The 122,692-nt window shown below is 38.0% G+C and overlaps 1 protein-coding gene across 8 annotated transcripts; it reads left to right on the plus strand.

The window, feature by feature from the left end:
- Positions 1-30,700: 30,700 nt before the first annotated feature.
- Positions 30,701-119,918, plus strand: RAP1GDS1 (Rap1 GTPase-GDP dissociation stimulator 1). 8 transcript variants are annotated; one of them, XM_056490930.1, is made up of 15 exons: positions 30,740-31,006; positions 61,924-62,034; positions 76,557-76,679; positions 81,642-81,767; positions 94,349-94,495; positions 102,283-102,411; positions 104,566-104,691; positions 107,251-107,394; positions 107,656-107,787; positions 108,189-108,323; positions 109,675-109,800; positions 110,734-110,873; positions 113,740-113,866; positions 115,127-115,255; positions 119,251-119,918. In XM_056490930.1, the coding sequence occupies exons 1-15, from the start codon at positions 31,003-31,005 to the stop codon at positions 119,376-119,378; spliced, it is 1,827 nt and encodes a 608-aa protein (XP_056346905.1). In that variant the 5' UTR covers positions 30,740-31,002; the 3' UTR covers positions 119,379-119,918. The 8 variants fall into 8 exon arrangements, with proteins under 8 accessions (XP_056346909.1, XP_056346908.1, XP_056346907.1 ...); XM_056490931.1 differs by having other exon boundaries at positions 61,927-62,034; XM_056490934.1 differs by lacking the exon at positions 94,349-94,495 and having other exon boundaries at positions 30,701-31,006; positions 61,927-62,034.
- The last annotated feature ends 2,774 nt before the right edge of the window (positions 119,919-122,692 follow it).

Genomic DNA, 122,692 nt, shown 5'->3' on the forward strand with positions numbered 1-122,692 from the left:
CCTAAAACTTTTAAAACAGAATAAATTCTTTGAGCAAGCAGAAAGTTAATCTGGAACTAAGAAAATATAGACAATACAAACTTCAGAGTAAAAATAACATGACAGTCTACACTGTGAAAATTAGCCTTTTTTGCCACAGATTGACATAGACCTGCTATTAGCAGGAGTTGCTCATTCTAACTCCAATACCTGTTGAGAAAGACATTGTTTCAAAAAAAAATTACTACCATGGCCTATAATGACACACTTTAACTAAAAATTAAAATGTCAAGACTTATAAGGAGATAAAGGTTTTAAACAGGAAAGAAATCACTGATATGTTTTTGATTGTGGTATTGACAACTCTGCAAGCAGATTTCTTTGCAAGATGCTTTAGATTTGGAACTTGTATCTTTAATATAAAAGTTTCCAAGCATTAGTGAAATGTCACTTTTGAGAATAATAACCATTACTACAATATATAAACATCCTGAAAATACAACAGAACTGTCAAAGCTCATTACTTTATAAATCTTTCCTTTCCTAAAATAATCAAATTATGAAAAAATTTCTTTAAATAATTCAAAAATGTTTATGATTCAACAGGTCTCACATATTGAAATCTTACATGAAGTGCTAGAACTTCGAGAATTTTCTGCAACAACCCTCCTGTAGCTTAGAAAGCAGAATCAAAAGTCAATGTACTGCATGACTTTATTACAGACATGAAACACAAAATCTCTTTTACATATTTTGTTTTAATCTATTACTCATTTTCTAAAGAAGGAATTAAAGGGAGGGCAAAGCCTCATTAATTAATGAGCTATTTGTTCTTTTTCCACTGTAATTTAAAGCTGAGGAGGATTCAGAAAAAAAAAAAAAAAAGATAAAATATCTTCATTGCTCATCATTGTTTATCTAACATTATGACTGATTCTCTCATTCTAGCACAAAATTTAATGCTTTAAGCTTTATCACCCTTTCCCACTTGGGAACGTGGATAGAAGTCTGCTTGTCTTAAATGATTGTACAGTAAGAAAATACACAACTATAACATGGATTTTTCATTGCCACTTAGGCCCTTGCTTTAGACAGTCTAATTCTTTCTGTAGTTGCATTGTTTTGTGTATTTTGTAGCTGTTGGCACTGATATTACTTCAGAGTCATGCTATGCTCTTGCTCTGTAATGTTTACCCTAAATTCTAAAGTTCCAAAAGCTGAATTTACGATTTTTTTCTTGTCAGAAGGACTTTAATTATATAATCTTAAATGGATGTTTCAAGTTATATGTATCAGTCTTCTTTGAGAGTAATAAGAAGACCTGCTTAAGGCAAATAGCATCCCTGCTCAGCTCCCAACAGCAAGAGATGCTGATTCCATACATTTATCTTTGCAAGCAGCTAGGGAAAAAATAGAGTCAAAAACTTCCATAAAATGCATAGAAGTACTCAAGAAAGCATAAGGAAGATCAGACTTCTGCACCATCCCTAGAGCTACTTAAAATACATGAAGATGTGGCACTTAGGGACATGGTTTAGTGGTGGACTTGGCAGTGTGGGGTTAGGGATTGGACTCAGTGACCTTAAAGGTCTTCTCCAACATATATGATTCTGCTTTTCTAGGAACAAGACTGCAATTGCAGCACCTTGTGGTGCAAGGATGAGGGAGAGAGAAACTTAAGGTGCAGCTCTTTCACAGATTACACAAGAGTCACATCCTGTTCTGATTTTTTTCACCTGGCTTCCCAGCCAAAATACCCTCAGTCTACATGGCACCAACCTGGAACCTTCAACCCTGAGACCTCACCAAATTGCCTTGGGCAGGTCAGGCAGGCCAGAGGAAAATGTCATGCTGCAGCCAGAACTTCTGCTTTAGCCCCTCTCTCTGGTCTTTGATCACAAAGCTGTGCACCCTTCACTGGATAATTTCACAACAGCCCTTGTGTTTTGCATTGAGAAGTAAAAACATGAACCATGACTTTCATTCATCTGCTCTGTGGAACTCAACACCACATAAACTTCCATCTTGGCTGCAACTCTTTCAAGATGAGTAAACCTAATATATCTAACAAATCCATTTAAAAAAAAGTCCTTTCAGATCTGTGATGTTCCTTGACATTCTTCTTCAAACATATTTAAAATACACTTTCAGAATATGAGTGACCAAAACTTCAGATAACAATGAATCTGCATGCAAATTATGGCATTTATACAAGGGCATACAGTTTTATGGTTTGTTTTCCCTTCCTTTTTTAATACTTAATAATCTAGTTGCCTTTTTTTAAGCTCCTACTGTGCTTTGAGCTGGCATTTGTTTAGAACAAAGTGTTAAAATTTTAAATTCTTGAGCAAAATTTATATCAGTGCCACTGGTTTTAATGCAGAAAATTAAGATTGAATCCCAAGTGCATCCATCAGCACTAAATCTCACATGCCATTTTATCACTCCATCATGCATTATCATGAAGGCTTTCTACAACTCTTTGCAACTACATTTCACTTTTGCTACTTTGTAAATTTTGCACTCTGCGCTGCTTTATTCAATCTTGATCATCCCCTTCTTCCAGATCACTTATGGAATTATTAAATATCAGTTAACCTAGAAAAAATTCCTTGAGGGTCCTTCACACAATAAAGTCAGGAATTCTTTCTCATATTGTTCTCTGTTTTGTTGACAATTACTAAACTTTGATATATAGATCTTTAATTTCTTTAAACTCATTTGGTGACACCAAAGTCTTTCTCAAAGTGTTTATAGAATAGATTAATTAAATCAAAATTACATCTTATTTCTGTTAGAAAAATCTTAAAATGTGTCATGCACATCCTCATCTCTTCTCCCATTACTAACCAAATTATAATTTATGTACCATAATTACTCAAGTCAGCAGTTTCAAAAGTGAGTTTCATTAAAACAATTAGGTTATAAGTTCTTTTTTACTTTGTTAATATTATTTTTAAGAGATATGTGTAAAAAAAAGTAGTGAAAATCTGCGTACCTTGGGAAGGTCTCTCAGCATCACTTGAGTTCACTTCTTTTTCAGAGACAAGGATTTAACAAAACTAACACACAATTTCTCTCTTCAGAAATTGTTCTCTTGTTAGTTCATTGGGCTACAAGGACATTTTTAGCTGCAGCAAAATCTGTAACTTCAGATAAGCAGCAAAAATTGTTTAGGAAATATGACAGCCATCAAAAACAATCAATGCAAAACTTATTTTTAAACATCAGATAACATACATCTTCAGGGGCTACATTATAAGAATCCTACTACAGAAAAATAAAGGAAGAAACTAAGGGAAACAGGATACACGAGATAAATAATTGTAACAAATGGTTCCTTCCTACATTTTATCCATTGTTGGCCAACTTACTTGAAAGAAAAGGACATTCTAATCAAGTCTGTTATAGAGTGCTGATGACTGTTGCCATCCAAAGTACAAAGTTTCAAACTTTAGATCTCTGACTCCCCTCTGTTGTTTACCCCTGAAGTTGCAAGGGAACTTAAAAGGATAAACTGGGATCACTATGATCACATACAGTATCGTAAGTAGAAAGTGTTAGACCAACAAAAATACTGAGAATAATTTTAAGTTGAATCTGTTTCTTTGTGAATAAAGCAATCCCTAACCATAAATTTATTTTCAGCTGAGATTTTGTTGTGCTCATGTTACTCTTTGAGGTAACAGTGAGAACTATTGCAGTAGTTTCACTTGTTTATTTGTCCCTTTATTTCTAAACAGCAATTATAGTGAAAGAGATCAAGAAAATAAGAAATTGCTATAATAATTATCACTATTCAACAAGGCTCAGAAGAGGCCAAACTATCACCTGGAATAATTTATTATTATTATTATTACATGTGTTGTTTCTACCTTTCTTTCCCAGAAAGTCTGAAGTGGCAAATGCTGACCACTTTACATTTTCTGCTCCCACACACAGTGGCTGAGCTGCATGGACATTTCTAGGTCTGCACAGCGCTGATTTCCAGGCTGCTGACAACTGCCCAGTGTTTGCTCTCAAAATGTAAAGCTCTATTCAAACATGCCCTCTTTCTGCTGGCAGCCCAGGAACAGCCAGATGAGCTGTTTCTTTGCACAAGGTCTGCCATTAAAGAGAACAGATTATTCCCTAATGACATTTGATGCCACATCCTGGGAGATCTTTTCAAACCTTGGAGAAATACGAGAAGATTAAAAAAGGAACACATTTTGTCCTTTGACACTAAATTTAAACTCAGAAGGATTTAATTCTCCATAGAATTATTTTTCCTTACCATTAAGCTGCAGATTTTTATTTAAAAAAAATAAAAATAAATTTAAAAAAAAAAAAAAAAAAAAGGAAAGCAACAAAAGTTTAAAATATTCACTGTCCTTCATTGGTACTAAGACGTAGAATTTGTTGACAAAGCTTTCAACAACAGATTCGTAGAAAAGAGTGAAAAAGTTGCACACACGGGCAGGAGAAGAAGTGCTCCAGAGGTGGCTATAGATGGCGCATTTCCCCAATTTTTCTCAGGCTGTGTGAGTAAACTGAAATCTGCCCACTTCACTGCTGCAAACACAATGTGGCAGAAAGCTTTGCCTTTTCCAGTGCTTTCAGGAAAATAAAAAAAATAAAAAGGATTTACAAATAGTATCTTCAGGGCATTGCAGCTCCAAGAATAAACATACCCATACTGCACACACGTGAAGAAATCACGCTCTATCAACATCTGTTCCAGAATTACACATGGCAAGGATCACTCTCAAAACCTACTACAAGTGGAAATCAATAATGAAACTCTTGCCTCATAAATGACATTCTGCCAGTTTAGGCGAAGTAATCATGTGTGAGGTTAGACCTCCAGTGCTCTGGTCATCAGCTTCATCGGGTTATCTTATCAAAAATGAGCAAACTCATAGCTAATAGTTGCTAAGAGATTATTTATTGCAGAAACACATCAGTCTCAAAAGCAAAGTCCATTGAAGTCCATGCTAAGTTTTGGTATAAAGTCCTAGATAGAAGCAGAAGCTGCTCCTGGAGGTCCTGGCAGGGCCAATAAAGCTGGGCATCTCCTGTCTTCTTCCTGAGTGTTGATGATGGCAGCAATGAGCAAAGCAAAAGCAAGATGGCAAAAGCACTAGCAAAAAGCCCCAGCTCTCCCCAGTGCAAGTTCTTATATAGAATCTTCCCAACAAGCTTAGACACAAACTCGGACCAGCACTCCTTAACCTACTAGAATTCTAGTTTCTTAGCACACCAGGTTACATATAAACAACGCATCAGTCTATCTTGTTCTATCTAAAACTATGTTCCTGGAGCCTCCACTGAAAATTCTAGAATGTGTTTCAACCTTCACTAGAACTCACACTTCTACTCTGAGACCTTTCATTCACTAAAAGCACTTAACTCATTCTAAAACTTACTTACTGACTCACTTACTTATCCTAAAACTTACACCTCTACTTTATGTGTGAGTGGCTTAATCCATCCAAAGGCTTTAATTCAATGCATCCACTCTGATTTCTCCCTGAAGAATTCAGAGAGACTCCTGGCTCACTGACTCCAACAATCATGATTTTTATTCAGGTTACATCTGTGAATTGCTAAAGGAGCTCTCACATGAGAAATGTCTCAAATGGGGATCAGTGTCCACCCAGTATGGGCCCCTCATCCAGGACAGCCAGCAGCCCCTGAGCCAGCAACTGCATTCAGGGCATGGAAGCCTCTGCTGCTCTCATCATTTCTGGAGAAGGCCCTGTGCAACACAAACTGCAGACTTCTGCTCCTCTCTTTTTCTGCTATCACCCTTTTTTGAGTTGGATGTAGCCATATATATATCTACCTGAGGCTGGAAAGTAAGTGCTGTGATATAAAAATCTAATAAAGACCATATGCCAATAAAAATAGAAGCATCTTTTGTCCCCAGTGAAAATTTACACAATTCACACAGACATTCCCATAGAAAACTGATTTCATGGCATGAAACAGCTATAAAGTTTGCCAAAACACCAGAATAAAGAAATAAAAAGTAGTTGTATTTTGGCTGGTTTACTTGGGAAGTCCCAGGCTTCAAACTCAGTATCAGAGACAGAGCTATTAGACATGAAGGAATGTTTTCTAGTTAAGAGTGTTTCATGGAACCTGTAGAAATAAAATAATGTGGCTACTCTAAAAATAACTACAAAAAAATAAAGCACTACATGTATTTAAAAGAGGTGCCCAAGCAGTGTGAAAAATGCTTTAGTAATGCTTTATTACTCTTTCTGATGCATCTAAGGTCATGTAGACTCTGAATTTCATCTACTCTGAGTTGCAATATACAAAGATACTGGTTACAGACAGTGTAGCAGTGAGAGACGAGTACATTTAAACTTAAAACAGGGAGGAGGGAGACAGGGAAAATGGCTTATTACAAAAAGAGCAGTGATCAAGGAAGCTGAAGATCATAAAATCACTATGAGAATAAATATAAATGCTTTAGGATAATACAGATGAAATAGTCCAGATTTCTAACCCTGGGCCAGACTTTTTTTTTTTTTTTTTTTTTTTTGGGGGGGGGTTGGGGGGGGTGGGGTGTGAATATTCCCAAGAGATGATTCTCCTTACCCTAGCATTTCTTTTTACAAGCTGCTGCAAATTCAGCATCTGTTTCATTTTTCAAGCTTGTCATGTGAAAATCTAGCCATAGCTTTCCACCAGAATTCTGTCTTCAGCTCAGACTTCACTCTGCTCACATTATCTTCTTCCAATCTGCTGTGAGATTTTTTTATTCATTTTCTTTTCCCATTGCAGCTGAAACTAATGTTACCATTTGGGTTACTGAATGGATAAACTGCATGCATTGCTGTCTGGAGAAAAGGAGATGCTGCTCTGGTTGAGGACAGGTCTGGTATAAAGACATACTTGTTCCAATAGTTTTCCCTAGTTCCAATACTGTCCTCTTAACTTTTCGTGAATCTTTTCTATTTATCATTATTTATGTATATATTTTGGTTGCATCCAAAATATCAAACCCAGGATTAAATTCTCCATGAAGTTAAGTACAATTCATACACATGAAAAATAGAAAGACCTCTGCAGATGGAGAAATGCAAATGCCATCACCAAAACAATTTTTAAAATAGGCAAGTTGCTTTGATTTGATAAGTGCAGTCCCAGATTTGCACTTCACACTGCCACAATATATCAATAACAATTGCACAATATCTAAGACACTCTCTGGGGGGTATGAAAGATACTGTGTTGTGTTATTTGCTGAAGCTGAATATTAAATTTCTAGAGTGGGGGCAAAGGCTAAAGAAGTGGGGTTTGAGTTTTCACTGTTTGCTTGTTTTAAAGGTTGTTTTCCCAGACAATGATTCTATGAAAGACAAAGATTTTATAAGCAAAAAGCATTATATTATCTTACAGCTGTGATTCAGGAGATGTTGTCAGCTTTCACACCACGTAATACAAAACATAGAACACATTGTAATTCTCTCCAAAGCAGTGATTGTTACATATAAAATTCTTTGGAGGTTGCCTTTGATCACTTAGTAATTTCCATTAACACAGGTAATGTGTGCATCTATGTATTTATGTCCTTTGTATTCAACTATGCATGTCAAAAAGAATTGCAAGGGGTTTTTGCTATTCTCTTATCACATGAGCATTACTAGAAATAAAAATCTATTACTGTAAAACATGGAGTCTCTCACCAGGAGTACTGAAAAACAGATTCATATTTGGAAGAAAAAATATGCTCATTGGCATCCAAGACTGTCACAAACCCACCCTTCTCAAATTAAGCTGCTTAAACAGTGTAATCTACACAGCTAGTTGAATTTAGTACATTCTATTGTTTTCATCAGGAACCAGAAAAGCAAACACTGACAATATAAATGTGTCTCCAGAGTTCTCATCTCAACTGTAAACTTTCCTTTGTTAATAAATTGGTGGCATTTTTTCAGGATTTTTCTTTATTATGTTAGAAACACATTAATTAAAAAAAAAAAATACCATGCAGGCTACACAAATATGACATTGAAGGCTTTAGTAAGGTTGAAAAGTATAGAGAGGAGGGGGAAGTGAGTCTTGTCTCATTCATATTGCCATGAGATTAAATCAATGCACAATTTCATACTCATAATTATGAATGAGATCAGGATCTAGCAGCAGCAGTTACAAAGAAAGGTAATGGGATCCAAAGCCACTCCTGATTCAGATGCAGTCAGAAACCTTAATAGAAGTCAGCTTCCCCTTGACAGCTGCTCAGCAGCTGGTGGGAACAGAGAGCACAGTGTTCTTACTCCAGTTGTCAGTGAACAGCTGGCTGGCTTGGAAAAAAAGCAGAAGCACACACTGCCAGTGAGACAAATCAGCAGACTCAGCAGTTCTGCCCTTATTTTGCAGTGGCCAAAGCCATGTGGCTGCAGCAAGCCTCACAACAGCCCTGAACTAACAAGCCCTCCTAAAATTTCAGAGTCAGCTTTAGCTCAGGACCATAGTAGTATTGTCACATAACTGGTTGGCTTTCAGAGCAAGCTGTGCTTGCCCTTGGCTGCCTGTAACACACCCTGTAGATGTTTACAGTGCATGTCACCCCAGGACACCCTTTACCACCTTCCATCAGTACAGCATTTCATTCCTTAAACCTTCTGCTAAATGGGCATCCACAAAATCCTGGACTAAATAAGTTAAATAACTAACTAAATCTGCCTCCTGCTAAATCTTGAAGTTACCAAAATGAGCCTTTAATAAGCCCAAAGTGGGCCTTTTCCCAGTAGCTTCTTACCACTGGAGAAACACAAACCCAGAGCAAGACAAGAGACAGAAGGGAAATGACTCAAGCTCCCAGCTCCTCAGTGTTCTGGGCATGCAGAGGCATCACTTCAGTGCCACTCCAGATCCCACCCACATCCAGAAGCAGCACAGATAGCTGAGCCTGAGCTTGGATGGCTGAGTTGCTGTCACATTCCCCAGCTGCAGCTTTGTTCAACTCACACCTTATGTGATCACTCACACCACCTCTATAAATTGCCACCAGTGCAGAATAGCTGTGCTCAGCATTCCCATCACCCAGCTGAAAACAATCACCCACACTCTAAAGCTGCAGGATGTTTAGGATCACCTACTTTCAAAGGAAAAATTGGATTTTGTCTCAGAACTGAAGCAATCTGAATTCAATCTTGTTCACCAAGCCAAAAGAGACCCTTGCACAAGCTGCATGACTGTAAAAGAGACCAAGACTTTTCCCTATTAAAATACCATCAGACTCTACAGCACCACCAGAAGTCATACTTGGCTCTGTGTGTGTCCTGGACTATTAGAGTGATATTTGTTCTCACTCCTACACTTATTATTCTATTTTAGGAACTAAAAGGCTTATCCCATCTTCCTTGTCTCGTCAGTGGCTTTATGCAGCCTGTGGCCTGTTCCCATAGTAACCATAAAGCCAGGTGGAATGTACAGATGCCATGTGGAAGTGAACTTCCAGCAGCAGGCAGCAAGGGGTCAAGGTGAAAGGACTTCATGGATATATATTTCTCAAAGTCTTTAGAAGTTTGATCACCATATCTGGGGTGAAGGGAAAAAGGAGGGTTCAAAACTAAGCAAAAAGTGATTACAAGAGGAAAAAGAAGAAAAAAAATATTGAAAACTAAGACCACAAAAGGGAAAAACTAATTGGAGTATAAGGTGGAAAGCTGTGACCCATCTCTAGAAGAAACACTGGCATCAGCAAAACCCAATATTTGTTCTTTGTTCTGCAAAGACAAGTACATAACTGAAATAGGACTTGCACAATTGGGGTTTTGTTAGTCTCTCCCCCTCTACTTAGTGTTGGACACATTTTTATTTCGAGTTATTTTACAGAGAGGCTTTCACTAAAATTCCACTGCTAATCCCCTTTGGGATATTTGATAGCATGCCAGCTGTATTGTGAGCTCAGAGGCAAGCAATGTAGGCATTTTACACAGCAGGCACTATAGGCTCTACAGCTGCATTCCATAACTTCCCTCTCTCTCCCCCCTAATATCCAAAAAGCACTTCAGGAGACTCCTTTTCCTGTGCATGAGCCCCCTCCACCTCATTTGCAAATGAGCTTCTCATTCCCATTTGTGAATGTATGGCACCATTTGGCAATTCAGCCCTTAAGTGCAGACAAAAGTTACATTAGCAATTACTTTTCTGGAAAAGTAAAAGGAAAGAGACAGCAAGTCAGCACAGCATGCCTGATCACTGTGGACGAGGGCTTGTGTGTCTCAGAAATCTTTCAGTGTGCTCCAGCTAGCAGCCACATGCACATCTAATGGCAAAAGAGTCTGTGAGTGCTGGCAGGAAACTAGAAACAGCATTAGGGTGAACCCAGAGGAATGGCAAAAGGCTGACCTGGTCCTTCTGAGCTCCTAGGTTTTGCCCTGCTTGCATTTATTTACTTCCATCTCTTTCCTTCCTCTGGAAAATAAAGTGTAGATCCTCCTTTTAAGTCAGATCTCTCTCAAGCAAATCTCAGTTCAGTATTAATAAATATAGAAACAAAAGTACTGCACTGTAAATCTAACAGAACACTTGCCAAATATTATACACTGTTATTCCACTAATATATATATATAGCAAAATAATATGTGGAAAGGAGGATACACCATATTAAAACTTCTAAAAATGTAAATTCTTCAAAGAATGAAAGATCTTAGCTAAGGCCTATATAGGCTGCTAAAACACCTGCTTTGTAAACAAAGATAAAAACACAGCAGTGGCACAAAATTTAAGATCCAGCTTACACACCTGAAGGTTACTCATGAGGTGGGAAAGGAATATTTATTTTGTTTTATACAGACTTAAAAAGATGGTTCAAGTATAAAATCTAAATAGTGACTGATAAGTCCAATCAGCACTTCACAGAAGTAAAGATCATTCCCAAAATGCTAAGCAACATTGTGCACTTCTACTGCTACACTTGGAAAATTATATTATGTAAATGTTTCCTCTGACATGAGATCAAACTTTTACAAATATTTTCTGAATTATTGATGTTTTTTTACAAAACACAAATGTTTTGCCAGGTGGCTGACTTTGTATGATAAAAGCTTTTCTGGTTACTTCCAATTTTGACCTCAAACCATACCTTCAGCTCTTGGATTTGTTTCAGTTACTTAGTTTTCAGCAAAATGTATGGATTTCTCAGACATCTTCAGAAACACATCCAACTTAGTTCCACTTCATTATATATATTTTTACAAAAACAAACCTATAAAGACTTTTCAAATTCAAGCATAAAATAGAGCAATTTTAAGCATATGAAGGAGATGAGTGTCCCAGTGATTAAATATGCTTTGATGTTTAGTTCTTCTTTACTTCTTGTTCACTTTTTCTGCTTTCTGGTTACCTTCTGTGCCTAACTTACCATGGACAACCACAGCTGCAACCAGCCTATCCTGGAGCCTGTTTTCTTCTTCTCAAACTAAGTTTCCATTCCTCCCACATAAACATTCATGACAGAGGATCCCAGGCAAAGACTTTTGAGGTTTTAGCCATTTTATTCAATAATGTGATCTGTCTCTTCCATTTAGCTTTTAGGAAGGATGTCCATGCACTTGAATTTATCTTAAATGAAGTCCACAATTGCTTCCCAGTGCCTGCTCCCACATAATGCAGTTTCATCCCCTGCTTTGCAATTCTAGCTCACAACTAATTCAGTTAGCAAAGTACATTCTGCTTAGATTCACTGGGCCTTTTGCAAGACCTTTGGAAATGGAAAGGTTAGTGTATAAACCATACTTATTGCGTCACAATTCATCCAATGTTACTTACTGCTTGCCCTAAAACCACAGAAGCTGACAGGCAGCCTATCAGCAGAGTTCAATGTCTGCATTAATGATACCAACCCAGAACCTGCATGGGCAGTTTTAGCTGCTGAATTATCTCAAGTACCCAAAGGCTGGTTTGGATTTGACATTACACAATGAATCAGGGAGTCATCATGCTCTGCAACACCTTCCAGCTTCCTCCCCCACATGGCTCCTTCCATCTCCAAATCATCAGAACAGACCAAGCTTCCAGCACTTCCTTGCACAAGCTAACACTACCATCTCATCAGAGAACTGAAAGCACTCTTCAGCCTGCTCCCAAATGGAAACTGAACTCTAGAGAAGGTGCTTTGCTGGGTTGGCATGTATTCAGCAGAACAATTATGGAATGAAAACTCATATGTCTGGCTCTTTCCAAGCTAATTTCTTACCATGTGCTTAAGTGGCACGTTCCTTGGGATTCTGTGCTGTATCAAAGGCATTACATATTAGGTGCAGTGCAGTGCAAAAGCCTGCAGTCACCTTAGACCCATCACTGCAACCAAGATGATAAGGTCTTTTTGAAAATCTGATTAATAGGGAAGTCATATTCATGCACCTCACTGCCAGGTGAGAGACCAGAGGAAACCTGGGAAAGGTTTCAAGCTTTGGATCTTGGCCAACTCTGCAACACTCTTCAGTCTATGTTTCAGCACTCAATACCTGAATTAGCCAGGGCTTTTTGTTTATTTGCAAAGTTACACTATTTCTTTGCTACACTCAGAAGTTGAGAGCAGACTGTGCAAGAGATTATAGTCTGGCACACTGTTGACACTTGAGCATTTCATCAATAGAAACAGTAGTTAACAGATTCACATCCTTTTATTTCTCTGCTGACTTGAGAAAAGAGCTAGGATGACTGATATTTCAATCTTTTTTTTACCAACTTAGAATTAAATGTATATACATCAGAATCTCAAGTGTAATGAGGAATTTAAACAACAGAACACGTGAGGTAGTGTTACAATATTTTTGACTCCTTATGGTAGAATCTCCAAATGTTTTATAAAATAGTCCTCTAGCCCAGATATTAGAGAGCACTGACTTTCAAACTTTCTCAAGCAAGGCATCAGTATTCATACAGACAAAATACTCTTCTTTAGTATTCTCACTAGCATTTGCTTTGTCTTAGGCTGGGGCTTTTCATCTTTAGCCTTAAATTCCAATGAACAAGAAATTGGCATGCTACCAATTTACTCTAGAATGCCTCAGAGGGTTTTGGCTAGGTAAGGAGCAAACATAATTTCATATCTTTAACAGTTCAAATGAAATTTCTTTTTCCTTTCTACTTCTCAACTGTCTCTTGGCCAGCAGTGATGGATGAGTAGTTCTAAGGCACATATTACAGACTTGTTTGCACTTTGGATAACGAGATTTCTTTTCCTGCGGGTAAACTCTGCAGCATCCTCAGAGGTGGGTCACTTAAGTTGTCTACCAAAATTCCTCTTTTCATCCATTACAGTAAAATGATCATCACAAGGAGTTCTCTCTTCAAAGATAAAGTCATTAAAACTAAGGCAATCCAATTTCTTGGCTCTGCTGTCTGCATATAGGATATTTTCCCAGTCTACTCTTATTTTACACCCTTGCTTACCTAAGCCCTCTGGATGTTCACATTTTATGCAGAAGGCAGCCCAAAACTCTTTTCTTTGTTTGCAAGCTAATTATTTAGTTCCTGCATTACTTACAGCATCTTATCTCAGCATATTCCAAGCCAACCAGCAGCTTCCATGTCTCCTTCATTTCCTGGAAAACTTTCTGGGCCATGACAGCCAGGTCACTGAGCACCTCATCAATCTGTCTTGCTCTTACAGACAGAGAGCTCTTTGATTTGGCTTCCACATCTACTCAGACACTTTAAATTGCAGGGTCACCAGAGTTTTTATCTCCCCTGACAAAGCATTGGAAGTATCCCAGAAGAGACTACGAAAGAATATTTTAATTCATTTTTCAAAATCTCTAGTTTCCTATCTCACTTCTTGAACCCCTTTTAGCCCTTTTTTTTTTTTTTTTTTTTTTTTTTTTTTTTTTTTTTGCTGCCTTTTGGTGCTTTCAGCACCTCTAACAGCCCCATTTGGGCTTACTGGGAACATCACCTCAGTAACTTTCTTCCTGGAAACTCTTTTACTTCAACACCAGCACACCAAAATTTAGCCTTCATCTAATGGAGTAGGATCTCTCTGTAGGTTGAACACCTTGGGTAGCACTTTCATTGTTCCATATGTTCTGGCCCTTAGAAGAACAGGGACAGGGTTAGTAAGGCCCACTGCTGTCCAAGTGGACAAGTACCTGCCCTCTGTCTGTCACTAACACAGCAGGCTGGCTGTGGAGGGCATCAGCAAGCAAAGCCAGCAGGTGTGGGATGCATCCACACCTCCTTAACCTCCCAATTCCCTCTTTGCTGGTAGCTGGACAATGTGGAAGTCATTCCATAAGCTGTGCATCATGCCTGGGCTGGGATGCTGCTGCTAAGGCACCTGTAGGGCTGCCTCCTGTCTGGCACAAAGCAGAGACTGCTCATCTGCAGGGCTGCATTTCTGTTTGGTGTCAGAATAATCTTAAAACAAACAATAACAAAACCCCACACACCACAACCACACAACATCGAGCTAAGCATGCCCAGACAGAAAGAAAAATTGCACTAATCTAAGGACTAGCTCTTGTCTGGATCAGTTCCACAAGATACCAGACACTGGAAGGAACTAATTGAATTCTAATTCCTTAAGATTCCTATAATGCTGCAGACTCCAAAGCACTCAAAAACTGAGTACCTCACCTTTCTGATGTTGATAAATTAGGAGATGTGTTGTCCAATTGCCATCTATTTGCAACAGCACAGGTTAAACTCCACTTTTAATCTGGAGACCTCCTTTTCCTATAAAGCAAATTGGAATTTGCCTTTACTAAACATGGGCAATCATAGTTATATAGAGATCCCAAGTAAGATCTAACCACTAAGAGACAACTTACAGCTTGAATTTTCATGCTGGACACAGATCAAGACATCAGTGAGATGCTAAAGAGGAGGTATTATAAAGGATCTGTACATTTGACAACCTAAGAGGAGATAAAGCCCTGGATTAATGCACATGTCCCTCTTAACTGAAGTCTCTTAAGCCAAATGTTATCCATTGCAAAAGAAAAAAGCAGGTCCCTGATTAGAGGCTAGATTGTAAGAAGTGCAAAACACAGCCCATATTTATTCCCTTTTTTCACTAAAGTAGAAAGACTGAAAAGACTAAAATAGTTCAGTTTTGCTACTTTCTGCTTGCTTAACCCTCTGCTGCTCATGGATCAGTTTAATGCAAGTAGGCTCAGGAAGAACATCAAGTTGCATTTTGAATATTTTTTTTTAATGTTTATTAATACTTATTTTTCATTTCTGGCTGGTCCATACAGAGTTTTGTGCTGCTTTAACTAAGGACCAGATGCCGCAAAAGAGATACAAAAACACACATACAGAAGGATTCTATCTATGCCAGGGCAATATCCAGTTCCAATGCCTGTAATCAAAATTAATGTTGGCAGAAAATTTACACTGAACTAGTAAATATTAAACTGTATTTGGTACTGATACAACTGAACTGTTACACAACTCTTTAGCTTACAACCATTGTCCCTACCAAAATACCAATAGGAATTTCAGCAATTACAGTCCAAGTATTTTGAAAAATTTCTCCATTATCATCAGTACCAGAGTGCTTGATATCTTTTAGATCTCTTTCCTCCTCAGTCCAAGATGCAGTAGTCAAAGCATTTCCTCAGTATTATCTGAGGACTGTAATCATGCTCAGCCTGTGCCTAAAATCTCTTGCCCAGTTCATTTAATTTCCCTGACAATCTCTCATTAGGCACAAGCCTGTTTCCCTCACCAAGCTCATCAGTATCTATTCCCACTCCAGCAAGTAGATTTCAGACTTCTAGGGACTTTTACTTGAAAGGCTGTTTTATTGACAACTGTATACAAAGAAAAGGATTATTGTGAATAAAAGATTAAAGGAAATCAGTGGCTATCAACCATTCAATAAAAGTGACAACAGCTATGCCAGCAAAACTTTGTAGTGCAAATCTGACCTAATTGACTACAAGTTTGAGGAAGAAAAGTGAGTTTACATCCTAAAATGCAATTGATATAGTTAAGTAATACCTATTTTACTTACACACTGATATCAGCATAAAGGTGATGGCTACAGCTAGTTATATATGTTTAAAGTATCTCTTATAAAATTGCTTCCACACTCAGGATTTTATCAGTATGCCATTTTTATATTTAAAGGGGGAAAAAAAATCATCTCTTTGTTTACTAAACTCATAGCACCACACAATATTTGCATCTGCTCTTTAAAGGTTTGGATAAGGTATAACTAAATGAAGCAATTAGAAAGACCAGGACAAACACCCCTTCCCTCAGCTACAGAAGACTTAACATTTCCAAGGTTTAGTCATACTTGGATAGTTATTCTGTCTCTGCCCAGAAAAATAACAGACTTTCTTCCAATAGATACATTTGCATCTCAATATATGTCCTTGGTAACACTTGGTAAGACTTTAGTGGGAATTATCTAAATTAAAAAATTCTCTTTAAGTCTCAAAAATACGACATACACTTCAATTTAAGTGTTTGTTAGGTAGTATAATATATGCAGCTCTATCTCTGAATTGTAAATCATTAAAAAAAAAATTCTCACAGAGGAATGGTAAATTCTGGAAGAGGTACTAATTCATATAGGAAGAAGAATGACTCATCTTTTATGAAAAATTATCTCAGTGTATTCAGCCAACACCAGCCTCATATCTGTCAGGCTTAGCGAATTTCTGGGAATCTAAAGAGCTTGACATTCCTGTCAGCTCCAACAACGTGTACCCTTAATCAAGATACTCACATGTACATTGATGAGACATGGTTCCTGTCAACTGATCTGAGGGTTTGCCAGCAAACAGAAGCTATCCCAGAACTCACAAGGGTGTGAATGTAGCCTGTCCACACCAGGAGCTTGCATTGAACTGGTATCCTGTGGTTGCTCTTTTATTCTTTTTCCCCTTTAACAAAGGACAAATATGAAAGCAATCAGTATCTTGCTGGGTTTTATCAATTTTAAGTCATATTCGATATCTTATTTATGTCCAGATCTGGATTTTAATAGGGTACTTTATGTGGTGCATTGGGGGAAAATACAGCATTTACATAAAAAGAAAAAAATTAAAATAACATGTTCAGATTAATTCTCAACAGATTCAGAACACCAAAGGAAGTGAGAAAACAGATACATTCAATTGAAAAATATTACTTATTGTCTTAAATACACTTGCTGCAGTACAGAAATCTCCTATTAGAATGAAAGACTGAGAAATCTTACTGGGGATTACATGCCAAAAATTTGCTGAATCTGTTTCTGGGTATATAGCTGGATAGCTCACAGGCTGCAAGTATTATTATGGAGGCCATCCTTAGAACAGTTTTAGGACTAACTTCCTATATATCTCTCACAACCATTTATTTTAAATTGTGTCAAATATAAATCATGTACAGAAAAAAACAGCAAAACCTCAACAACTCTTGTGCTTGCTTTCTGGAGTATCTCTTCTTCAATAAACTCTGAGAACTGGAACATGAAAGATGGTAATTTGATAACCTGAATCTATAGGCCTGAAATTTCTTCCTCCAAAGAAAATTAAAAGACAAGGCATGGCATACATCCCTTCCAGTCTGGATACTTCTATCTGTGGTGCATGTTCACCCTAAAATAGAGGCAGACAGCATAAAATGCCTGGAACGCAGTCTGTCTGCTCTTTTCCCTTTGTAATTATTTTCTTACACTATCTGTGATGAGATGCAAGTGACAGTCTCAGTTTCAATCTGGAATTTCACTTTAGAAAGCCCAAGCATGACAAGTTAATTCTGGTATAGAGAATGTCTGCTGAATGCTTTGAAAACCCCTCAAAAATAACATCTTTGATGCGTGCCTTGGCAAGGCAGCAACCACACCTTGCTAGCTGAAAATAGCCAAGATCACCAAGAGCCCTACAACTGATCAAATACATACACAGGCATTACTTTGACAAGTTTTAGAATGCAAAAATTAGAAAAAAAAACCATTGGCCATCCTTCTTATCTTAATTTAGCTCTACCCTACAAAGTAAAATAGCATGAGTTCCCTACATATTTCAGGAGTTAAGAATAAGTTTTCCTCAGACTTGCTCATCACCATTTTGCTCATTTAACATGCCTGACAGAAATTTAAGCCTACGTGATGAAAGACTATCACAGTTCTTACCCAACTGAACAAAACTACTATAATTCAGCAGTGAAGAGTAGGAAGATTAATTATTATTTTCAGCAACAAAACACAACCTCAAAGGCATAGTAGTCACAAAAAACAAGATAGCAGGTGTACCAAAATACACATAGCTTCCTGTGTCATTATAATGTTCCTCTCACTTAGCAATTACAAGTTTCAATCTGCAGCAACTCCATTTAAAGAACTGCTACAAGATCCAACAGCAGATCTATGCATTCAGCCCTGAGTACACTGGTCACCACTTAGATAACTCAGGATCATACAGACCAGCTGAAGATGATACCTGAATATTATTTTTTAAAAAAGAATATATATATATATATATATATATATATATACATATATATACACACACACACACACCCAAGTTTATTTCTGGTACATGGTTAAAGTTTGGAGTGCAGAAAGAGTGGGAAGAAAAAGAAAAGCTGGAGCTAATGATTCTAAACAGCATGGCAGCCAAGTAAATTGCCACCTTTCCCTCAACCTCAAGATAACCCTCTCCCACCTACAAGGCAGAGACAAGTTCCTCTTAAATAGGACTCAAAGGACATGCACAATCTCTGGCTGCAGGGCTTGGCAATTGTGAACAGAGTAAAATGCCATCAGCAAGGATTCTGCAGTGGGGCAAGACAAAAGAGAAGGTGGGGGACCTACAACTGTTGATAAAGTTGATAGGAGAAACAGTCCATAGTTCAATGTATTTATAATTTCAGTATAAAATGACAAGTTTAATCTATACACTTCTAGTTTTAGCTTAAGATTCTAAAAATCAACAAGAAATTTTAAGATGCCACGAATGCTAACAAAAATATATTAATAAAACACCATTTCTAAGATGAGTTATGGAGTTTTTATACACTACAGGTTAGATTCTCACATCCAGGGATTTTTTTCTTCTTGTCCAAAAGCACCATATCAAATATAGCCTCAGTGTAAATAAAAAGTAACCCCTTCAAACTTACAATATTAACCAGCATTAAAGCAAGCTTAAAAAGCAAACTCCATTTTATTCGTAGACACTTCATAACAATTCAGATTATCTCCTTTGATTTAATTGGAATGTATCTTTCTCACTGAAATAAGAACACTGGAAAGTGTGGTTAATTATCTTTTGATTTTTTTCTATATTTTTGTGGTCATGTCTTTTAAACTCAAAAATCATGGCTGCAAACATGGAAAAGATTAGAAGAGTTCATTCTCCTTCCAGACAAAATAAATCTGAGTCAGTAAAAATGCATGGAAAGTTAAGAGTAGGTTATAAGGACTCTGTGAACGGGTTATTTGAGCTCATTTTCAGTATAGAAAACAATCATTTTTCACATCACTGGCCAATTAAATGAGTTCAAACAAACCTCATATCCTGGGGCAATGCAAATTTGCAAGTAAAAATATAGCACTCAATCTTAGAAATCCAAAGTAGGAGATCAAAGGGAAACATATAACAATACCATAATGCAAATGAGTTTTTGCCTGGGAAATAAAAAGCTCTGCAAAAAAGTCCAGGACAGCAGAATTCCTAGAGCTCAGAGTTCTATAAAGCCAGTTAGCAGGGTTTGACTCATCTTCTTTGAGAACAAAAGCCTGACCCTGAGGAAAAGAGCTGGGCTGCTGGAGAGGCTGTTTCAGCTGCCCAAAAGTTTGAAGCTTTGGAAATGTGTAACTTCCTCTAATAAAATATTATCTAAGACTTTTTTTTTTTTTTTGCATTTTGAAGTGATTGTATCCTATCTGCCCCGCACATCAAGAATAATTAAAAAAACAATCCATTAAAATAAGCAACCTCAGGAACAGTAGAATTTTACAGTCAGAATAAAGACCTAGGAGTCCAAAAGCCTACCAGGAACCGCAGTACATTATTCCCTTATTTTAGACTCTCTGACAACCATCTTAATAAATAATGCTTCTAATTTGGTAGAGTAAGATATCAGGGGAAAGTGAATGAAATATTCCATTGAAACTCTGCAGCAGAAGTTACATTTATTGAAGGCTCCAGTTATTTATGTTTGCTCCCTCCTGTAAAATTACTTTTTACTTGCAAGCCTTCCAATTTATCAGGGTAATAAGCTATGGCTACACCATTCACTGGTTATTGTTTGCTCTCACTTCCAGATACTTTATGTAGATAAGCTGCTTGTAATGCTGAATTTTGATAGCCTTGGATCCCGCAGGAGTCTGAGCCCGTGTGGGCTCCAGCAGGCTCAGCTTAGGCTCGGGTGAGCATTGATGTTGTCAGAACACACAGCTGCTTCGGTGAAGGCTCAGGTCTCATTGTTAGTCCTGGCAGGGACACAGAGGTCACCTGGAGTCAGACAAGAACAAAGAAGAAAAGAGGCTTCCCTGCAAACACACAGTCCTACAGTCTCTGCAGAGGAGGTGAACTAGGAAAACTACAATATATACAAGCCAGTACAAGGGGCCAGGTGGGCAGGAGAAGAAAAAGGAACAAAAAGATGAGGTTGTCCCTCTACACAATGACGTAGGCACAGCTCTCCCACTATGCAATTTTAAGCGTTTTGCAACAGAGGAGTTTTCAGACCTACATCTCCATGTAATTTGCAGGTGAGATTCGCACATTTTATTTGCACATACTTCACTTGAATGTACTTGTGAATTACATATCCAAGTCCACTCTTTTCACAATATTAGCATAACACACAGGTGTTCCCACAAGCCAGCTCCAGCTAATCCCTGGACTATTCCTGGCACATCACCAAGCAGCAGCGACCATAATGAACGACAACAGCAGAGACACGATAGCCTTATCTTTCTGGCAAGAGCTCTGAAAGCTCCAGCAACTCATCATCACTAATGCAAACCCGAGAAAGGAGGGAAATATGCTTTCACTAAGCAGCAGTCTCACTGGGGCCTCCACTTGTGATAACATTCACAGGAGCTTAGAAAACTTCCTCTAATAAAACAGTCAGTAAAGACTCATGCAGGACAAATGCACCAAAGCAAGCAGAGAAGCAAACAGCCATTCTAACTACACTGGTTCATGACTTTTTACTATTTTAAAAGCTTTTTCCTGCTAATTTTTCATTTATTATCTAGGTCTATAGAAAAAAAAATACTTTTGGGGGCTATTAATTAAGAGATATTAAGCTAAATTTAAATTTAAAGTTTGTGTAATTACCAGCTTCATACACAAAGAAAAAGGACATAACCTCAAATATAACATAAAAGAAATCAAAATTCAGCAATACAAAGCAGATTACTTGAAACCTTATCTTTCACTTAAACATTCTGGCAGTTCTTGCCATCAAGAAGTGCAGGAAGAGCAGCTGTAGTCAGCCCTGCAGCAAGAAGTTTAAGACTTCAAAGCTAATTTTTCAAAGGCCTCTCTGTTTGTTGTTGACAACAGTGTTTTTATTTCAAATCCATAAGTCCTTATAACTAAAAATACTAAGATATGGGTACATATATGGGTGTCCCTGAATGCAGGCTAAGATCAAGTAAAAGACTTTTTTATACAGTAGGAATCAACGGGCAACCACAGCACCATTTGAGACCATTGGGGGCTCAGGGCTGTAACACAGAACTAGGAAAGGCAATTGTAGATAGCACTGGGAAACAGCCATTTTAATACAAATTTTCTTTGTAAGGCTAAAATATAACACATCTTTTTTAAAATTTTGGTTTTTAAATCTCCTTCTTTATATGCTCTCCCTCCCCTGCAGCACCAGTGTGTCCCCTGCTGTTGTTGATGGGCTCTGTTTCCTCTCACAGACTGCAGGTCCTGCTGCAGCTCTCCTCACCATGCCAAAAACCATCCACAGCGCACCGAGTCAGCACTGCTGACTCCTACATCCCCTTCTCCCCCAGGGAAATCACTCCTAACCACAATCTCCATTGCCTGAAGATCCAGATACGTGGTAATTACCTTTGTTGCATCTTCCACCCCCACCTGCAGTGCCTGGGATAAAGTTTTCAGGCATGACAAGCACCTGCACGGTCTTGCAGTGTCACAATGCCTGGCAGGCTAAATTAACACTGGTGGTGGGGAAAATATGCTCTCAGAGATACACAGCACTAAAATAGGGCAGCTTCAAATCAGCTCCAACCTTTAAAATTAGAAAGCTGGATGAGTAAAATCAGTATATTAATACCTGTTATTAGGAAAATTATGAATCTAGCAGTTTTTAGAAATAAAGCTGTGACTGTAAAGGCAAATGTACCTGTACAATACATAGCCTACATCTACACTGTCTTGCTCACCTAAAATCATCCCAAGCACACCTGTACAGTTCCTGGAAAACAAGGTCCAAGTTCCTTCACAGGGAGTCAGAGAATACAAGTCTGTCACATCTCACATCTGTCCCACAATATTCTCCTCAATAACAACAAACACAATGAAACTTTCTATTCTGGCACCTTCTTATATTATGACAATTTTAAGGCCTCCACATGAGTAACCCAGACTTTGGCCTACAACACTGGTGAAAATAATCTTTAGATGATTCAACTGTATGGATTTGAATAAACAGAACTTTAATTTTTTTTCTATTTTGTTTTGGTAGCTCGTCCAGGAGACAATGAAGGAATGAATGGAAGAAAGTCTCTGCATTTCTAATTGCACTAGCATTCACCTCTGCCTATAATCTGATCCTCTTTTAATGCTGTTATAGCCTGGATGTCTTCTAGATTAGCAGCTTTCCCTACATGTCAGAGCACTGCTGCTGACCACAAATCCTTTCCCATCTCGCTTTGTAAATGTCAGATTCTTTTAGTCTCTACTGTATTCTTTCCTCCTGATGCACCAGATCAGCTTTCTCCCACACCTTGGAGTATAATAAATAATATTTTTTCTTGATCTCAAGTCTAAGTTTACAATATAATTGTAAACCCTTCATGATCTGACTTACTCGCTAGTCCCTCCACTGTCTAACTGCTGCATCAGCCATCAAGCCACTGTCATATACTTGGAATCATCATCCATTGGAATCATCATCCATAAAGCCCAAGCATCCTCACAGCCCTTTCAAGTATCATCTTAAAGCTTCTAGGCTGAGCAACCTCTTTCACAATCATCAGCAATCCTGATGTCCTGTATTATTCTTCTGCTTGTTGTATTGAAATTTCCATCTTTTCCAAGTAAGACAAAAGTCTTATGCACAACCCAAGGCACTTCAAAGGAACTGAACCTGTTCCCATAGAAACAATTTTTATCGATACTGTTTTTGTATTTCTAGTCCCACTGGGGAAAATAAAAATATTTTTTGACACTGGAATGCTTGTGTTTAGTTTTTAACACGAACCAAGCCTTAGAAAGGCAAACAAGAAGTGATAAATCTGGCTCAGTGAAGTTGGTTTAGCACATTTGAAAACTTTTGAGATGTCCTACTACTATATATGTATATGTAGATTAATGCCCCCTTTGAGGAAAAGCAAAGGGCATTAAGGAAGGAGAAACTGATACCAACATTTTGACATATATAGCCCTCTCTGGATACAAATCCCAAGAAATCTGCAGAATCAAACACCTAGATTTAACTTTTCAAGCAGTGACAGAGTGAAATTCTTCAACATCTTGAGAGTAGCTCTTGTGGGCATTTAAGTGTCTCAGAATTGCCTTTCTGAAATTCTCAGCCTCAGTGAACAGGCAGGCTTGCTAAGCAGTTGCTAAAATATTCAGAGGAGATAATGGCCTCACTGCTGGTGCTGAGGTGCAGATTTTCCCTAATTCTAGTTTTAGAAGACACCGTCTTTCTTTAGAAATGCTGCAGTTTATTCTTAATGCTATAACGGTCGTGGGCTTATTGGCAATATCATTGTTGGTACATAGATTTCAATATTAAAAAATAAATTCAAAATTCACAATCTGAGGCACCTGCCCAACCCTTTATGGGGGCCAGCATCTTCATTGCCTAAAGCAGCACTTTATAGCTGTAGGTCCATCACAAACATTTTACACAGAAACATCTTCTGTCTTCGCTGATACACATTAATCACTTTCACAGCATAAGGTGCTTTTCCACCCCAACTTCTTCAGCTGTATTTTCTAAGGAAATTTAAAAACAAACAAACAAAAAAAAAAAACCAAAACCTGAGAGAAAGCAGCTCAGACCAAAACTCGTTATCTATCTGAAAATTCAGTCTTCTCAGATTTGCCCAACTGCATGATTTCAGCTGTAGATATGACAGATGTTATTGCAGGCTAAGTTTCATCCTCAAATACATGATGAATTTTGAGAACTTGCCAAGGAAAAATGACAACTCAAAAAGTTACTTCAATGACTAGGTTTTACAGGGGGCTCTACCTCTGAGACCCAGAACAAACAATATGCTACTAATTATCTATATTCTGGAATTCAGTCAGAGAAATGACTTGCAGCAGCTCAAGGCAGAGAAAGACAAAAAAAAAAAAAAAAAAAAAAAAAAAAAAAAAAAAAAAAAAAAAAAAAAAAGAGGAGGAAGGCACGCAGCTGCAGCAAAATGCTGGCTTCTACAGGAATGTGAAGATTGTAACTCATTTGGGAAAATGACTAATTCTGTAGCATAGAAAAATGTAAGCCTAAGGATTTTGTCTGTGGTATTCAAAGTTATTATTTCAGGCTCACACAATGCAAAAAAACCCTCTTTTTTCCATTCATATGCAATTTATATTTTTAAGATATCCCTCAAATAGCTATGTATGAATGCCTATTTGAGTGTATGTATATAGACATATACATTAAATATATGTGAAGATAGATAGATAGATGTATATATTGAGTGAAATTTATTTTTATGAAATTCAATGAAATCTGTAGCCAGTTTTACAGTTAAGGTGCCACAAAACATATAGGGTCCTTCATATACAAACGTACTAAACAATTTTTGCTACCTTAAGATATAGCCTGAATTCCTATACTAAGGAATTTAAAATTAAATAAACTACAGAGTTCATATTTTATCTGCCTCACCTAAAGACAGGCTTTAAAAACACACAGCCCAGATAGTTGGATCTTCCTTTCTCCAGATTAAAACTACCAATAATCTTGTGGGCAATAACGAGGCAGGTCACTGCCTAAGAGTTGCAAATTTCTCTGAAAAGAGTCATCTGACAAATACATTATTAATTTCCTAACTTCAATCAGAATTAGTTCTGTCATCATGTGTGGCAAAATTATTTCCTGACAGGGACGAAGCAAATGGAGTCAAATTAAAGGAAGAGCACCAAGGAAGCCCAAGCTCACTGAATTGCAGTGCTGAAAAATGACAAAAAGATTTAAATAAAAAAGGCTGGCATAAACATCTCCATAATGGTTTATCTAAATTCTGAAAGTTTACTGATGTTATTAAAGCACTGCAGTATCTCATCTGGCACTGAGGGATGCTGAGATTTTTCTTACACTTTTGGCGGTTTTTGGTTATTTGGTTCTAGCAAAACACAGACAGTAAACCACGGATCACTTGTTACCCATCAATTGTTGAATGGGAATGCTCATGACCATACAATCACACACCAAAGTAACTTGCCTACACCATCTAGGAAGTATAAAGGTGATATTTCAAACCAGATTTTTTTGCAACTCTACTTTAAAATGCATTTTTCCTTGTATTGCTGTCTTGAGGTTTAGGCATCACTAAGGGTTGAACACTGTGGCATTACCTAACAACAGCTTTACTATTATAATTATTATTGCTCAGGTAGAGTTCAAGTTATTTCCACTGGTAGTATCATGTCTAAAGTAGTTTTCACAAGTTAGAAGTTACTTACAGAGCTTACTTTTAATTCCCTTAAATTATAGAAATTAATGGAAGCAGAGAAACAAATAGAGCATGATTATCCTAATGGAGGAGTATTATTTATGCCATACTAAAAATATTTAAGTACAAAATTTTGCTACTAAAATAAAACTCTGCATAGCAAACTCTGCTACAGATATATTCCCTTCACTAGGTTAAGTCCAAAATCATTTACTTACAAGTGAAGAAGTACTAAAGGTATATGATTAAAAATAAAGAACACTGTATAATTTCTTTGTACATCTAACAACCCCCAAATCAGCCATTACAAGAGAACATGATTATGTACTAGCACTTACTCAGAAAGAGCAGTGTGAATCATTAAAAGGGATTTACCCAATTTAGCTCACACTTCTCTGATTTAAGCAGAAAAATTATTAAAATTAGGAGATGATGGTCAACTGATATGGGGAAGAATATACTTATAGAGAAGCTGGAGACAAACCCCATTTTTGGTGAATATTTTAACACCTTTCATTTCATGATATTTAAATTTGCCAAGGGAAGTTCTCATTAACCATGAGGGAGAACATAAACTCTCCAGAATTCTCCTTCAACATTTTCAACCTTTGGTCTCACAGCTATCATGAGTAACTTCCATAAGCACAACACCAGCAGAGACCATTGGGCCAATGATTTAACCTAGATGTTTCATGTTTAGTCAGACTTTACTCACCTGAACCCTATTGGGATTTAGTCTGATCCAGCTGTGTGCCATCACTGAGGAACAGCAACCACCTACCCAAATTCTCCTACCCAAGACAGCTGGATGCTAGTTAGGTGAGATTCACAGACAGGAGTCCAGCTGGCAAACCACCTCCACAGTGAAGGGAAAGGCAAATATTGACAAAGCCCCTACCAGTCCCACCTGGAAGCAAAGTCCTTCCCAGATCTTATGACTAGGTCATTCAAAGAGATTTCAAACAGACAAAATAATCTTAGAACAATTTTCGCCTTCAGTTGCTCTCCCATCTCTTCTTGAGTTCCGTAGAAAAAGCCATAATAAATACAAAACCCTAGTAAGAAAACAAAACATAAGAACTGTCCAGTTAAATTTGAGGACAAGGAGGAAGAAATTCCCTTTTGACTATGCAGGAGATCTATTTCAGCTCTAAATAGTAAGTCAAGCCTACACCTATTGCAACTTCATGTTTTATGAATGTACCAAACATCATATGCCACTTTACTGTCCTCAATACACATGGAGACTGGTCATTGAAAAAGCCCCACATTTTTAGGCCAGAAAGGGTTAGTGCAGTCTTGCAGCATGATACAAAATGCATACAAACACACACACTGATTCTTTTCTTCTTCAGACAGATTTAATCTTTGTTTTTTTGGGATTAAAAACTGATTAGTTTCTCAGATTTCATTTTCCAAGGTTAGCCATTATTGTATTTAAATTGCACTCACAAATAGAAAGGGTACCTTAGGTTGGGTAGCTTTTTCTAATTTCAGTTTACCAGAAAGACTTTATCATGAATACTTACACCGTAGATGAGGGAATGTGAATGAGTTATCATAGGAAAAGTTAAGATATTCACTTCTCAGCCAATAACTGCTCTTGTCCCATGGACCATGTGAGGCAGCTTACCTTCAGGGAGAAGGTTGCCAGCCACTTACCAGTCATCCCTATGCAACACTCTTCCCTCTGCACATTTTATTGTCTCCCCATTCACATACCACAGGAAGGTCTCAAGAAGTAGCTTGTCTTATTTTCCATGTGCAGGCTCACAGGTAGCCTTGCACCATTTTCACCTCTTGTTTTACAAGAACTGAGATTTCTCAAGGTGCCAGGATTCAAAAGGTTGCCTGTGCCTCTAACAGGGGTAAAGACACACACTTTTGCTTTCTTTTGCATTACTGGACAAGTTGTGACAGCCCAGTCCCATCAGATGATGTGACTTCCACTAAATTACAGCACCATATCATATTTCCTTATGTATTTGAGTATCCCAGCTCAAATATCCCAGTATCCCATGCTCCTGTTGCTCATGTAGCCTTCTAGGGTCCATACAGAGGAATTCAAAATATATTACTTATAAGCACCTTTGTGCCAAATCAAATGACATAATGTATGCGAGAAGATTTTCAAGATGTGCTGAGAATCTGAAATTGTGCAAGATCTGAGAAAGAAAATTCATGATGTGGTAAGCATTGGAAGGTCACTTGGTCAAAGAAAATTTTCCATTTCCTCATAGAAATGGAAAATCAGACACAGTCAATGTTTGGGAGAGCAGAGAAAGCACTTATTAATAACTTCCTAATTTCTGTAGTCTACAACTCAATTTTCACAGCTGTGTTAGAAGTGCAGAAAAAAAAAGCAGTGAAAAGCTGTTCTAAAGGATATTTTTATGAATTAATTTTTCAGTCTTTCCCCCACTGCTGAAATTAAACATCTTCTGAAATCCACAGAATACACTTGTACAGGTTCCTTCCCAACTTCTACTGCAAACCTCACCAGTAACTCAATGCATTGCTCCTAGTTGCCTGATTTTCTCAAAAACCAGGGTTTTAATTAATTTTTTCCTTCATGAATACACCAGAAGCATCCTAATTTCACTGTTTTTAATGGGATATTCTCGCAGGTATCACTGGAGCACACTTTGCAGGTGCAGATCACTTCAAAAAAATCAGCACACTGATTTTGTGTATTATCTTCTATACATATGTTATCAAAGCCTAAGGGCCCAAAACTCTTCTATATAGTCTCTTGGGGATAGACATTCCTCTCATGAAGATTCCTCTCCCTTTTGAACTATTCCATGTGTAGACATACAAGCAGGATCTTGCATTCAACTGGAATAATGGCAGGACTTGATTTGGAGTTTTTAATAACGCACCTTCTTTCTGTTGTAACCTTGTACCTAATTAAGGGATTGACAAAAATCGAGTAGTCAGCTTGTCTGGAGCTTTCTCCTTCTGTTCTAGAATTAATAAGTATTCAGTCAAAAGAACAAAAGGTCTCCATAGTTTTGCATGGTTCTTTTCGATCTGCTGAAACTAATTACAATCAAAGACATTCTTTAGTCCCTTTATGTCAGTGTTGTTGAAAGAAGAACTCTTTAGAAGTCACTGCCCTCAAAATCCTTTCTTGGAGCAGGTAATGGTCTGTCTTTTGGGATCTTGCAAAGGTACACATGTGCATTTCAGTTAGGACATGTAAGTAATCTAGAAAAACCTGAGCATTTTACAGTTTCTCCAATTTATCCTAGGTGGAATTTATCCCACATGAAATAATATATGGAATATGTCTTCTATGATCCCTCAAAGACAGATCAGTAAGAGCTGAACTTCACTGCCTTTTCCCCCAGACAAGTAGAGGAGACATTTGGGACAACGTTATAAAGCCAAAGCAAAATTTATTGCTGAGTAAAAGAAATAAGGAGGTAAAAAATAGGACAAAGATGAATTTCAGACAGGGTTTGAAAAGAGAGGAAAGCAGAAAAAAAAATACAGCTTTTCACCACTTAGACTCATTTAAGAAACCCTGTGCTTTTTTTAAGTGCTGGATTAGATAAACCCTGCAGTTAAAAACCCAACATGTCCTGGTTTAAATTTTCTGCAGTCTCAGTGCAATGAAAACAGTAACAAAACTGGTTGTGTTGTCTAGCATTATAAAACATACTAATTTTCAGCATCAGTTGATCATAAAATTACATATTTTCAGTGTCAAGTTCTGCGTACTGGGACAGTGGTTAACCCTGCTGAAGTCAACTACAAAATTCCGCTGTGTCCTAAGGGAAGAGGTGGTGAATCATAGGGTTACACCAAAGTAAATGGATAAACCCCAACATGTTCAGTCTGTACTCTGCAGAAAGACTGATGAATTATTCTTTGCTTGTCACATCACACTGCCCTTTTACAGGCATGAAAGCTCCTGGGATGTGTTCCAGAGAGGAAATCCCTGGCAGCTGCTGACTGCTGGTGAGAGGGACTACTGGTGTCACTTGTGAAGCCACTGTGGGGGATGATTCAACTAAAACCTTTTTTTTGCATCACTCATCAGAATTGTCCCTGGCCTATGCATTTCTACACAGCAAGCAAACCCCTCTTATCACGCTCTGTGGTCCTACCCTATTTAACCATACTTTAGGATTTACTCAGCTAAAACCATGAATACATAACCATGGGAAAATTTGGAAAATGCCACAAAAGATACTCAATTCAACATCTCCTTCCCCCTCTGAAATGTTCCCCGCTGAAAATGCTACGAGAACTGTGACAGCAAACAGCTCCTTATTGTTCCCTACTTTACATCTGGGGGCAGAAAGGAATCGGGACCACTGAGCACAGGCATTCTTTTTCTTGGTAAAAATGCCTTTCACACAGAGCTACCTCGTGCCTTTTCTTTCAGTTTCGGGTGTAAAACCTGTCATGTTGGTTCAGCACAGCGTGCATCACCTGCCGCTCCTCCACTGATCCTCTCCCTCACACAGACCCCTCAAAAAAAAAAAAAAAAAAAAAAAAAAAAAAAAAAAAAAAAAAAAACCAAACCCTTATCCATCCAGCATAATCCCGTCCTTATTGGAAAACGCTTCTCCTTTGAGTCCATATCATTAAATGTGAAGTGTAAAGAGGCGAGCGCCGTGTTTAAACCACCGCGCGTTCCTCGCGGGCCGAGGCACGGCGCACGGCGGGGACGTGAGGAGACGTGTGGGGATGTGTGGGGATGTGCGGGGTTTGTGAGGGGATGTGCGGGGTTTGTGAGGGGATGTGCAGGGAGCACCACGTTCTCCCGCTCTCCCCCGGCCCCGGCAGCCGCCCCAGGCCCGGCGGGCGGCCCCACCCCAGCCTGTAACAAAGGAGGCCCGAGGGGCGGCAGCCGCTGTTCAGAGCGGACCCGCCCCGCGCCGCCTCCTCCCCGGCCGGGGGCGCTGCCGCCGGGCCCGCGCCGCCTCCTCCCTCACTCCCTGCGCGGCTCCCGCCCTTCCCCGGCGGCGGCTCGGTGCGGCCGGGCGGGCTGTGGGCCGGGCGGGCCGTCGGGCGGGGTGTCTCCCGGCCGTGCCCGGATGTGCTGCCCTGACTCATAGCCCGCCGCACGCAGGCTCCGCGCCGCGCCGCGCCCGCTCCGCGCACACGCCTCCCGCGCCTCCCTCCGCGCCGGCGGAGAGGCGGCGGCTGCAGGAGCAGCAGCAGCAGCAGGAGGCGGAGGAGGAGGAGGAGGCGGCCGCGGCGGCACCATGGGTAAGTCGCCCCAGCCCCGCGCTGTGCAGCCCCGCCGCCGCCCCTCTGCCCCCGGAGGCCGCCGCCCGCTGGGCTCCGGCGGTGCAACTTTGCCGGGGTGGAGGCTCGGGGCTCTGCCGAGCCCTCCCGGCGCTGCCGCGGCCGCTGCCCGGCCCCTGCGGCGCAAAGTTTCGGCCGCTGCCGCTGCGCCGCCCGCGCCCAGCCCGCGGAGCTCCCGCCCGGCACCGGCGGAGCCGGCGCTGCCCTCGGCGGCGGGGAAAGATCAACTCCCCGGGTGCCGAGGGGGGCTCAGGGCACGGAGTTATGTAAGGCACCCCCAGGACGCTTTCCTAGTTACTGTTTGCATAATGGAGATAAGTTGGGGCAGTGCGTTTAGATTGTTTTATAATCTCTGCTCATTGTTTGAGGAAGACAAGGGTCCTCGTATTTCTCGGTCTTTTAAAGCGTTAATCGTGCCTAGAAACGCAGCCATGTTACCTCTCCCTTTTTTGTCTTACGATTATAAATTAAGTAGTTTCACGCTGATTGACACTTGTATGGAGTGCCCAGCCAATGCCACACGAGACCAGGAAGCGTGGTATTTGGGTTTTCCTAACAGAACTGCTGCTGAATTTCTCTTGCCTTCTCCACCTCATCCTCTTGCACAAAGCTACAGCCCTCCGGTGTGAAGCAGCCACCATAAAACAGATTTTCCAGAAATCTGGCTGTAATATAGATGCTAGGGATGGGTAGGAGGTGCCCGCGTTGAGCTGCCAAAGCCCCAGTCTGCCAAACGTGATGGTGGGATCAAGGCTGCAGGTCCAGAGGATGAGGAGCTATGGTTCACAACCAGGCTAAGGAGGTGGCAGCTCCTGAATTCAGCTCGGGGATTTGACACAAGCACTTCCTGTGGCCTTAGGTATATCAGTACTTTCTTTGCAGATCACATGCATCTTTCACTTTTAACTAGAAGTTTCCACGGAAGGAAGCTGTTGCCGTGCCTCAGTTTTTCTGGTTGTGAAATGAGATTAAACAAGGAGTATTTAACTCCTTTAAAGCAAAGGAAAACCTTTGGAGAATCGCTCAAACTAGAAGCTGCCCAGGGTCAGACATGAGGAATAACTGTCAGATTTCATAAGAGTTAGGTTAAATTCTAACCATGTAGGGAAGATCTCATGAGGGTTGAAAAGGCAAAATACCAAAATTTAGCTTGCCTGTGCTTCCTGTCTCCATTCACAAAGTCAGACGATTAATCTCATAATTCTGGTTAAAGCCTAGTTATTTTGGCTTCCAAAAAATAGTAACATCAGGGCATCAGCTAAAACCTGCTCAGAAAAGCTGGTGCAGAATGAGCACATCACTTCTTTTTAGAGGAAACTGCACTTCAGTTGCAGGCAAGTTTGTAAACAGCTTGAGAATCTGCTACAAAATCTTGCTGCAAAAGTAAGAGTAGTTATTATTTTCAAGGAGACTGAAGTAACTTGTCTGTAGACTCTGTCAGCACCTGTCCATAATTGCCCAGAGAGATTGCTTGTGAAAATGCCGAGGAAGGGTTTTTTTTGGTTTTTTCTATTCTTTTAATATCAGAGTCTGATTTCACTGTCTCTAAAATCAAAGCAAACTCTAAGCAGCCTCTGCAGCAGCTCTTGTGAGTGGCAAAGATTGAAATCAGTTTCACCTTGGCTGACAACTGTGATGACTTTTCATGTCTAAGATCTGTGTTTATGCTTATACAGTCAATGCAGTAGATTCCCTCATCAAGTTATAGCTTTCTTTTTGGTAACACGTAGCATATAAGCTGAAAATCCTTTGGATTAAATCAAGGATGAATTTGCTCTTTCAATGGCTTTTATATCTTTTCCGAAATCATGCTCAACAAACAAGTGTTTGTGGCAGAGAGTGCAGTGATATCTTACATTGAAATATATGGTCTTTAAAGTATTTATGGAGGCTGGTGTAGTATTAACTGGTTTGTATACTAAAGATGTAGCATGGAAACCCAAGCAGATAGATTCTAAGTCAAATCAAAAGATTTCTGTAGTTAAAAATCCTTGTTGTGCTTACATGGATCTGCCTTATCTTCACTGTTTAGAAATATGCCTTCTGCTACGCTGTTTCGATGTGTGTGCTCCTATGAAGACATTACTATGGCAGTTGCTTTATTCTGAATGGTTGCTCTCTCCTCTCACTAACACAGGTTCTTTCCAAAAATTGTAACTTCTATTGCTTGCATTTGTAGTTTGTAAAGCTGTGTCTGAGTAGAGTTTGAACACTATTCAACTTTTGGCTTTGAGAGGTAGGCGGCCTTAAGCAGAGCTGGCAGTAGAGAACTTTCAATGCTTTAGGTGATATGTGCACCACCAATACTTTATTTCTGTTGTTATAAAAACGTTTGCAAGGCTTTAACTTTTCAATTACTAGTGTAATGCTTCAGTTTCACAATGAACGGTTCCTTTCCTCAGTCAATTCTTGCTTTTAACCTCGAAAAACACAACTGGTAAACTCCTGCAATCACACTGTAAAAGAAAATCTAAGGAAATCTTTCCATTTTAGGCCAGTGACCTATGGTGTTTATTGTAAGCAGGCTGCAATTATTCCTCAGATGTAAATTAATGAAATAAAAACTAGGAACTCTGTTGCAATTTAACCACTCAGCAGTAATGCATTGAGCTCAAGAGATTGAAAAACACCATGTATTAGAGTTTGTATGCAGAATAGGAATACAGGATACAATTGTTTTCATGGCACCTATCACTTTGTTTGAAGTGTCTGTTACAGTGTGTAATAGTGAAAGCTTATAAAAATATTCTTCCATTTTGAGAGTCCTGGTCTTGTTAGCAGGAAATGGAAGGCAGCCTCTGCTCAGACTTAGGTGTTTAGTTGGGCACCAAACTGCATAAGCAGCCTGCTAGGCTCCCTTTACAATACCTAGCATTAAAGGCTCAGTGACAAAATATGTAAGATTCAAAGTCTGCAGTGTAGGTGGATTTGTTTTAGTACTGTCCACTTAGTTGTCAGAACAAAGATTTATATTACTGCTCTTCTCCCATATATACTCAATTTTCTCTCCCACTTTCCCTGAAGAGTTAGCACGTGCTACCAGCCTGGTGGTTGTGAAACACTGAATTCAAACTGAACCACAGAGCAGTGTGTAACAAACCATCTTCAGGATGATGGTTCATGAAATAGAGGAGGCAGGAGGATATAAAGCTTCAGGTGTGGCTGTGTTCAATATTGCATTTGGGAAAATAGAGTAGACCAATCTGCTTTTGATCAAAAAAAGTAATCAGTAGCTTCAGATGATGCAAAGGAAAATTAATGGGAAAAGGTTCTATCTTCAGCTCTTTTGCTAGTTTTCTTACATTAAATGAAATCTGACAAGAGTTATGTCAATTGCACAGAAAGATAATTTGTAATTCCATTGAAGTTTTTGCTAAAACAATGAGACTTCTAACACCACCAGCATATTAGTTTTAGCCAGCCAGAATATACCAGTTTAAGCCAGTATAAAGGGTTGTTACAATTTCTGAAAAAAAGGGGCTGCTCTTGGTAAAAGCCTTCTCTCTAAAACAAGCAGAGAAGAAACTGCTTTTAGAGTGCATGTCTTGCTTCAGTAATGTTTCTTGAAGTGTGCTTTTAAAGCAGCCAGAAAGGTTAGGTTATTTCTGACTGACCTTCCTCAATGAATAACTGTTCCTGTGATCAGGACAGTATTTGTGATCTTCTGTTACTATGTGAGACTGAAACCAACCAATTTCGTCTTTAGCTTTAGGCTGAAGGCTTCACTCGCAAGTATGTTTCCTGAGAGCAGAAGATTCAGAGTTAGTTTCAGAAGTCTGTGAGGAACGTCTGGCTTTCTGTAGCATCAACTGAAAGAGGAAAGGGCAGAACAGCTGAAACCTGAAGGAAACAAAAGCAGTAATAATGGAAATGAGAAAGGTACCACGACAAGAATAGAAGGGAACAAAAATCCCTTAAGGGAAATGCATGAAGGGAGAGAAATACTAGAACTAAGGATGGATGAATAGAACAACAGAGGACAGAAATAGGAGGAAGAAAGAAAGAGTTCTACACTATGTCCCTCCCCCAAAAATAAAGAAAATAGCTAGGATAATATAAATAAAATCAGGTTATTATTACTTTCAGTTTTTTTCATAGGACTAATTGTATGCTGCTGACAGTCCTTGAGAAGACTCATTGTAGTGTTCCATCTTTGTCAAGTAAAGCTGAATTATTTCTGGAAGTTCTTAGAATTTAATTTTGTATAAATATGTAAAGCAAAAAGAAAATATTAGCATAAACAAGTATGTGTTCAAATAAAAGGGAAAATAATGTCATTACTGTTTAACAGAAAGAGAAGACTGTGGAAATTCTTCTGTGGCATCTGTCAAGGAGGCTGGTTGTTATCCCTTCTTAACTCTGTGACAGGATGAAGTTCATGTTTTAGGATAACAAAGGGACGTTAGATGGTGACCTAGTTATTTATATAAGAGAGAACCCACTTTTCACTGCTGTCTGGTCCACCTGGGTCTGTTCACATGCAGTCCTTGAGAAAATGACCATTCCTGCTGTCTTGATACTGTTAAAGGCATTAAGCTTCAGATGCTAACTTGTTTCCAGATTAAAATAGATTAGGAACTACATCTAAGCTTCTGGAAATTAGGTGTCTTGAAATGTTAATATGTGTTCTCCAGCTAATGGAGAAGTTTTTCTAATGGCTGTTTGAATTTTAATTAGACAAGGAGCTTTTCCTTCGAAGAGATTTTATAAGTAGCAGCTTTCACTGCAAGGACAGTCTCCCAGGGCCTTTTTTTGTTAAATATGGTATAGAAAATTGCTTTTGTTTACAGATTTTATTATAATGGTAATCAAATGAAATTTGTTTTGGTAGTGTAAAATGGTACTTAAAAGCCATGTATTTCTGAATGTTGAAGTTCCTTTTAGTGTAAAAACACAGCTGATGTATATTAGAATTTATGTGTGCTCCAGATATGCCTAATAGAATTTGTAAACCCTCTGGAACAAGTGGCTGTGGTTCAAGGAGTCTCAAAGCTGTGCACAGAGCCTGGCAACGTTTGTTCAGCCTGAGAACTGCACAGCTCTGGCTTAGAGAGATTTGAAGTTGTGCAGAAGCCCTGGTGATCTCACATGGTTCTTAAGCTATAGTTGAAGTAGATTACAAAGTTGGCACATGCCCAGAAGAATTTGTCAAATCTATAAACCAGATAACTGCTGTTCATTTTATCTCCAGATAGAGGACAGAATTTAGTGCAGGATGCTTTGGGACTTGCAAATAATTACAGTATGCCTTAACTGTACAAGTGTAAGGTGTGCACAGGCAAGGCATGTGTCTTAGAATATCTTTGACCTGAAGCACTTTCAGATACAGCTCCACAAATTAGGATTAGAAATGTCAGGGAAAAAATGAGTGTATGTCTGAAGTAGTTAAAATTAAAAGTATTCATAAATTGACAGCGTGGATGCATGTATGAAGTTGTGCTAAACTTTGCAGTTTAATATAAATTAAATGCTCTCATGATTTCTATTTCCAGGTTAGACAAATATATTATAAAAACCACATTTACACATTTAAAAATCGGGGGAAATACAAGAGTGTGATTTTAAAACATTTTAAAGGACATTTTTAGTGATCCACTTCAACAGCAGGTCCTACTTCCTTCATATTTACCAGCTCGTCCAAGCTTATTGCCTCCTAGTTGTGTTTTATAGGAACATCTGAGGCATTTGTCAGTTCTGACCTTTATCAAAACACTGAGCTATTCATTGTGTTAGTGATAACTTGGGGGGGTTCAGGAAAGTTAATCAGTGTTTGAATTCATCAGTTGGTTCCATCCATTGATACTTAGCAGCCTGACAGACAATGATTATGAAGACATATAAATTTATGTATAATTTAAGTTTTTTGTTGACCCATCCTATCAGTTGACTCAGGTTTGACAAGTCTTTTCAGTATCTGATTAAATCCAGTTAATCAAGTACTTAAATTCACATGGTGAATAGCAGCCTTTCTTTCAGATTTCCTGTCTATACTCTGCAAATGTATTGAGACTAAGACTGGACAGAGAGATGGAGACTGAGAAGACTGGGATTGAAAGAGGAAAGCAGCTAAATATTACAGGATGGATGATGTGATGAGGATTGAACAAAATCCTTTATAAATTTGTCAGGGCTGCCAGTGAGCCTGTGGAGAACAGACCTGTGTTTGGGAGACCTGGGCAGGTGACAGCTTGTGGTAGTCTTGAGTTCTTGTTTCCACTGTCAGCTGCCTGTACATTTATGGCCTTCATGATGTACTAGCATGGAGCATCAGGACACAAAATCTAACCTGCATTTGAAAACCCTGTCCTCATTGCCTTCTTTACCTTTCAGTAATTGCTTTTACCTCTAGAATACATCAGTCCAGAAAGAACACCATGTACAACAGAGTACTCACCTTTCTCTCATCCTGCCTTCTGTACATAAAAGGTCTACACTTGGAAAGAGCTCTTGTACTCAGCACTTAACAAACTCTGTTCTACCCCTTTTGCCTTTAATTATACCCAGGCTGGGAACTAAAATGGATTAATTCTTTGAATGGAAACTGAAAATGCTGCTAGCCTAGATCTTTTACAGAAACATCAAAATCAGACAGCATGAACATCTGCAAACCTTTGCAGTCTCTGGGGTGAATGAAGAGTTTGGCTGGGGAGTTCTGTCTGTTGTTGAGGGTGCCTTGCTCTCCAGAAGCTGGGAACTCCTCTTGGAAGCATATTTAGAAATGCTTCCTGTCTTTGATGTTGGATATGAGAGTCCAGTGACTTTAATTAGACTATTTTAACTTTCCCAGCCTTAAATGCAACCTTACAAGTACATGCCACTAATTACAGGAGCAGTAGCATACCTTCTCCTTGCTTTAGCCTTGCTACGTTCATTCCTGTATCCCTTTCCTGTGGAGAAATCCCATCATGTTCATTGTCAACAGCACCCAGTACCCTGCAGGCAAAGCTTGAGTTCAGTACTGCCAAATAGCTGCTTTTGCTACATGAAGGCTTTGGAACGATTCCTTAAATCAAAATGCTGTTTTATCTTGACAGCAGGAACAAAGCATGGGAAGAGAAAAGGGTTTTAAAACCAAAGCGGGATTGTACATATCTTTCTTAACTAAATCTTCCCTGTCCACAGAATGTTTAACTTGCTCCTCCTGGGCCTTTAGAGAAGCTGACTGAAGTCAGTTTTCTGAGTCTGCTGTATTGGTGATAGCACCTTCTGTATCTGCCCACTTCCTTCAGCAGTCCTTCAGTATGCGCTCTGGACATCCCTGGATCACTGGTCGTGGTAGAGCTCTGTTGTTTAAACACCTGAGACACCCTGCCTGAACTTCAGTGACAAGTTAAGGGGAAATACAGTGAGTGAGTGTGACCATCAAGAGGAGTGGCAGCAGCAGTGTAACAGTTATGAGGCATTTTCATGTTTGCTGTTCTCTCTCTTTTCCCTTCTCCCTCAAGTGACTGGGAGCCACAGTTTTTCCTCCATCCTCTTCCTGGCTTGTGTTGAACTGATTTTAGGATCAGGGTGTTGTTCTTTGGGAGGAAAAAAGGACAACCAGAACTGAAAACCAGTCTGTGAACATATTTGTTGTAAAAATGTCTGGTTCGATCAAATGAATTTAGAAATCCTTTAATACACTTTATACAAATAGAAATTTGCTCTCATCCTGTGAAGCTTGTCAGGCTTTCTTATCCATTTCTCTGCAAAGCTCAGGGAGAATATATAGACATGCTGGCTGCTGCCATATGGAATTACAGGAAAAGCAGGGAAACACTGGTGATTGAGAGAGAGAGCAAGAACATGTACATAAGGAGTTGCTGGCAGGAATCAAACAAGTTTTGGGGGCAAGAGGGTTGGCTCTCTTTTTTTCAAGCTTTTGCAATGAAAATCCCATCACCCAGTTAGAGCAAGATAGTGCCTCACTTGAATCAAAGATAGTCACCAATACATTTATGTGCCCAAAATACAGCGCACACTTTCCAGGCAAAGCCCACATATCTCTATCTGGTGTTACAATGTATTCATTCAATTCTTTTCTAGTTTGCCTAATACTCGTTTTTTACTCTTTGTCCTCTTTTCACAGCTTTCCTATTCCTTCAGACTTCTTTATTTTATTGCCCAGTTTTCTATATTGTCTTCTTCCAGTTACCTATTCTTTTCCATCTTCCCTCCTATCTCACATTTTCTTCTCATCAGGTTCTTTCTTTATTAGTTAAATACATGACAATTTCTTTTACCACATTCCCTTTTCACCATCTTTGTTAGGGAGAGAATTGAAAAACTGATCCTCTGCTTTGTAATTTCAAGAGCTTTGAAGTGTTTGGGTTGTTGTTTTGTTTTTTTTTTTTTTTTTTTAATGTTCTTCTTTTGGTTACATATCAAGTTATTTGGAACCATCTTAAAATCATGGTTCAGTTCTGCTTCATCTACAGTAGGTGACAATGTATGAAAGAATGTATCTTGTAGGAAAGAAATTGTACAGAATTGAGCCCTATTTGTGTAAATGCTATTTGTACAGCATTCTTGTACCCCCACAAAGCCCACACTGGGCACTACTGAAGTCATTGGGCTCCTGCTTTTTTGACTTGGCTGTGCTGCAGCTTAAACTGTCCTGTTTTGGTGAAAGCATGTAAAATGGCATGGGTCACTCCACCCTTTCATGGCATAGTAATATTGGCTCCCCAGTTTATGCAGTTGGGGGAACAGACATTGGACTGATTTTGACCATCAGAAACACTATAACATGTATTCTATTCCTTGATGTGGTGCTGTACTAATACATAGCCTCTGAAGGAGCTTGCTAAATGAAGAAAGAGCTATGTTTGATGGAGAAAATGATTTAGTAAACTTGATTTTTCTTTCAAATTGATGGAATTATGTAGTTTATATAATTTGTTATATCAAAGAAGAAACCAATTTAACATGTAGATTATCATGTTAGAACATCCTCCTGTAAAGGGAACAGTAAGCACAGTGCCATAAGCTATTAATTTACATACAGTGACCTTTGTTCTGTCTTGTAGCAGCACAGAGAAAAAGGAAATCTTGCATTTTCAGAATGAAATTCACTTTGTAGCCATTAGGTGATGGCTTTGATGCTTTCTGATATTCGCAGAAAATGTTAGGAATTTCTCTTTGCAAGATTTTTATGCAAGATGTTATGCTTCCAGTCACACATACATTAGTCTGGATGCCTACTTCTCCCAAGGCCAGAATGATGGAAACAAACAAAAAGCAATTCAGTACATTTCTTTGGAATGCAGCTTAATCCCAGACATGATCTGAAGTGTTTGCTTATCTTTATGAAGGTCATAACTTCTCCCTTTTCAAGGTATCACAGTTCTTTTTTTCTGCTGTTGAGAGCAAGGTAGAATTTGAGAACTTCTCACTCAGTCTCTGGAAGAAACTGATAGAGTTCTCGTGTGAACATAAGATTTGAGTTCAGTGCATGCACCCAGCTCAAAACAGATGGCTGGAGAGAGAAATGCCCTAGATAATGCAGCACTTCAGTTAAGCAAGGGGTGGCCTGTTTTACATTTTCCCTTTTTTTCTTTAAATTGATATTAAATAGGCTTTCTGATAAAAAGCAACAGCTGTGGAATATTGGATTGGTTTTAGTCTACTTTTAGCTCTTCAACTTCTGAACAGTTTTCTGTACTTCAGTGATCACAACAGTGAGGTATCTCTAGGAAGTGAGAATACTTAGCAACTATTTAAACTGCTTTATTTCTGAAATCAGAAGTTGTTATCAGCAGAAGAGCATCTTTGGCTGTACATAAAGGACTTGCTGGATTTTTGAAAGCTGGTCAATAGGCACATTTTTAAAATTATTTAGTTTTGGCAGGTTTTTTGAAGCACAAGGTTTTTCTGCTTGACCCTTTTTTATTTTTTAAAAAAATATATAGATGAGCCTATTATTTTTTCCTATCACCAGAAGTTTATTTTTTGCAACCCAAAATATGCTGAGGAGCCTGCTACCAGATTAAGATTAGACTCTATTTGGGTAGAGATGTAAATCTGAGATTAAGGAGTAGATATCAAACTCAAAAACTCAGAAATTCTTGTAATCCCCTGATTTTTAAATTTCTTTTTGCTCCCTTTTCTTGCAAAAGCAGCTTTATAACAAAAAGGCCTCTTCTGAGTTTGGTCGCAATTTGGAATAAAAATATTTATGTTTTAACAATATTTGTTTTAACACTCACTTGTCATGATCTCGAAGAACAACCAGAATGGGGCTTTGATGTCCACTGTGGTGGTGTGTTTATGTAGCAGATTCTGTACCACTGGGGCTTTGATCAAGAAGCACCTGTTGGACTTTGGTTACTTTCTAACTTTCCAAGACTCTGTTCAGATTTAGAAGCCCGATTCTGCTTGTTTAGGTGAGCACATTATTCTGCTCTGTATCTGAGGAACTAATTTGTCCCCAGACTTCAGCATGTCATCTGAATCTTTTCATTCTAGATGTTTCTGCTGCTTTGTCTAATATAATCTAAGGGTAATGTAAAACCATCAGACAAAAAAGTGTGGTTGCTTTGACATGAAAGATCTGCATGCTCAACACAGCTTATAAAGAGGCATTGAAGCATTAATTTAATGGAAGTAAAACTTATATTCAATGCTGAGACACAACTTCTTTAAATTGAACACAGAAAACTATCAAATGACGGGTTTATGTGTGTTGGAGGCTTAAGTGTCGCTGTATTGCAGTGCCTTAAATGACCTGGTTGCTGAGCATTTGGAAAAGGTAATCTGTTGAAACCAGCTTTGCTGCTGAAACCTCAGTGTAGTCAGATTAAAGCCTCAGTTCCCCATTGCCCTGTATTATGCATAAAGAGACTGCAGATTAGATTTAAGACGGTGTTTGGGCCCAAATTGTAGCTTTTAGATTCTGCCTGAGCATATATGACCAAAGGATAATGGGTAACTAAGTGATACATAATAAAATGATGCCCATAGTGTCTTCATATTGGAGATGACTTGTCGAAGTTTCATCTTCAAATACTCATCAATGTTTGGTAGAATTAATGGCTTTATGACCTACAGATAGGGAGTTTTTTTGCAGTGATGCACGTGTATAAGCCAGAAAAAGTTGCAGATGTTTAGTACACTGGAGAATTTATGGCACAGGGAAATTAGTTGTATTCTCAAATGACAAGTCAGTTCGGTGTATCATGTTGTCAGGTAAAGATGAGAAAATTTGACTTCTTGTGTATTAGAGAGAAAATGTAGACATGCCAGCAAAGGATGACAAACAGTTGCTGAAAAGATAAGACAACTCAGCTCTGTCTTTAAAAAATGTCCTCTGAAGAGGTATCTATAAACATTAATTCATCTAAATAACCTTCTAATTGCAAAAGTGAAAATGTTGTTTAACTGCATAAAAAGTGAAGCAGGTAAATAGAACAAAACTTAAATTTAGCCCCCTCCCATCTGTTTCTTTAAAAAAGGGGAAACAACAAGACCAAGAAAGTGGATTGTAACAAGTTGTTTTCCTTTCTACCCCCATTCTTGTGCAGGATTTAAATTTGACATATTGCAAAAGGTTGTGATTGACCCAGATGGGGAAATAGAAATTAAGTGAAAACTAGTTTTTACCTTGACCTCTGAAATGTGAAAGTAAACAAGTAACACAACAAATAAAAGGCAGGCCATGCAAAAGAATATATTGGTTTGATACATGTGAAAGCATTTGCTCCTAAAATGTGATTTTCTAGTGTGACATTGTGTCATTAATAGAGATTTCAAGATGCAAAATGTGTCACAATGACAGCTAGAGATTAACTCAGTATTTTCAAAGGCCTGTGTTGAGACCAAAACTCTTTATTCACTTCAAAATAGAAAGTTTCTAGGATTATTTCATTATTTATGCATCACCTCCTAACAAATAATAAGTTGTGAGGTTCCTAACTGCTTGTTTTAGTAGGAATGTGGAGAGTTAATATACTTCTGCAGCTCTACTAGTAAACAGTTCACAAAGTAGCCTCTGTGGTACTTATGTTCCATTTGTGTCATGTGTACTGTCATCTCTCAAATTCTGAGGGGTTTTTTTAAAACCCGAATTCCATCTTTAATGCATTCTTTTTCTCTTCAAAGTTATAAATAATTAATAATCTTTCCTCAAAATTAAAATGTTGTAACAGAAATCAAGTCTCATTCAAACTCCTTTTATTTTGCCTTTACAACTGAAGACCACAGTGAAAGGTCTTTGAAGACTCCATTTTTCCAGGTTGTACTTAGACCATTCTGGAGTAATACGGAGGACTTAGCAAGTCAAACTAATTTTACATCATAGTTACCAAGTTGCTTTTTCATAGTAGTAAGATTTAGTTTGTATGGTATTTCACAATCACAGTCTGTCTTCATATATATGGGAGTTCAGGCAGCACCAAAACTGCATACACTGTTGAGTAATATCATAATAAATGAATCATAATAAAAATCTCATCCTAAAAATTGACATTGTTAGCAAGTGAAATAAGTTTAGATGTAAAATGAATACTTTTTGCTTGTGTTTGAGACCTTTATTTCCTGAGCCCCAAGCTGCTACCTATCTTGTTGAGAGTACTTAACCTGTTTAGAAAGAAAAGGAAAATATTTATTAAATGAAAGTTAGCAGGAGTAGTCAGATGAGGACTTTTCCCCATCTGTGCTATGCTAATTTTTAGTAGGACCAAGCAGTGACATTTGTGACACAGCAAAGCTTAGGCATACTTGCATATCCTACTTGGAGACACTGCAGTAGAAACAGTGAAAGTATTTTGAAATGAAATTTGAAACAGGTTCATGGAATCATAGAAGAAATACAGAACCATGATTTGGAAGGATTTTAGATGGTTGAACCAGGTCAGCTATGACTTAGTGTAGCTCCTGCTTGAAGCCTGTGTACTTTCTGTAACATCCCTTCAGGTAGTTCCAGGCTTCCCCCTTAGCCTCCTCTTTGCCAGACTAAAGAAGCCCCCAAGCTCTTACACATCACAGGTTGAGGGAACATGACCATTTTCATAGTTCTGCCCGGTTTTACAGTGTCCTTGATCTGGGACATACAGAACCAGACTTAGAATTGTGGGAGACACAAATCCTTGCAGGCATCAAGCAGAGCCTCCGTGTGCCGGTCACGCTCCTAATGTAACCATTGTACAGTTTGCTTTGTTTACTTTGGGAACATGCTGCTGCCTCGTGTTTTACTTGGCATCCCCTGTAACCCCTGGGTCTTTACAACTGTGTGTTCCCAGCCTGCCATGGTGCTTGGGGTTATTCTGCCCTAGCTGCAGAACTTGACACTTTTCCCTGTTGAACTTCAGGAAATTTCTGTTGATCCAGTTCCCAGTTTACTGAACAGTGCCTCTGGATTGCTCTTCGGTATGCCAGCTTTTCCTCCAAATTCAGTGCTGTTTGCAAAGGTTACAAATGTGTATCTGCCTTTAGGCTATAGTGGTTTCAAGCACAAACTGCATACTCAAAATCTGCTCTTCAGCCAGTCTGAATAGGGCTGGCAGATTTATGTTTGACTTCTTGATAATATGTAAAGCAATGATGAACCCTTCATAACTGTGACTCCAGGAAAATTGAAGTTTATTTGTTTATTATCTATGAAATACAATAATGGTTTCTTTATTAAGGATTGTTAAAGTCTGTACACTTGAAAAATTGTGTATGAGTGTTGGTTGCTTTCTACAAGTAACTGTGCCTTGCACTGAGCACAGTTAAAAATAAACACAAGTTACTGCAAGTTAATGTAAGTGGATAGAGGATGGCAAACCTTTGTTACACAACCAAGAGTTAATTCTGCAGAATGAAAGGGGATGAAAGGTGGATTATCAGGTGTAGCCTAAATGAGATTTCAGATCTTTCTGTGCTACATTACTTATTCAGCTGATGAGAAATGCATTCAGGTTGACTTGCAGCAGCAATTAATGGGAAGCCAATGGGTCCAGATCTCACAGTCATTCTCATGAAAGCCCTACTGAGCTCCTGCCCTGTCTACATGTTGTTGATATCTTTTTGGATTTCAGAAACAGCACTGAAAGCTATACTATGATTCTGTGACATGACCATGTTCCTTTCCAGCTAAGCAAGGGAGAGTGCATACCTTGAGCCTTCTCTGACATGAGATATGATGAGTCTGAACATGCACTTACGAACTCTCCTGAGTCCCACACTTTAGTCATATCCACAGTCTGTGTGTCATGGGCCATATCTGTATTAATTAGAGAGGTAAAAGCCTCTACCCAAATTATGTTCATTTATCCCAACACATTGTGGTTTTACTTGTGCAATATTACTAATTTTTTTTTTTTTGCATTGGTAATAATTTTTAGCAACCTGGAGGAAAAGGAAGCTTTTCCAAGATAGATGAATCTATCCTTGCAAAGTTAAGTGGTAGCATCTTCCAGTTTTTATCCTTCTAGAGCACCTATGGTGTTGATCTGTAGGACAATCAAAAGTTCTGCTCAGCTAGATCAGACGATAGTTCCTCTTGACAGAGGCATTTAATACTTCTCTAGTGGGACATAACTGGACTGTTTTGCAAGAGATTATCACAGAAGAAAAACTTCAGTATAAAAGGATGGTAGTGACCAGATGTGTTTTCTGGGATATTTTAGATTTTTCAGCACTGGTACTTTTTAGTTCCCTCTCTCTGGGCTTTCCTGTACCCTTTTCTATGGGCGAGTCAGGCTCTGGTTACAAAGTGCTTACATGGGGTGGGGGAGTGCTTAGTCTGAGAAGGTCTGATACCTACATGAGATATAGAAGGAGCTAAGCGTGTCCTTGTGCTGGATTTATAGCAGATTTGAAATTATCAGCAGTAACCAAACTACTATTCATTGTGCCCAGCTGCTTGGTTCAAAGGCACCTGAGGAAAGAAAGACTTCTCATGTCATGTTCTTATAGCTGAATTGTCAATTTTCCTGATAAATACTGCTTTAAGGATTAATTGCTTACTGCATTAATTAATAACATTCAGTAATATTCCATATGATGCTTTTATGTGTTAATAAAATGGAGAGAAAGAATATTTCACCTTATTATAGGTGAAATATAATTATAACATATATATAATAAAATATATGTAAAATATGAAAATTTATAATAAACATTTTTATTTTTATTTTTATATACAGCTTCTGTGAATAAATAGGATATGGCCAGCAATAAAGTGCTTTGCTCTGTGCCTGCTGATGCAGAAACATCCTTTTCTTTTATTCATTTCATTAAAAAATCAGCATATATACGGTAGTTTAAATTGACAACAGCTTTTGGTTTGCATAATCCACACATTTGCTCCATGAAATGTCTCTAAGCTTTGCCCCATAAAGTGTGACAACTTCTGAACTATTGTTTTCTCTACTTCCCCTTTCTTCCACTTTCAAAGGAATTATAATAGCAAACAAAAAGTTTCAGGAGAAAGAAAACAACCGCGAGACTTACTAGGAGAGAGATTCTTTCCTCAACTGTGGTCCCTTTGTGGCTGGTATCTGTGGGAGTTATATATGCTGAATAGAGGAATTTCCTTGGTGTAAACACTGTAAACAAAGGGTATAGAAAGGACTGTGCTGTTCCTTAATGTTGGTGCAAGATGCAAGTGGAGGATGGCCTAGGGCACATTGTTGAAGTTTTTCAGACTATTGAGAGACCATTGCAAAGATTTTTAGTGCCTCTTGACCCTTTACCAGTCCATTAATAAGTGGACTCAGTTATGCCAAAGGCTGCAGCATCCTTGTTTCATGCAGGAGCTGGTCAGGAATTGCCTCAAAAATCATGCTGGGTTTTGGCTTCTATTCTTTGTTTCTTCCTTCTGAAGTATCACTGCTTCTTTTATTCCTATTGGCAAGAGGACTGGCAGGTGATCAGTAGCTCAGTCCTCCTAAGAGTCTGTATAAAATAAATACCATGAATATCCTGGAATACTGCTGTGGCAGTTTCTCTATAAACGCCTGGTTAGGGGCAAATTGCATTTCACATATGCTCTGAGTTTTAGGTGCTGGTTTCCAAACCTGAGCCAAGAGTTCTGGCTGTGTAAATAAAAAGTGCTTGGAGAGTCCAGAATAGGATGAACCACCAAGCTCAGCAGGAAATCACCCTTAATTAATATGCATGCCATTTTCTGATCAGCATGATTTCTGCCTTAAGCCCAGGGCTCAAAATTATTTCTTAGAGCTGGATGCTTGCATGTTTTCTAAGAAAGATTGAAACATTTTTCTTTTCAAATGCAAATGGAGGAAGAGGCACAAGTGAGTAACCAACTTTGCCTTCCTTGGGACAGGCATGTGTTTATGCAGCAAAGAGCTCCAAAGTCCAAGCTTATTCTTTGCCTGAAATCGAAGCAGTATCCTCAAACCAGTCAGGATATAAGAACCAGTAGTGATACGTGTTCATAGTGTGTTAGATAAGGCATATTTTTTAAAGGTGAAGGGTTTTAGTTCCAACACTTTTTCCTCTGACTACTCATTTGTTTTATGCAATGGCTGATTAATATAGAATTATAGAATTGTTTGGGTTGGAAGGGACATCAAAGATCATCTAGTTCCAAGCACTCTGCCGTGGGCAGGGACACTTTTCACTAGAACAAGTTGCTCAAGCTCTATCCAATATAAAATATGTCTCAACAGAAGAAGTGAGAGGTGTTTCAGTCCTCATATGAAAAATACAAAAATCTGATTTGAGTATGTTTTGGAGAAATTTTGTTTAAATCCTTTTGGGCAGAGGTTAGCATTTGATTTGTTTTCACATTCACACTAATGTGCGAAAGGCACTGTCACATTTTTGCCATGTGCTTTGTGTTAGATTCTTTCTCCCAAGAATTCCTCTGTTGCCAGTGTGTGCAGGGCACATTGGAAACAGGGCCTAGAAGAGCCATACCCGCAGAGATACCAATAAGAGTAATATATGAATTTGGTTTAGGAGCTGCTTGAGACAACTAAGAGAGTTCTGGATTTGGACTTAAGCCCAAATGTGAAAAGCCCATGTGAAACTTTAAAGGAAAAAAATGTAGTATTTTTCCAGGATCTGATATCTTGTAAAAGAGTCCATGAGAGGTAGGCTTCCTACAGTTATCTCTGTATATAAACTTGATTTTTTTCATCCCCTGTGCTTTAAGGATCAGTCAAGATGTTCATGGTCATCAGGGGGATAAACGTCTGAGTGTACAATGGGCATTCTTGTTTTGAGGACACAGAATGTGCAACTGTATTCAGTTGACACAGATCCTTGCATCCCTTGTGGAATGTATCTCAAGGACTTGTTTGTACTTCCCATCTGCCCTTCATCCTTGAGACCTGCAGATTGTGTGCAGAACCTGACCCTTTCAGTTTCTGTCAATATGGCTCTTTACCTAGTCTGAGAGATGGTTATTAAGCAGTGAAAGCAAAGCACTCCTCCACTTTGCACACAGTCAGATCCTGCTTGTGGGGGAAGCAAATGACTTGCAAGTTAATCTAGTGAGTGGCATTTTGCAGAAATTTTTTGTCTTTGAAAGATACATTTCTTTTTGAAAAGAAGTCTTGCTTGCCTTTTTTATTGAGCTTCCTGTAAATATGTATCTCTTGGGAGCATTTCAGTTGTTTTTGGGATGTTGCCCAAACACATTTGATTGAATGGGGGATTAATAGTTTAATTAAGAGTCCTGAGATTTAAGACATAGAAAGTAGCCCTTTCTTTTGAAGATTTTCCCCCCTGATTTCTGCTGTCGGTTTTTTGTCTCTCCAAAACCATATTTTCAGTGCATACCTATTGCATCATCCCACTCATTCAAATGTTCATTGCAGTTTTTTGAAGTATTACTTGAGGACTGTAACATTTGGATTGTGATTTACCCAGCTGTGCCCATGTACTGTAATGTGCTGCCTCAGAACATCAGTATCATGTTTACTGCATTGTCACTCTTGTATGAATTTTACTAAAAAAAGCTCTTAAATGCTGTGCAGAGGTTAATGATCACTTGTAACTACAGCAGTCATGCATAATGCTAGTGGGTTTTGTGGAAATCTTTATTTAAAATAGGGTTATATTGAGCAGTTTGTGCACTATTTTAATTTTGCCATCTGATTCTGCAGTTTTATGTCAGTTTTACACAAAGACTCTGTTGAATCATTTTCCTTTCGAGAGGATCTGAGCTGATCCTACCACTGCAGTGTTTTTATCGATGCTCTGCATCCTAGGTGAAGATAAATAACTGCATTAATAGGCAACCATTTATCACTAGAGGGATTAACCACAGATATCTGCTAATCTTAATAATACAGGTTTAAAGCCATACATGATATATATAAAAGCAAACTAAAAGCTCTAGAGTGTATTTTGGCCCTAAAAGCTTATAGATGAATGATGCTGACAATGTAGCCTTCAATTTGTGATATGTGGCACCACAATCTGCCTCCAAAGAGCATATTGTTGATTTTGGGCCATTTTAGTAATTTTTGCAAAGCTGTTAAATTGAAGGATTAGTGGCATTTCACCAGCCAAGAAGCAGGGATTTCCAAAACCGACTTGATTTCCTCTATATCCTTCACTGACTTTAGAGAATAGTAAAAGTCTTTTTCTCCAAGGCATGAGAAGACTGTCACACATCTATTGGCCCTTCCATGGTTAAAGGGAATTTTTTTTATTATGGGTCTTAACAGTTGTGTGTTTAGGTGGAAAGGTGCATTTTTATTTGATAGTCTTTCCTGCTCAGATTTTCTCCCTGGGACAAAAATGTTTTGATGAAAGTAATGTTAGGTAGGATAATACAGGCAAACAAGTACTTACTATCATAAGTGTTTGATTGTCAAACATTTGTAAATAAAATGGTTTAGAGGCACTTATTAGACTTGCAACTGTTTCTGTTTCTAAGAAACTTTCACTGAAAACTGTAACACAAATGGCAGGTCACTGCCATTAGGAACTTATTTGTACACACTCCTCAAATTCAAACAGTGTATCTTCAGGGTTAAAAGCTTTCATGCATGGCTTGTAATTATCATGCAGCTTGTAATTAAATATAGGGACTTTCTGGGTAATTTTGAGGGAAAAATAAAAACCAAATTAAACACAAGTTTTGAAGTTCTCTGAGAACAGCATAAATAACTATTAAGATTTTGTATCTAAGGTGTGTATATATATCCTTTGGAACATCATTGTGAAGTCCCCCAGTCTGACAAGATGCAGAGGCTGCAATTCAGCCTTCTGCTGGGATAGAGAACTGGAGGAAAACTGTATGTTTCCATAAAAAGAGAGCTGCAGGGATGAGTGTAGTAGATCAGCTGGTTTAGTATATGTATCTTGTCAAGAAGGAAAATGGAACTTGCATGAGTGTTGTTACATAACAGAATGCCTTGTGTCTTTTTAATTAGGAGCTGCTAAGCTAATTTAATTGATACCCTTTAAAATTTGTTTCATTTTATATTTCTATTTCTATGTTACATGTGAAAGACTAGAATAATGACCTTTATAATTATATCAGGGTAATTACTTACTTTCCTTGCTGAGATTTCATTGAACTGTGTTGTGTGAGCCCCCAGGCTTTGCAATATCTGGTCTCTGTTCTGTGTTGGACGTCAGAGAGGTTTCTCACAGAGCTGACATGCAAAGGGGACTCTTTCAGCACCAGACACTGTAGTAGTAGCTGCCACAGAGAAATTCAAGTTGATAGCTGGACCAGGAGAAAATGATTTGCTAGAGTGTTCTGATCAACCTTGAATGAGCTGCCTGAAGATCCAACAAACAAGACAATTTCTTTGCCTGGAAAAGGACTGAGAAATTCAAGTTATTAACTTATAAAAATGTAAGATCTCAGATCAGGAGTATGAAAGCAGATTCCATAAATTCTTTCTTTCAATTACATCTTCATTTAAGGTGCCAAGACAACTTTAAAAACATAGCACTAAACAAAACAAAAATATAGCACCCAGAATATGTGTAGAAACATTGTTATGTTCTATGATATATAATAGTCCTTCCTTAAATCTTAACAGCTTTTCCTAATTTAGTCTCTATTTTCCACTGCTCAGATCCATTTTATTTTCTGTAGTAGATTGCTCTTTGGGTTCTGATCATATGTTATAACTTTGAAGACTGGAGTAGCTAGTTTTAATTAAGTCCAAAGTAAAGAATTGAAAGAGAATGCCAAAGCGAAGATCTTTCTACTCAGATCCTTTCCAAAACTTCATTTGATTGAATTGCCCACAATTTAATTTAAAAAACAGTAAAAATACTCTACATTTTTACAAGTTTATTCCCTTTATTATCTCATTGTATGTCAAAACTTTAGAGTTTATACAGATGTGTAAGACTACTCAGTTACCCATCAATAAATAGTGACAGAAATAGACCCTTACCTGTATAGTGAGTGCTTATCCTACAGAGATTTAAAATACAAACTGATACCCTTAACTTAAAGATTTTATACTTGATTCAGTTAAAAGATGTTGAGGGATAGGATCGAGGAGAAAGCATTTCTAAACCACTTCTTGTAGCTGAAATAGCATTCTTGTCTGACTGGATTTCTTGCATCCCAGACAGTTGATCCTTGAGCTGAGAGTCTGGTGGACCATTCAGTGTTGTTTCACCTGTCCCTTTTGGCTCAGTATTGTGCAGAAGTGGGTAACCAACATTACCCCTACAAGACTTGCAATACAAATTTGAAATAAATTACAGTGTGAAATTTATTTTTCTATATTAAATACACATCTTTTGTCACAATGTTGAGAGAATAAATCTAGAAGTGATTTTGGCACTGAAAGATATAGGGATAATATACACTGAGAATAGTCTCCATCTGCTGCTGAAGTCTCTCTCATTGCCCAGAGTGGTTTCTGGGATTTCCTTCCCTTTGAAGATTTTTTTCAGGGAACTTTTCTTTAACTTGCTGTCTACTGAGACTTCAGCTCCCTGTCCTCTATTCCTATTCTGTTGACTCTGAGCAGGTTGAGCAGATTCTTACTATGTTTGCAGTTTTAGAAAACCAGGCACCAAGTTTTCACTTTCACTTTGTATTTGCCTAATAAGGAACTTGGAGCAGCAGTAGACTGAACAATCCTAAATGCTAGAAAAAAAGGTATAACCCAAGCAACACCCCAAAGCAAAACCTCAGCAGTTTACTTTCAAGGTTAGTTTCAAGATTGCACACAAGTAAACTTGTTAGAACCTAGCCATCTGTATACTATTAGGTGCATATTTGACAAAAAAAAGGTAAATAAAAAAGCTGTCAAATGACTCTTCAACATTCAAACAGCTTAAAAGCTCTTTGTGTGGTAATGTTGGCACAGCTCCTAAGTGACCAGATGGGATTTTATTAGCAGCCAACAGGACAAGGGCTGAGATTTTGTTTCTTAACTTACTATTTTTGAAACGCTTGTAGAGGATGTGTCAGAAAGCTTGATGAGCTTTCATACTACGCAAAATTACACATATACCTTCCCCTAATGTGAGGATGGAGACTGCTTCAGAGGTTGTCATTTCTGTAAGACAGATAAGAGTTATGAGATGTAGGGTAATTTAGGTGTTTTTATATATACAATTTATGTGTATATAAAAAGCATATTAAAAGGAGAACTTAGAAACAGGCTTTCTGATAAATAGACTTAAATAATGTGTTTTATAAAAAAGAACAAAAACTACCCAAGTGTTCGAAAAGACTTGATTTCTGATATCAATAACCACTGATAATAGTGATGTCAGATTTCCATTTAAATATTCTGATAAACATATTAAGACCATGTGAATTTATGTGACTCCTTTTCTGGCATCATCATGGATTTATTTATTGTCAATAAGAAATACCTGAAAACTGAGAATCTCCATTGTCTCCAATAAATCACGGGATGACAGTTAGTCCTACAGGGAGTAACTGAGGAACCTGAGGTTGTTCAGTCCGGAGAAAAGAATGGTAAGAGGAGACCATATCATTTTCTACAGCTCCCTGAAAGGAGATTGTAGCAAGGGGGCACTGGCTTCTTCTCCCAGATAACTGGGACAGGAAGAAATGACCTCAAATTGTGGGGAGACTCAGGTTGGATATTAGGAAAAGTTTCTTCACTGAAAGCAGCAAAAGGCACCCCAGAGAAGTGGTAAAGTCACAATCCCTGGAAGTTTTCAAAAAAATGAGTGGATGTGGCACTTCTTCAATATGGTCTAGTGGGTATGGTGTTCAGTCAAAGGGTCAATGATCTTGGAGGTCTTCTCCAGTATTTGAGAGCCCATGATTGTATGACCTTCAAACCAGACAGCTTAAAAGAAAAGAAACAAAATCTGTAACGCTCTGTGGACTCATGGTTCACCCTGTTCCTTTCAGGTGCTTCCTTTCCATATTTAAGGTTTTCAGGGAGCTCATGATAGCTAGAAAACAGCTGTGTAGTTGGAGATTAGTATTTCATAACATCTGACAGAAAAACACTGATGTGACATACAATTAGAGCTAGCAATACCGATTTTGAACCTGGGTATCTTACCCAGACAAAATTCTCACTGCTGCTGGTGAAAGATGTGCCTGAGGGCTTTATACAGAATCAAATCCTGTATTTGTTCAGTAACTCAAGCTGGTATAAGCATAGTTATGACAGATATTGCACCATGTATTGTACAGTTGATAATGGACTTAGTTGCAGAGGGTAGAACCAAAGACCAGAACGGGAGCTTGTTGAAGTCAAAGAGAATTTTTCTTAGTTCTGGAACTTTGTACCCTCATCTTTGTATTACCTGGTGTTTGTTTGTTTTAATTTTAGGCTCAGTAAGAAGAAAAATAATTTTAACTTACTTATTGAGAAAGATAACAGTAGAGTAAGCTGGTTAAATTGATTAGGAATGTCTACTTCAAGTCTAAATTGTTGTCCTGCATTATAACAGTCTACAAAAGTCCACTCAGACCAACTTGTAGCATTACATATGTGTTATTTTGTTGGCTAATAAGCCATATTTTATATAGAACTTTGAAAAAGTACAGAGGATTGGCAGCCTCGTTAAATTATGCCACAAAAAAAAAAAAAAATCAGTGTTTTAATATAGTAAGGGAAATAATTTAATGAAAAATTTAAAAGCTCTTTAGGAAAGTGTTTTATTTGTTTGTGTAATGTCTAGGTTGGCATTTGTAGTCAGCTAAATTGAGTCACATTAGGATCAAGACTTTTAGAGCAGTACAGTCAGAAAAGGTTAGACACAGTAGTGCAGGCAAAGATCATCTCAAAGAAAAGATAAAGCTGAAAAAGCTTGATATGTTTAGTTTTAAATGTGTTGTTTCTAGACTGTACTGTTTGGGTAGTTTAATTTTCTTTGTTGTTTTCTAGCACCTGTTCTCTGTTCTTGCTGTCGCGACTTGAGAAAGTGACTCTTGCTTGCTACATTAAAAGTGCTTCAGGTAGAAATCATCTGGAGAAGCAGAAAAGGAAAAGAAAGAAGACAAAAAATGTAATAAACCACTTAAAATAAATCAAAAAAGAGCCAGTAGAGAGATGCAAGCCCTGCTAGCATGTGCACAGACACATACAGACATGCAGCTTGTCTCTTCTATACTGCTCCATATGGTTAAATGTAATACAGCATTCTAGGGAATAATAGATTTGATTAGAATTAAGGTTACTCCTTTTTTTCCAAGATCCTGTTTCAGTCATTTACTGACTCTTCAGGAAGAGCTATATTCTATTCCAACTGTCAAATTTTAATTTGCTTGATGAGTTTTTGCTTTAGCATGAGCAAGAAACTGGTTTGGACTATTGTCTGAGGTAACAGTAGTCATTTAAGATACTATTTTGGTCTTATTGTTTTTTCCCCCACTATTTTTTTTTTCATTCTGTGCATAGGGTGGACAGTAGCCTGGAATAATCTGGTGGAGAAGACCTTTCCTTGCCTTTTATGTTGCAGTACTTTGAAGCCATATCATAAACTGAGGAGGGGTGGGCATGTATAGAGAAGCATTTACAGTTGGATGTTCCCACAAAGATACCTGACACTTTCTTGATATCTGCCCGTGATGTGTTGTGGTCTGCTTTATAGAAGTGCTGAGTGTAATCTGTACCTGCATCTGAAAACTCCTGAAGAATCCAGAGTGTGCAGTAATTCTGGAACCTGAAAATCTCATTTTGAAAACCCCATTTCCCACACAGTTCTTATGTTCACTTACACAATGCCTTGCTTCCCTTGTACTTTATAAATAAATAATCTGAAAGCAAGCACGTTCATATCTCTGAAACATGATGATGTAATGATAGTAACTTTATAATTGCCAGTGAGAAAGAAAATGGTCCTTCATCTTTTAGTAGAACCTGGTACTACTAAATAAAAGGAGAACCCCTTGCCACAAGGGACAATATGAAACAACATTCAGCTGTTCTTTGACAGAACATTTTTCCTGAAAGAGAGAGGTGTCCCTTGGATAAAACAGTATGCATGTGTACACATCTTGGCATTCACTGTATTGTATGGTAAATATTGTAAATGGTGAAATATGTGTGGGTTGATTTAATTCTGGAACTTTTTGTATTTACAACCATTTTGATAATATGACTCAGTGAAGATCAGGCACCTAGAGAAAGAAAAGCTATACGAAAATATAATGTACAAATATAAATGCAGTTTTGTCAATTTTAATTCTTTACAAATTGGTAGCCATCTAGATGTTTTTTTCAACTACTGCTAGTAACAGAGAACCAGAAAAGATCTTTCCATAAACTGCGAAACAAATTATTTGAAATAATTACTTTTTCTATTATTCTATATTATTCTGTTATATTAGCTGATTTTTAAATGAAATTTATCCACTATAGATGCCCTTTATCAACCAATTTTCTATTAAAGAAAAAAAAATATATTTCATTCCTCTTCTGGGACTGGTTTTAAGCAAAATCTTTAAGGGCTTTTTGTAAAGCTGTGGAGTTATGTTGATTTCACTGAATTTTGATCAGTTTCTTTAGACCTTAAGATAATTCCAGGTCTGCAGTGTTTAATTATGAAATACAAATATACTTAAATCTGTACCATGTTTTCCTAGGAAAGAGAAAAAAAGTCTTCCAAGGTTCTGCAAAATCTTCTGAAATGTCATTCTTATAGTCTAGCCTTTGCAAGTAATGATTTAAGTAGCAGAGGATCATTAATGTGCAGAAACCAATTACAGCAGCTACAGATCCATATACCTTGGCAGTGTAAATGCTTTTAACATTAGAATCTGTTGTTTATCTGTGACTACAGTAAAAATAATACATGAAATTATTTTCAAAGATATCAAATGTCCTTCAAGGTGTGGGGGAAAGCAAACAGAAAATTTGCATCGGCAAGAGATTCCAAGTGCACTGACTGCTGATTGGGACCACTTTTTTTAGGTTTCTATCCTGATTTTGAATACAGATTGACTAAGTAGCTGTTAGTGTGTATAGGCTGACCTGATAATTACAAAAACTAATTAAGTAGCTTAGTGCTCAGGTGGCAGTGAGTCATGGCGTGTCAGTATTTTCAGGTAATGAAATGAAGGCCCATGTCAGAAGAACAGATGCAGAAGCAAGTGGTTAAATGAAAGAGTAACAAGTCTCTATGACCAGATGGCATATATCTAAGATTCAGAAAGTGTTTAAGAATGAAGCTCCTGAACTGCTGTCAAAAATAGACACTCTCATTAAGATTAGTTACTATGCTAGAAAAGTAGAGCAAATGTACCTAAGTAAAAAACAGGTTGCAGAAGGAGCCCTGCAGATAATGATGCATCGTTATATCCCTGGAACTAGAAAATATGTTGGGGAAAAAAGCATTAACCCACCTCAATGAACAGGTAGGACAGAAATGAACAGGGTTTCTGTTTTTAAAAAAGTGTTCTATCCTGATTAAGATGTCAGTCTTGTCTGTCTGTACCAGGTCTTCTGGCATTGCTAATCAAAAACTAATTCTTCACTGCTGCCCTCTGACAGTATATAGGTACCTCCTGATTAGATGCCAGGTTTAAAAATTTCCTGGATGGGCTAGGAGCAAAGAGTTGTCTCTACTGGTGGGTTTGAGTGGTTTGACAGAAAATATTGTACACTTGGGAACGCTTGAGGGCAGCTGCTACAAAGAAAGGAGGGGATAGAGTTTTTTTGGGCAATGGACTAAATGCGAGAACAAGATTCTTCTGTTCTCAATAATCTCTGTATTTGGAGTATTTTGCATGTAAACATTTGTATGGGACTAGGTTTCTTTGAAAAGTTATCCAAGAGGATGTGACCAAAGTTGTGCTACAGATCTCACCAGCTGCTGACCTTTCAGCTGCAATACGTAATTCAGGCCAACTATGTAAGTCTCACCCAAATGGATTATGTGACTGATCTTTGTGTCAGGTTCTCAAATAATACCACATCAGAATATACTTTTCATCAAAAACAGTGGTGAGCCTGGCGTGGATTGCCCTTATGGGTTAGTTTGGAATGAAATTCTAGTAAGTTCAAATTTGTACAAGAAAATGAAGTAGTTTCTGCAGTCTAGCCCATGTGCATGTACACAGATTTTAAAGAGATTTATCCTATTATAACACCAGGAGACCCATAAAATGGCACCATTCCAGTCTGCTCACTTTGATGTCTCATTGTTTCTGAGAGGCAGTGGAACAGACTCAGAAGGCTCTGATGTTAATACAGCCATCATCCCTGTAATAGCAGAACTACTCAAACTTCTTTTTTTATCTGATCTGCATTTTTCAGTATTTCCCATTTCAATACCTATTAATTTTGAATTCCTTATCTGTGAAGTTGCATGTATGATGCAATGGTCTGTTTAATAACAACACATCTATGTCTGCAAAATGTCAATCAAAAGATACAGTCAGTGTTAATGATGTTCAAAATCCTAATTTTGTAGACAAAATATCTATACTGGATAAAATATTAGAAGATAGGAAAAGCAAACTGTCCAGACAAAAGCTGACCATCTAAGTACTCAGCTAAGGCATTCTAAATGCTTTATTAACATTAGTCTTGGAATAGGGCTTTTCCTGTGATTTGGGTGAAGATGCTGTGGACTCAGAGCAAAATTTGCAAGTTGGTTCTTACCATCAGAAGATGCATTACTAGAAAGACTATTGGGTACCTTTTCAAACTTTTTGCAGTCTAACCAGCACACTTGTTGCCCTGACCCTAAACAAAGTTTATCAACTACCAAATTTTTACTAGATGAAAGAACAGTTCTTTTGTATAAAACAAGTCAATGACTGCAAATAGGAATGAGTCACAGAAGAGCTCTTAGAAAAAAGAATACAGTGAAGTGAAATGGAATATTAAAACATTCAGTAATGTTAGTTTCTGACTCATTTTCTCTGTAAAAATGCCTACACAAGAGATAGCAAAAGGTTGCAAGAGATAGTAATAGTACTGTGCTACCAAAAACTAATGTGGGCAAAGTATTTAAACCATCTCATTTTTTGAGTGCTTGTGCAGTAGTTATTGGGGAAAACAAAATGTGACCATGGGTGGAATGGGCCAGACAGGTCTGACAGGTCTTGGCAGACTCCGCTTGCTAATTTACCAGTTTGTAACGTTAAGATATATAGGATTAACGTGTGTGGGATTCAGAGCTTTTTGTCCAGATAAGATAACTAAGTTTTCTGAAAGCAATACAGTAAGCCAGATATGAGAGACTCCCTGTGCTTAGGGTTATCAACAAAATAGTTGATATTTTTGTTAAACTTCACATATTCACAACGTGATACCACATTGTTGACCAACTGAACCACAGGGAACATTCCTAGCCAATTTTTACCTCGACTGTCCTAATCTTGCAACCTTAGATCTTCCTAATGTGAGTTCCACATGACCTGAATGTTGACACAGTGTACCAACTCACCTTTCTCTGATACGCAGCCAAAAAGATTCCTTATATTGCTTTTATTTGATGGAGTTTTATTGCTGAAAATCTGATCAGTCTATGCAGCAACAAGCCTATTGGAAATAGCTTCTATAGCAGGAGAGGAGGAGACAGAAGTAAGCAGGAGAAGATCACAAGAAAACAACAGAGGTTTTGTGCTTGGAAAAGAAGCATTTGCAGCTTATTCCCTAAACAACGGGTTTAGGACAACTGAGAAACAGTAGGAGTAGGAAACCTTGTGTGATTATATGGTGAGAACCCTCTGGAACACTACAGCCCTTCTCTTGAATACCCCTGTCAGTGTCATCTCAGACTGTAAGGGTTTGTTCTTTTCAGGACAACAAAAGAAAAAAATTAGAAAGGTGACAAAACCTCTGAATCTGTTGGAGATCTGTTTGCAAATGTCTGAGGTTTCAAAAGTTGCTGTCTCTTTCAAGGTATCAACTCAGTTTAGAAAGGAGAGGGACTAGGACAGAAAGAACCAAAGTAAACAAGTTCTTTCTTGAAGGACATTCCTTCCCTCTGTGCTCTTGACCTAGTGGAAGGGCCATTGGGCACACAGTGTAACATTGTTTAATAAGATATTTTAAAAGTAGTATGGCCACAAGAACCATTTACACAAGTTCCCAGTGATACTTGAAGTGTTCTGTAAGTTGCAGCTTAATGTCCAGGTATGTCAGTGGGATGTGCACATGCTTGGTACCATGAAAAATTGAGTTGTTTGTCCTAGGGAATTAAGTATTTGAACATTTTTGCCCAAAATACATAATTTTGCATATCATCTGTAATTGTGTAGTATTAGAATAGTGGACTTTACCCAGAAAACTTAAATGGCACTGAGCAGAAAGGAGTTGTAGGAAAATAGACTGGGGAGACTTCTAACTATTGCAAGTTCTGATGTGGCATGGAGTGAAAGAAATAATGAGTATTTTATATAAAGCACACATCTCTGTATAGAAAAATGAAATAATCTTGTAATTTATTGAGCACAAGTGAAGTAGAAAAGGCTGTAAGAGAGAAATAAAATCTGGGTCTTCTCTCTGACAATAGTCTGAAAAATCAGGTGTGACGGTGAAATTCTTATCTTTGCATTTTCTTCTTCCCCAGATTACAGAAGCCCTTGCTTTTCATATATATAGTAGACTGAGTCTTCTTACTGTAGATGTTGCTACAGCTTCAAAGTTAAGTGTCTGAATATTCAAGGAGATGAGATGCCTGTAAGGAAGGAAGAGAATTAGTGCTATGTTAGCAGAAAACTGAAGAGAGGCAGATGATGAAGTTATAAGAGGAGGTGGAGTGCACAATGTCAAATTGTAGTACTGGGGCTGGTCACTGAGTACCCTAGACCTGTGTCTTTTGACAAATTCTAACAGTATATCCTGAATAATGTATTTAAGCAATGAGACTTTGCAGTGTGTGTTCAACTTTACTGTTGGCTAAGTATGATTCAAGAAAAGTGCTGCCGTGAGCCTGCTAGAGAGTAACATGAGTATGAGGGGTAATAAAATTTGGGGTTTTTTCCCTGATAGCTTGCTCCAGAAGGTAGCAGTTCAGCATAGTGAGCAGGTAGTAGGGAGGAAGGGTTTTAAGATCTCGAGGAGCCACAACCAGGTGTGGTTGCCCAAAAGGCTTTTGCAGAGTTGGCAGCGTACTGCTCGCTGTCTGCATTTAGGAGCACTGACACTCCTGGTATAGTGTTGCTAAGAGCATGTTCATTACTGAATAGACAAAATAACTACCTGATCATAGAAGCATATAAGCAATTTCATGTATAAATACTGAGCACTTTTTGAAGTTCAGTATGCCACCTTTATCTGCATGGTATGTTGAACTACAAAAGCATATGCTAATAAAAATTGGAGGTGGAACAAAAGCCACTGCTTTGGCTGAGAAGCAAAGCAGCTCCAGGAGTGAGAGTCCACCCTCTTCATGGGATCCCTGCTGTGTCTCTACTCTTTTCCTTTGCACCATAAGTAGGCAAGTGAAGAGGAGGCAAATCACAGCAGGTGCCAGCTCACCTGTCAAGGAGGCTTCCTACGCTGGTGGGAAGCTCTAAGGCAGCACTGGCTGCTAGTCAGGCTCAGAAGATACCAGTGATGCACTGAAAAGAAACTGCACCTATGGCTTTGTTGGGCTTGGGTCAAGGCTCTAGATCAGCCACTGGGAACAAGATATAGTGAGATACTACTTAATATTATTTGTTTTGAGTAACACTTTCTGCTTGCTGTCAGAGTTGGCATGGAAACTGAATCAGCACTCATTTTTAAAAGAATAGTCCATTCAGAGTGAGGTTAGTCATCAGTGGGCTTACCACAGGCTCAGGATGCAGCTGCCAGCATTTAAACCTTGCTGATGAAAGGGTCAAATCTTCAAAATAGTAATGGTCATACTACCCTAATCTTTACTGGGCACATAGGTGTCTTTTGAGAATGATATCATGTCATTTGCATTTGGGTAGTGGTGGGGTTTTTTTAAAAGAGTGAAGGCTTAATTATCTGAAATGCACAACAGAACTTTCTTATTTCAAGAAGATGCCATCTGTTTTTGTGGATCAATTGAACTTAAAGAGTTAACACAGTTCATATAAATAATGATGCTTGTAACATTGTGGTGGAAGGTGGGATAATCTAAAAATGCTCTAAGCTTAGCACTAGGCATCTGTGAATAGTCAAGATGGAAGCCTACATGTAGAAATCAGCATTTTCAATTACTTTACCTCTATTGATGAAGAAGATCAAGATATGCTTGTTTCTGTTCTATTTTATTCCCACACACAAGGGGAGAAGCAAAGCAATGGCTGCTGGTTTTCTGTACCGGCAAGGCTGAAAAAATACTGATGGATAAATTGCTGTTCAGTGGCATTTCATAAAGCACCTGCTGTGGCATCCTGTTCTCAGATGCAAAATTATAAATGTATATATAAATCTGAAAAATTTAATCTATAACCTTTGACTCTGGCTTTTTGTGTCCTCAGAACACAGACTGCATATCTTCTTCATTGATACAGGAACTGTTTACTTTAACTATTTACATTCAAGACTATAGTGCTGTTACCAAATTGGTGTGGACACTGATTGCTTTTTCCTTTGTGTTTTATCAAGCAGATAATTTAAGTGAAGCCCTGAAAAAGCTGAAGATAACATCCACTGACAGCACAGCAGATAGCTTGGAGGGATGCTTGGACTGTCTGCTTCAAGCTCTGGCACAAAACAGTAAGTTGTGTGGACCTTTCAAATTTTAAATCATGAGATCACTGAATTAAAGTGTGGCAGAAAGACTGACTCAAGCAGTAGGTTGCTAGGTTGGCTCTTGAGTTTTGGGGGTTTTTAACCCATGTGTAACATTCCAATAGCAATGAAGACAGTGACAGGTAAATACTTGAATATTTGGAACAGCTGTAGTCCATTCCTTTTTCCAAGATGAAGTAGGATACTTACTTTTTAAATTGATCATTGAAGAAAAAAAAGAACTGAGATGGAAAAATAAGCCTACTAAGATGGGGAAAAGGATAAGGGAGCTGCTTGCTAATTCTGATTGAAAGAGCATAGTTCCTTATTTGTAATGTATTTCTCACACTTCCAATCACAGATTTCTTAATTCCAGGAGTTTCAATTACCAGAACTAGGCTGGATATCCAAAGATGGTCCAAGTTTGATATGTAGTATGTAACAAAAATAACATCAGAATGGAACAAGATGTCATTTTCACCAAAAATGTTAGAATGCTTGTCCCCACTCCCAGTAGACAGATAAGGTTAATGAAAATGACAGTTTATAAGACTTTCCTGAGTTTAACTTCCTTGGTGATTCAGATTGTGGCAGAAGAAAAATATGTGTACAATTTCAGGTTGAAAAACTTCTCAGGGATAGATACAAGCCATGATTAAATTTTTTTTATTTAAAAAAATAATCCTTTGAAAATATCGATACACTCAAAAGTACAAAATATTAATAAGTCTTGGGTTGTTTTTTTTTCACATGATCGTATTCTACAAAGCAAGGCCTTTTGGATTGGTGGAAAATACTTGATGAGGTTTTTCATGGCTGAATATAAGCACCATCCAGATCAAGTAAAAAAAATTATTATAATAGCATCTGCATTTAATAGTAGTCTGTTTCTAATTCTCACTATTTTGGAAGGAGATTATCAGCCAGAAAGTAATAAAATCTTTAAGGTTTAGATCAACCATTTTTGAAGTTTTATAGAGTATATCCAAAACTTTAATCCAACCTCCAATTGGATTTATTTCCGCTACTTTTAAACAGTAGTACTTAAACAATAAGTACTAAAAAGAAGATCATATGAAAAGTGACAACTTACTTGTGTAAATAACAGAGTTTGCTATTTTGCCTATGAAGGTCACATAGATGTGTCAGAGAGCAAGTCTGGCAGATGCAAAATCATTTTACTGATGCACAGCAAACTTACTGATGATTCCTTCCAACCACAGATGATTCTCTTCTGTCTCAGTTTAGGGCTTTGCTCTTCCTTCCAAAATCTTTTCTCTTCTAGATTTTTGGCTGCCAGATCAGACAAACAGATTGTTAGGATTTTGACCTCTCTCACTGGGGTAGTTCTAGAAAAATTATTCTCTCCACAATTTCCTGTACTCTTTGTGTGTGAGCCAGTGTCATGGATGTAGCTCTGCTGAGCTGCCCTGTGATACATATCTCCACATATTTAAGATTGAGGGTAACTGAAATAATGCACTAAAAATTAGATGGGTCAGATAGGACAGGTTTTTTAAACAGCTTGCTGGTAATTTAGGAACCAGTATATCAATTGTTTCAAGGGAACTGGACACTTCCTTATCTAAATTCTGCCAAGTCTCTTTGGACAATGGGCTTTACTTCTCAAGGCCATCTGACAATTTGGGGAACGGACTTCTAGCTTGAGATAATTTTATGAGAACAGCAGTGCATTGAAAAGACTTCAGAGATTGAGGTAAATTGCATAGAATAGATTGATACAACAAATAGATACACAATCAGATTTCTAAATGCTTTCTCATAGCTTTCTTCCATCCAGTTAACATCTTAATATGGATTTGACTGATTGATTTTTAATTATAGTGTAAATATTATCATATTATAATTATAGTGTATATATTAACATATATATGATACCTAGTTCTTAGACACACACTGTACTTTGGTGTCTGTGTATAAATTATTACACAATTCTAATGAGAAATCAAATTGTTTGTATAAAAGAACACATTAATTGTAATGCAAAAATAATTTAAATAATATTTTGCAAATAGTTATTCTGCTCTCTTAGCTTATTTCCACGTGTATGATTAAATTAATGAAGTATACATTTATATTGTAGTTCAATAAATCATCATATTAATGTGAGAGAAAACCATGCAAGGAAGAGTTTATTTTATGAGAATTTTATAGGGCTGTGATTTTGTTGGGAGTTCATGGTAGTATTGTAAATCACAGAAGTTAAAGTTTTATTCACTGCTTTAAGACTTGGAGATAAAAATATTATTTTATCTTATATAAAATTTAGTACATTACTAATATGCTAATGCAACCCACTCCCATCTACTGCCAGCCAAAATCAGTAGTTAAACCCAATGATACTACAACAAATGGAGATTTTCAGTAAAGGACATCAGTTTTGCATAGTGCATGTAGACATGAATGTTTTAGTGACCATTAAACTGCTTTTAATTGGTATCTGCATGCAGCATAAGTTTGTGGCTGCTGCTGGATGTTAAATTCCCTAGTTTCTGAGAGTACAGTGAAAATTATAGTTCCTTATATTTTGCATACAATCTTTATGTTTTCATTATGCTAAAACATTACTTTCTTCTCATATTTTCTACTGCATAGAAAGAGATGACAAAGTCACAATGAATATCGTAACTTTTGATTTCTTTCTATGTAATCTGCTGTGTTTTCTTCTGTTTTTCACTTTCCTTCTCAAAACTGATTTGTTGATAATCCTAGACAGGTGTAATGCCCTGGAACATGATACCTCCTGCCTGACTTTAGGAGCTATCTGCCATTTGTCACACTAGTCAAACCAAGGTGCACACACACACATATGCTGTGCTGCAGAAGGCTGAGTCAAATACTCAGCTGAATGTGATAACTGCTGGTAAATATTTGGCAAGCCAAATTCAAATTGTTTTAACTACAGTTTGTCTAGGAGAGACTTGCATAGCTCTTTGCATCTGAGACCTGGGTTTGAAAATCCTGCACAGATGGTTTCCTTAAGAGACATTGTCTGGAAATACAGATATATATTCCTATTTAGGCAGATATTTTAGTTCTTGTCTGTCACCAGCTCTTTGTCTGAGGCCAGTCATGTATGGTCTAGCTTTTAGCACTAGAGAAAACTGAGTGGGTTAGGATAAAAGAGGCAATGAGAGAAGAATAAAACATAAACGTGCATTAGAAATGCTTTAGAATAATGACATACCTCATTTTGTGTGGCTTTCCTTTTGCATTCCCAATGAAGTTAACTAGCATATCTGGGGACTTTGCAGCCATAAAGTTGCAGTAACATTAGGTAAGACTGACAGGTAATGTAAGAGCTGTTTTTACCTCTGTGGATTTACCTCATTCACATAAGCTGAGATTCTGCCCACCTTGCTTCTGAAAGAACACAAATACTTGATCTCTGTCTACCTGCAAGCACTTACCATCTGCTAAACTTCCCATAATTCAGATTTTTAAGGAAAGCTGGGGTACATGATCCATAAGCATTATTAGCTACAAAAAACAGAGCCAGCCATGCACTAAATGAATTACCAGCTTATAGTCAATCAAGAGGTGAAAGTCATGTATTACACGTGTTTTCTTTTAACAACTATACATTAAAACAAGTTACTCCATTGTCTGCTCCATATAATCTGGATTAGTTCTGTACAGACATGGATTGATGTGTTATTGTCTAGAAAGAATTTTGCTGATCTGGAAGCAGACTGTTTACAGTGACATGGAGTGTAGAATGATCGTAACGAGAAAAGGCACAAACCTCCTCAAAAGTATGAGTAAGACATGTACTGAAGAAAAGTAATTTGAAAGGTCATATGCTTACATTTCTGGCATGAAGTAAGTGAAGTATAATTGCTTTATTTTGTATCTCTCACCCAAAGAAAAATATGATTATGTATTACTGCTGGATACTGGGAACAAATGGTTAATTGTCTTGTATAAGGAATTACAAGAGAAAACAATATTGACCATTATTTTCAATCAACATATACAAATTTATACTTGTTAAGAGCCATTTCATAAATTCTATGCCTATCAAAAAAGTGCATTTATGTTAAGATCCCTAAATAAATATCCACAAGAAAGGACTGCCTAAAACAGAGAGAAAGCAAAAAGGAAATAGAGGTTTTCTTTTAAACAGCACGCTCTCTGGGACATAATTATTGCAGTAACAACAACAAAAAAGTTACTGCTAGTCCAGACATGCTGTGTTTCAGATACATGAAGTTACAGCAGACATAAATAACCCAGTTTTGATAAATGAGAAATCTGAAAATCTGCTGAGAATGTTATTTTTGGCTCTGCTGTATTCAGCATAAGAGGCTGAAAATGCCCACTAATCCCAGCTTTCAGCACCTGGCTCTGAAAATGTCTGACATGTAGCTGAAGTGCAAAGGCCAGCACATGCCTTTGAAATGTTTTTTTACATACACTTTTTAGGAGACTAAGAATATGAGTTTACATGTTTGTGTGAAAAAAATGATTAAGTAAAATCACAGCAATAAAGATAAGCTTTCATGAGAGGGCAAGGCCCCAGTTTTGAAAAGGATTTAGAAACATTGGAAATATTTGAAATAATGCACTTTACCTTAAAGATGTGGCTGACTAAGATGCACTATTTTCTACTTGTTGTGCTTTGCTGATACTTAGTAACTCAAGGAACCGTCATATGACACATGAAAATTTTAAATTCATGCTTGAAACTAGAAATCTCAGAATTATTCAATGGCTATTTTAGAGTGCCATTTTTTCTTCCCATAATGCACACAGTTTTGTAATAGTATTTTGCTTTGCCCCAAAATACGTGTGCTGGAGCCATGCTTTGTTTAGAATATACTGGCTTTTTTTGTATCCAGGAAAATACCAGTGTTACAAGTTACTCAGGCAATTTCTAGTAAGCTTTTGCCATCACTTCTGGTGTAGGGACCATGGGCTCATCCCTCCTACCTAAAGCTTCTTGTTCAGGTTTTCTCTTGGGAGTCACCAGTGGGTTTTCTGAAATGTGTTTGTTCCTATTTGATGGCATCCCAGAGGAGGATGTGTTAGCATCTGGAGTGCTTAAGAAAATCTTGGATATCTGAAGACATGGCAGATTTCTCACATTCCTTTGTCAGTGTTGAGACTTTTCACTGAATGCTCTAAAACTTTGGTAGGCACTTGCTATAACAGGCATCTAGTTTTCTCTAATTATTTTGGTGGATTTCTACAACCATATGTTTAAAAAGAGGTTATATTTCAGTTGGAAATTTGTTTTATTCTGTTCTTCATAGCCATGGCTTCCATATATTGTTGAATTTAGTTAGCACTTGTGCTTCCTATACTTGATGTTCCTTTTTCTGATCTTCACTGTCCCTAGAAGATGGAACTATTCCTCTACCAGAGCGGGAAAAATCATGAAGAATTGAGAATTTTACAATTCTGTAATTCTGGGCTCAACTAAAAATATCTCTGAAATTTTAAAATGTATTATCGTTGCTATCAATACCTTTGATTTGTAAAAGAAAAAAGCAAGATTTACCTATTTTTATCTATTTATCTTTTTGGGGGGCCTTCTTGATAGTTCTGTGTATGTACTCTTATTTATTCATTGTGGAGTCAGGTAGGCAGCTGTCTGCTTAACTTGTAACACTAAGCGCCATCTGATTTCAGTGAAGCCTTGTAGTACACAGTGGATTAAGAAACAGTCATTTCATCTTTTGTTTCCACAGCCCTCTCACATTAGCATGAAAATATCTGTCCTGCTGCCCCAAACATAGAAAAAATTAAGTTGTAGAACCCTTTGTCATAGCAGAATTATTCCAAGGCACAAACAACTGAAATCACTTTAATTTTTTCCTATTGGCTAGGTATTTTAAGCTTTCTCTGTTCCCTTTCATGGAACAGAGCATGGAGTAAAAGCTCCACATTTCAGAGCTTGCTCAAGCAAATATATTCTTAAATATCAGCACACTAACCTTTATCTGTTTTGAAGAAACTGTATGAGCAGAATAAAAGTAAAATGATGCAACTGTTGTTTCATGCAGATGGTGGCCAACGAACAATGCTCTCTGGATTGTGAATACTTGCACAGTATTAAAGCTTAAAACAATAACTATCTATAGAACCTATTCTAACCCTCTAACTTCTGACCACAGTCATTTTGTATAGATAAAAAAAGAGCTTTCAGCATCCCTGCAGATTTAGCACACTTTACAAACATGAAAGCTGTGACAAGGCAGTGCATAAGCACATCAAGAGAGCTTAGCACAAGCAAGGGGGTAGGCAGTGGTACTAATTGGATTAGTAGCCTATTAAAACAATTGGTAACTAGTAGAATTAAGTTCACTGACAAATAGCATTTTCCTGCTTTCTTATTCCTCTTTGATCTTTAGCATCTCCCTTTCTTCTTAGCGGCAGTCTCCCTTCCAGGAGGATTTTTGATCCTCCTTGGGTGTGCCCTCCAGTGATCCCTGACATATGTCTCCCACCTGTGATCTAGGAAGGAGAAGGAGGCCACCCACGGATGTATACTCAGACCCAGCAGGTACAGACCTGCATGTTAGTCCTGACATGTAAATGTCCCAGCCTGAACATTCAAACAAGCAACAGACGTCTATGGTGTTATCCATGAAGAGGAAATACACAGATGAAAGCTACAACGTCCCCCTCCAATAAGATGAAAACTAAACAGTATCATTGCTAACTGTCTACTGAAATTTATAGTTACCTCCTGATTTAAAGTATTCTTTAGGTCTTTAGCCTGTGACAAAGATTTTTGGACTTTATTATTATTCCTAGTTTGTCTTTCAAGCTACAAAAATATTAAGAGTAGCACTAAGGCATCACAGTACCTTGCAAGTCTTGTTTTCTTTATGTATTGAAGACATGAACTAGAGTCTGTTTAGCTACTGCTAAACCTTGATTCAGCATCTTTGGAATTTAGTGGAACGAGCATAATGCATTTAATGTCTATTCAAACCAAGGGAGGGAGAGGGAGTAGAAATTTAAAAGGAAGAAATGAAACTAGTGGATGAGTAACAAGGAATACAGTGGAACATAAGATTTTTATTTTAGAGGAAGAAGAGAAATGGCAGAAGGGAGAAACAGATATACAGATCAAATTTTGGAGGGGAAAAAAAAACAAAACAAAAAAAAAACCCCAAACTAATTGCACGTATCTGAGTGGCTGGTAGGAAGCAGTCCAACCAAAACCCCACATCTCAGACCAGCAAGAATTTCTAGTCTGCTTCTGACACAGATAATCTCTTGTAACAGAGGCAGGGGTTCAAATTTAATTGGGCCAGCTCAACCAATCAAGCCATTAAGTTTACCTCCAAAGATTTCTAGAAAAATGCCCTGCTAAAAGTTGAGGATCCTGATATTTTTTAAGAGGGAATTCTGGCTCAAATACTGTATTATAAAGTGTTCCTTCTTTTTGCTGAAGAAGGATGTTTGTTGCATTTTATCTCATGGGCTGTTGCCTTGTCATGATATTGTACACACATAATCCTGAAGTATTTCCTCATTAAAAGCTGTTTATAATATATTTTTACAGTATAGCTATACTAAATCAAGGTGACTGCTTTTTATTGGACTGTCTCCCAGTAAACTGGCTTACCCTAATGATACTGAATGGTAATCACTTCTGCTTAGTGGGATTATATTTTACATAAATTCCCTTTAATAGTGATGTATTTAGTTAGTGCCAGCTAGTTAAATGTTTATCCAAGTGTTAAATTCCAAGTGCTATTCATTGAATACACAATGTGCCAAATAAAGATTAACTATTATATTTCTTTTCTTTGCAGAAGGCATCAGTGAATAGCAGTTTCAGATAATAGAATTGACACATCTTTTTTTTAGATTGTCTCTGTATTGCATTTTCAAAAGGCAGGCCTTTTCTTTTGCTTCTGTGTTGCATTTCAAAAATGCAAAAGAAAACGCCTACCTTTTACCAAAAAAGTTATAGTTGGAGATCATGTAATTCACAATTTCAGCTCTGCAGTTTCATTCTTAGCTTTGCCCCAGTCCCTTATATCTTAAAAATGTGATCTCTTTTAGATTAGGTTTTCTTTAAGCTACTCTGGTAGCATAGCTCACTAAAAATACGGGCAGATTAAAAAATTCCTGTCTGTGTAAATGTACTCTTTCAATAGGCAAACAGTGGAGTTTCACAGCAGGAATTTCAGCTCACTTAAGAGTACTCTTAAGAGATTGCTTAAAGGAACATGAAACACTTCCTACATCTAAAATTATTATCTTTCAAATTTCATTTGATGTTAATAAACTAAATTGAATTTGGAGAAAGGATTTTACTCCATAGGACTAGCATCTGTTATACATCTTGAACAACTAAAGCATGAGAATACCCTTTACCCTGGGACCTGTACTAACTTCAGTCAGTACAAGTAAGAGAGGAGGCAGGGGAAAATGTCCACAGAGGCTGAATACAAAACACAAAGATATGAGTGCATGACATTTATACAAAGATGCCAAAAACAAAATTGGTAGCTGAGGCACTGACATCAAACTCTTTCAGCAACCTTGCTACTGAAGTGGTTACATCCTGGAGAGGGTGAGTCAGAAAGGGGGAACAGCTCGGATAAATCCACCAGCTTTGTGCCAGGGCTCAATACTGGATCCAGTTCAGGAACTCAGGGGTGCCAGGCTGTTTAACTTTAATATTCTGCCTTGTGCTGTGACCTATTCATGGTCACAGAATATTCATGGAAGTATATGTGCATTTTTCTTCATTGAGGGAAAAGATGTCACATATTTTTTACTTCATTGGTACCTGCAACAGACTATTTAATGGGTAGAATCTCATCCTGAAATTCACTTTTATACTTTGGATGTAGCTTTTGGAGAATTTAATCATTGGGACTCATGCAGCTAGTTGATTGATAAATCTGTCTCTCCATCTGTCCTTCCTTCCTTGTTAGAGCTGAGATTTTAATTACAAACATCTGTGTACTGTCTCTTTTTTCGTTAAAAATAGGAATTGAAGTTGCCCTGTAGCTGCTGACAGAGACAAAACAGAGCAAATACCATGATGGAAACATTTGTACAGCTAAGGGAGAATCCTCCCTCCTTGCCTGATAGGTGTCTAATTTCAAGGATAAATGAACAGGCAGATTTTGGGGATTTCCCCATGTTAGGAGGAGCATGAAAGAAATCAAATGGCTACAGTTATTTTTTATACATAAATTATTATTATTACTAAAGGACTTTTTTTTCCCTGTTAAAATAACTCTTGATAATTGGAATACTCTTTGGTTAAGGTTTGTTGAGCAAAACCTCCTTATCAGTGGTGCATTGTTTCATGAGAACATATAATTTGTTTTTCTGAGGTTCTTTGCAATGCACTTTTTGTGCTTCTGTAGCCAGACTAAAATCTTCATTTGTGGTTTGAAAAACACAGTGGGAGAGAGGGACAGTGTTTCTTGTGGGAGGCTGTATATGGAGAGAGCATCAGTGCTTAGACTTGGTCACAGGAACCTTCTTACTGTGGTTGTTAGGAGCATGTGCCAGTTTGAAAGATATCCCTTGTTCCCTTCATTCTCTTCCCTTCTGCCTTCTGAAAGAGCAGATGGAAGGTTCCTTTGAAGATATGTGATTCATCATTATTTATTCGTGTGTTCATCTTTCTGAGGAGAGTACATGTAGGAGGAACATTATCAAGCCAAGGTAAATTTCTGCAGTAGTTCCAGTACTTTTATAAAACATCTTTGCAGCTGGAAAGGCGTGCATTTGTCAAAGAGTACATGCAAACATGGTTGGCTTAATAAAGAGGGCCCTCACAAAACTGTATATTTATAATTCTGTGGTGTGAAGCTCCACAATATGGGAATTATTGCAGTGATACCCACCATGACTTAGGGTTACTAATAATAGTACTTAATAGCAACTTGAACTCATTGTTCATAAGGGATAATGAATGGTCTACAGCGTTCTTCTGCTAGCAAGGCACTGGTGAGAGATAAGCCTTGCCTTTCCCTTCCCCTTTTCTACCTTTTATTTCACTTAAAGGTGTAGAAAATAATACAGAGAGGAGAAAAGAGTGAATGGAGGGAAATGAAATTTCAGAGGAAAGAGAGCTGAGAGGGAAGAGAGTGTAGAATTTTAATTCAAAACACTTTAGGTTTTTTTCCTATGATTTCTGCTACTTAATTAACTAGTCTGATAGCCATGATGCTCAGCTCTCTAGCTCTCATCTGTGGCATTAAAGATTTTCCTGCCCACACCTTTAACTATTCCAACTTCAGGCACTGCAAAAACCACAAACAGCAAGCATATTGACATTTTAATCACTCAGCTATGGCACTAATAAGATTTTGACACTACATGATCTAACATACCCTTTGTCTTGATGTCAAATGATACAAGGAGGCATCTAAAGCAGAGGGCTTAACCTTAGAGGGTTTTTCCGTCCAATTATGCTGTATTAGACAGGGCTGCTTTTAATGCAGCGTTATTACAGTCCTACAGTTTCTTTGCTTTCAGACAGGGCAGTTAATGGGAGTGGGCTGGTGTAAGCAGACTGAAAATCAGCCTTTAAAAGAGAGCATTTGAAATCACAGATACATGACAGACAGCAGAAGGATTATGAGGTGTGGCACCCTAATGTCAGGCTATGTACATTGCTAGGTTTCTTTCAGACACAAATTTAAGGGATTTTAAAGGGGATGCAATTCTGCTAAAGAAATATTGGTTGTGATTTCCTTTTTGGCCAGTATAGAAAGCACAGGAGGAGAATATGTGGTAGAGATTTGCCTAGGTCTTTCTTGCTCCTGGAGAAAGTTTTCAGATTTACATGCTCCAACTACAATTGAAATAGCAATTTTAAAAGATGACAACTGAAATAAATTTTTAAATTAATTTACCCTCTAATAATTTACTAGGAAGCCCAGAATGAAAGTAGCATGCAGGAGATTGATATCCTTAATAAATAATATCTCTTTAGTGCATACACACAGAGAAACAGGAAGCCAGACAGGCTTTCTCCAGCCTCTGAAGAAAACAGACAAAGGCAGGAGTTGAGGGTTGCCTATGCTAAAGCCACTAGCAGTTTCTAGTTCTCAGCAAACCCTACCTTATTTCTCTTAGAGCCAGGCAGTGGTAGGGGTACCAGCCCTTTGGCAGCATTGGTGTGTGGTCTCCCAGTCTCAGGTCCTGCAGAATCAAAAACAACTGATGGTTTTTACAAAAACAGTGAAAATACTGCTACATAAACATGACAACCTATTGTCCACTCCAAAGAATAACACCACACACACTTCCCTTCCTTTCTGTTTCTATGTCCCTGTGTGTTTTATGTGTTTATACAGGACATGTTAAGTGAAGCTGAGCACAGAGGAGTCATTCACAGGATTGTTGGCTCATGTTTTGTAAGTGAAGCAGTGTCTCATTTGGGCACTATAAGAAGTGCATATATACCTACAGCTGGGCTGAAATCATCTTCAAGACCTCCAGCTTGGTATTCTCTTCCACAGACATGCATTTTAACACTTAGTGTCTGAACTGAGCATACAGTTGACTCTGCAGACAGCTAAAGGGTGGTAGAAGATCTTTGGACTTTGCAGGGCAGCCCTGTGCATGATTTGCCTTTTAAGTCTTTCTCCTTGGAAGGAATATAAAAAATACTGAGCAAAAAGCTGTATTTAACAAGGCAATTTTAGGTCTATAAATAAGAATTTGATTTTATTTCAATTAAAATACCCTTCCTTGTTTAAGCATTTCAAAACTCCAGAAAGATTGGTTTCCTGCAAAAAAAAAAACAAACCTGCTAATTGCATGTGACTTAGGAAATTAATTTGTATATTATAGCACATTCTTTTTTTTTTTTCCACCTTCTATATTAAACTTTAATATGATGAACACAGAATCCCTGTAAAAAAAATTTTTGCAGATACAAAACAGAGTAATGTGCATGAGGATGGAGGAGTAATTTTCCTGGCACATTCTCTTAGGATGCCTTATATGGAGGATCTACTATAAACTACTTGCAAAGATTTAGTGTCATACTGTCATCTCTCTATTTTGAAACTGAATTAATTTGTATATTACAGCAAGTGTAAATTGTATGTGTTCTGCAGAGGAAGAGCAGTGCTTACTTAGACTTGGAGTAGACAAGCTGAAGCACCCTGTGGCATTTTTTTACACCTAAGGCAATTCCTGGCAAAAAAAGCCTCAAGAGAGTACTGTGGGCTGTCTGATAGTAGTAATTCAGCCAGAGTAATGTGCTTTTCTCCAAAATAATGATGCTCAAGCACTCACCTAGGGCTGTTCTGCACTTACTAGTGGTCAAATTTATGTGTCTTCCCTCTTTTATGACGAGCAAAAGTTTGACATTGATACCCAACTGGTTAACAAGAAACATTAGGATTTTGCTTTGAAGGGATGAGTATATGTAGTAGTGCCTCCTCTACTGCTTCAGAGTAGGAAAAGTCGTTGGTTAGTTTTCATCTGTGTGATCCCAGGTACCTGATTTCCCACTTTCTGAGAAGTCTGTTACGGCTGTGCTTTCATTGGTGCTCACTTGCTTTTCTCAGTAAAATAAATCAGGCTGTATCTGCTGCACACAACTTGCCTGGAGAAGCATTTAATTTTATTTTTTCACTTCTTGCAGGATATATTTAGTGCTTCTACTTATGTAATTTATGCTTTGCACAGTAATGAGTCCATCAAACTGCAGACCAAAAAAATGTGACTGGATACTGAATATCTAAGCAGCATGACAGGAGAAAATGGATTAATGTCTCCTGCCTACTAATGCAGGTTCACACTTACCCATATTTTGCATTTTGCATTTGGAACTTAAGAGAGAGAGAAGCTCTTCCTTAACAGACATCTAAGATGTCTGGACTAATCTTTAGTTCTCATATGATTTTTTCTAAATTCAGACTTTATTTTTTTGCCATGTCTGTATTCATTGGAAAATATTGCTACTAAGTATATGCTATATGTCAGAGTTTATAAAAGCTTTCAAATAAGCCATAAGCTCCTTTATATTATATCTTCTGAGGGGTTTTTTCAGTGTATTTCAAAAATTGCAGTTAACTAGATTGCAAACCGGTTAATAGTAATTAGCACTTATAATATGCATGAGATGTTGAGATTACTGATCTAATCAACCTAATCTGTTTGTAATCAGATGTCATCACTGACATATTGTGAGTGGTCCTAGCCAAGCACCAACATCCCAAGTTGGAATTATATACAGAAATGGGCGACATAACTGCAATCCAGAGTTGAAGTTCTCTGTTTTCAGTCTGTTTTCTGTCATGTAGACATAACCAGCTTCCAGACACTGATGTACATACTCTGTGTGAGCCACAAAACCCATGGGAATCACCTCTGCCAGGCTTATGCTGGCTTCTGTTCAGGACCAGCTTGAGTGGATCTTTCCCACTCTTGGAGGCAGCAGAGTGGCCCTGGGGCTACCACAAATCAAATTCAATTGCAGCTGTGTGAGTGGGGAAAGGAAGGAGGAAGAGAACAGAGAGGGTGGTAAGTTATTATTGATTTAACTGTGAAGCACAACCAAAGAGTGGTTGCAAACTGCATTCAGATGGATTTGTTTCACTTTACAAAAGCCATCAATTGGAGCATCTCACAGTAAACTCTGAAGAATGCAAATAACTTTTCTTATAAATAGCTTAAGAAGTCATGCTCCTTTCTAAAATGATAGCTGCCATCTAATTGTACTGTGTGTCACACTAATATTCATCTCAAATATGCCATTTTTAAAAGCATTAGCAAAATATGTCATAGCATCTAGTACCTTGTCTTTAACTGCAGTCGAATCAATGCTGATTTTCAGTTTGTGACAGAGCATTGCTGTTGGCCAGCAATGTTAGGTGGAGCCCTGTTAGGGAGCAGCTGCACAATTCCTCTTACTGCATGCAGAAAGGGGAAAGCTTTTGTTACAAATCTTCGATATTTACTACAAGAAACTCAGTGTTTTTCCCTTTCCCTTCTACTGAGTCTGTATTGGAGCTACTCAGTAACAGAGTAACACACAATATTTGAGTGTAAGAGGAGTCTACAAACGGGATCATCTTAGCTCCCTCTCTTTTCCAGTTTCTGATTCCTACACTGCATTAAGCTGTACCCTAACTGTAAGCCCTTTCCCCATCATTCCTTGAACATTTCCAACAATTCATCTCTTCACAGTGTCATTCCTTGACTTTTACATAATACCTTTATCTGCTGCATATCACTTTATGACCTTTAGTCTTACAGTCTCTCCAATATTTTCCCCATGTAAGCATGAGTATGTATCTGTATATACTTATACAGCAGTCACCTTATAAAGGTCAATTGATTAGAAGTGGCAAAGTATTAATTCTATGAGTACATCAGATAAAGTAAGTATGGTTACTGAACTAACAGTTGGCTTCTGATATGGGAAATAATGACTATCATAATTACTATTGAGAAGACTTCCCTTCTGCTATTCTTTCTGTTCTTTCCCAAAGCAATTTGATGCACAAGTAATTTTTGTGTGATGTGTTTTTCAGATATGGAGACAAGTGAAAAAATCCAGAAAAGTGGAGTTCTTCAGGTGTTCGCGAGTCTGTTGACGCCACAATCTTCCTGCACAGCAAAAGTAGCTAACATCATAGCAGAAGTAGCCAGAAATGGTGAGGTTTTCTACAAGAACTTTTCTGCTGGAACATCTTCAGTTTTTCACCTCACTTGTCAGTATGTTTTACTTCATTTATGTTTTCATTTTATAGATAGACACCTTTCATGTCCCTCCCTTTCACTCTTTTTGTTTCATCTAAATTTTTTTGTACTTTTTAATACAATCAAAACAGCAGTTGGCTGCTAGAATTTCTTTTACTCTTACTTTTGTTCTGTTTAGTTTTTAAGACAGCAATGTAATTTATTGGGCAAAAATAGCCAACCACTGATGAAATACATTTCTATATGAAAAGCATGTAGAAAAAGAGACATGCACAATGTGTGCAGCTATGGTGTGCATGGTGCCCATAGTTACAGAAGTAGCATCTATACAGGTGGTTAGGGGGATACTAGATCAATTCTTTGGTCTGAGATTTGTCCTAAGATTATAACCATTATGGATCCTTTGATACCACACTAAAACAAATTAGTCCTACTTAAAGAGCATTGTATGTGTTACAGTAAGAGCCCAAAGTCACATGTAAGAATCACGTCCATTTTGGTATGTATTATATACATACAGTATATAACATCAGAGGTAATCAAAAAACTATTTAAATTTTTCTTTAGACAAGATTATATTAAAGCTCACCCAATACCTGCATATCTTGAGCCCAGAAGAATGGCCTCAAAGCTGCAAGCAGACACTATGTGCAGACCCCATGATGAGGGTAGAGGAGATTTGTGGCTGACTTTTCTCACTCCTGGACTTGCTGCTGTCACAGCTGAAGAGGCACAGATTCTGTTTTGGACTTTCCTTCCCCACAGGCCAGACAGAGAAAAATAGAATGTTTCTTAACTGCTGTCCTGGCAGCCTTATCCCTCTCACTTTGTAAACTCATGCTGATGCCTCTTCAGGGAAAGGGCTACATTCTTGCTGACTCCTTTCACATTCCACTTCCACCTTTTCTGAGGAATCAGAAATTACAGCTTCTTACTGATACCCACATCGTGACCTCCACCCAATTTACTTGTTTTAAAACAGAGCTATATATGGTTATTCAGAAACAGCAGAAACAAGAAAAGACATATGTTTAGTTTTTAAATGTTAAACTTATTTAGATAAAGAGCCAATAAAAGATGTATACATAGAAATTTAAATTTGGAAGTGTTTCAGAATGATAGAGATTTAGGCAAATGTATCATGGGTTTTCTTCTGTATTTAATGAATTCATAGTAAGTATTTTTAAAACAGCACTGTCAACTTTGTGTTCTCACAGCTGGTCCTTTTAGCTCCTATCTGAGGCGGGAAAAGTTACGATTAAAATCGATGTTCACAATAGGCAAACTGATTACTATGTATTGTTTCCTCAAAGATTCCCTTACAGAGCATTGTAGCCAGTATCTGAAATCACACATGAAATGTCTGAATAGTTTCTAATATGTCCTTTTCCCTGACAGCTTCTAAACTGATGCTTTATGTACAGTCTCAGAAAAGCTGGCATTTTACCTGGTTGATATACAAAATTGCTTTTGTCTTTTCCTTAGAGTCATTAGCAGGTATAACTGGGATCTCAGCCAAGGTTAAAGTGAAGGTACTCAGAAATTATTTAAGTGCTTTCAAGACTGAGATAATCTGGGTATTTCTCATTGGATTCTAACTCTGTTGAAGTAGTTGCTTAAGCAGGATAGCAGGAAATACCTCATTTGCATTCTGTTGTTTTCTTTGTTTTATTGCATAAAAATACAAGAGTTTAATGCTTATATTGTACCTGTTTTCAACAAACGTCAGGGCACCTCGAGAAATTTGTGTTATCAGCATTCAGTGGATAGTAGGCATTAAACCCATTCCCTGAGTGGTCATGCCGTGCAGTACTGCCAGAGCTGGGAGCAGAGACTGCGATTTTGGGTGTTACTAAAACAAGAGCATCTTTTTCTTCCCCATTTCTTGTTTTCCTCTTACATTCCCCTCATCTGATCATATGCCCAGACACATCTGATCACATCAAATCTCTCTACTTACCTTGGTGGCTTTGTCATGTTTTGTCTTTTCACCTCCTCATGCTCTTGCTGTTTCACCTCCTCTGCCCACATGACTCTTCCTCCTCCCAGCTTGAGCTCATATTTGTTTCTCCTATTTTAAACATCCAAACATACAAAACTCCCTTTAGTCACTTATGTCTCTCCAACTAAAGCCAACTGCCAGCATCATGAGGGCTCAGATGCACTTGTTACATGGAGTTTCTCTCTCCACTGTGGATCTTTTAAACCCTCTTCCAAGGTTTTTAGTCTTGTCTTCTTTGCCAGGTGCAGGAATGAGAGAAAATTATCTTTGCAGTTTCTAATACTACAGTACAATTACATTTCACTTTCAAAATCTTGTCCTTCTTTTGGTTTATGTTACTCTGTCATCAAAGGCTCTCCTCCTAATTTCTTAAGCGATTCTTCACTGTTTCCTTCAAAGGATCTGCTTCATTTCTCTCCCAGGTTAGTGGAAACCTTTTAAAGACACTGTTCTCAATTACTTTCTCATTCTTCTATTACTTCTGTGTAGTATCAGCTGCAAAAGTAGTTGCAGTTGCCACATCTTTGTTCCTGTTTCACAGATCTGTTTTGATACATATGGCACCATTTCTTTTACTTCTTGCTCTTACATGACCTTGATAAATACAAGTTTGTTCAGCTTATTGACCAATGATTTTGTTGCTAAAAAGCTTCTGCTCACTCCAGATGGAGGAAGGGAGGAGGAAGGTTTTCTTATTCCTTTTCACCATGTGAGAAAGAACCTAAACAAACAGCAGAACAGACTAAGACATCTCAGTCTTTTAGGAGAGAACAAGTTTCATTTCCTAATACAGATTAGGAGAAGAAAAAAAAAAACCTGACTTTGATGATATAGAGACTATGGTAAGTTAGTGGATGTAAAGGAAAGTGATGCAGGGGTAGCTGAGTAACAGGGAAGAATTTTTACAGGCAGTTGAGAGGAAGAGGCTGATAGGACAGAGGAGACAGAGGAAGAAACTAAATACATCTAATAAATAAACATTGCAATGTAGTTGAAAATGGGTAATAAAGAAAAATACTGTATGTTACAAGGACATGTCAAGACCAGTTTTAAAGACCAGGTGTATCTGGTATTTATGTTCATTACAATGGATACTATCACCATCTCTCACACTATAGCATCTAGCCACAGTTCTAAAATGTTACAGTAGCTTAGGAAGGTGGGTTAATTGTGCTCACAACTATCTTCTCTTGGACCTCTGCAAGTGTATAGATATTGCTGATTCTTCTTCTGTGTGTTGATGTACCAGAGCTACAACATCACACAAGAATTGCTTACTTCTTACAAGTCTTTAGCTAAAATAACACTGCAGGATTAAATACAAAGAAAGACTAGATTTTGTAGCTGCCACAACATCAAAGAACATTGTAATAGGTTCAGCAAAGGGAGTATTTGAAATGAAGTATTTGTACTTCAAGCATTGTATGAAATCTTTGAGTTAGTGGCATGAGGAGTTCTGTTGATCCAGAATCAGAAGAATTTTCTCATCTGTTTTTAGAGGGTTGTACACCCTGGTTCATTCTGGCTCATAAATGATTAAGTAACAGAAAGGTAAACTGACTCTCAAAGATCTAATATTGTTTAGGATCAGGAAGATACATAATTTGCCCCTCTACACAGCCCTGGTGAGGCTGCATCCTGATTACTGTGTCCCATTCTGGGCTCCTCTGTACAAGAGAGATGTGGAGCTCCTGGAGCAGGTTCAGCAGAGGCCACAAGGGTGAGAGGGAACTGGAGCATCTCTTACAAGGAAAAGCTGAGGGAACTGGGCCTGTTCAGCCTTGAGAAGAGATGACAGAGAGGGAACCTTACCAGTGTATGAGGAAGAACTTCTTTATTGTATGGGTTACCAAGCACTGCAACAATTGCCCAGAGGGGTTGTGGAGTCTTTTTCACTGGAGATGTCCAAGAATCATCTGGATGCAATCCTGTGCCCTGTGCTCTAGGATGATCACACTTAAGCAGAAAGGTTGGACCAGATGAGCCATTGCAGCCCCTTCCAGTCTTACCCACTCTGTGATTCTATGATGTTTTGCAGTTCAGAACAAATCAAAAACATATTGACAGTTTGCCTTACTACATCTCTAAAGGGTCCTCTGTAGTAAACTGTGAAACAATACTGCTGTTATCAGGTGATTCCTTCTATAAACTGCCTTTTAAAAATGTGCAGCACAGTGCCTGACTAGCTGGAAAACAGCCCTTTATGTCTCTGATGCCAGGATAGTTCTCTATAACTTGCACAGATGCAAAATAATTCTTTGGTTCTCTGTGGTATAGCAGGAAGAAAGGGCAGAGAGCTTCCCAGTGGATGGGTCCTCCCACCTTTCCACCCATGGTGGGCATCAGTTAGGTTGTGGAAAGCTACAGGCCTTTGGGCTCATATAAATTCTTGTATTTCTCATTCTCTTTATCTGTTCTTTTCTTCACCTTCCAAATAAAAACCTCTTACTGAGCTTTAATTTATTGTTTTTAAAATCCTCTTAAAGTAAAAGCTTTTCCAGATTTCTAATTAAGGCAATAGAGAGTAAAAAATGCTGCTCTAGAATACTAGTTTTAAGTAATCTTTTGTGTTATTTAGTAATTCTAGTTTGTGTTGAATTTGTTGTGAATTCTCTGTTCTTTTCAGCACTTCTTTGTGATACTAAAAATATGCTTAGTCTGAACTATGTAAAATTAGTTTCCATGGAAGTCAATTAAATACCCTTAATTCCTTCTAAATAAGCAAATAATGGAAAGAATTAAGTCCAAATCCCAACTTGAGCTTATTCTCCAGAAACACACATGAGAATTGTCACTGTTGGTCTGTGCACGTGTTCAGGGCACACAAAAGGCCCAGTTGGCAGGCCATTGTAACTGGAACTGATGGAAGTGGGACTAGCTGGCCTGGCGTTGACAGGCTTTGCTTTGTTTGCAGAATTCATGCGGAACCCCTGTGTGGATGCTGGGCTGATCCCTCCCTTGGTGCAGCTGCTAAACTGCAAAGACCAGGAAGTATTGCTGCAAACAGGACGTGCCCTGGGCAATATATGCTACGATAGCCGTGAGTGTTGGAATCTTGCTCTTGTGGAAGGGAAGGGAGTGTTTTGGTGTTCTGTACATTGTGTGCTGCAGGGTCATTTTCCTCTTTTCTTGGGTTTTATTTACCCCACAATTCTTCTTATTGGATGAGAAAATTGAACATCATACTTGCATAATGCCTTTGTGACAGAAAGATTAAAACACGTTTTCAATATTGTGATACTGCTGGATATAATAGAAAGGTTTTCTGATCCTTGTTGGGGGGTGGGGGTTTCAAACATAATGATCTAGTTTTTTTCAAGGAGCAGATGCTACATATGCAGAGGCACTGAATAGTTAACTTTTCCTCAAACAGAATGTGTTGGAATGGAACAGAGTCAGAAGGGAACATGATTATTCTAACCAGTCTCAAATCTGTGCAGAGCTGCATATGTGGCTGAAATGATGCCTGAGTTATGTTGCTGATTCTCAAAATTCTTACGTGGCAAATTAGTTGCTGCAGGACTACATATTTGTATTCTTGGTAGTCAAGGGGGAGGGGGGCGGTTATTGATGAGATTTTTTTAGCTTTTTATAGGTATAATAAATTTTTACAATGAGAAACAATTGAGTTTTGAAATGTAATTGTGACTGCATGTGCTGATTACATGCATGGGTGTGTCATCTGCAAAACAAACCAGTGGTTGCAGTGTTTTGAAAATGCAGCCTCATTACCCCTTACTTTAAAATTTTGAAAAAAGCCAGTTCATGATAAATATGGTGCAGAAGCAGAGACACCAGGAATATCTTGCACATGAAGGAATTATGGATGTCTGCAGACGGGAAGTGAGATGAAATTGTAAAATCATTTTGTTATAGAGAGTTAGTGACATATTTTATATGGTGAGAATTTGTCTGCATACTATGTTGCATTTACCAAAAGTTCTGCTGTATGAATACTGACTGTAGCCTTTCTCCTTGCTACTTTTTTTCATCTGAGTTCAAAAATAGACATTTTATGTTGTTTTAAATTACCTTGCCTTTGACCTCAGGGAAGTTAATCATATATTTGCAATTCCAGTTACAGACGACTACTGCTTGAGGATGTTAATATACAAGTCTTTCATTTAGGATTTTCTTTAAGGTGACCAATCAACTGAACAGCTGCTTCCCCATGCTTCACATAGAAGCTGTTAAGCTTCCTATAACATAATTTATATACTATATTCTGTTTCAGGATTGTGTATGAGATCAAGGTTACTCTCCAGTGCACCAGTTTATTTCATATAAGTAAAATCTGTGTAACTGTTCATGTCATTATTGTTCATCCCACATTTTTTCATGAAATACAATAACACACAGAAATGGTTTTGTAGTGTGAGGTTTTGTGGGCTACTGCTGGCTTTTACAGTGCAGAATTTAGTACAGAAAAGTGAATTATTCACCTTGTGTTGTCCTTTTGTGGAGCAGAGCTGGCACTGCTAAAATCTACAGTAGGCAGTAATGTGTTCTGTGTGCCATGTTTTGTCGTGCTCCTGTGGGAGGACAGTCACTACGTTCTCTGTGTATTTGAATAAAATTATTGAGTAAAGTGTAACAAAATGTGGCAAAAATCAAGGCTAGCATATTGGATTTGAGTGGAAGAAGCTATTTACAGTGCTTAGTTGTCACATCCACCCTATCTGACATTTTCTGTTAACTTAATGTGTCATTATTGAATAGTTATGTACTCTATCCTAAATTCTTATTTTGAATACTTTCACTATGCTTATTACTAGAAAATTTAATATATTTCAGTTTTTTACTATTGGTTTTCCCTAACAAGGAGGTATAAAGTATAACAAAGACAAGATGTGGAAGTTGGTAGTTCTAATTAAAAATGTTACATATTGATAGTTTGGGGGTTTTTTTCCAATTGAGACAAAAGCATCTGTTACCCTTCTGGTAACTGTGATTTGTATAAGAACTTGAAATACATCAGTAACTATATTTTTCCAAATGCATGAGCTTTTTTTGCACTTTAACATGCAGCAATGAGGAATGTCTCTAAGTCCTAAATCAGTGTTAAGCTGAGCCTATGCAGTAAAGCCCACACTGGATGGCTTATAGCAATATTTCTCTATATTGAAAGCCCAGTTGTCCTATATTTGATCCCAGCAAGCATGCATCAACTTCTTCAGTGACAGCTTGTGCCAAAATGAGTTAATCAGGTCTCTATTTCTGAGAGAAGTTGGTGTGGTGTAGGATGAAACTTGTGGGACAAGTAACTGCTTCTGCAGGGAAAGCCCTTTAAAAGTGGCCTTGAAGAGGAGAAGGATTGCCTGAATTGTTTTTCCAAAGGAGAATGGCAGTGGTTCCTCAGTGTTCACAGATCTCAAAGTTGCTGCATGAAGGCAAGACCATTTCCCCATGAGTTCAGGAGTGGCTACTCCTGGAACACAGCTACTATGGAAAGGTAATTCATTACTAAGTCCCAATGCTGAAAGAGATTTAGTACCTTCTACAAGTTCAAGGGAAATTACACCTGGCCAAAGACCTCATTGAACAGATTCATTTCCTCACAGAAAACATGAAATGAAAACCTGTTGCCTTACTGATAGATTTTCTTGTCTGTTTGAAGCAGACGTGTTATTGTCTGGGTGCTCATCTGTGTTAGCCCACAAAAACACTACTTAGTTACCTATTTGAACAGGGAAGAAAATACAGAGAATTAAATGCATTACATAAACAGTTAGGGAAAAATAGATCAGACTTAGACCAAGCAGTCTTCAAAGTGTCCTTTTTAAAGCATTAGTTTTGTAGAAATCTGTGTTATATGAATCTCTGAGCATCAAGAATACAGGCAAATATAATTGTAAAGCAGGGTAGAAGGAAGCTTTGTTAGTGCTGATGAGGTATCTGGTCTCTCAGCCTTCCTCTAGTATGCAGAGATGTGAGAAACAATTGAGGCAGATAAAAAGATTTAAGTCAGAAGTAATGAATTGCAGACTGTCAGAATCAACTGTATGCAGATTGTTCAGTGCTGCCCTACAGTTTAACAACAGATACATTACTGCATGTTCCTGTACAGCCTGTAATTGTTCTACACACTTTATCTAGTAAATGCCACATAGACCTCAGCTGCCAAATTTTCATCAAAGCAGAAAGTGCAAAGTAAAGAAATGGAGACATGATCTCTCCTCTTCTCCCTCCTGCTTTCTCCCCTACTGCATCTGTAGATACAGTATCTCTATCTATCTATCTATCTATCTATCTATCTATCTATCTATCTATCTATCTATAGATGTGTAGATACAGATACATAGATATGTATCTGTAGCCTGTACCAAGTACAGCTGGGTGTACTTCCAAATCCCCAGACAACAGAGTCCTTGGCCTCACTCATGGGCAGAATTTTATCAGAACTGTATTATGTGCAAAGCTCCTAGTCCATTCTTTCTTTTTAACCACCAGTTATGTGGTTTTGCCTATAATCAAAGCTCAATTCTTAGAAATTGTCCAGTCAGAGCAGAACAGCTATCCTAGCTGCTTCACCACTCCTTATACATGAGTCAAACTGTAGGTACCTTTCTACTGTCTGTCTGTCCATCCCCTCCTGTCATTCTTCCCAGTGCTGTTTCTTTAGTAAGTTTTTCTTTGAGGGATATTGCAGAGGTACAGATGTTACAAATAAGGGATACTTACTCTTCTAAGTTCTCCTTGCACCTTGGCTCCACATGCAATGTAAAGATCTCACCTCCATTTTTTTAAAGGTTATGTTTAATATGGTTCTTGCTGCAAAAAGCAGTGTCTTAAGTCAGTACAGAATGGCTAATTCTGCTGTAGATAATGCCTAAGAATGATTTGCTACCATCAGCTCTGGCCATTGGAGTATTAAGTTAAAGAAATGTATTATCCAAATTGCACCTCGTGACACATAATGAACACCCTGGTGATTAGTACACCCCTTGGCTCTCTCTGGAGACTTTTTTCACAGTAGACTGGGAAGAGTCTGGTGACTGGTCTCATGTGGCAGATCAAGTGCATGGGGGACAGGGAAACAGATTACAGTTTTCAACACAGGCCTACTTTGCAAGACCAATGAGACAATGTGGGAGATAAAACCTGTCTGTAGCCAGGTCTCTCTCCTACTCTGAAACCCCCCACAACAGTGCAGTTTGTTTAGATGAAAGATCAAGCCAATCAAATAAACTTTATCAAGAATTTTAATCGATGATGATGCTATATTAAATTAGTATTATTTTCTTAGCAAATAATAGACTCACAATATTTTTTATCATGCAGTTTTTGATGCACATGCTATCTTAATGTCAGTGATCTTTCCACAGGTAACTTGTTAAATACTTCAGTTCTGAACTGATTGACAAACTACTTTCCTGTGCTTTTATATAGCATTGTGCACATGATAGAGGCTGCCATACTTATGCTATAAAAGTGATAATTCTAAGAGGAAGTGAAAGGCTGGGATATTTAGAGCCTGATTCAGAAGCCATACAAACTAGATGAAGGCATTCTGATTGACTTCAGTGGAGATTAGATTAGGCTCTTGCCCATTAGAAAATAATTCCTTCTTGCTGTTTGACCATGTATCTTGTAGTGGAAGTGAAAAATTTCCCATTCTGCTCTTCCATAATATACATATTAATAACAATGCTTAGAGACCTCCTTGTGTAATCCAGAAGTTACTTCTTTTTGTACCACAGCCTTGTTTCTTCATGAAACCACCAGCTTGGGTACATGTTCTTAGCAACCATAGTTGGTATATAAGCATCTTATAGAGTTGGAAAGAAGCTAAAAATGCCAGCTCATTCTATAAAGCCTCTCCACTGACAGCTGCTTATCTACCTTTCTCAGCAGGAGACTTATTGCATCCTTTTCTCATTTCCCAAGCTGTACATTTCTTTGTTATCTATGCAGTCTTGCATTGATGGCAAGTCTCCTAGCTGAATTTCAGCTATGTGGCCTTTCACATAAAACCAGATCCCTCTTCATCTCAGCCTCAACTCCAGACCATGAGCATTTTATCAGTTTTTGTTAAAAGATCTTATACATGCTATAAATTCTGTAAGCTCAGCTCCTTCTCTTATAAGAATATACAGATCTCTTGCAGGGATCTGCTATGAAAGGCTAAGTACAAAAATAAGAAACAGCTCAATTGTACAGTTGTGTTCTTTATTGTGTTCACAATTAATTTCAGATCTACAGGAGAAAATCAGACACTTTAAAATAAACATACTGGAAAGAAGTTAAATTCAGTTTTCTTCAAAAAACGGCATAACCTTTTCCATTACCATATGGAAAACCAGCAGAAGCCTAGAACACAACTGATGTTGATAATAATGGCACACTACTGGCTAATCATTTTTATGAAGGTCCCCCTGATTCATACAGCTAGGCAGGCATCTTACCACGATTTTTCACCTATCATTGTACTAGATCCTTCCAAACGCAAATGCTGCCTACTAAGCTGTTTCCCAAGAAGTACCATGAAATTGAGACCAGAGTCCTTAAACTGTTGGTTGAAAACTGAGTGTTTTGCTTGCAGAGAATTCAAATTCAAGGTTTTGATTGTACAGTTTGATTGTACAGATCTGTATTTTAAATCTGTAGTTTAGATCTGTCCTCTCTGAGACATGCCAGAGTCTTAGAAAATGATTGCATTTTTACTTTAGAAGTCCTTGATAGTGCAGGCTTTTCTCCAAGGCTCTGCATATAAGTATTGCATCAGCTAGAAACTGGAGTGTATGTATGCCAACATATACTTCCTCATTTGAGTTCTTCATAATTGAGTTCTTAGTAGCAATTAATCATGAATGTTCTTAGGAGGCTATTAATCAATATTATTCTAACTTCTTATTTTGCAGCTGGCCTAAATGGAATCAGAATGATGAGGAACTCTGTCTAGATCATTAGAAAAAAGACATTTGAGAGGTGATGCAAAACACATGAGTTGTCAGACTAGGCTCCTCCTAGGCTTCATTACTTGAGACAAGCCCAGGACTTATCTCAGCTGTTTGTAGATCCCAGGTCCACTTATTACTTTTTCAAATCTTGGAATAATTGTCTTTCTTTTCCTAACAGGGAAAGACAAGTACCCTGGTAGAATCCACAAATAAGCTTTATGGTAGATTCCTTTTACTTTTTCCTTCTTGGGCTTTTCCCAACCTACACCAAATCCCCATGGGTTTCACACTTTCTGGGACTGCTCCTCTTACTGCTTTGGTGGAGACCCACAGCTCTTCCAGGCTCCTTTCAGCAGCAGCCAGCAGCACACTGCTGTTCTGCACCAGACTCTGACCATGCCATGCTCACTTCACACCCCTCCTCTTGGAGAGTTTGAAGCTGAGAGAAAACATTGCACTGCAGGCCTGGGAATAGAAATTCTAAATTAATTGTGGTGTGCAGGTCTATTCTGTTAGTAGTATGAGATGCTATAAATGCCTATTTACCAGTGTAGAAAAACTGCCTGCTGTTTTACTGTGTAATTGGGTTCTATGATTTATTTCATGCTGTATGAAATACTAAGCCAGCTTCAGCTCTGACTTATACTTTCATAAACCTAGAGTAATTTGTTTGACTGCAATGGAATTACTAAGGAGTTCCATAGAGTTATAAAATCAACTGAAGAGTCTGCTGTAAACATATTGCATATGAAAAGGAAGGCAAAGCTACATTCAGCTTTGAGGACCTTTACCTGACTTTAGTATATCTAAGTAGAACATTCTCTTCTTCTCTAAGTTGGCTTTTTTAATTTCAAACAGAATTTGGTAGCAATAATTACTACATTTTAATTACACACTGAAGTAGCCTTGGAATCCAGAACAAATTATTTGCCAGTGATGAGTCTAGTAGTGTTGCATGTCTTGTTGCTGATAAAAACATTTCTGCTGCTATATTAGAATCTCAGATCCAGTAGCATTTGACTATTTGAGCATTTGAAGTGAAGTACTGAAGTCTTGAGCAGTAAATTCATCACTGTTCTTTTGCCTGAAATCAGAAACACCATTTTTCTTGTATTAATACGACATAAGAGAAATATGACTAATAAGCAGATATTATTTAATAAATTAAATTGTGGTCTTGAATCCAGCTATCCAGCTTGCATTTGACTGTTACCTCAGCATAGCATTAGGGAGATTGCAATACCTGCACACTTACCTTTCCTTCCAAATGTTCTGCCAAGCTCCTGACTCTGTAGATAAAAGAAATCATGAAAGAGATTAGGGCTTGTTGGCATTGATATCCTGTGGTCCACGCATTGAACATATTATGATGAGTCTACCAAAATATGCCTAGCTCTCTACTTGGATACATTTATAAATTTTATTTGTTTGTTGGAATAAACTAGTTGCATAAGAGGGCCAATACACTGCTGCATCAGTGGTCATTAGCCAAAAAAATTGCTGGCAACAGTTTTATCCAAAAAGATCAAATCTACATATTTTCAGTCCTTGAAGGGACTGTGTTCAGAGATAGCGTTCTCTAGTTTACTCTTTACATATTTATTATTTTAGCAATTATTCTAAAGGAATAACTTGAACCCTCAGTGCTTTCCCTTACGGCTAAGGATAGCTGCCAGCATTTTATGATGAACTGACTATAGGACAATTCTGTTTGTCTCAGAATCAAGCATAACTAACTCAAGATTGTCTTTTTTTTTTTTCTTTATAAAGCAAAACTTTTAAAATTGTATTAATTGATTTTAACCAGTAAACAATTTTTTTAAAACTGTACTTCTTGTAATCAACCTTATAATTCCTAAAAAAATTAATAAAGGAAAGGGAAGTTTCAGTACAAGACACAGCAATCCTAAAAATTATACTCCAAATTATTAAAACATTAATCTCAAAATACAATATTGCTGTGTAATGTCCCTTTTAGACAAATGCACAGAAGACATGGAAAAAGCAGCAAACATTACTAGTGCTGTATAATCACATGAAGCTTACTTTCTTTGAAAAATAAAATTAATGAAATGTTACTGTGTGTTGTGTAACAGGGTTATGGTCTGTAGTCATGCAGTCAGAGACATGAGAGGGGCAATGACTAAATATCATACACAAACGAGACTGAAGATAAAAAGTAGAGTCAAGTGTTAAAACTGAATGACAACACTGCATGGAAAGTTTTAATCTTACAGTGTTCAGACAGGAAAAGAAAAGGTAAAGTCCCAGTTAATGTAAGTGGCAGTACTTTTCCTAGTCTGTATAGATAATATCATTTACACTAGCTCAGGGTGTGCCATTGGCTTTTTGAATATTTTCTTTCTTTTTTTTTTCCACATCTGGCCAGGATATTTTTTCCCTTGGAGTTCTACTCCTGCAGTTTTTTGCTTACACATGTTCTTCATATTCTGTTACATCATCATTTCCTTGCAGCAGCCAGTTTGCTATCACAGACCATTACGGTTTCAGGTAAAAGAATAAGCAGCAGAAGCAAATCAGTGCCTCACCACAAAAGTCTTGCAAAGAGGACCTAATTAAAAAAAAAGGGAAAAAATAGAAACAGAACACATAGAACAGTCCCCCCCATCCCCCGACTTGGGCTAATGTAGATTAGTTCATCTTTATTAATTAAGGAAAACAAGAGTTATCTGTAGGCTACTGTGTAATCTAAGCAATATTTTGGTCAAAAAAATGCAGGATTGTAGCCACATGGAATAATGATGAAGTAATTAAAATAAAATGGCAGTATGTCACTTTAAATATTTAATCATTACACAACTAAAAATAATTTTTAAGTAAATAGTATATTTTTCCCATGTCACCCAAATTTGCTGTCTTGGCAATTTGGTTTATGCAAATCAGGGACCTTGATCATGCAGATGATCCTTTCCCTTGCTGACTTGCACCATTTACACCAATGCAACTATACCCAATAAACTTTTGCAAAACATTAATTGGGGAAAGGATAATTCAGGTATCCAGTTGCAAGACAAATTAGAACATTTCAAAGTATAAATCTGATACTTAATTCCCAAAAGCTTATTTTTAAGAAATGCCATCAAATTGTTTTCAAGCTGATCATCTGGGAAATGGGTGTATTTTTAAAGCCTAAATATTTTCCAGTATCTCTTTCTATTATGCCACAGCCCCACAGCCCTTTTTACCAGAGTTAGATTTTTTTCTTGTTAACATTTTGTGACTTAATGATTTGTTTCAGGGTTTGGTGAATTAGGGACAAAAACTCAAGGGAAAGTGATGCAAACGGCTTGGGAAAACAAATTGAAACTACTCTTAAGTGCTACATTGTAAAGATCTAATTATCGTGCACATTTAAAAAAGTTTGGCTGTTGACTTTGGGCAGGGTTGAGCAACTGGAAGATTTGACAAGACTGTTCATAGTCAGAATGTGAACAGTCACAGTAATTTGATAATCCATTTAAAACTCTTTTTTTGCATAAAACTCCTTTGGGCAGCTCAGGATAGAAAAAGGGACTGTGCTAATTCTTTGAGACGGTTGAATTGGGCTAAAGAACATTGTGAAATAATAACTATTCTGTAATAAATCTTACTGTACATTTTACAGGGAAAAAATACATCTGGTTTCCTAGGTTCTCGTTCTGGCATCTTTAGACAGTATTACATGTACTTAAAATAAAGCTATACAACAGCATTGCCCTTTGTGAGCTGCAGTGAAGCATTTTTAAGCAGAAACGTGAATGCTCTCATTAAACTATTCAATCACTGTTCCATTAGGAATAGCAAATGTTTATTTAAAAAGGTCACAGGAAAAAAAATCAACACAGCTATGGGAGGCTTGGAAGCACGTTAAGTGTGGGAGTTCATAGAGCTGCTGAACTGCAAGGTAATAGTTGGATTGAGAACAAGATGCAGCAACATGCTGTGGGCTTGTTTTGACTGTAAATGATTTGGACTTGGATGAGTATTCTTGTGTGCAAAATCTGTTCCTTAGCGACAGAGGAGTAGTGAGAACTGAGTTGGTGAAACGCACACGAAGCATTCTGAGTCAGGGCTACGCTTTCTGCTTGGGAAGGCAGTGGAGCATCACAGCAGTGCTGGCAGTGGGTAGGCAGGACCTTCAGGGTTTTCCTCCTACATCTGGCACAGGATTCTTTGTGGTCCTGCACTAATGAGCTGAGTTAATCCTCTAGGGCAAAGAAGGCAGCACCAGGAGATCCTGACTGTAGCACACACAGGTCTGTTATTACTGAACTGCCTGGGGCAGAGAAGCAGCCACAGCAGGGTGAGCTCCAGCATGGGAAAGAGGGGGAGCAACAAACTCGGTTATGGCATCTCCTTTACAAGTCTACCCAGCATATGTAGTCCTGTCAAAGGCTGGCTCTTACAGCCTGCCACCTTTTGAGGCTCCTTTGTACCTAACTTTTTGAGTGTACCATAAAGACAGATGTTTCTTGGAGTGAGATTTGTTTCTGAATCTTCCTGCTTTACTTTCACTTTCTGTACAGCAGAAGCTGGTTATCGGTTTACCTAACAAAAGCATTGTGTGGATAAGGGTTTTGTCATGCATTTGAAGTGAGAGACTTCAAATACATGAGGTATTCAAATACATTGTAAAATATTATCACACAGTAATTTTCAGTAGAGTTCTGCCAAATTCTGCCCAGGCAAGGAACTTAGCATGTAACTATTTTTTTTGCTGTTTTAACACTTGCTTCCAAACACTCACCCAACTCTACCTTTCTATTATACTTTGTTTACGTTTTTTACATGTAGCTCATTAAGACACAGGTTGAGCTTTACATGTGATTCTTATCTGAATTTATCATCTTTGTTTGTTGATTTAAATTGCATGATAGTAATTTGAGGACCACAGTCAGTCCATCTGATTCAGAATCAGTGATTCAGTTTCATTTTGTACACCTGTTTTGACTCACAGAACAGATGAGTTAAATAAAAAATCATGTATTTGCATAAATTTACTAGTAAAAAATACTGGAAGAGGATATACAAAGCAGAATACTGGAATATTCCAAACAAAAATACTTTTTATTCTCTGCTGATTTTGTAGGTGTAAGCACTGAGTCTAAACACCTGACTATATTGTTTCACTTTATTTTAATGTAGCACTTCCTTTTGTTTCAGCATTAAAATTACGTTTGTTATGACATCAAGGATCTGAGAAATTTCTTTTCTGTTTCTCCTTTTTTAAATAGTTGTTCCTTGACACAGAGTCCTGCCTTGAATTTAAATGTTTAATAGATTACAGTTTCTCCTTTTCCAAAATGAAATAGATGTGCCTGCAGCAAAACACAGTTTTCTGATATCCTGATCCTGTCCAAGGTGGAAACAGTCATAGCAATGAATTTATTCTGAAAAGCTCTTACTACTTTGGTAATAATTTTAAGTTAAATCCTGCCAAGAATTACCCTTCCTTCATCTCCATTTGGCAAATTTTCTGAAGTCCCTATACACAATACTTACAATCCTGTTTTTTATATAGTAGAAGGGGTGTATATATAGTTCATGAATAGTATTAACAAGAATTGGAAGATTAAGAAGCTTCTTTTTGCAGAGCTCTGGAACACTTTATAGTGCAAGATCATATTATAAATGTGTACAGCCTTGGGTTTCATGCTGAATATGTCGCAGAATGACAAAAACTTGGTAGCTTGACCTGCACATACAATGGGGAGAGAGTGGAGGGATGGTATAGTGGTGAATAACAAGGAAGAGGGGAGATTTGCTTTGGGGCCATGAAGAAATTGAGAGACTTTGGGTTTTTTTCTTACATTGCAAAACTTCAGTGATTCTCTCTTCCTTGCCCCCCAGGGTTTTGTTTTCATCTAGATTTTCAAGCTGCTTCCAGTGGTAGCTTACATGGAAATCTCTCCATTGAGAAGCCCTGGAATTTAGTTTATTGACTGTTGTCTATTGCTTATTGCCTACTGCTGGGGAAGGAAGCAGTATTGATGATTACTGTAATAGAAGGCCTGTTTGTCCTTTATTCCTACACTGTTGCATCAAATCTGATTTGTTATATAGGAAGAGTTCCATACAGAGATTATGATGTGTTTTACAGCCCTTCAGAACGTTGTAGTCTTTTATAGGTGCAGAGTAAATTTTTCTTTTAGCCATACAAAAAATATCTGACAGTGGTATTAAATTTCAGCTATAGAAGTGCAGAGAACTGTGCATGGCTGTGTGGCAGAGTGAGTGCATGAACAGTTGCCACTGGGAACTAGCACCTCTGTCTGTTTTATCCATTATTCCCCTTTTTGTTTATAAGTAATCAAAGCAGTTTATTTTCTGTATTTCAATTTCTTGATCTGTGTAACAGCAAGAGTGAATTACCTGTATATGGACTAAGCTGTGTCAAGTGCTCAGAACTTCCCTCTGACAAAACTCAGTGCATCTTCAGAATATTATTTATCAGCTCCAGCAGCTCTGCCTCAAACACTGAACTTCTTCACAAACGTATTGGGCCAGGTGGTTAATCCTTTTTGTTGTAGGTGTTTTCACTTTCCTAGCTCTATTGCACTAAAAGTTGGCCCTCAGGCATCTCTCTAGATGAATTTGACAACACTGGAGGAATGACTTCACTCTGTTTAAAAGCTTCATTTTGTATGATTACTGTTACATTCGGGATTCGACTGTGGGGGTTTGGTTTCATTTTTTTTTAATGTAACTCTTTGTTTTACAGATGAGGGCAGGAACGCAGTTGACCATGCAGGTGGTGCACATATTGTAGTAGACCATTTAAGGTCACTGTGCAGTAAAACAGATCCAGCCAGTGAGAAGCTCTTGACTGTCTTTTGTGGCATGCTGATGAACTATAGCAATGAGAATGGTAAACAACACCGAAAATTTGCTTTATGTCTACCAGGAGAACAACCCCAACAAAAAAAGATAAAAAGTTAAAATCATCTGTAGGTTTACATTGTGGATGTTATTCTGAAGAGATCAGGGACCTCAATTCAGACATATAATTTTTCTGTTTCAGTAAAATTATGTTCCCAAAATGCTAGATATATTCCTGACACAATTCCATATAACATAAATTGTTTAAAGTTTTAAGATGAGCATCTGGAAGTTACTTCTTTGTCTAAAAGCAAAGCTTAAAATGTATCATACAGATTTACAGAAAGTAATTAGAAGGCTACATTAAGTCCTTTCTTTCTCTTTAGTATCAAATAACATCATAAGACTAATTTGTTGCAGATATGCAGTGTTGTTAATTATTTAAGGGTATGTATGCCAAACAGTTAATATTTTTTCTCCTTGTGGAATGTTACATTGTTCTAAGATAAATGGGGAATCATTTATACATATGTTCAACACTGTTCTGTGTCTAAAAATTATAAGTTTGTGTTCATTATATCATTAATTGAAGATGTTTAGAGACTGGGACAAAAACATGACAGTATATTAAATGGGAAACCCTTGACCACTGAGAGTAATACAATAGCATTCTACATTAGTTGTACAAACTAGTATCTAGCTTGCTTCTACACACAGGTGTTTTAATGTGCCAAAATATATTTACAGCATTCACAGATTTTCAAGTTGTCAAAATGTGAATGATACTGGAATACATTAGGAAGGCTACAGAGAGGCTGTTCTCCTGACTTGCAATGGCATAGATTACAAATACAGTTAGTAGTTACATTGTCTTCAATCATGCCCATTTCCTCAATTGCAGTGTTTCATCTTAGAAAGAAATATCTTCTTTATTAGTTACCAATTCTTGAAAGATAGCACCTGCTGTAACTCACTTTCCAATCTTATGTCTCCAAAACTTTTATACTTTTCAGGATGGTCCATAGGTTTTATTGTATATGTTTTTAATCTGCTTTATCACCTCTTCTAGCATAGTTTCCATGTGTGTTTTCTGTGCCATCTCTCTAGAGATCTCAGCTCTTTGTGTTACACATCCAGCTCCAAATATAACTGTTGTATGTGTCTCATCTCTATCACTTGTTCTTACATTGGATTTTTTTCCTCCTCTTTTCTCTGTATTATCTAAGAATTCTTGTTTACAGTACTTCTTCCATCTTCTCTAAATAGCAACTTTCTACTTCCTTCATTTCATATTGTTTTAAAACAGGAACTGTTTTGCTTGACCACTTTGCATGAGTATCACATTTTTTATATTTCATAGTGTTAACTCAGTACTTTTCTTTGTTATGTTTGGAGCAAATAGATATTTTCACCTCTAAGCTACCAGAATGCTCTGTATTAATTAAGACTAATGAGCAAACCATATACTGGTAGCTCTAGACAGACAAATCCAAAAGCAACTGTTACCAGTTTTGCTTCAGTGACCAAGCTCCCAGCAGATCTTCTCTAGGAAAACTAATTATGAGATAAATCTCCCAAACAAGCAGCTTCTGAACAGCTTAACTGTTAGGAACATTGAATAAATGACTCATTCCATCTAGTAAGATAGCTTATTCTGATGCAATCAATAAAGCAGTTGTGTGGCTCAGTGACAGCCAGGAGGATTCACTAGCTGCTCTCCTCTCTGGTAAAGGACATCTTTCATCTCACACACACTATTCACAGGGGCCACTGAAGCAGTGTCAGAAGTGAGAAATGCAGGAGTGTTCCAAGCTCCTGGATCAGGGTGCTCACCAGCCCTGTATTCTACCATCACAGCAGGGAGGAGTACTGGGGGTTTACCAAACCTCCACATACTTGGCTGTCTCCATGAGGAAGAGCCCCTTTTGCAGGAACCCAGCTCATGTTTGGTGCAGCATTCATGGGTAGGCTGTGTAAGATTTGTGTCCTCTAGTTCCATTGTGAATTTGCTCACTGACTGGGGCAACCATTGAATTAAACCCCAAATAACATGCCAAATCAGTATTAAAAAAAAAAAAAAAAAAAAAAAAAAAAAAAGTGATTTAAAGGACTAAAATTTTAAAAGAAAATTCAGTGACCATACCTGTAGCATGTGAATGGAGAAACAGGTAGTTGACCTGTCTTGCCAGTTTTAAGAGTCACAAGTACAATTGGACTATAATTGTGAGCTGATCTAAAAATATCACCTGTGGGCCATCATAAATTTTCAGGACAGCAGTCAATGTCAGCTAGGAGCCCACAACCACTTACTTCCATGCATTGCAGCAGGAGGTAAATAATATTCTGAGTAAATCCAGTTCTTTGCTGGCCTGTTAAACATCAAAACTGAGATTTCCCTGACAGTTAATTGTGCTCACAGCTTAGTGAATACCATTTTTGGGATTTACTTGCAAAGGTTTGATCCCAGCTATTTACAAAGAAGATAAAACACTGCATTTTGCATTTGGTTTTACTGAGGGATGAGCAGTATGGGATTGCAGCCTAGAGTCACGGAATTCTTTGTAGTTATGGAAACCAATTGGACAAAAATAAAAGGAAAAATATTAGGTAAGGAGAAAGTGTTTCAGTCTTTGAAATAGCACTTCTGCATTCTCTTTTCATGTTTCTATAATCTTTTTCAGCTTGGCATGCTGTGTTAAAAAGTTACAGGTGGAGTTTTGGAAGATTTCTTTAACTGCTCTTAATGACTTGCACTCTTTTAATTTGTACTAGCTATCCAGATAAGGACCTTTACAGCACAATTGGTTCTTAGTTGCACCTAATTATCTGTGAACACCCTAATATTTTCTAATCATCAGCATTTTATGAGCAAAAGAGTATATATATTGTTTCATTTGATTCTAGTTTGTCATTCCCCGTCAGCTAATTGTCCTTTTCTTCCAATAACTACTACTTCATTATTAGTAACTATCAACTGCCTTATTTTTTTTTAACATGAGAGACTCAGTCTTGAGTACTTTAAGGGGTTTATCACACATGAGTTTTCAAAAAAGGCAACTAAGGAGCAGCTACAAGTAAGACTTCCTTTTCCTAAACAGAGCAAATTAATGGAGCATTCTTGTATCTCATCCTGATTCTGGACACTCAGCTTGCAATTGTAACTCCAGTCATAAAAGTGTTGTCTAAGCTTTAAAAACAGGATTACTTTTACAAGGTTCTTGTGTCATCTGCCTTGTGTTCAGGAATTATTTTGCTTACTGTCTCTAAATTCTTTCTTTGCTTCCTTGGTATCTTATAATTTCTTTAGTAACTACAGTTGTTAAGACAATAAACTCAAACTTTGGCATTTCTTGCAGTTCTTTTAAGCTTTAAAAAAAAAAAAAAAAGGTGTTGATATTTAATTGCACTGATAGAAATGAGAGAGGTTTTTTTTTCTGATGGGAAACATCCCTTTACCTTCAGCCCAGGTTATCTTGGCTCTCTTGTCATAATTGTATTTTATTACCCAAGTTCAATCAGACACAAATAGCTCATCCCTGCTTTCAGTTATTAGCTTCTGTGTAGCCATTAATCTGCTTGAGAGCAAGAAGCAAAGCAGGCTTGGATAAAGAGGGGAGAACTAATAACTAATCTAATAAAACTAATAATTTGCAAACACTCACATAAAAGAGTTACAAATATGAGTGGTTATTCTGCAGATCCCATAATCCTGTGAGCCAAGACTATTTGCAAGTTAATGGCATCAGTCCATAAGGTAAACAAATTGTCTCTTGAGATCTCTAAAACAAACCATGAAGGCTTTTTAAAGAAATGCAGAAATTAGGGAAGAACTAGGCCAATTGGCTTATTAGATAGTCAAATTGGGGATCAGAAGTTAACTGGATATGGTATGCATGTATGAAAGTATACATACACTTATATATATGAGTGTAGATATGTAGATAAAAATAATTACATTTATAGATTGCTGCCTCATTTCATTTCATATCAAACTTCAGCCTGTCAAGATTGTCTTTCCTTCAGCACCTTCGTGTGACATCCTGATGTTAAATCATACAACTGCTGAGCCTTTCTTATTCTCACAAAACTCTTAGCAGCTGGAATGAATGTTGGGGTCTGATGTGCACTGTTGACCATCTGCAGACACTGTGTAAATGTAGAAGAAATGAAAGGGAGATTTATGGCACCATTATTATGGTCTGACAGCAATACTTCAGTAATGCTTCCTCCTAAGACTTACCTTGCTAATTTTCATGCTTGTCATGGGTTTTGTTTCATTTACATCACAGTTAGAGATGCCTAGCATGCTTTTGAGACTTAAATATACTTAATTGCAAAGTAACCTAAAGTGTCTAAAAGCAGATAAAAAGTATATTCCTTACCATAGTGAGACAATCAATACAATCACTTTTATGTTCTGTCATGATTTAACAAAGCTGTGGGGATTGCAAGCAGGTTTCTCTAGGGTATGAAATTATGCCATCAATTTGTACAGAAATACTTTTCCTTCAGCATTATGGGACACAAATGATGAGTTGTTTTCTGAAATTCTTTTCAAAATCATGAATTAGCCTAAATCAGCGTTTTTAACTAAAACATCCCCAATAAAGTTCTGAATTTGGGATATTCTCCTCAGATCTTACTCTTTGGAGTTTCCATGTGTGTCACCGAAGGACATGGAGCCATTGAAATTCAAGTTTTAGGTAGGTAATTCTTTGTGCTGGCGCATGTATTGATTGCCTTTTATCTACCTGTATATGCATCTGTACAGCATCACTGTCAGTGCTTTTCACCCCAAAAGAACACACAGGCATAGTGCAACATGTAATAGCAGTGCAAATTGTGGTTTTAAGTCATAAATTCAGAAGAGGCATTCAGTTATTCATGCTTCCTGCTCTCTATGCATAAAGTTCTGCTTAGGAAGTGGATAGAAGTGCTGTTTCATCCTGAAACACAGTGTTGCCTGGTGTCACAGCTCACTCTGGTCCTGTGTCAGGCGACTAATTGTAGGAGGGATGCATGTTTCCCCAAAATTGTCTCCTGCTCTAGAAGGGCATTAACACTTCCTGCAGTGAAAGGCCAAGATACACAGTTAGTCCAAGCCACACAGTCTGAGGTTTCCCTGGAGCAGACACAGAACTGCTGGCAGTCCATCCAGCTGAGAATGATATTTTTATTTTCGGTATTTTTAATATACCTGAACTAATAAGAGCTGCAGGTCTCCATACCAGTGAGATGCCTGATACTTTTCTCTTAAAATGCTTGATAGACTTTGCTAGAGAAAAAGCCTCCTGTTGGTGATAATGACAGATGTAAATGTCAGGTCCAGAATTTGCATGGCAAGCCCAGGCTTAAGTATAAACACAGCAAATAGCTGCTGGCAACCTTTTATTTTCAAAGGTCTTGCTTCCTGTGCAGCTTTGTGACTCACAGGTTTGCCCTATCTTTATCAAATGAGAAAATTTATAAATTTTAAATTAACACTTACTGCTGTTAAGGAAATGTTTACCTTGCTGTCAACTCTTGTAATGCCATTCTTACCACTGTAAATATTTCCTGTACTCAGGTGCCATCCTTCTACTCTGGCAATTCAGACTGGTATAGAGTCTGGTGTACCACCTGACCATCACCCAATACAATTGTTCTTTCTTAGTATATGAGTTTTCATTTTTTTTTTAGTTTAGAAGTTCTAGAAGTCCTTTAGTCAGTGCACTCCTTGCTCTCTTGAACAATGCTATATCTTTCTATCTGGTTCTTAAGATTCCTATTTCCTTTCAAAGATTATGTCATTTCCCTCCATGCTTTTTGTATATTTTGTATTAAGAAAGAGACAGCAGAAGAAAAAAACCCTGCTCAAAATGGAGAATTTATGCTTCTGATGTTGGACTAAAGTCCACAGAGGTTGTCTCTTTATCCATTACAGTTGGATAAAGCGATTTTTAGTGTGACTAAAGGTATAGTCTAGTAACAAAGCAATTTCTTTCCAAATAATTTTCTATGGCATTTGTGGTTTGTGTCTTTGTTCTCCCACTCTCCATGATGACTAGTTTTCCTTCAGCATTTTTAAGTGTTTGCAGGGGACAATCACAAACCAAGGACAAAACCAGATTATTTACCAGTAACTTGAGTTCTCCTACACAATAATTTCTCTGTAGAACCATTCCATCTCCCTCTCTCCCCAGTTTTCCTATTGAAGGACAGTTTTTTCCAGTCAGTTTGGAATTAAGTAGGAGGGTGTAGTAGTGACTCATACATCTGCCAGAGGTAAAATGGCATTCAATGCATGCGCTAGTACAATTTGTACTTACCTGAAATTTGACAACTTCAACAGCTCTTTGGTGTCTGACATGGCGTACTCATAAATTTCACTAAAGACCACGAATCTGTGGAAGAGGTAATCCCTTCCCCCAAAAAAGGAAATTCAGTTACTGGTAAGTAATACAGTTTTATTAAAGATGTCAAGCCATAAGGATTCCTGCTCATCCCCAATAAGCTCTAATAACCATGCCATTTACTTACTTGGTACACCAAATTCATAATTATTATCAAAGTATTTTATACTGAATACAAATGAGCTAAACATTCTGGAATTGTATCATAATTTTCATTACATGAAAATATTGAGCATGCTTGCCAGAATTTTGAGGGCAAAGAGTTTTTTGAGAGCATGAGATAATTCTAAATTTGCTAAACTTCAGATGTTATATGTTTTTATCTCCCTGTAAAAATCTGCAATTTTTTATGGCTCTGATGCCACAGATATAAGAACTCCAACTGATTTCAGTTGCCTAGAATGCATTCCTTAGCAAGAAATCCACACTAAAAAAAACTAACATGCAAATGAAAAAACAAACAAACCCACCCCAGAATTCCCCAGTAGGGCTTGACCAAAAGCTCAATTAAGTAATACAATTCTCTTTACTTCAGTGGGCTTTGGATCCTTGTTTTTTGAGTCCGTAACATTTAAACATAGTTGAAGTGCTTTAGAAACAAAGGAAAAAAGATGCTTAGGAAAATTACTAAACAACATCTGATGTGTTTATGTCTGCTTCATTCTATTCAACTGTGAAACAATGTTTTTCTTCTTTGCTATGTTGTAGATAAAATGTGTAAGAGGAAATACTGTTGTAAATAATCCTTTAAACCAATCATGTTTCTGCCTAACCATCAAAGCATCTTTCTATTTGCAGACACCTAGGAGGCAATACTTTTCTTACTTGTAAATACTATAAACTTTCATCCTATGCAAGAAATTATCAGAATGGCTTCTAAGGACTTTTCTTAAACCTTCCATTTTTTGTCTTTATTAAACTTCTTTTTTCTCAAGCTCTTCATAATCTACATTGTGACTTCCTGTGTTTATAAAACTTTTCATGTTTATTTCAGTGCCAGTTTATATTCATTCTAATTTTAATTTTCCAGTTTTGATCTTTAATTTAAAAAAGAGTATATAGAAAAATCTTTCAGATGAATCATTGTTTCACTGACCTAGTTCAGGTCAATTTCAGTCAGCTAGTCTCAGTGAGCCCAAAATCAAACCTGACATGTATTAGGAACCTGATAACCACAAAACTGTCAGTAGCTGCATAATTCACTGTACTCTATGACCAGATCAGGAAGGAATATTTCTGGGAATACATTACATTGCCAGGGACAAGGAGGATATGAGTCCATATCTCAAATCTGGACCAAATCCTAGTCTGAAGAGTAGAGGAGACAGACATATTAATGCTTCTTAGTCTAGAAGTTCCTTTGTGTGAAAAATGCTTTTTTGGTTAAAAGAACAATACTATGAAGAGAAATGCTAACTCACTGTTGTACTCTCTTTTTATGTAGATACCTTGCAGTCACAGCTTATCAATATGGGTGTTATTCCTACGTTAGTGAAATTGTTGGGTATTCATTGCCAAAATGCAGCTCTGACAGAAATGTGCCTTGTTGCATTTGGCAATTTAGCAGAACTCGGTAAGTCCACAATACCAATTTCAAATTTACATCCAGTTTTCATAATGTTAAGTCTTAGTTAAAGACTAACAAAAGCTCGTTCAAGTCCTTTTGGTACAGTCAGCAATAACAGACAAGAAATTTTTGCTTATTTTCTCTAGAATATATAGTTGTCTCTGGTTTTTTTTTCCCTCTTCAGTAGCTGAAATTTATTTAGGTACTTAATTCAACCTCATGTTTTATGTTACTGTGCTTCAGTGCAACTAAGCACATTTTAAATCATCTAAACAGTATTTCCATAGCACTGCTACTTAATGTGAATTATTTATTAATAATATAAATATTGTATCCTAGAGTAACTCGACAAAGTTTTATCAAGATTAAATTTGACTCATGAAAATCTCTGAATGGAACTGAGACAGGCACAGTTCACTAATCTGCAAATTATTTTAGGTGCAGAATTTTAACATATTCTAGTCTAAATACCTCCATGTATAAATCATTAATAGATGTTAAATTTAGCTACAACTTCATTTAAATTGAAGTTTGTGGCTCTGCTTTGATCCAAGCAGATCAGCTTTCATTGGAATGCAACCATGTGTAAATCAATGGGTTGTTAAGGCCAGTGTTTTATTAACATTTATGCATTCTATTGTTCTTTTGCTAACCTGTTTGGTGAAATTCTAGTTTTTTGAGTTGGGGGTTTTTTGCACTGGAGTAAATAATACATAGCACTTACGATATCGTCTAAGAACATCCAGCAGTTTAAAATACGAAAAATAGTTTATATGAGTTTATAGTATTTGGTGGCCTGAGTTCATGGATTTCAAGGCCAGAGAAAGTATCATGTTACCTAGTTTAGTCTGGTCATACACAGAATACATTTATTTACAGCAGACAATTCTTAACAAATCAACAACAGAGAAAGCCATCAAGGTAGCACTAAAGAAATTAACAAATCAGAGGTCTTCAAGATCTCTGTCTTGTTGAGTAATGAAAACCATGGGAAAGAAACTTTACAGCAGCTGCTTCCCTTCCAGCTCATACACACTGAAAAGCTGCTCGTTGTTTAAGACTGGCCCAAAATTAATTTACTTTTTAATAATTTATTCTCCCTTAAGCAGCAGTCAATCACACTGTAACCATATTATTTTATTTTTGCCTTGTAACTTCAGGGAATTTTTTTGTGAGATTTCTCATTTTTCATCATTTACAAGACAACAGCATTGCACAGATCCCTTGAAAAACATTATATGACTTACTCTGTGTCAAAGCAGGGCACAAACCAGCGATGGGTCTGGAAAAATACTGGAAAGATCAAAAATCCACATAGAATATACTATGCAACCATGCATAGTGAGAGAAAACAATAATAAGATGTTCACAAAAGTGTCTAGAACTGCAGTTCATGCTTTTCCCAAGTCCTTGGGGTCAATTCTACAGTAAAGTAATCCCTAAGCATCCGCCAGAGTAATACCAAGGGTGCTGGAAGGTTTTCTGAGTACAGATGGCCCTCAGGAGGTGGCAACTGGAGAATGCAGAACACCAGCCCTACCACCTGCATCCCTTGTAAAACTGCCAGTGAGGAGGAATATGATACAGGCAATGGAATAAGAGATACTTTTGTTGAATGTACATTTAAAGATCTGGCTAATCTGGTATGAATCTCACCCAGCTGTAAAACTGCTTTACTCTGTATCTGTGCAGTATGAGGTGGCCCAGGAACAGCCACACACAGATTTCAAAAGAAACCTCACTATCGTGATACCAAGTAAATATTAAAGTATTTGGTGCAAATCTTCATCTCTCCCACAGAAAATTCAGTATATAACCAGCTCTTCCTTCTGTTAAGATGAGGGAAATCAGAGATTTATTTTTGTACCATTACTGTTTCTATAGCTACCTTATATTTTGTTGGGCAAAACCAGACCAAACAGCCTTGAATCATATATTTATATATTTTTAACATCCTTAACCATAACTAATTCAGGTCAGCACATTTAAAGTCTTAGACATTTATCTTTTCATTTTGTGACAAGCATGAGTCTATTGCTTTTGTCTGTGAAGAGCAGTTAGTCATCTTACTGAATAAAGCTAGTAACAAAGAGAAAAAGTAGTTCTACCTTTTGATGTGGTTTGTTTACTTTATACTGAATTTCTCCTTTTGCTTCACAGAGTCAAGTAAGGAGCAGTTTGCCTACACAAACATTGCTGAAGAGCTTGTGAAACTGTTCAAGAAGCAAATAGAGCATGACAAAAAAGAGATGATTTTTGAAGTTTTGGCCCCCCTAGCAGAAAATGGTAAGAATTTTTTTTTCTTACTCTTTTACTCATTCTCTTATGTATATTTTTTATTTCAGTATATCAGTGTCTTTTTCAGGCACTAAATGCAGAGTAATGGGCTGCCTTGTTCCGAAGCCACCACAGCTGATCATTGTGATTGTCATTTCATGAAAAGTGAATAGGTCTTAATTGTTGAGCATATGACAAGAGCCAGCACATTGTTGATGTTAATTCCATCGTTGATTCACTCTGTATACGATTATGTTATATTTTATTGCCCTATGCCCACAATTTGAATATCAAAAGCTGCTTTTTAGAGAGCTTCACGACATTTGTCTGCAAACACTGGCTCAAGTGTTCACAGACCATTGGAGCACCAGGAACATCATTTCCTGGAATCGCAGAGCCACTGGCAGTTCCATTTCCTATAACATTATTTTTGCTAGGGGCATGTCAATTGTAGACATAAGGGCTGGACACTCTGCCCTTATTGTTCATTGAGAGATCATATGAATTTAATTTGAGTGTTTGGTGGCGTATCTTACATAGCCCCAGGCAGCCCCTGGGACTTTGAATCACTGCTCAACCCAGAGCAGGAATTGATGTGCAGCCCTGATCATCCCTTTGGGATGTTCCTCCCAGAGAAACAAAGGATCAGACAAAGGTGGCTTGTACAATGCATCACCTGTCCTTAATGGAAATGAAGAAATGAGTTAACAGGTGGAGCTGGACTGATGTGGGAAGCAGTTCTGTGTAGGGAAGACATCACAGTATTTGATGGCTGTCTAACCTTGTTTTAACCATCTCAGCATTAAAGCTTTTTTTAATTGAATAAATTGTTAGAACTGCAAACTGAGATTTATGTTTCATTCTACTGTGTTGTGTATACACATTCTGTGTGTGTCTGTTTTACGAAGTTAGGATAAACTTTCACTTCAATTAAAAAAGTTATTTTGACTTTTAAGTGGCATGGAAATCAATTCCTTTTTTCAGTTCTAACAATGCACATTTCTTCCAAAATATATAATTTATTGTATAATCATTTACAGTTTGCTCTAAGATAGTTCTATCCTCAGAGACTGGCAAAATAGGGTTGAACTTTTTGTGTATTTGACATATGTCAATTCAAATGCTTATTTTTTCTTAGAATATGTTTTTTAGTTGCAATAAGATTTGAGAAATTCACTGCTGATGACCCTAACTCGGATGCTCGGATGTTGAGAGGTAGTCAGAAAAACATTTCATCTGTAGATTCAAGGCACACTTAAATGAGTTCACTTTGCTAGTACTGTTTAGGTGCTTTTGATTGTAGATAATTACCAATAGGTCAGAAGGGGAAAATACCTCAATTAAGTATTTGCAGAGTCTGGATTTTGGCGGTTGGGGTGTTTCAAGCTTTTTTTCTAATTTACTTGTTGATTAAGCATGCTAGTGTAGCAATTTCAATTTCAAATCACAGAACATCTGCAAGTATAATATTCTATAACTAAGGGAATTCTCTATTTTTAAAGCACCTCAGTGCAAAAGTGCCTATTTTTAAAAAAAAAAATCTCAGCTGGAGATTTTGCGTTTCCTTACAAAGTTTGCGAGAAGGTCAGCTGCTCTTAGAGGAACAATGAATTTCACTGAGGCACAAAGCCTAGTGACACCAGGAAACTGAGAGTCAGACACATCCTTCACCAGAGGTAGAACACATTTCCTCTCCCACACTTGGGAGAGCTTGTAAACTGTATGAAAAAATATTTCCAAAGCTCTGGCCTAAAAATATTTTATCTTGGGTTAAACTCCTTTTTGTTACAATACCATTTCATGTAGAAAACAGAGAGAAAACCACTTATTTTGCACATTTCAGCAGTGCTTTGTAACTATTTTTCAAAATCAGCATGCAAAAACTACCAGAACTGCTTCTGTGTATGAAAAGACCTAACATAGCATGACAGCCTGCCATTTCCTCTTAACAGAAAGGGAGTTTAGGCATGTAAAGGAGTTTCCAAGGGAAATATCTGTTAAATATTTTGTTATTTTAGAAACAAAAAATATTGTTCCCAGATTCTATGTGACCTGAAAATGTATTTATTACTTTCTTAAAGCTTTGTTTTGAATACCAACTAAGAAATGAGTTTGCCTCATCAGTCTCCAGAGCAATCTTCTCTGCCAACCCAACCTTTTGGTTGGCTTTTCTGCACTCTTCCTGCAGCCCTTTCAACGAATGGCAGCTACACTGTCTGTCTTTGGAAATCATGAACACAGCACAGTCCTTTGAGTCTGCTGTGCCATGACTGAGGTGCCAGAAGTGTGCTGTAGAGAAATACCCTCATTTTTCAAAGTGAAGAGATCCATGCACCTTCAGCTTATGACTGTGCTCTAAAGGCAGTCCAGAGGCAGGGAGAGCCTGTTAGATGAATAATAACAGAAGTTGGCCATAAGAATTTCAAATAAAGAAGTTGTGGTTTTATGTACACAAGTTGTCAGTGAAAACACTGACATCACTGTTTCTTACAGTCCATCCTGCATATGTGTATGATAGATGCATTTAAAATCCTGATTCTGACTGCTATTATCCACGCTGTTTTCCAGATGTCATTAAACTGCAGCTGGTTGAAGCAGGTTTGGTGGAGTGCTTACTTGAGATTGTCCAGAAGACTGTGGACAGTGACAAAGAGGATGATATTGCAGAGCTTAAAACAGCTTCTGATCTTATGGTTCTATTATTGCTTGGAGGTAAGTATGGGCTGTCACTATGTTCCACAAAGCAACAGCAGATACTTGTAACACTGTTTGGCTGCTGAATTTCACTATTTATTAATTTTCTAAATAACCTAGATGACCTGCTACCCCCCAGGCAAACATTTAACAGGTCAGATTTTGTCCCTCATTAAAGGACTGGATTAATTGTAGTGAAAGCAGCAGAGCTTCACAAACATAAAAAGAAGCTTCCCTAACAAACACTTTGGCTTGCTGACTCTGTGCTTTTTACCCCAGATGAATCCATGCAAAAGTTATTTGAAGGAGGAAAAGGCAGTGTGTTCCAAAGAGTACTTTCATGGATTCCTTCCAATAGTCATCAGCTACAGCTTGCAGGAGCACTGGCTATTGCAAATTTTGCCAGAAATGGTAAGAACATGCCATAATAGCTTATGTAAATTTATGCGTGCACCTCTATCATGCTTTGTCTGTACAGCTACAAACAAGAACTGTGTTGCAGTAAAGCTGTTCTTGAGTTACACAGTACTACTTTTAAACTTTACAATCCTCAAAAGCATTAAGCTTACTTTAAAAATATTATTTTGCATCTGTAGAGATATATAGGGGATTTTTGCCTTCTTCAGTATTTCTTCTATCACTCTTGTAAATTTATCATGAGCACTGCAGTGCTCACAGATGATGGTGGTCAAATTCTCAACAATGAAATCTAAAAAGGAGCAGGGAAATAACCCTTCTATTCATAAGAAGCTATTGTAAAAAATCTTAGTAATAATCTTCCCTTCACAAGTGACTTGTTACATCTTGCACAGACGGAAACTGCATCCATATGGTGGATAATGGCATAGTTCAAAAGCTGATGGATCTGCTAGACAGACATGTGGAGGATGGAAATGTAACTGTGCAGCATGCTGCACTGAGTGCTCTCAGAAACCTGGCTATTCCTGGTAAGCCTCTCTTTACATTGCTAACTACCCAAAGGTGAAATTCTGTTCTCCCACTGTACCCCCCAGGGAATGTGGGTGGGAGCTCTGACTGACACTCCTAGAGGCAGGTCAGACTGCTGCTTTTCATTCTGCCCCATCACTGCTTTTGTGTCTGTTGCACAGCAGTTGAGACAAGCAGTTCTGAATACATCATAGGCACAGTAACTGTCTCTTGCCCCTTTGATCCCACAGTATCCCCCATCAAAGAAAGGGCAGCCTTCTAATTGGCGAGGAGCTGAGGAGGCCTTGAATATGATTTCTCCACCCTTTTTGTCCAGAGCACTGAATTTTTTTTTTTTGCTTGCTTCTTTTGCAATCTGTCTCACAGCTGAGGGCCCCCACCAAAGAACAGTGCCCACTTTATTAAAATACTGCATCTTACTTAAGACTTTGAAATTGCCAAGTTAAAGCTGGAGGTGGACTGACAGAATAGCCAGTCTATTGCAATTAGTTACTGTTTGTTGGCAGTAAGCTGAATGCTTATTTGTAATTTTTAGTAACTTAATTTGTATGAGTTTTGATTACTCAAACATAAAAGTAGAGCACACACATGCAAAGCAAATCTGTAACACTTGTATATGGTTACTTGTGCCAAGCCAAAAATAAGTCTTTCATCCATTTAACCTTATTTTACTATTTTCAGTTTTGACAAATCATAACTGTTAGAAATGATTATTACATAACCAAGCCCACTGAGGTTTAGCAGTATTCCATTTGCTTACCTCTCCCAGGTGAGTCATTCTTTTCACTTCCATCAGTCAGCTTCCCTGTGGCCTATGCTAAAGGGTGTCTGCCAGAGACCTACATAACTACTTGGGTACATTGTTAGAAAGAAACAAGCAAGTAATAACTGAGCTCTGTGTCAAAACACTGTTTCAAATACCTAATAAATACTTTTTTCCAAGTACACTACTGGGCAAGGTTTGCACTTTAAATGCATTTCAGAGAGCTCTGTGTTGGGACTCAGAGAAGTTTCTTCATATTTGGGGATGCAAGTATTAGCCTGGGCTTCTGCCTGATGCATTTTGTGGAAGATGCCTTTCCTAGACCAGAGGGCAGAGTCTACCCTTTAGGTGGTGTTCAGGCTGAACACAGAAAGTTAGATGTGCATGCTAGGAAAAAGCATTTAATTTCACAGGAACTGTGACATTTTTCCACAACACCGTATCACCAGCGCACACTGTTCCTGAAGTCTGTGCTCACAACCTCTTTTTCAAACCACATCTGAAAATTTCCTTCAAGACCGGCTCTGAAATAAACTGCATCTTCCAGAAATGTTTTTGATATCAATCCCTGTTCTTTATTCATGCAGTTGTAAATAAGGCTAAGATGCTATCAGCTGGTGTTGCAGAAGCTGTACTGAAATTTCTCAGATCAGAGATGCCCCCCGTTCAGTTCAAGCTGCTGGGAACATTACGAATGCTAATAGATGCACAAGGTAAAAATAAACTGTTCTCTATGTTAAGTGATTCTCTTTGGTTCAGTCTGTGATATGCTGCCAAGATTCTTGAAAGAGAGAAGCAGAGTTTTTCTAAATTTCATTCCTGAAGTCATGGAATATGCAAAAGGAGAGGAATATGGATTGATTTTTTTTCAGAACTCCTAAACTGACTACCAGAAACTCTCCAAATAGGTGTCAAATGCTTATTTACTTTTGAACTTCTTTACACTGTCACATTATAAGTGTGTATTGAGGTGTTAGTGTTTTTTTGCTGTTCACTTACTGTATTCCCTGGCTGTACTTCAGTCCTTAGACCAGGATAATATCTATTAATTGATAGACTGAAATTCCGAAAAGTTACCAACTTGTTCCCAGGATAAGGATTTATAAAATCAGAAGTCTGCTAAAACCCAGAAATAGTTCATGAGGTAAATTAGCTGTGTATTTATTTTTGACTTGTTCCTACAGATTTTTTCAAAACATCCATTCTAGTTCTAGCAAAGCTGTTGGATGTGAAATAGAATTTTTTTTAAGAAACTTACATGACTTAACAGTCTATCAAACCTGATCTAACTGACCACACTCCCTTCTAGCAGCAGTCCCTCCTGGTTTTTAATTCTTGAGCTGGCTTACAGCTCAGCTGGGGGTGTGATATCACCTGTATTCTCCCTGCTCTTAATCAGTGCACAAGCTTCATTAACTGGGCTGATATGTTGTTTCAAAAACTGGATTATGAATGTTTTTCTGGATTTTTTATTTTCATTTTGACTGGCTTTACTTGCTTCAATGCTACCTAGACCTTTCCCACTGGTAATGAGGCTAGTGAAGTTCTTATAACTCCTCCAAGTTAGTAACTTTCAGCTTGTTTTTCTAGCACTTGATTAAAAGTGACAACCTTTTTGTTGTGTTGTTGGCTCCGGCATCATGTAGCAGAAGCAGCTGAACAGCTGGGCAAAAACGTAAAACTGGTGGAACGGTTGGTGGAGTGGTGTGAAGCCAAGGATCATGCAGGTGTGATGGGAGAGTCCAACAGACTACTTTCTGCACTTATACGACACAGCAAATCAAAAGTAAGTTAGTGGAGAAAAAGGTCAGCTTGCCAGAAGTAAGACTTACCTGTGCACTTGCTGTTGGTAACCAACCCTCCAGCTCGCAATCCATCTAGCGAGCCAGCTTGGGTATTCATGTGTTACATCTCCTCTGCCCAAGCCTTAACTCATTTTTATTTTTAATGTATCCTGCAGAAGTTCAGCATGCTGTATTCTCTGTGTTTTAATGATGCTATATATGAAGAATCAGTGAACTCAGTTGTTAGGATCTTGCTATATATTTATATAAAACTGAGATCCAGAAATAGTCTGTCTCCCTACTCTTTATACAGAATATTTCAGAGTTTTAAGATTCTGATGGATTATTAAAAATTATAATTTATTTCAAATTCTAACAAAAGTTTGCTTGTATATGGCAAAAGGTGTATAATTAGGAAAAATTCATGTGCCCCTCCCATCATATCAATCAAATATCTTTACCTAAGCAGTCCAAGTCCACCATTCTTGTTCAGTTGAGTATTAGACAAAGCAGCCGTATAAAGGACAAACACATCTCTGGAGACAGGGTATTTCAGGCTCAGACTTCCTTTAGTATGTTCACTGATAGGAACACAGGCTGCATTACTGAGCTTAAATAGCAAGGGTGAATTGGAGAGCTCTGAACTGTAACAGTGACCTCTTCATTAATCCACGGCATTTATGAAGTGAAAAATATAGTAGGGGCAAGATGTATACTGAGTGTCTCCAGAACAAATCAACAGGCCTTACAGGGATTTAAATATTTGCTGATTTCTAAATATCACTGTCTCTGTCTAATACCAATTATCCACTTTATGTTCAGCCTCTAAAACTGATCAGGGTTCATTTATCTGGTTCTTACTTTTTCTGCCCCCCTCCCCAGAGTTCCCAATATGCATGCATGGATGGCAAACACCACCACAGATGTGAGACTTAATAAATATTCTTTATAGGACAACAGAATTCAATTCCAAATATGGAGTCGCTACTGATGAAATCAAATAGATATTAAGGCAGAAAATAACAGCATTATCACAGCTGAATTAATTTTTGTGGGGTGCATGTACTCACAGAGGAAATTTGACATGAAGAGAGTAACAGCTGAGACGATGGGGTTTTTTAAGCTTTTGCTGCCCTCTAGCTTTGAATATGAGTACAGCTGTATGGCTCTTAAGAACATCAGGTTTGACTTCAGCTTTTAATTTTAAATGCTTTGTGGTAGTATTACAAAGGCAACAGTCAGTTTTAATCATTCTGAAAAGCTGGAGTAGGTACCTGTGATTTCAGCCACACTAGCACCAAACCTGATGGCTGTCATCTATTTGGTTTTGCCTTTTAAAGGGTGATGTTCACCTACAATATAAAAAACTTTGATGTCAAAGATGCTAATTGGTTCCTAAGACTTATATAGCCAAAATTCCACAATTCAAATAGAACTTAGCAGTTCTCAGATTGTCTCAGCCTGAAAACTACTTTAGAGTTCCAGCAGAAAACCACAAATAATAAAATAAATAATTTTTAGTACAGGAAAATATAAAAATACTTAAACGCTTGCATACATTATGTCATTTAGGAAGAAAAAAAGATTTTTAATGTGATATTCTTGGGTCATTAAACTGTAATTTGGGCTGCTAGTATCTTCAGTATGATTATCTAAAAATACTTTGATTTTTAAGGATTATGGTTATTATTGTGTCAGTTTCCTTGCATAAACAACACCACTGCCTGTGCAAAGACTAAAAAAATAGTTCATCCTCAACACATGTCAGCTTATTGGTTTTGGCTTGTGGTTAGTGTAAGAAAGAGGGTAGTGTTTTAAATGGAAATTTAAGATATAGATGAAAAATTTAAATCATATTCTTGTTTAAAGAAATAAATGCTACATCAAACCATTTTGCACTCATAGGATAAATAAAAAAAACCCACTCTACATTTCCTTGAACAGTTTCCTTTCAGCATGCCAAGTTACCTGATTTTTCAGGCAAACATTTTGCAAGTATTTTTGGGATATAAGATGAAAACATGAGGTGCGCAACCACTTTTGAAATTATAACTAACAAATACTTGTAGAGACCAAAAATCTTTATTTAGCTCTTGTGATGTAGGTTGGATGAAGTTTTCAACCTGAAAACAGAATCTCAGCTATGTATTTTTGATCTGTTTTAGATACATTTAAGTCAGTTAAATGACATTTTAAGTTCTTAGATACTGGGCAGCAGTACTACACAACAGTTCATTTTAACAGCTGGCTTTAGAACAGAAACCAACACATTGGTGTCCCATATCTCCCTTTTCCTTACCTGCTTTGTATTTGAAGAAAAATTCCATAATAAGAGACCACTGCTCATTTTCCTGTCCATGTCTAAACAGTTTTCCAAGTACACCATTTCTGTTACATAGTAAGGTTTGTGACCTCATCTCTCTGAACATTTTTAAGAAACTGAAAATTCGTGGAGAGAGATGAAGCATTTTATTATAACTTTATTATAACTATGTCTTTGTGTTTCCTTACCCTTAGTTTACAGTTTGTTGGATACTTTGAACCCCTAATTACTTGATGATTGATGGCACAGCATGAGAACTTGAGTTATACCGTATAACCTGGAAAAGAGTTCATTATGTGTGTCTTAGCCTTAGTTATGAGGTTACCTGCCTTGGTTTAACACCCTGTACCTTACAATGGCAGAGCAGTAACAGATCATGTGTAGCCCTGCATGTGTGTATAATCACTTTATATATACATCAGTATATGTGCATAAAGCAATGAGTACCCTTACCCACAGATAACACAGCACCCCTGACAGCTCCTTTATTTAATTCAGTTTGTATGCAATGCAGAACTTTTTCATCTTTGTGCTATTTATTTCAGGATGTAATTAGGACTATTGTACAGAGCGGTGGCATCAAGCATTTAGTAACCATGGCGACCAGCGAGCACGTAATAATGCAAAACGAAGCTCTCGTTGCACTGGCATTGATAGCAGCTCTAGAGTTAGGTGAGTATCCCAGCAGTTCACTCCACCTGTTTCCTTTCCAGTCTGTGCCCAAGCCATAGAAGGAGAATGCAATGTAGAATAGCCTCCTCCTTCCACCTGCCTTTCAGTATTTCCGTGGTGGTTCATGCAGACACAGGCAAGCCATCTGTTATGCAGGAAACTGGAGAGTGCTGGTAACACAGGATCTGCTCCATCATTCTGGTAGGTGGTGGTGTGATCTAGAAAGGCCTCCAGCTTAACTTTCAGATTTGGGGTAAAACCCACAAAGCAAACATACCTTCGACTACAGACTATATGACCTGACCACATTCCTACACAGGAATGTTAACCTGCTTTTGAGAGAGCTTATCAAAGTGAAGCATCCATTTACCTAAAAAGTAAGAACTACAGAATACATGGAGGTGGTTAATGCCCCCAATATGTCTTCATTAAATTACCCAGAAAAAAGTGTAAGAATTTCCATATGAAGGCAGGCATGGTTACATGTCTTGACCTGTGTTTGTAGTACCTCAGCTTTTCATACAAGAAAGTAAATGCTCAACAGAGGTTTTGTTTATCCTATTTGCTTACTTGTTAACTAAGGAACTACACAACCTTACATATTGTTCTTGATTTCATCTCTTGCCATTGTGTACAATAGGAACGCTCTGTTCAACTTTCTAATCACTGCCAGTACATTAAGGAATTGTTTCAAATAAAAGGAAAGATGTTCCTATTCACATGAATCATCTCTTTGTCTTGTCTTCAGGCATTTAAAGGTTGAGTCCCAGTTCAATACGTGTATCTTAGAAAGCTACAGAGGCAGTAACTCAAATGGAGATCTTGAAAAGTTTTCCACAGGCGTTATAATGGACCCTGAGCTCCCTCTACCATGGAATCAAGAACTACACAATCTATATTTACCCAAAAGCAAATTCAGGCAATGGAAGTCTTGAAAGCTGAAATATTCCAGGTGTTGGCCTAAATGGCTAGAAAGCCTCATGGCTTTTCCATCAGGTTACTGCACATTAAGATGGGATTTCATCATTAAACTCTGTGACTGTGCTTTCAAGCAGTCAGACAGCTTCACATATTTATAGCAAGAGCTGTGATTCTTGTCATCATACCATAAAATGTGTGCTTGAGTTGTATACCAATGAGTTATGTATCCCAGCCTCACTTTCACTCAGGTGAGAGATCATGTTTCAATAAAGGGGTAACACATGGAAGCGTCAAAGTAAGTGGCACTTACAGACTTAAAAATTTTCACTTGTATTTCAGTCACTGCTGAAAAGGATCTTGAAAATGCTCAGCTTGTTCAGATTCTACACAGACTGCTCTCAGACGACAGGAGTGCTCCAGAAATAAAATATAACTCCATGGTACTGATCTGTGCTCTTATAGGATCTGGTGAGTATGCAGGAGAGGCTGCTTCCCAAGATTTATGTATGCAATATAGTTATCTCCTACAGCTGAACACAGAGCATGTGCAAACACACTGTGACTGGTTCTCTGTTCATAATGGATATAGACACAAAGGTTCAGTTTACTGTGACTCTATAGTGTCTATCTATAATGTCAAGGATGAAGCTGTTAACTCAGTTTTGGATATTAACTGCAGAAACTTGACCCTGGCTTCTGTAGGATGCAGCTAGCTCAAACTTTGACAGGAAAGAAATGAAAAGCATTTAAAATGGTGCAGTATCAAGTCATCTTTGCAAATATGCAGATCACAAGAACTTTATTTTCATTTCTAGCTGCAAGTTCCCTGTAATTGATGTGTGATGGTGCTTTAGGAAGGATCCTTACATTTATGTCACTAGGGAGACTCCTTCCCTCAACAGCCCTCTTATGCTCAAGCCCACCAGGCACACACATCACTGCTGGACACTGTTTGAGCTCATCCTCTGCTAAAGGTCAAGATGTTTACAGGCTGCTGGAGCAGGCTGTGGTTTGATATTGCAACTTCCCACCTGTGTGTGGGCAAACAAAACAAACCACAAAACAAAAAACAGAGCGGTGTCATGGGGAAATTACATTCAAGGTCTCAAAAAGTTGCTACATTTCTTTCATTCAGTTCTTTAAGAAAGATTGAATCTGTGGAGGGAGAGCAAATTTCATTCCATAAGGGTTTAGGCATTTACAGACAACTAAGATGACAAAGAACTGGAATAATTACAGAAAGGTGGAAAGTCAGAGCCTGCACATATTATTGCCAAGTGTGAAACATATGAAGGTTCTCTAGAGATTAATTTACAGCAATTCAATTAATAGATTAAAAGTTACCACAGTTGAACATGTGCTGTCTCTGTAAACAAAGATGCTTTTTTATTTAAAAAGAGTTCACCATGCCTACTGCAAGTGCAATTTTGGAGACCTGTACATCCATGCAAGTGAATGTTGTATTCCTACCATCTTTCAGGAACAAATACTTTGTTTTGGAGAGTGTACACATCTCTGTGTGCAAAGACTGTGCTCAAAATTTGCTAACAAACCTCAGCTCTCAGTAAGCACTCACTTTAATGTTAAGAAATGTAAATTTAATTGTTACTCACAACCTTCTGGAGCCATGTCATGCTTGGGACTATCCATGCATTTTAGAGCAGAAGCCTTCTGCCAGAGGTTCACAGTCAGCCTCACTGTCTTGATCTTTATTTCCACTGCTTCCAACTAAAATAATCTTCAGAAAATCTGCCTGACAGTTGCATTTTCCCTTCCTGAATCTTGTCACCTGCAAGACTGACAGAGTTATTTAAAATCAAAGACCTGTCTCTTGTCCACCAGAGTACAGACCAGTCTTATCTTAGGGGGGTATTTTAGGGTTATCTGAGTGGCAGAGTTCAGACTGCCACCGCACTCTGAGCTTTGCCTAAAGCATAAGGCTCCTTACCCTGTTCCTAGAGAATGGATAGCAGCATGTCACTGCATTATGCAGCTGTGAAGTTAAGGCCCAGCATTTGACTGACCCAGTGTTCTGCCGTGCTTCCTGATGAACAGACCTGTGTAAAATCAGACAGGACACAAGAATAACAATGGAGCAACCCTGGTATTAACTTCTAAGTTAGGGGGGTTACTATTTTAACCAAGAAGAAGAGGATCAAGGAGCTGATTGCTCGTTACATGGGAAAATACCAAAGTACACCTCTTACAGTTCTGTTACATCTTAACTGTTTTCATTACCATCTCCACATAGTGAGCCACATTTCCTTATTCCAGTGTAGTTATTTTTAAAGTAACTGGCCCCAGTACAGTTCAATAAAAACTAGAAACAGTTCCACTGGTTTAATTATTGGTTTAGTTCAATTCTCCAGTGACTGCTGTTGTTACTATACTTTGTTATGGGGTATCTGACATAACATTTAACTTGATGTTGCCAACATCTGTGTGTTCACAGAATGGGTCAAGTTGAAAGGGACCACAGTGGTCAAACCTCCCTGCTCAAGCAGAGCCATCCTAGAGCACATGGCACGGGATTGCATCCAGAAAGTTCCTGTGAGGGAGGCTCCAAAACTTCTCTGGGCAATCTGTTCCAGTGCTCAGTCACCTGCACAGTAAAGTTCTTCCTCATGTTCAGGTGTATCAGCCTCTGCCTGTTGCCTCTTGTCCTGTTGCTTGGCATCACTGAGCAGAGCCTGGTTTCTGTCCTCTTCACACCCTCCCTTCAGATACTCACAGACATTGAGTTTGCTTCACTGCCATCTCTTCTCAAGGCTGACCAGGCCCAGCTTCCTCAGCCTTTCTGAGAGATGCTCCAGTCCCTTTGCTGCCCTCTACTGGATGCACTCCAGAAACTCCATGTCTTTCTGGCCTGAGGAGCCCAGAACTAGACAAAAGCACTCCAGATATTGCTTCATCAGGACTGAGCAGAGGGTCTCTTGACCTGCTGTCCATGTTCTTCCTAATGCACCCCAGGATACCAATGGCCTTCTTGGCCACAAGGACACTGCTGGCTTATGGACAGCTTTTCATCTACCAGGACACCCAGGTCCTTCTCCACAGAGCTGCTTCCAGCAGGTCAGGCCCTATCCTGTGCTGGTGCCTGGAGTTACTCTTCCCCAGGTGAAGAACTCTGCGTTTGCCTTTGCTGAACTTCAGATGGTGTTAAGTGGTTAACAGATACCTGTTTTTATGTGATTCTTTCCATCTGAAAGTTCTTCTTGCAACTGAGTGAATGGATTGGGAAAGAAATACGAGGACAATGGAAAATGGAAGAATCATCCAAAGCAGAACATTCTTAGTTAGCACAGTCTTCTGTAGGCAAGAATCTCCATGAAATTGGATGTTACCATCTGTGGTAAAGCACAGTGAAATGCCTGCTTAAACATGTTGGTATCAGGAGAAAGCAGGAAGTGCATACATAGCATGAACACCCCAACGGCTTCACTGACATCAGTCTGTACATACACGTTCCCAGGTACACAGCAGCATGAGAGGTTTCAGATCTTACATGATAGAGGTTAAACTGCATGAGAACTAAAAACATGTGAATAAGTAGGTAGGGATGGGAACAAATGCCAAAGTTTGCTTTTAAAAAAAAAGTAAATAGCACAGCATAAAGCTTAGATATCTGAAACAGGTGGCTGGGTATTCTCCATGAAAATTCAGAGATTAGGCCCCAGCAACATGTGGAAAGCAAAATTATTTGTATTTGTTGCTGAGTAGGATTTCACTAGTGAGGCATGGAACAAAACCAGCCATTTTAAATCAAAACTGTGAGATGTTCAGAGTACAGGGCTTTAAGAAAACTCATCAAATTTCTTACAAATTGCTTAATTTTATGAGTTCTCCCAATCTCTCTTAATTAATACAAAAAGTAATACGCAATCCAGAATCAAAATGATCAGTGTCTCCTAGTTCTGAGTAGCACATAAACACTGCATCCATATGCACAGCACTGGACAACACTCTGCGTGTTGTGTTTGCATTAACTTCAGAGCTGAGCTGTAAAGGGACAGCAAACAGTGACCAAGTGGTGCCACATCCATTAAGGACCTGACAACCCCACGTAACAGGAAGAGTGGACACACACAAATGATGCAATAAGCCTGTCACGGCCAGCCCAATTGGTCAGGCTAGTTTAAAGAATAAACAAAAAAAAAAATGTTCTCATTAAAAATACTTCCTCAGCATCTGTTATGGAAAGCTATCCAGGTGGATATTCTTAACTGCTATGCAGCAGCTTCATCATTCATCATTACCTGAAATCCATGGAGTCTGTGTGTGCTGGACGCCCTGAAAAGTTGTCTCTCCACCCTCAAAAGCAATTCCAAAAATAAACAATAACCAGATTATGCATACTCACAACTGCATGCTTGTGTGTACAGGGTGTAGTAGAAAAGTTTCTCACAGTTTTCTTCTGCCTGTCTCCTACAAAGCACTGTTTCTTTTAATATTTCCTTTTCCAGAACCTCTTCAAAAGGAAGTGCAGAGCATGGCGTTTCTAGAAGTCGTATCAAAACTCCGCAGCCATGAGAACAAAACTGTTGCCCAGCAGGCCTCGCTAACAGAGCAGAGACTTGCTGTAGAAAGCTGAGGAAGGTCTTGTTTCCAGTGCATCCCATCACAGATTTCACCTTTGTCCTCCGTCCTGCTGCCGCTCCTGCTATGTTTTCCACTGTATCACTTGTGCATGCGTGTAACGTTCCCACATAAATTGATGAACTGCTGTAGGTACCCATCCAAAAAGGTTTCTACAAATTCATAGGTGGTGTTAACATGAACCTGTCTCCACCCATAACTGTTCTACTTGTATTCTTGTTGCTTGGGCCACATAGTAGAATGTGCATGTTGTAGTCCTATGATGATGTAGAAGTGGTACTACACAATTGACTCTTTCCTCATGCCCCCTAACTGCATAAAAATGTACTACTAAATTAGGGACAATACGAGATGCAGCAAGTCCAGACTAGTGTGCTGACAATAGGATTAAGAAGTAAATCTAGCTCAATTTTTGGTGCTTTGGAGATTCAGGTTTGAATGCAATGTACTGCTGCTCATTCACTGGTCTTGCCTATTAATGTCAAATTCGTGGTACCTAGAGGTAACAAATAAAAATTTCAGTGCTCTCACTTTACCCTGTGGTTTGTCCTTTTTTCTAATCCCACGCAGAAGCCACAACTGCACCACCATGCACTGGTGAGTTCTTTTTGTTCCTGGCTCTGGCCTAGTGCAATCACTGCCTTTCAACTGAGCAGATACTAAGGAAGCTATTCCAACCACTTTCACCGTGTATGCTCACACAGAGGCACTGTGTGGCGTAACAATCATGCATTTTAGCAGCAATGCATGATACAATCCTTATCCTATAAAGCCATGTGCATATAAAGCTCCTGGGCTTGCTTGGGATTGCCTCTTTGTTTACTGGGGGGTTTTTATAGATGGATTTTTAAAGAAATATCTTGCAGCAGCTGTTCAACTGAAGCCCATCGAGTGAGAAATGGAAGGTGCAGGAGACTTCCTTTTTTCTCCTTTCCTAGGTAAGGGAGATGGAAAACTGCCAGTCTGAGCATCTTACCTCTCAGCTGCTCTTTTATAGGTCTGTAACATGCCAGCAAGCAAACCAGCAGACAGCACTTGGGCTAAACAAGAAGCCAGTTGGGATAGCAGTTTCCAACAAGTCAGCAGATGTTATTTTGGACTGTGTGATAGCATTGCCTAGCTTGATCAAGCCCACCATGCATGAAGGTCATAAGATCTATAACATTTTGAAGTGAATTCAGCATTCCCAGTGCTGAAGTGCCAGCCTCAGAAGTTTCAAAAACCTTTTCTTACCAGCAGAGGCAGCAAACCCAAAGTCCAAGCATCTATGAGATCCCATGCCAGGTAATTGCAAACCACTGCTTTTGACCTTTCACAAATTCACTCTCAAGCTCCATGAGACCACTGCCTATTCCTCAGATACTGCGATGGGAAGATGCCAGTCATGAGAGTAAAGGGATTGTTTACACAAGCTGGGTATAAAAAGAAACTTGCCTTCAATAGTCAGCTTAAGCTCTGACTGTACCAAAACACAGCAGATGCTACAGGAATTTTCACACTGCAGAGATTCCACATCCATTTAATCCAGTGCCAGAAACATGCAGAAAAAGCCTTCAATACCACACTGGACAACAGCAAAAAAACAAAAACAACAAAACACATTCAAAAAGGCATTTGCTTGTACTAGTGCAATAAAGCCACTGACAGACTGCAGAGCTGTCAACACAGACCAGGAGCTCATGACATAAGGCTCCAAATAAGAGAAAACCTCTGCACTGCTGCTGAACATAATCAGGATGTTTACAGTAACAGCTTACAGGCCCAAGTTCTCTCACACACAGAAACTCTTTCTATTGACTTAAAAAGAACCCAAAATAACATTTGAAAGGCCAGTTATCAACAACCTGCCTGGTTCTAGAAAGAGACTATTCCTTTTCACATTGGTATAAACTGCAAGTGCTGACACAAACTGGTTGTGACATTGTCAGAATTCCCATTTGGTTGTCTGACTGGAGCTGTGGTTAAGCATTAGCTCTTTCTCATCACCAAATATTTATCAGGAATACCACTGTCACAGCAAGCATAAACACAAGCCAATGGCGACACCCTACTTTCAGATGGTTTCTGTGGATGGAATATCAAATTACTTACATTCCTAGATAAAATCTGTGCTGAGCCTCAGAAGGAAAGGCCACATAAGGGCAAAGAAGGGTGTATGTTACAGAAGAAGGAGGTAATTGAAGAGACTATCAAGCCACACCAATGCTGTGCTGTCCCAAGGCATGCTGCAGCCTGCAGGTTACTTCTGTGTAGCCAGCAAGTCACTTATCCTCTGAGTATCTTTAAAAACAAATGGGATCTAAGGACATTACTATCACATGCATTTCACTACTCACTGGACAGAAGTCAAGTAAAGTGAAACTGCTGACAGTAAGTTCAATTAGATGTTTAGTAGCTAGATTACATCTAGGCAAAGCTTGACATCTGCTGCTCAAACTGTTTCTATGATGGCAATGCCAGACATGGGGCCTTCTCTTTGTCTTAATGCCACCACAGCCAAGCCAGAACAATCCCTATGGCCGCACCCCAGGGCAGACAGCATCTCCCTCAAGTGTCATGCTCATTGGCATCTCTACAAACTTTGCAAGGCCCAGCTCTCACTTGTAGGAAGGTGAACACATCCACGTGTGTTTTTTCATTTAGGTGTCCTTTTTACAAGAAGCTTCACTCTGGGTAAGGCACAAACCCCAACAATACTGGCCCTGCATCCAGAGCACCCATTGGAAAAGGTCATTTGTTTCAAAATGGTAACTAGCCTCAACTTCAAGAATCAGTGTACAAGTCTATTAAGAGTTTAACAGATGGCAGGTAGCCACTCCTAGTCTCCCTCTCCATCATGAAAAAGCTTATCCAAGGCTGCCACATCTATTAGACAATGCCCTTGGCTTTTCTTTTTTGTTAACTTTTGGTCATTCCTGTGTTTGTGTGTCGATCTGTCCCCAGTTTAGATGCTTATTTTGCCAAATCATTTCCATACATACAGATAAATGTCACATGCCTGAAATATGCAAAAGGCATTAGACTGCAATCTGGATATAGACACGCTTTTAAATTCACAGTGCCATCTTGTGTACAAAACCTAGAGGTTTTAAAAAAACTTAAAAGACTTCCTCCTCTTACCCAAAGTAGCTCAAGACATTATTACCCATTTTTACCTGCACAATAATGTAAGCCAGTTCTCACTACTTGTTTAAGGACATGTTGCACTTATTTAAACTTTAGAAAAGGGAGGTGGGAATTTGTCTAAGTCTTGCGAAACAGCAACTTCTGAACACAGCAGAGTCACCAGAATAATTCTGGGGAGAGCAG

This window comes from Oenanthe melanoleuca, chromosome 4 (genome assembly GCF_029582105.1).
Source record: "Oenanthe melanoleuca isolate GR-GAL-2019-014 chromosome 4, OMel1.0, whole genome shotgun sequence".
Classification (NCBI taxonomy): Eukaryota; Metazoa; Chordata; class Aves; order Passeriformes; family Muscicapidae; genus Oenanthe; species Oenanthe melanoleuca.

Coding starts and splice junctions, on each gene's coding strand:
- RAP1GDS1 (XM_056490930.1), top strand. Junction 62,035..76,556: donor TCAAGCTCTGGCACAAAACA/GTAAGTTGTGTG, acceptor TGTGTTTTTCAG/ATATGGAGACAAGTGAAAAA. Junction 115,256..119,250: donor CTGTGCTCTTATAGGATCTG/GTGAGTATGCAG, acceptor TTCCTTTTCCAG/AACCTCTTCAAAAGGAAGTG.